Source organism: Ceratotherium simum, chromosome 22 (genome assembly GCF_057802395.1).
Source record: "Ceratotherium simum simum isolate JZ-2026a chromosome 22, ASM5780239v1, whole genome shotgun sequence".
Classification (NCBI taxonomy): Eukaryota; Metazoa; Chordata; class Mammalia; order Perissodactyla; family Rhinocerotidae; genus Ceratotherium; species Ceratotherium simum.
Window position 1 is genome coordinate 15,454,571 of NC_141921.1, and position 137,467 is coordinate 15,592,037.

The 137,467-nt window shown below is 50.5% G+C and overlaps 7 protein-coding genes across 26 annotated transcripts; 3 read left to right on the forward strand and 4 right to left on the reverse strand.

The window, feature by feature from the left end:
• The first annotated feature begins 5,520 nt into the window (after positions 1-5,520).
• On the forward strand, positions 5,521-8,299 carry HYI (hydroxypyruvate isomerase (putative)). 3 transcript variants are annotated; one of them, XM_004441973.3, is made up of 8 exons: positions 5,523-5,802; positions 5,879-5,990; positions 7,021-7,135; positions 7,360-7,438; positions 7,527-7,576; positions 7,680-7,749; positions 7,890-8,024; positions 8,137-8,299. In XM_004441973.3, the coding sequence occupies exons 1-8, from the start codon at positions 5,604-5,606 to the stop codon at positions 8,208-8,210; spliced, it is 834 nt and encodes a 277-aa protein (XP_004442030.2). In that variant the 5' UTR covers positions 5,523-5,603; the 3' UTR covers positions 8,211-8,299. The 3 variants fall into 3 exon arrangements, 2 of the variants coding, with proteins under 2 accessions (XP_087302250.1, XP_004442030.2); XM_087446124.1 differs by lacking the exon at positions 7,680-7,749 and having other exon boundaries at positions 5,521-5,802; positions 7,343-7,438; positions 7,821-8,024; XR_015555767.1 differs by lacking the exon at positions 7,680-7,749 and having other exon boundaries at positions 5,522-5,802; positions 7,821-8,024.
• SZT2 (SZT2 subunit of KICSTOR complex) lies at positions 8,291-64,780 on the reverse strand. 7 transcript variants are annotated; one of them, XM_087446108.1, is made up of 73 exons: positions 64,637-64,780; positions 60,526-60,827; positions 50,482-50,607; positions 49,994-50,161; positions 49,526-49,696; positions 44,872-45,003; positions 43,995-44,136; positions 43,462-43,568; positions 39,793-40,003; positions 39,413-39,583; positions 38,743-38,977; positions 38,423-38,552; positions 37,502-37,644; positions 37,105-37,257; positions 36,848-36,962; positions 36,417-36,634; positions 36,101-36,316; positions 35,628-35,706; positions 35,288-35,382; positions 34,848-35,016; positions 34,532-34,646; positions 34,303-34,416; positions 33,915-34,085; positions 33,655-33,749; positions 33,292-33,412; positions 33,027-33,191; positions 32,731-32,935; positions 32,321-32,436; positions 31,957-32,203; positions 30,895-31,036; positions 30,638-30,730; positions 30,411-30,489; positions 30,014-30,307; positions 29,711-29,852; positions 29,436-29,543; positions 29,285-29,348; positions 28,877-29,062; positions 28,334-28,501; positions 28,158-28,245; positions 27,954-28,025; positions 27,570-27,771; positions 26,664-26,763; positions 25,815-25,944; positions 23,621-23,773; positions 23,432-23,534; positions 23,237-23,342; positions 23,039-23,150; positions 22,278-22,396; positions 22,001-22,165; positions 21,651-21,735; positions 21,320-21,484; positions 21,063-21,230; positions 20,550-20,683; positions 19,942-20,108; positions 19,718-19,815; positions 19,495-19,627; positions 19,245-19,375; positions 19,013-19,113; positions 18,763-18,939; positions 18,305-18,572; positions 18,123-18,202; positions 17,910-18,035; positions 17,584-17,783; positions 15,610-15,700; positions 15,296-15,376; positions 15,141-15,215; positions 12,578-12,791; positions 12,014-12,167; positions 11,739-11,861; positions 11,224-11,629; positions 10,976-11,092; positions 9,296-9,364; positions 8,291-9,160 (listed from the first exon to the last, which is right to left on the reverse strand). In XM_087446108.1, exons 2-73 carry the CDS (start codon positions 60,550-60,552, stop codon positions 9,017-9,019), a joined length of 10,290 nt encoding a protein of 3,429 aa, XP_087302234.1. In that variant the 5' UTR covers positions 60,553-60,827; positions 64,637-64,780; the 3' UTR covers positions 8,291-9,016. The 7 variants fall into 7 exon arrangements, with proteins under 7 accessions (XP_087302234.1, XP_004442029.3, XP_087302235.1 ...); XM_004441972.3 differs by having other exon boundaries at positions 49,994-50,167; XM_087446109.1 differs by having other exon boundaries at positions 49,994-50,167; positions 60,253-60,827.
• Positions 60,708-76,580, forward strand: MED8 (mediator complex subunit 8). 5 transcript variants are annotated; one of them, XM_087446120.1, is made up of 8 exons: positions 60,708-60,763; positions 62,155-62,273; positions 62,959-63,103; positions 63,632-63,772; positions 63,965-64,046; positions 64,649-64,897; positions 65,852-65,912; positions 68,221-68,756. In XM_087446120.1, exons 1-8 carry the CDS (start codon positions 60,758-60,760, stop codon positions 68,303-68,305), a joined length of 888 nt encoding a protein of 295 aa, XP_087302246.1. In that variant the 5' UTR covers positions 60,708-60,757; the 3' UTR covers positions 68,306-68,756. The 5 variants fall into 5 exon arrangements, with proteins under 5 accessions (XP_087302246.1, XP_087302247.1, XP_087302249.1 ...); XM_087446121.1 differs by having other exon boundaries at positions 68,224-68,756; XM_087446123.1 differs by lacking the exon at positions 68,221-68,756 and adding an exon at positions 76,462-76,580 and having other exon boundaries at positions 60,709-60,763.
• Positions 76,469-84,362, forward strand: ELOVL1 (ELOVL fatty acid elongase 1). 6 transcript variants are annotated; one of them, XM_014796465.2, is made up of 8 exons: positions 76,469-76,586; positions 82,155-82,214; positions 82,389-82,579; positions 82,757-82,837; positions 82,973-83,029; positions 83,111-83,216; positions 83,306-83,442; positions 83,627-84,362. In XM_014796465.2, the coding sequence occupies exons 1-8, from the start codon at positions 76,577-76,579 to the stop codon at positions 83,846-83,848; spliced, it is 864 nt and encodes a 287-aa protein (XP_014651951.1). In that variant the 5' UTR covers positions 76,469-76,576; the 3' UTR covers positions 83,849-84,362. The 6 variants fall into 6 exon arrangements, with proteins under 6 accessions (XP_014651951.1, XP_087302245.1, XP_004442023.1 ...); XM_087446119.1 differs by lacking the exon at positions 76,469-76,586 and adding an exon at positions 79,200-79,355 and having other exon boundaries at positions 82,149-82,214; XM_004441966.3 differs by lacking the exon at positions 76,469-76,586 and adding an exon at positions 79,275-79,362.
• Positions 84,363-84,538: 176 nt separating this feature from the next.
• CDC20 (cell division cycle 20) lies at positions 84,539-88,629 on the reverse strand. Of its 3 annotated transcripts, none has more exons than XM_014796464.1 (11): positions 88,485-88,550; positions 88,131-88,359; positions 87,865-88,013; positions 87,685-87,781; positions 87,380-87,508; positions 87,087-87,283; positions 86,878-86,972; positions 86,500-86,728; positions 86,211-86,336; positions 85,176-85,293; positions 84,539-84,784 (listed from the first exon to the last, which is right to left on the reverse strand). In XM_014796464.1, the coding sequence occupies exons 2-11, from the start codon at positions 88,309-88,311 to the stop codon at positions 84,606-84,608; spliced, it is 1,500 nt and encodes a 499-aa protein (XP_014651950.1). In that variant the 5' UTR covers positions 88,312-88,359; positions 88,485-88,550; the 3' UTR covers positions 84,539-84,605. The 3 variants fall into 3 exon arrangements, with proteins under 3 accessions (XP_014651950.1, XP_087302240.1, XP_004442022.2); XM_087446114.1 differs by lacking the exon at positions 88,485-88,550 and adding an exon at positions 88,460-88,474; XM_004441965.3 differs by having other exon boundaries at positions 88,131-88,629.
• A 4,608-nt stretch (positions 88,630-93,237) lies between these two features.
• MPL (MPL proto-oncogene, thrombopoietin receptor) lies at positions 93,238-105,648 on the reverse strand. Its single transcript, XM_087446125.1, has 12 exons — positions 105,570-105,648; positions 105,289-105,421; positions 104,788-104,966; positions 103,932-104,230; positions 103,352-103,514; positions 102,966-103,092; positions 99,085-99,266; positions 98,778-98,956; positions 96,357-96,516; positions 96,046-96,142; positions 93,905-93,992; positions 93,238-93,718 (listed from the first exon to the last, which is right to left on the reverse strand). The coding sequence occupies exons 1-12, from the start codon at positions 105,646-105,648 to the stop codon at positions 93,431-93,433; spliced, it is 1,974 nt and encodes a 657-aa protein (XP_087302251.1). The 3' UTR covers positions 93,238-93,430.
• An 11,080-nt stretch (positions 105,649-116,728) lies between these two features.
• Positions 116,729-134,155, reverse strand: TIE1 (tyrosine kinase with immunoglobulin like and EGF like domains 1). Its single transcript, XM_087447082.1, has 24 exons — positions 134,082-134,155; positions 133,542-133,627; positions 132,530-132,847; positions 132,347-132,457; positions 130,711-130,866; positions 130,426-130,557; positions 130,126-130,266; positions 129,780-129,908; positions 128,820-128,965; positions 128,428-128,572; positions 126,087-126,245; positions 125,769-125,906; positions 125,274-125,570; positions 124,462-124,752; positions 123,936-124,126; positions 121,454-121,664; positions 121,180-121,290; positions 120,775-120,965; positions 119,670-119,783; positions 119,488-119,558; positions 118,509-118,549; positions 118,327-118,423; positions 118,144-118,243; positions 116,729-117,204 (listed from the first exon to the last, which is right to left on the reverse strand). The coding sequence occupies exons 1-24, from the start codon at positions 134,153-134,155 to the stop codon at positions 117,133-117,135; spliced, it is 3,522 nt and encodes a 1,173-aa protein (XP_087303208.1). The 3' UTR covers positions 116,729-117,132.
• Positions 134,156-137,467: the final 3,312 nt, after the last annotated feature.

Genomic DNA, 137,467 nt, shown 5'->3' on the forward strand with positions numbered 1-137,467 from the left:
CAAATATTATATTCTTCTAAGAATATAGATGATTGCTCATGCAAGCATGATTCAATGCTGTGTATAATGATGTTAGTTAATGTACTCTGTGTGTGTGTGATTCTGTTTAAACATGCCAAAATTGCAGTTATAGAGTCTTCATGCAGATGGACAACGGATATGCCTCTAGGACATGCTTGGAGACCACAGAAACCTATGAAAGAGAAATTTTACCAAGATTTAGTTTCCTTTTCGACACAGTTACAAGCTGTCATGATTTCATGTGATAGGGACTATTACTGGCAAAATTGAGTAAAGTAGGAAAGTTAAATTCTGAAGCCTTAGAAATGCAGGCTCAGTGGCCCAAATAATAATAATAATAATAACAGAGTGATACTTGAATGTTGATGTTCTTAAATCTAGGCAGCTGTAACTGAATACATGGTTGGATGTGAAAATATATAACATGATATATGGAGTCTGATGTGAGCATACTGTATAAAAGTGATAAAAAGACTGGTAGCTCAGATAAGAAAGTCAAATAGAGAGGAAGATGCTTTTGCATTAGAGCATGGTAGGAAGGAGCTTAATGAAGATTGGGTGAAATAAAAAACATCAGCATAAACTCATTACTTTGAAAGATAAAGATTCCCTTTTAGACACTGAAATCCCGGGCTGGCCCCATGGCTTAGTGATTAAGGGCGCGCGCTCCGCTGCGCTCAGGTTCAGATCCTGGGTGCGCACTGACGCACTGCTTCTCCGGCCATGCTGAGGCTGCGTCCCACATACAGCAACTAGAAGGATGTGCAACTATGACATACAACTATCTACTGGGGCTTTGGGGAAAAAAAAAAGGAGGAGGATTGGCAATAGATGTTAGCTCAGAGCCGGTCTTCCTCAGCAAAAAGAGGAGGATTAGCATGGATGTTAGCTCAGGGCTGATCTTCCACACACACACACAAAAAATAGACACTGAAATCCCTAAGTTGCTGTGGGAGCATCCAGCATACCACTAGAAGCTATACGAAATTATATAAATTCATGAAATGATGTAAATACATAGCCCCAGTGCCCAGTGTTCAGGGTTTTAAATTAAATAAATTAAATTTTACCAAGAGACCCAAATATTTCCTGAAATGTGCACAATGCTGGATCTTGGGCTGTGAAAAGCAAGTTAGTTCTGGAACATCTTGCTTTGGGAAAGAGTTAAGATGAAGCAAGAAGGCCAGCCTGGTCGATTCCCTTAGAGAAGTTCTAAGTGCTGAACACAATGTCCTTCTTGGTTTTTCTTTGCCACTTTGCACACTAGCTTTATTCTCTCTGGCTGACTGTCCCCATGAGGTATGTTTCTCTTAGGAAGGAGAAAAGAGGGAACAGATGTTGGGTAGGCAACCTACAGTGTGTATAACAGGTACTATGGTTGGTCCAGCTTGAGTCAGGTGCCCACTCATTGACCAATCACTGTGCCTTGGAAGAGGCATCACATAAGAAGATGGCAGCACCCACTGACACCTTAAGGTGAAGAAGTGGTGAAAATGATACAGTTCCGCCAAACAAGGGAACTGTGCCCAGAAGAATAAAGAGATCATCTATTAGTTATCTATTGCTGCTAATTACCCCCAAATTCAGTGGCTTAAAACAACAAATATTTACTATTTAAGAGTTTAGGGTGTGGCTTAGCTGGGTGTCTCTGACTCAAACCTTGTCTGTCACAAGGTTGCAGTCAAGGTGTTGGCCAGGGTACAGTCATCTTGAGGCTCGATGGGAGCAGACCTGCTTCCAAGCTCACTCACGTGGCAGTTGGCAGGCCTCAGGTCCTTCCTGGCTGTTGGCCAGAGACATCAGTCCCTTGACATGTAGGTCTTTCCATAGGACAGCTCACAATATGGCAACTGGTTCTCCTCAGAGCAAGTGAAAGAGCCAGAGAGGGCACCCAAGACAGAAGCCACGGCCTTTTTGTAACCTCATCTCTGGGGTGACATTGTACCACTTTTGTTGTATTCTTTGTTAGAAGTGAGTCGCTACGTTCAGCCCACATTCAAGGCGAGGGGACATGAAGACCAGGAGGTGGAGATCATTGGGGACCATTTTACAGGCTGCCTACAATAGGTTCTGAGCAGGTAATACAATAAAAGCCCACTATACTCAGCAGTGACACGTTGAATCTAAAAAGTGGTAATTACAATCTAAAAAAAACAAGCTGAGTCTGTAGAAAAACCTTGAGATTATGATGGCACTACAACGAGGATGTTAATATAAAATGTGCTAACAGGTGGCAGTAATGCATACATAAGGGTTTGAAAATTTGTTTTTATGAAATATGAAACGGATACAAAGTGATATTATAAAATACATTTAAGATATAAAGAATAGTGATAAAATGAAGATATATGACCACACCACCCAGTGTAAGAAAAAGGGATGACCGTTACTTTTGAAGTTTCCAATGCCCCCCCTCCCCTCCCCACCCCACGGAGGTCACCATCACCCTGAACTTCGTGATCATTATTCACTTGCTCTTCTTCATCATTTTACTGCAGATGTTTGTACCCTTACACAAGATATTGTTTGGTTTTTCCCTGCTTCTGACTTTATATAAAGAGAATCATACTGTATGTATTTCTCCGTGATTTGCTTCTTTCACTCAAGATTATGTTTCTGAGATTTATCCATTTGATGTGTTCACACTTATGGTTTCAATTTGACTCAAACTTCACTAAACTCTTCATATATCACTCTAGTACAAGAGCAAACTCAATTTCACCATTTGAGTCACAAGTTTTCTCTTCACTTTTATATATGACACTGATGGCTATACCACAATTCATCTGTCAATGTATCGATGGACATTTGGGTTAGTTCCATATTTCTGCGACATAAATTGTGCTGCTATGAACATCACTGAATGTGTTTCCTGATATACTTGGGCAAAAGTTTCTCCAGGGGATACACCCGGGAAAGGAACTGCTGGATCAAAGGCATATGAATACTCAGCTTTAAGAGATGATGCCAAATTGTTTTCCAAAGTGGTTGTAGTGATTTACACTCCTATCAGCAGTGGATAAACGTTCTGGTTGTTCCAAATTCTGTCCAATATTTGATATTGTCTGACTTTTAAATTTTTGCCAATCTGGAAGGTACAAAATGGAATTTCATTGAGGTTTTGATTTGCATTTCACACATGAGATGTATTTTTTAAACCACATTGGCAAGTGTAACCCAGTGATCAAATGTGACTCTGAATTCTATACTCAAGTTTTAGCCATCATCCATGTCATTATTTACAAATTGTTGTTACCGTAACTAATCATCATACCCGTGCAAATTCTTTGATTATAAGTTAAATGCAAAGAATCAAGATTTGTAATAATAACTTAGTGTAATGCCTATGTTGCAAACTGGTATAAGGTGTAGACATTCAAATGGTGAATAAAGAAAATTCTCATGGGCATTGTTCTCCTTTTGTATTTATTTTGATATATTAAGTGAAGGCAAGGGGAAAAGTGAGTCACACACATCTAGTTCATACACCATCTCTGCTGCCCTACAGGCTATACAAGCAAAAAAAGGAGTGGCTCGTTAGACAAATTTTGCTCCTGTACAGACCCCAGCACATGGTGGTGCTTTTAAAGTCTTAAGTAGAATTTGTATACTCAGAGATTCACAGTGAAGTGTTAGTAAAAGAATTACTTTCCTTAGATGTTACTCAGTATGTTACTCAACGTGTTACTCAACGTTGGATTGTAAACGTGCTGAAGTTGGAACTGATTGAATTGTTAAACTTAGTGAGGTCACATCTGATTGGACTACACCCAAGAAACATGTTCCAGGGCAAGTCAAAGTTCCAAGTATAACACCAGCTGCAAATGGGCAAGAAATCATGTGATCAGTAATAGCTGGTGTCAGCCTGTTCTTAGAGGCAGAGCTGAAGAAATGGAACCTGCCAGGCACTTGGGTTAACGATGAGATCAGCCTGGACCGCGGCTGTCTGAGTGGGCCTGCTTTGGTATGGAGACAAGCAGTGACAGTACAGACAGTGGAAGCTGGGTGCTCCTAATGTTGCCCTTCGAGCTTCCTTCTGTCAAAGCCATCACAGAAAATACATCAAGATGACTGCTACTCATGTATTGTTGGAGTATAAACTTACAACATTTTCGAAAAGCAATTTAGCACAGTAATCAAGAACTTAAACATGTTCCTATTTTTTCATCATGTAATTCCAACCTTAGGAATCTGCCCAATCAGTTGGGTTATTGTGGGTGAAATAAATTCATTAGAATTATCTCAAGAAACATTAAGAGGCTACAGACACAGACACCCAGGAAAGTTTAAACATCCCAGCCTCGGGAAGTGCACACCTGGGAGCAGCTGTTGGTTTGGCCAGCCCTGGGAACTCAACAGGAGTGGGTTCTCAACCTGCTACCTCTTCTCACAGAACCCGGCTACCTCCTCTCTGCTCTAGCTTTTCTTTACCACCCGACTCCCGTTTATTTAGTTTCTACAGCCCCAATCATCTTCCGGCAAGACTACCTCTTGCTTGACTTTCCCTGCATGTCCTTGTTTGAACTCTTGAGAAAGGGAATCTGATTGGCCAGATCGTCTTTCCAGGAGAGAAATGGGTCTTCGGCCAGTCAATGGATTGGCTGCCCTTGGATCAGATGTCCTTCCGTGGTCCAATCAGCTGGGGCTAAGAGGGGACAGCCCATAGCCGCTCAGTGTGAAGACCGGGGTGGGGACAGTTTTCCTTGTAAAGGATTTTGGGCCGGCGAACTCTGTAATGGACATGTTTACAAAAGGAACCCAAGAAAACGATGCAGAGATGGGACCAAGAGGTGCATTAAAGTGCTTTTATAGCGCGCGCGCACACACACACACGTTGAAAAACCCCGATGTTCACCAACGAAGTAGTATGATAAATTCTGGGCTGCCTAGCTATAGAACAATGAGCAGCTAATGCAATGACTTTGAAGAACATTGAAGAACATGGGGAAATGCTCACAAAATAATAATAATGAAAAAGCAGGCCATAAAACCACATATATAGTATGATCAGAATTTTCTACGAAAAAACGGCACGTTTATTTTCCAATCTCTAAGGGAAAGTCAGCGGGTGAGTGGCGCGATAACCGGTGTGTTACACGTTCTTTATTTCGTCATACAGCTTTCAAATGTTCCATAATGAACAGATATTTTTATAATGAGGGAAAATACCAAGCATTTGTTCAAGTCCACGTTCCTTCATTTTAACTGGGCCCTCGAGGCGGGCCGGCTCTCTCTCGCTCCCTCCCTCGGCTCTCAGCCCAGGGGGCGCGGGGGCTCCCCCACCTTCTACGGCGCCCACGCCCCGCCGCGCTGCCCTCGCTCCGCCTTCTCGCCTGTGCCCGCGCGTCTCTTCCTCCTGTCTTGAAATTTTTCACTTTTCGGGACTGTCCACAGTTTTTACAGCACACCGCTCTTCGCATCAAAAAGGCCGGCACAGAAAGCTCGGTGCCCGGCAAGCGGCGCCAGCGCGCCCCCGCTCGGGCCGGGCCAGGCTCCTGCGCGGGCTCTTTCCGGACGCGCCCTCCCGGGGCCCCGCCGCTTCCGCCCCGGACTCTGCCCCGCGCCCCTGCTCCCGGCCGGCCATGGCTCGGCTGCGCTTCTCAGCCAATGTGTCGTGGCTGTTCCCCGAGCTCCCCAACCTCCCCGCGCGGCTCCGGGCCGCGGGCAGCTCGGGCTTCGAGGCCGCCGAGGTCGGCTGGCCGTACGCGGAGCCGCCAGAGGCGCTGGTGCGCGCGGCGCGGGAAGCGGGGCTGCGGATGGTGCTGATCAACACGCCCCCGGGTGCGCCGCGGGGCTCGGGGCGGGGGCGGGGGTGCAGGGTGCCCGACCTGGGGGCTGAGGCCCGTTCTCTCCGCAGGAGACCGAGAGAAGGGGGAAATGGGGCTGGGGGCCGTTCCCGGGGGGCAGGCGGCCTTCCGAGAGGGGCTGGAGCAGGCCGTGCTGTACGCCAAGGCTCTGGGCTGTCCCAGGTATCCTAGCCTCTCCTCCCCGCTCTGTGACCCAAGACCCTGCCGCACGTTCGTTCGGGGTCTGAGAGACTCAGGAGTCTGAGCGAACCGGCCGTTCTCCACGCCTTCAGTCCTGGTCCTTTGTAAAACTGCCTTTTGTAGTTATCTGTCAGTGTGTCGTTCTCAGTTTGCAGCTCTGTCATGCTCACCTCACGCTGGGATCCCACGCTGGGAGCTCGGTGTGACCAGGGAGATAGCAAAGTAAACGTAGGGAGCGAGCCATCTGAGGACAGGTCAATTCAAGGAGGCTGTGGGAGCAGAGGAGGAGCCTAACTGGGATCAGAGAAAGCTTCTCGCAGGTGGTGATGTTGGACTGGGTCTTGAAGGAGTGGGCATTTGCTTCCCTCCTCCTAGGCAAGGGTGCAGTGGCCAGAGGCAAAAGGAGGCTCCGTGTGTTCAGAGTTCACGAGGCTGGAGATGCTGGATGTGGCTGAGAAAGATCAAGTGGTGATGGGAGCAGGTGGAAGGCTCAAAGTGCGGCGATCAAATAAATGTCAAATCGTGCAGAGGGCAAATAGGCTGAGGAGGAACCAGCAACGAGGGGTCATTACTGGTGGGGGCGGGGACAGCCGGGAAGAAACTAGGAAACAGAGGCAAGGAGTCAGACAAGCAGCATGGAATTCTTGAGAAGGAAGGGTCATTTTTAAAAGGTGAGACTTAGACATGTTTATAGGCTGAGAAGGGACATGGAAAAGGAGACATTGAGTCAGCGGGAGCTAAGTGAGGGACTGAGGTCTTGGAGGCAGGAGGATGGGTTGACCCCCAAAGGGATCTGGGAAAGGGCCTGGCCTTGGGCTGACACAGGAGTGCCTGAGGGCGCTGGGACGCCTGAGCACCATGGCGAGGTGGTAGGGACTAGACACCTGGGGGAGGGCAGGGCTGGCATAGCCAGAAGGCGGCTGGAGGAGGTGCATGTAGGGAGCTGAGGGAGTGAAGGCCCGGGCTTCTAGGATGGACTCCACAGCCCCCTCCAGTCCCATTTTCCTCACAGGATTCACCTCATGGCCGGCCGAGTACCCCAGGGGGCGGATCGAGCAGCAGTCAGGGGTGAAATGGAGACCGTTTTTCTGGAGAACCTGAGGCACGCCGCTGGGATTTTGGCTCAGGTGAGGCAGTGAAAACACATATAGACACACACTTACACGAGTGTGTGTGTGTGTGTGTGTGTGTGTGTGTGTGTGTGGAGGGGGCGCACAGTATGGGGAGCGATGAGGCACAAGGCTGGGCACTGGCCTAGGTCAGAGAGACTGGTGAGCTGCTTGACAAGTGAGTGAGTGATGGGAGACAAACCTGGGGGAGAGCTGTGTTCACAGATCCAACATGGTGCTAGGAGAACCTCGTGGGACTGCTGGAGCCCATCAACACCCGTGTCACTGACCCCCAGTACTTCCTGGATACGCCCCAGCAGGGTAGGACCCCCAGCCTGTCCTTCCCCCGTCCCTTTGATTCTTGTGCTCTCCTCGAGTCTCATGGCCCCCTCCCTGGTTTCCTTCCCAGCGGCAGCCATCTTGCAGAAGGTGGGAAGACCCAACCTCCAGCTACAAATGGTAAGCGGAAGAAAGGGAGTGCTTCTCAGAAGGCCCATGTTATCAAATCTGGGAAGAATGGTGGGGCCTGAGGGGTCTCTGACTGTGGCAGTCTCTGCCCCAGGACATATTCCACTGGCAGATCATGGATGGGAACCTGACAGGAAACATCCGGGAGTTTCTGCCCATCGTTGGTGAGAGGGGTCCCTTTCTTTGCTCCTTCCCAGTCTGCTGTGCTACTTCCTCTGTCCTCTTACTCTTTCAGCCCCCCGCATCTGTCCCTCAGGCCTCAGCAGGAGCCTGGGGCCCCACATCCACCCATATCTGTTCCCAGGGCATGTGCAGGTGGCACAGGTCCCAGGCCGGGGGGAGCCTGGCAGCCCTGGAGAGCTGAACTTCCCCTATCTGTTCCAACTGCTGGAAGATGAAGGCTACAAAGGCTACGTAGGCTGCGAGTACCAGCCTCAAGGTGAGGGGTGGGCTGAGGTGCCAGGCTTGCCCCTGGGGAAGGGAGCTCTGGAGGGACAGGGGCTCTTTTTCTCCTCATGAGTTGAGATGCCACTGCCTCCCCCTCCCCTCAGGAGACACAGTAGAAGGCCTGAGTTGGCTCCATTCATACTGGGATAGGCGGGGCCATCCACAGGCCAGCCAGTGAGGTCCTGCACCCCACCCGCATGCCTCTGTGGGACAGTGAGTTGAGCATCCTGAGTCTCCTCGGAATTAAAGACACCCTGCTGAACATTTCCTATGCGTGTTATTGTTGGGGACACACAGTGTCTAAACCTTCAGTTTCTCCGGGTTGCTTCCCTCCTGTTGAGAAGGGACATACAGCGCATGCTCACGTCCTCCAGTCTGTGCCAGTGTTGCTGTGGAGATGGGAGAGCTTTTGAGCCCACCTCCTCATGTACAGATGAGAAACCAAAGGTCCGAGAACAAAGGGATTTGCCTGTGGTCACAGGTGCTTGAAAAGCAGAGCTGGGGTTGGAACCAACGTGTCTCATCTCAATGGCAATGTCCAGCAGTGACGTCCCAGTGGGAAATGAAGGCCAGAGGGCTCAAGATGGGGAGTGGAAGGCAGAGGCGGGTAGCTGACAGCAATCAAAGACTTGGAGGCAGGATTCAGGCAGAAGAGCTCTAAGGGGTGAGTGCTTGCCACCTGGTGTGAAGAATTCCTGGGACTCTACCAGGTAAGCAGAAAGAGGAGTCCCTTTCTGGAAGGGCCCAGGGAGTTGACCTGACCTTCTGGAGCCCTGGGCTGGTCAGCAGCTGTGAGTGTTCAGGGAGGGCAGCCCCTGCTACCAGGCTGCAGCTGCAGACCCCCAAGATAGATTCCCAAAGCCTTTGGTGTCCCTCAGTGTCCACGCTTGCCCTGGGGCCGAGAAGGGCTGGTCAGTTCTGCTTCAAGTAGGCAATCTTATAGATCCATGATTCGAGGAACAGTGACATTCAGCAGCCCCTCCCTCAGAGGAGGCGGGTCCACAGGGTGAAACAGGCTGTGTTGATGACAGACTCAAGGTGGTGGTAGGTGGAGACCAGCTGGGCAGGGGGGCTCTCGCTGTCCTGGGGCTGTACCGGGAAGGGCTCTCGGAAAACCACTGTCAGAGACTGGGGAACATGGTGGGGGTGCAGTGGTGAGAAGAGGGCAGGGTGGGCACCCCAACCTTGGCAGGCTCTGGAGTGAGCATTTCGGGGACAGCCTCCCACTAGGCTGACACAAAGCCCCTCACCCCCTGTTCTCACCGTCTTTCCCAAGTGGGAATCCAGAAACACTAGCACAAAACAGTCAGTGAACTTCTGATTCAGCACAACCTGCAGAAAAGACAAAATGAGGTGGGGAGTGAGGTTTGTCTCACCTGAGGAGGCACAATCCCTCCTTGAGGGCATCCTGGAAGTGGGAGCAGGCTGAGGAAAGCTGGCTTCCATCACCACACCTGACCCCACCTGCACTCCACAGTCACCCAGGACCTCATCTCCAAATCGAACCTCAGTCCTCACCCTTGCTGGCTCCTGGTCGGCCTGCGCAGCCTCATCAGAATGAGGAGGGGGCGCTTGACTGGAAGGTTCCTGATATTTATCTAGAGGGCCTATGCAAAGCTGGCACAGTGAAGCCCATCAATGAAGGAGAGTTCTCTACCTTTGACACGGCCCCTCCTGTTCTGTCCTTGTATATCTCTGACCTCCCTTGGGACTGTCCCCTTATGTCTGTCTGTCCCTGATGCTCAGCTCTGTGATCTCTCCCTGGGCAATTTCTTCTACTCCCAAGGCTTCAGTGACCACCTGTTCATGCAGATGCTGCCTAGATCTCTCTCTCCTGAGCTCCAATCCCGATGGCCATAGACCTTCTAGACCATGGTCCTGGAAGGTCCTCATGGACCTCAGACTCAACTCATCCCCCAAACCACTCCTGCTTCAGCATTCTCACTGCCCACAGGAGCACCCCCATCTACTCACACCTGCCTACAGCTTTATCCTAAACTAACCTCGGTTTCTCTGGATGACCCTTTGCAAAACCTTGAAACTGACCTTCCCCACAAGCACGCTGTTGCAGAACCCCTCACCACAGACCAACTCCTATTTTTCCCTTTGAAGTCTTCTTTTTTTGTTGTTGTTGTGAGGAAGATCAGCCCTGAGCTAACATCTGCCAATCCTCCTCTTTTTGCTGAGGAAGACTGGCCCTGGGCTAACATCCATGCCTATCTTCCTCTACTTTATATGGGATGCCGCCACAGCATGGCTTGACAAGCGGTGCGTCGGTGCGCACCCGGGATCCGAACCGGCGAACCCTGGGGCCGCCGCAGCTGAGCGTGTGCGCTTAACCACTTGTGCCACCGGGCTGGCCCCCTGAAGTCTTCTCTTGAACGACTCCTCTCCTGAACCACTGCTCTTGCTAGGCCCATCTCTTTAGTCTCTTAATCCCCACATCCATGCCCAGCACCATAGCTTCTGTTCTTCCCAGCAGTGCTTTCAACCTCTAACGTGCTGGGGATCTGGCTAAAGGCAGGTTCTGAGTCCATAGGTCTGGAGAGGGGCCTGAGAGTTTGCATTTGGCAAGCTACCAGGAGGGAGGCTGATGCTGCTGGTGTGAGGACCACACTTCGGGTAACAAGGCTTTAAAGCCCGAGAGGTCCTTTCTGGGTCTGCAGTCTCCAAGGCCAGCCACTGATGCTGAGGTTCCGGAGCTTGGCCCTCAGATCTCTAGCCAAGGATTGTGTTTCTGTCAGCCTCTGAGGGCACAGCTCTAGGTTGTTCTTAGTGCTCAGAGGGCTTCATATTTATCGGTAGTCCCATTCCATCTAGGCCTCCCTCCAGAGCAGAGCCTGTTTCATCAGGCTGGGGCTCCTTGATGGGGGACACCTGTCATCTTTCTCATGAGAATTTCTGCTGTGTCTCTCCTTTCAGAGGAGGGTCAGGGGGACTTACCAGGTACTGCGTTCCCAAGTCTGGGCTCTGGAAATGGCGACAGCTCTGGGGAAAGCGGCTTAGGAGAACCTTGATCAGGCTCTGGTACCAGGAGACCGTCATAGACAGGAAGCAGTCCTGGGGGAGGGTCCACAGGCCTGGATTTGCTGTCCCAGAGCCACCTCTGAGACCCCTGCACCCCCTACTCTGGCTGCTTGGGGAATTCCTAGCATCCATCCCAGCCCCTTCTGGAACCCACAGCCCCTTACCAGCTGGGGGTCAATGTCCCCAATGGATTTGGCATGGACTGCTTCCAGGAGCTCCTCCAGCTCAGCCAGGGCCAGGCGCCCCCCTAGCCGCAGCCGGTCAGGCCCTGGTGGCTCTAGCAAGAAGAGGCGCTTCCAGAGGGTGTCCCGACGGCAGTGCCCTCCAGCCAGCCGCACCAGCTGAGCCAGCCGTGCCCGTGCCACGCCCACCTCTGCAGCCAATGGGGGGAATTGGGGAGCTGGTCCAGGGGCCAGAACAACCCCTGAGGCCTCCCCAGGGCTACCAGCTGAGCTCCCAGGAGCCTCTGGCTCAGGGGGAAGTCTGGGTGGCTTCCGGAACCGGTGCAGGTCAGCAGTGAGTCTGGGGAAGAGCTCTCGTTGGCTAGTGAGCACCACGAAGAACTGCAGCCTGGGGTCAGGAGGGGAGCAGGAGTGTGGTGGTCACAGCCTGAGACATACAGGGTAAGGGCGCGGGGGTCGCAGCTGGGCAATGGGCACGTTCAAGGGGATGTGCTCACCGCAGAACATGCCGCTCGGCTTCTCCTTGCTCCTCAAAAGGTGCAGCACAGTGACAGACAAGCAGAGAAACATCAAAATCATCCTGGTGACGAAGTCCCTCCGAGTCCAGGTAGGAGCCAGAGCTGTGCAGTGGGGGTGGAGAGATGTCAACCCTGAGGTTCTAATGAAACCTACCCATCCCTTCTGCCCAAGAAAACATGGGTCTCCCTACTGCAAGGATGGCCCCGACCTCTGCTCCACCAGAGTGCACGCTGGCGTCCCTTCTCCGCCTTACCTGTGCCACGCTGACACCAGGGCATATTCAATATGTTCCGGGCCCCCTGGCCGGGCCATCCGCAATGGCTTCATGTGGTAGGAGCTGGCATGGTCAGCCACGTAGTTGTACAGCTGGTGGGCAGCAATGAGTGGTGTTGGGAGCTCCAGTGTCCCTGAGGGCAAGTCACAGGAGACACTGAACCTGGGACAGACACACTGATCTGGTGGGGTGGAGGGATAGGAGTCCTTAAGGCTCTGATTGACAGGCAGACTGGCTCAGGCCTCAAGCTTTCTGGGGAGCTCCTAAGTTCCTGTGGAACATCGAGATGGGACGAGTGGCTCAGGACAGACAGAGGGCAGGGTCCACATGACACAGGATCTAACCTTTGATATGAAACAGACTGTGACGAACTTAAGACAGAGACATGGTGCCAGGGTCCAGGTGATATGAGGCGACTGACAATATGGGATAGGAGATGCAGAGACAAGATATGGCCCCAAGCAGCGGGCCCACTGGCCCTGGCTCGGGGACACCTTGTGGTCTGTTCTTTTTCTGGTTCACTAGTTGCCCTTGGGCACCAACCTTGGTAAATGTGATTGCGGCCGAAGTGGGGCCCATCGGGGTGGTGGGCGAGGAAGTGTCGCAGGAAGGTGGTGAGGTGGTAGCCGTGCCGCAGTGCCAGGTGGGCGCCCAGCACATGCTGGTGCACGAGGCGCAGGTGGAAGTCATAGCTGAATGAGTGCACGTGCATCAGGTCTCGCACCTTGTCGCACTCCTCCGTGAAGAGCATGGACAGCTGGGGAGGCGGCAGCAGGGGGCTGGGTTAGGAAACGGCAGCACAGGCTGCTCAGCACATTCCTATTTCCCTCGCTCTTGCACTGGAAAAGGCAGCTCAAGATTCACCCTGTTGCTGTGGGCCCCTCTGCCAGAATAGCTTCTGTGGGAAGCCCTCCTCGTTATATTCTCTTCTTCATACTGTGTTGTAATTCTCTGTTTACATGAAACTGACTATCTTCAGAGATGGGCCTTTTTACCCTGTATCCCAGAGTCCACTGAAGTCTGGCACAGATTCAGTGACGCAACAGATACTTGCTGAGTGCCTACCACGTGCCTACCTGGTGCTGCTCTAGCTGCCGGGATACACTGGGGACAGAAACAAATCCCTCTCATTCTGGTGGTGGGGAGATAAGACAGTGAACATTAGAGTAGCTGAGTACACAGTATGTTAGGAGATGGTGTTATGGGAAATCAAGGAGTAAAGCAGCTACAGTTTTAAACGGGTGGTGCGGGTAGGCCAGGTGTGTAATCACTTACTGTAGAAAGTTTTTCTTGGCCCCTCCCCATCTCTCCAGCTTATCTTCCCATCAAGCTACTCACTCTTCCAGGTACATCACATATTCTCTCTGTGCTTTTGTACCTGATCTTCTCTTTGCCTGGAACACTGCTCTTCCCGATCCCCAGTCCTGGCTAACTCCTACTCAAGCATAAAGCTTCATCTGGGACATCCTGCCAAGGCTAGGCTAGGGTGGGCCTCCTCTAATTGATCTGTGAGTGAATGCATGAATGAACCACTGAGGGAGGAAGAAGGGAAGGCAGAGACACGGAGCTGGTGCTTCTCTTGGTGGAAATCACCATTTCTGAAAGTGTGTTAACAATTGAATCTGTGGTGCTGAATGGCAGAATCTACCTGACCACTCCACTGGGAGCACTGGGCAGAGGAGTTAACAGGAAAGGAAATAAATGACTGGAGAAGAAGCAATAGCCTGGGAGGCAGAGTAGCTGCAGGACCTTGGGTAAGTCACAACCCCTCAGCTTCAGTTTCCTCATCTACCAGGAGACCAAGTAAAGGTCTTCATAAAGCTAGAGGCAGTATGATAGACTGCAGTAGCCAAGAAGGAGCCTCAGAGTCAGAGCCCAGTACTGCCACTGACTAGCTGTGTGCCCGGGGGCAAATTACTTAACCTCCATGAACCTCAGTTTCCTTATCTGTACAGTAGGAGTAAAACTCTCCTTTTTCCTTAGTATGTATGCTAAGGACTTACTAAACAATAGCAATATCAAAGCCATTTAGAAATCTAAGCAGGGTTTGAGATTAGATAAGTAGCAGCAGAGAGAGCTAAGCTGGATGGCGATCAGTGGGCAGAGAAGCCAGGACTTCAGGAAGTTCAGGAGAGTGACGGGGGTGGGTCCTTCCCTCCAATACTACAGCGAGCTGGGAAAGCCTACTGCCCGTCCAGAGCTCCCTTCTGAGCACTCTGGCCCAGGAAGGTTACTACACATAAAGTCACCCAGGTTTTCTGGATCACATTATCCTGTGATGACTAGACTAGGTATCCACACCCAAGTTAAAGGCAACCATCTATGGACGGGGTATGAGCTGTCCAGATATGAAAGAAGTCTGTGTTGTCTGTACTGGAGGGTGACAGACAGGGCCCAGGCAAATCTTGATCTCTCAGAAACTAAATGTGAGGCACAAAGAAGGCCCAGGCCCCTGTAGAGCATGCCTGGCAACCTGAAGGAGTGGAACTAACTCAAGTACAGGGGGCTGCAGGTCCCTGACCTCACTTGATCCTCTGAGCCATCTTGAGCACTCTGAGTGCTGAGCCCTCATGGGGTACAGAGGCCCTGCATTGAGGCAGACAGTCAGGGACACAAATAACAACTAAGTGACTGGGGTACCCTGTGTGGGTGGGAACTCTAGTCTACCTTCTAAGTGTTAGTGACTATACTGACAATGCCAGGTTGTCCCCATCTCTAGGTTAGACCAGGACTCCCCAGGGCACCGACCTACCCATGTGTCAGATTACCTACTACACTCAAGTGTCCTCACTGTCTAAACATCTGTGGTTATGGATCAACCACAGCACCAGGCTGTCAGTGCTAGAGTGACCACAGGCTGGACCAGTCACTGTGCTGGAATGCCTTCTGCCCTCCTGCTACAGCTGAAAACAGCTCTGGACCACCTGCAGAGTGATACTGGTGGATGGTCCAGTCACAGCACCAGAATGATCACTGACCCAGCCAGCCCAGAGCATCAGATCATCACTGGGCCAGACAGCCCACGCACTACTCGTACTGGCCACAGCACACTGAGGATGAACTGACCATGCCTGAGACCCCATATTCCTCTGTCCCTGCCACATACCTGAGAGTTGACAGCTTGCCCCATGGGGATTCGGGAACATTCCAGGGCAAACTGTTTGACACAGAAGTAACAGCCCTGGAGAGAGGATGAAGATGAGGTCAGGAGGGCAAGAGACAGCTGGGTCTGGCTCCCCACTCAGTGTTCCTCCTGCTCACCTGGAAAGCCAGCTCCATGAGGATGATGCCCCCGGGCAGTGCCCGCTGCAGGTGGTAGGTGGTGACCAGAGAACCAGTGCTCTGAAGAAAGGAAAAAGACTGGGGCTCAGAGGCAAGGATTGGGAGTTCACCGAGCCCCAGACGAGCAGGGAAGAAGTCCCTTGGGTCAGTGACTTTAATGGTGTCAGGCTGGGATCAACGACTTTAGTCATTACCCAGGGTCATTGACCTCAGGCCTCAGGAAAATAATTCAGGCTCAGTGACACTGGTATCGTTGATTTCACTGTCAGGGAAGGTACATGATGACGTGTTACCTTGGGGCTCCCATCAGTCTTGGTTTTAGGGCAGGAGAAGGAGCCCCGACCCTCTGCTCCAAGGATAGCCATGGCCCGCAGCCGGCTGGTGCTGCAGACAAGAAAGAGGGACAAGAGCATGAGGCAGGCCAGTGGAGTGGAGGATTACGGCTATCAGACCCAGAATCCACTTCATGTGCAATTGTGTGCACAAGAGGAGACAGGCCCGGAGACAGGGAGGACCTGCTTGAGGCGCCCAGGTGAGTGAGTGGCAAGGCTAGGACTGGAGTCCAGGTCTAGATTGCAGGGCAGGGCTCTCTGCACAGCAGCATGTGCTTTAAGGGGAAGTGGGCAGTGCTCAGTGGGGAGGTGCAGACCAGGCCTCTCTATGAGAGGATGAGGGTAGGGCTGGAGGCCGCTGTGACCATGGGGAGACACCCCCTAGGGGATGGAGAGGTCTGCTTATTGGGGGCAGCAGGGAGGGAGAGAGTGATGTGTGTGAGATTTCATTAGAAAGCTGAAGGAGATGCTTGATGCCCTGCTCAGGTACTTTCCTCTTTGGACTGGGGGATGGCAGTCTCAGCATTCCACAGGCCCCTGCTCTTCATTTCTCAACTCAGACGCAAGGGGAGAAGAGAGCAGGGAGGTCACTGTGGCCAAGGACGTAACAGAAAGGGCGAGTGAGACCCACTCCTTACACTCAGGAGCTATACTTCCAGGATGCTTGCTCTGGTGTCAAAGCCTCTGCGACAAGAAATGTCCCATTTAATCCTCAAGGAAATCGAGATGAGACCTGACTAGTGATTGGTGATAGTTAAGGCTGGTGAGAAAGGAAGGCCCAACTTTTTAAGGTTTGCTCTGGAAACAAACCTTTTAACCTAGTGTCTTTTATTTTAAAAAGGAATTCAGATTCTGGGAAGAATATAACTGAATGGAAAGTATACGAACTAAGTCTCTCCAAGGAGCTCCTACAGCTGAGACCTGGCTGGCAAGGGCAGCAAGCTGAGCTCCTCCTTGGAGTCTGTCCCTGAGAAATGAGAGGGGCGGGGTCCCGGAGTCGCAGGCCTATCCTCTCTTCCTAAGTTCTGAAAAAGGTGGAGAGATGGTGACAAAAACACTAAGGAGTTGGAATTGGCTTTCCTGGCCAAGGTGGTGTCTTGAGTAAGGAAGTACAATTTATAATTACTAGCTTGAAAAGGCATCAAAGTGAAATAGCGGGGAGAAAATAAACTCACAAATCTGGAGACACGAAAGTAACTGTATACCAGGAACAGATATTTTACCATAGAGCCACTAGGAGGGGCTGGGAACACAGAATCTGGAGGCTCAGATGTTGAGAGGAGCAGAGAGCAGGGGCCACAGAGAAGGGAATTTGGGATTTGACACAGGATGGGAAAGGTGGTTGTGGAGTTCTCACTGGGCTCTGGAGAGATGGAAGGTCGTGACAGAGGGGCTGTCTACTTCCCAAGACTCAGACCTCTCATTACTGGCCAGTGAGTAACATGACCAAGAATAGGCCAGAGGACAGTGATGCAAGCAGGGCCAGTGCAGGGGTCCTTGGTAAGGGAAAAAACTAACCTTGCCGAGAAAAGGACTTCCCAGGCCAGGAACCGTGTAAAATCTCAGGAGAGGTCAATGGGTGACCAGGACAGCAATCATTAAGACCAGGTCCAGAAGCTTAGGAGCATGTACCAGATTCATGTGTGTGGATATATATCAGCATGTAAGCACAGAAGAGATAGGTGGGCACCAGCTCTGTGAAAATGTACACAGTTCTGTGTATGGACACGGCCATGAGTTCCACAGGCTGTGTCAGGTTTACAGGATGTGTGTGAGGGCTGCATGCAAGTGTCCAAGATCCTCATGTATGTGTGCTGGCCCAGCAGGATGAACAGGCACAAGGCCTGAGTTGTCCAAGTGGGCCCAAGGAAGGGCGTGTGGGGCCTCACCTGCAGTGGAGAAGGAGAAGATGAGGCAAGGAATAGGCGGGCTCACCTGCGGGCAGGCGAGGGGGGCCGCAGCGGCACCAGCACAAAGCCCATGCTCTGCAGATACTGCACATACTGCTGCAGGAAAGCCAAGCTCAGCTCCTTCAGCCAAGGCTCCTCACGGGCGCCAGGCAGAGGCACATCCGAGGATTCGCAGCTTGTGGGCACCTCACGGCTCCCAGATCCTGACTCAGGGCGATGGCGCCGCTGTGGGAATGGAGATTCAGGAAGGCTCTACCCACTGTCAAACACTCTACTGGGGGTGGAGGAATGGAGATCACTGTGGGGTAAAGGGAAGTCCCATGGGAGAAATCCAGGAGCCTTGAGCCTCACCTGCCCCTCAGGGGGCCCAGAGGTCTCTGGGGGCCCATGCAGCCAGGCAGCTGGGTCGAAGAGCAGGGCTGTGGCACAGTAATGCACCAGGCGGGATGACTGCTTCAGGGTCTCCAGCTCCCCAGCCTGGGGAAATGGGGCAGTGAGCACTAGAGTGGTGGCCAGGGAAGGGTCACAGGATGCTCCTGGAGGACACGGGTTTCGGTCACTCACACTGATGGGCATGTTGGCTGGGGCGGAACGCTGCTGCCAGGTTACAAACAAGTTCTCCATCTTCATCTGGCGCTCCAGCTCTGGGGGTTGGAGATAGTAGTAGTGACCCCAGGAGCTGCCGCTCCTCTCCCTCCCAGACTCCACAGATTGCCCCTGCCGGCTGCCCAGCCCAGTGCCCTCACCTCTGCGCTCTGTCATCTTGATCTCTAGGAACTGTTGTCCATGATAGGTGACAGGATCAGGGGGCCTGGGCACAGGGCCGAGTGAGGAGCTGGGGCGGGCAGCTGTGATATCCCTCAGAGCCTCATCGAAGGGGAATGTGTCCAAAGGATGGGGGCCCCCACCCCGAGAGGACCCACTCAGCCGGCCCTGCTCGCGGCTCAGGGGGGGACTTGCACTCCGGATGAGGCTCTCTGCTTCCATGGTGGGCAGCAGGAACGGGTTTGGCTCCTGAGAGAGATGGAGCCTCACAATGTGTTCATGGCCTTTGCCCTCAGACCCTCTCTCCCACCCCGTGGCCTCCTCTCTGACTCTCCCTCCCCGCTATTGCTGCCCTCAGTCTGTCCTCTTCCCCTGCTTCTGAGCTGGTACTTCCTTTAACCGACCACTCAGGAGCCAGAACTGGAGGAGGGAGCAGCACCTTTTCATCCCGCACTGGGAAGTCCAACTGGCCATAATGATGGAAGAGTCCAAGCTTCTGGCTGAGGAGGCAGAAGATGAGATGGGCGCGCGCATTCTGCCACTGCACGAGGCGAACCAGTGCTCGGCCCAATGCTGCCCCCAGGTCTGGAGCCCAGTTGTAGGTCAGCAGCTGTAGCTGGAAGTCAGGGGTCAGAGTCAGTGGGATCACAGAACCCCTTCTCCCACCCAGCCCCTGGCCCCATATCTACCTTCTTGTCCAAGACCTCCAGCAGCAAGAACCGCTGCCGGGGAGCATTTCGGCCCAAACTCCCGTCGCCTCCTGGCTCGAAGCGCTGCACAGCTTTGGCAGCTATAGGGTGGTAGAGGGGCAAAATGGGGGTGTGGGGGCAGATCCCCCTTGACCTCACCCTGCCCCCTGCAGGGTCAGAGACCACATGATCAGTCAGTCTGAACACACCCTCCCCAAGGCCGTGCCCTCACCCTGCTGGGTTGGTCTCCTCCACTGCAAGAAATTCCTTCCCAGAAGCAGCAGATGCCGCTCAGCTGCTGGGCGGGGAGTTGGGCCCAGCTGTCCAAGCGAACAAGGGCTGAAGATCTCTGGCTCTGAACCCCTAGTGGGAGGGAGGGACGGACAGAAAGCAGACCATCCCTGGTCCCATTCCTTGGCCATCACCTCCCTGGGCCTAAGCCCCCACTCGCCAACAAAGCCTCCATGAGACCCCAAACTCACAAATGCTGCTCAAAGATGCGGACACTTGTGTCTCCTGCCATTGAGGTGACCAGAGTAGTGAATTCAGACAGGACGGATGGGAGGAGGAACCGGGACACCATGTGGGTGGAGATCCTGGACACTGAGGCACAACCTGGATCCAGAGCAGAGCAGTCACGGTGGGGCTGTGGGACAGGGACCAGGCCACAGGGTTGAGGAAGGGAGAGGGGGGCTGGGCTCTCACCAATCTGAGCCATAAACTCCATCCAGCGCTGAGTGACACGAGCAAACACAGGCTGCAGGGTCCCCACCTCGCCCTCCTCTAGCTGTGTGGTCCGGCGTCTGAGACAGCAGGAGTAAGAACCTCACACCCATAAGTGACATGGGTGTGTTTACACAAACCCAATACCCACCTGTGACTTCATACCACACGCTCCCACGACACACCACCACAACACACATACACACCTCTGTCTCTGGGCTCCAGAATCTGGGCCTGGTGCCCGCTCAGTTCCACCAGGAGTCCGAACACTTTCAGTTTTGTGACGCCTCCGGCCCCGAGAGTCTTCTGGCCGATCCAGGACAATGTCATCGGTTGTTTTGGGGGAACCCAAGTCCCCACATTCTGTTTTACTCTGGGGGGAATGCAGTGAATGAGGAGGGGCTATTGGGAAGCGGGAAGGGGTGGAGGATGGAGGCGTTGTGGAATGGCAATGAGAGCCTGCAGGATTTGGAGGCCGGGTTCAGGCCCTGGCTTCACTGGAGCTGACCAGGCAGGCTTGGGCAGGCTGCTCAACTTTCCTGAGCCTCAGCCGCCTCACTGGTAAAGCCCTGGTTCTCTTGCAGGCTGCTGTGAGGGTCCAACAGGAAAAGTGGAAGTGAAGGCCCTTAATAAGCTGAGGCTCTCTCTGCATCAGTGAGAACTCGCCACGTTCTGTAAACCCCTATCCAAGGGACAGGGGAGTTTTATGTAACAGAAGATCTGGGGCAAGGCCTGTAGGGCAGGGTAGGGGGAGCCGGGAGGCAGGCAAGAAGGTAGATGCCAACTTCACCACCTCCTCCCGTTCTCCCTTTACCAGCATATCCCAGAAGCTCCGCCGGCCGGCTTTGCTGGGGGGAGTCCCAGGCTCCCCAGGGCCAGAGCCAGGAGGAAAGGGGCCAGCTCGGCCTGCAGGGCTCTTGGTTTCCAACGGCCCGTTCCTGAGACCTCCTGTAGGCACCACACATTACAGACTCCCATCACTAACCATCAATCCCCATTCTAGACAACCTAACCCCAAGACTGGTATGAGAGGGACTTGCCACTTAACTCTACCTGTTAGTGAATGACAGTATATGCAACTGACAGTGCATGGCTGCATGTGTGTGTGTGAAGTGAGTTCCTAACGGCAGATCCCTCTCTAAGCGGGTGACCAACTGCATGCGCACATCTGCTGGCTGTCACCTTGCTGATGCAGGGAAGCTAATGGACAATCATGAATGTGTATTTCAGATGGGGACTCGGAGATGTCTTTCTAGACTGCCACCTCTGCACCCTCACCTGAAAGAAACACTGTCTTGCCTGGATCTGTGACCTGGACTCTGCATACCTGGAGAGGTGTCCTCTGTACATAGTGAGGCTGCCAGCAGCTGCAGCTCCATGATGGCATCAGCTAGGGCCTGGCGAGCTGCTCCTCGGAGCTTCTCCTCCAGCTGCACAATACTGATGTTCCCCTTTTCCCACACATCCAATCGAAGCCGTGGGGCCCCATTCTGAGCTGAAGGAAAGAATGGGGGGTCTCTTGGGGGTGCCCCTAGTTCCCACAGCATTAACTGAACACCCCCTCCTCTGACCAAGCTGCCCCACCTGAAGAACTGTCCAGTGTGACTGAGCAGCGAGTGACCTGAGTCAGCTGCTCAAATTCCTCCTCTTGCAGTAGGTCTGGGGGCCCCGGAGAAGAGGGGGGCCACGATGCCAGTGAGATGGGGGCCCCTCCCTCGTCCACAAAGGCTAGAGTGATGCAGGCGACCCCTGGATAGAAATCCACAGGAAGGCTCAGGTCTGCGACTTCCAGACCCCTGCCCCGCCCAGATCCCCCTCAGATGCAAGGCTGGGAAAGGCCCTCTCAGCCACGAGACAGGAAAAAAGGCTTTCCCCCACACTTGGTAGTGCCACAGGCCTGGGCCTTGCACTGTACCTTTGCCCCCTGTGCCCTGTCCACCAGGCTTGTTATACAAGTAGATATCCAAGTCGGGGAGGCCACCGTGTGGTGGGAGTGGATGCTGGGGAGAGAACAGCCACAGGACACTAAGACTGGGAAAATGAACAAAAGCCATCAGGGGATGGGTGTCCACCATGGGGAATGGGAGACAGGCACACATAGGGCACAGGAGACCCAAGCAGATAATAAAGGTTGGGGGGCCTGGGTGTACACAGGGCCATGGGCAGAGGTACACATGGGCTACCCATAGAAAACAGTCATACTGTAAGGTGTCTGTGGGGGCGGGGACTGGGTGCACATTGGTGTGGAGGTGGGTGGAATCTCACCTGGAAGTGGTTCCGGCTGTTGCTGTCTGTGTACTTGGGAGAGTGAAGGAAGATGAGCAGGTTCTGCCGCAGGTACCAGGCCAGGGCAGGAAGCCAGGGCCTGCAGGAGCAGGGTAGGGCCAGATGCAGCACCTCTGAGGGGAGACTTCCGGGGGGCTGGATGAACTGCAGAGAGCAGGAAGGGGGGTCAGAGCTCAGCGGAAAGGTTCCAGCTGAGACTGTCCCTGCCCCTGCAGCTGAGCCATGGAGGGATGGTGGAGTCTGGGAGGGAGCTGACCTCCACATCAGCTGGTGTCAGCTTGCAGTTCCGAACAAGCATGACTGTGATGACATCCAGCGTGGCCTCATCCAGGCGCCGACGCAGAACCCGCACTAGCTCATCTGTGATCTCAGGACCTTGACACAGTCACGGTGGGAAGCTAGAGACACTGGGAGAGGATCCAGCTACCCCCACACTGGCCCTTAAACCCCAGACTCAAACATTCTCCCACACACCGGAGGCAGCCAGCACTAGGTTCTAGTTCTGCCAACCTACTCACTGTGTGACTGTGGACAAGTGAGTCTTACCTCCCAAAGCCTTGGTGCCCTCATCCATTAAATGAGAATAATAATAGCATCTACCTCATATGTAACAGTCTTAGCCCAAGATCTGGTACACATTAACTGAGCCATAAATATTAGCTGGAGAGTCTAGTTGCCTACTGGACACTCCAAGCTCAACAACTCCCAAACTGAACCCAGTATCTTCACCCCAAACCCACCCCTTGTATCCGTGGAACCACCTTCTGTTCACACAGTCACCCAGGCTAGATACCCGGTGGGTGTCAACCTTAATGGCTCCTCTTCCCCAAGCTGCATTTCAATCAGCTACAGGTCCTAACTCCTAAACATCACAGGAGCCTATCCTTTCCCACCCAGCTCCTGCTTGTGGGAAGCCCAGAGCACAGCATGAGCTGGAGTGGGCGGCTCTAAGAGAAGTCCCAGAGGATTCTGGAACTTCGTCTGCTTCCCCTCCTACCCTCTCCTCGCAGTCCTTACCAGCCTGCCCTACGCCATGCACCAGCAGCTGGATATGTCTGTCCACTTGGCCCACAGGACGAGCAGCATCTGAACCACGGCTGGAAGCCATGTCCAGGGGAGAACGAGGACCCTGCAGGGAAACTCTGGTCAGGGCCCGGCTCCAGGGAGCCAAGTATGAGGGGAGCACAGGGGCATCTGAGTGGGGGTGATACATGCCAAGGCTTCCTCAGAGTAGATGGGCTCCTGGCTTCGGGACAGAGCTAGGGAGGGGGGCAGAGCATCCCCTTCCCATGGCCGCTCACTGCAGGACGTCTCCAGGAGCCTGGGAAAGAGTGGCAATGTCTTTGGAAATACCTTCTCCTGTGCCATCCCTGACCCACGCTTTACCCCATCTTCCCAGGGCCCACATACCGAAGATAGTACACAGCCTTCGTTGCTCGCTCCTGATAAACAAACATATTCTTCCGGTTCACCACGGAGAAGGCATTGAGCACTGAGCGCAGGGCCTGGATGGCTGTGGGAGCAGCATGGGCTCAGGAAACCCGCTTGTCCAGATTCCCCCCCAAACACTCCACCCACCCTCTCATGCCAATCACCTACCCCGAGAGACCCCCATGCTGGGCCCCATTTTGAGGCGTGAGTGGACTCGAATCACAGTTCCCCACACAACGTCACAGGAGAAATGGCCGGGGACAAACTGCATTGTGGCTGCTAGGTACCCTCGGGGTGCACAGCTCTCATCAGCAGCATAATCTGGGGTAAGGGAGACAGCGGGTCAGAAACAGGACATAGCCCTCTGCCCTCACAGACTTCTCACCTGTGAACTGGCCTACCTGTCCTCACTCCCTTGACTCTTCAGCCCTGTCTTACCCGGCAGGGGAAGGATGGTCATTTGGGGTAAGAAGGCAGGACCATGCCCTTAGGAAGACAAGTCACAGCACGAAGCTTTTCAGAACTATCTCAGGGAGACGTGGAAAAGAAGCTAAGAAGAGGTGTCAGGAAAGGCAAAGCATGAGAAAATCCTGAAGACAATGCCAAGACACTCTGACCCTGTCATAATATAATACATAATATAGAATCTATACCCCATCTGTGTACTCACTGGGAGTTGCAACAATAACCCCATTAAAACAAAAAGGGTATAACTGCTTACACACACCTGCTTCAGAGTGGGGGAAAATTATGTCCTGTGCTTTGGAGGACAGCCACCCCGAAGAACCCAAAGGGCAGTGTGGCAGCATGCAAGAGCCCACGGCCACAGTCCAGTGCCTTGTTTGACCCTTTCCAGGTTGATAAAGAACCTTCCTGTAGGTCAAAGGTGGCAATTTGGTGGCAATTTGAGAAGCTGCTGCCAGATGTGAGCGGCGTATAGGACACCCAGGAGGCTGCAGAGTCTAGAAGGGAATGCTGGTTGCTAAGGGTTTCGACGAAACCATATGAAGAGACTAAAATGAGGAAGGGCTGTGTCTGGGTTCTGAGTGGTCTTATATCTCAGGCTGCTGGAAGTCATTTTGAAGTAAAAGTGCTTGGCTGTCCTAGCTCATGTCCAATTTGCAGAAGATGCCTTCAAAATCCTGGGAAGTCCACTAATTATGGGGACTCTGCTTTGATATGGAGTACATTCCAGGATGTGCTGAGAGACACACTCTCCTAGAGCTGTTAGGAATGTTCGTCTACAGACTTGCTGAGACTATTAAAAGTAAGGAGTGGTCTGATTTTACTTTTAAACCAGAAGGGAAAACTACAAAGGAATGGCATGATTTGGCTTTCCTCTATGAGTTGGGGTGAGAGGTCAGCAGGAGTAAGAGAAGGGAGAAGTGTGGAGACTTTAATTACCATCTCAAGTAGATTCACATGTTTCCTAAGCATGACCGGAAATCTCAGAAATCCCAAAGGGGTCCCATGCCTGGCTGTCTGGAAGGACAGCCAATCAGAAGGCAAATCCTTCTACTGGACCTCAGGCTCTGCCCCTCTGGTCTTCTCTCACTTGTGAACTGGCCTACTTGTCCACGCTCCCCCTGACTCCTCGGCCCCGTCTACTACGCAGGGGAAAGATGGTCATTTTGGAAAACAAGGCAGGGCCAGGCAGAGGCATGCCCTTAGGAAGACAGGCCACAGCTGATGCCCCTCCCATGACCCCTTCCTGCCTATATACTTCAACCTCTCCCTCTACTGGTTCTTTCCCTGTGCAATATATTATTTATTTATTTTTTTCCTCCAAAGCCCCAGTAGATAGTTGTATGTCATAGTTGCACAGCCTTCTAGTTGCTGTATGTGGGACACGGCCTCAGCATGGCCGGAGAAGCGGTGTGTCGGTGTGCGCCTGGGATCTGAACCCGCGCCCCCAGCAGCGGAGCGCGTGCACTTAACCGCTAAGCCAGGGGGCCGGCCCTCCCTGTGCAATATAAATATGCTCAGGTCTCTACCTTATTTTAAAACTCCTGCCTTGCCCCCCATTTAGTTCCTGCCATATCTATTTTGTCTCTCCCTTCCCTGCCAAGCTACTTGAAATAGTCGTCACTCTCTGCTCCACCTATCTAACATCTTTCACTTTTTAGTTTCCTCTGGTTTCTATTCCCATCTCTCCACTGAAAGTACTTGCACTAAAGTCACTAATGAATTCACAACAGCCAAATACAGCGATCTTTTTGTGTCCTCTCCACCTTCCCCTCCCTGTGTTACTTGACACAGATGACCAAGTAATGGTGACTCTGCCCTCAGCTTCTCACCAAAGTGTTGGATAAAGGAAAGGTCAGCAGCACCCTGTGAGGGAGGATCCTGGGTGGGACCTCACCATCACTGGGCAGCGGTACCCGCTGACGGGAGTGGAAGGGGGTCTCGCTGCGCCATAGATCTTCTTCACTCTCAGCCACCAGAAGAGAGTTACACACATGACTATCATGAAGGTCCTGAAGCAGCAGCCGCTGGGGGAAGGAGGAACAAGGTATCAGGGAGCTGAAATACTCCCTCATAAATTGGTGGTGGTGGTGAGGGGTGATCAGAGGTGAGAGAGAATACCCATTATTACTGGGGGTCAGAGGTCAAAAAGAGCATCAGTAATCACGAGGCAGTCAGAGATGCTGTCTGACAATCACTGGGCTCAGGGATCTGAGTGCTGAACCCCAGTGAGGAACACTTGGCCCCTCTCTTTGCCAGAATCTGTTCACCATCCTTCCGGTCTCAGCTTCTTCCAAGAAGCTTTCCTTGACACTTCAGATGGTCTGATCCCTGTGCTCTTATAGCAGTCTCTACTTTTCCTCTGTAGAAGTCTTCACAATTGTAATGGAAATAATGTGTGTAATTTAGTTGTCCAATGTCTACCTCCCCCCTTAACACAAGCTCCAGAGAGTCAGGGTTACCCTCTGTTTCACTCATTGTTACATCCCTAATGCCAGCACAGTGTGACGAGAAGAACACTTCACAGTCACTGGGACGGTATGAGAGTGACCCAAAATACTGGGGTGGGTTAGTAAGAGCTCCTCAGTTTGTAGGGAGTCGGGGGAGTAATAGCATCCCTCTAACTGGGGGTCAAAGAAAATGTCCAAGAGGGATCAACAACCTCTAAAGGTCAAGTTCCTGGAAACTCCTTCCTCATCTAGGCTGTGTCCAAGCCTGGGGAGCCCTGCCCCCGGCTGCCCCTTACCTGGTTGACCTCCCTGCAGATCTCCCCAACTCGCCTCACCAGGAGCTGCTGCAGGTGGCGACACGTGGTGCCTGGCCCCTCGTCCTCCCGGATCAGGCTCCTGGGAGGGAGGGATGGATCAGACACAGAACTGCAGTGAGGAGGGAGTTGAGTGGGGAGGTCATGGGAGCTGGGGCCAAGAGGAACCATGAAAAATGAAGTAGGACTGGACAAAGGAAAGTAAACATGATGGAAAACTGGAAAGACGGAATTCTCAATAACAATCCTGGAAGCCTAAGCTCCGTGCTTGACGCACCAGCTCCCATGTGGGCACCACACTGAGGCTTCTGTCATGTAGCTTACCTCTTCTTTATTCTCAGATCTTCTTTATCAGAATGGTGGTCTTCCCTTCCCTTAACCCCACCCTACCCCCGTGATTAGAGCAGTATTTAACTAGATGCCTAAGTATGAATCCTGGTTTTGCCACTTACTAACTGTGACCTTGGGCAAGTATTTAACTTATCTGTGCTTGAGTTTCTTCATCCATACCAAAATTGAGCTGATCAAGCTAAAGCACTTAGAACAGTGCCTGCTACACAGTAAGCACTTATTAAATATCATCTACTATTCCTTATTTTTGTATATCAACTTCTGAAGCCGCTCTGAACTATAGATGCTCTTAATGCTCAGCTAGGAGCCAAATCCCCATCACCTTTGCAACTCCTCAGGAAAGCAGACAGTGACATGATTTGCTACAAGCTGTGGGAAGTGGTCCGGAGCCCCCAGTCTTAGAATACAAGTCAAACTCCTACCCCAAACCCTCAGTCCCAAACCTTACTTTTTAACAACATTCAAGAGGGGTGTTGTGAGACCAGGGAAAAGCAGCTAACATTAGAGTCAGGGTGCAGGGCCCTGGCTTCTACTTACTGTGCATGTGCATACACTTCTACACGATCCTGCAGTACCCGGACGATGAGCCAGAAGTCAGGCAGGCAGGGCCGAGGGAGGCCTGAGAGGGAAGGCTGTGGAGGTGCTGGCCCAGGCGGGGTCCACAATGTGAAGGCTGCCTTCTCACCCAGAGTCTCATTGGGACCCTCACTGTCTGAGCCACTGCTGCCACCATCATAACCTGTGTCAAATGTGCTGAAGTTCAACCCCATTCTCAGGCTCATCTGAGCCTCCGAGTGCATCGGGCTCAATGGGCCCTGGCAGGTTAGTCCCTTCTGATGCCCTCTGCCCAGACCCTTCCCCGTGTAGCCCTAAGTCTACTTCCCATCAGCTTAGAGTCCTCTACCTCCTGCCCCAGCTTACCTAGGTGGTCAGAGTCCACACTGCCCTGACTGGACATAAGGCTTAGTCCCCGGCTGGGCCCAGGCTGGCTCCCTGAGAAGAGAAGGGAAATGCCCGGAGCCTCTCTCAAATGCTGCCTAGGACCGTCTTCTGATAATGGAAGCAGGGCCAGGCATCCACAAGTCCCTGGTTCTGGCCTCCAGACTTCGCTAAGTCCTCTCTTACCTCCTGGTGGCAGGCTGGGAAGACTGCTGATGGGGGGACCCTCAGAATCCTCTGGGGAGCCAGGGGCTTGGGGGCTGGCTGTCAGGGCCTGAGAGGCAGCAAGTCAGGACTGAGTACAGGCCCCACACACCCACCACTAACCCCAACATTCCTAGGTCAGCCCAGGAAAGACTCACCTCGCCTTCGACAACTTCAGCCTTGTCCTCATGGCTGTGCCAGGCCCAGGCCGCTGAAGGGGACTCCCCATGGGACCCACCTGGCTGTTGGCCAGCTGCCACAAAGAAGAAGCCACTGTCAGGGTCCTCAAGAAGAACGTGGCCAGGGAGGTGGAGGCGGCGGAACTCCTGGGAAGCAAGAGCCAAGGTCACAGTTGAGGCAGGAGCAGCCCTCCCTATTTGTGGGACCCCACACTTCCTTATCAGGCCCCCACAACTACCTGGTGAAGCAGACACCAGCATCCCCTTTGCTGAGGTACGAAAAGGTTCAGTGACTTGCTTAAAGTTCAACAGGCCAAGGAGCCAAGGACAAGGTTGGGAGCTGGGTCTTTTCCCAGAGTTGGGCTGTCAGGCATGGGGTGAGGGACAGACAATGTGGTGAGGAGGTGGCCAGGAGGATAATTCTATGGACTCAAACCAAGAGAGGGCCTTCCCGTTCTGTATCTGGAGTCCAGGGAAGGACGGGCCCCATGGTGACCAGGGAGTGTTCTGAGGGCAGCATACCTCCTTGAATTGTGTGAGGGAACGCTCTGGCCCAAACACAAAACTCAGTGGCAGAGTTTGGCGAAGGCAGGTGGCACGTCCAGGAGAGCTATGGATGTGCACAGCTGCACGGTGTAGGGCAGGGCTCTGGGGGATGCCCCCTCTTCGGAGTGCCCCCACCATCTCATCCTCTAGCAACCAGCGGATCTACAGTCAGAGAGCAATCCAGGAAGTGGCGAAGGGCACCTCCCTTGTTGATTGGGGCATCACCTTACTCTTAGACTAAAAGATACTCTGCCTCACAGACTGAGGGGGGCTTCACTTTGATCCCAGAATACAGGGGGTGCCTTACCTCACTTATATATGGAGAGGATATCAGTTACAGTGTTGAGGGGCTGTCGTTTAGGATGGGGAAGGGAAGGCCCTCACCTCACTCATGGTGGTCTCGATAGCCAGTCTGTGGGGCGTGGCCAAATTGGACAGTCCTGGGTGCCTAATTGGAAGAAAGGTTTAGATACTGGTTTCCAGAAAACACAACTAAGGAAGAACAAGGAACTCTGAGAGGGAGATGAGGAAGTACCTGTCTTCTCCTGGGGGTGGCAGTGGGGGCCCCAGGCCATCATCAGACCTTAGAGACGATGGTTGCCCTGGGGATCGTGGGAATGAAACACTGCTCTCAGATGTTGACCTGAACAGTGTGGGAGCAAAAGTCAAAGGTCAGCAGCTCCTAGCCTCCCAGAGCCTCCTCAGCACTCTTTTCTTAGAATCCTTAAGGTGCCCTCCCCCAAGTGCCCCTAGAGTCCTTAATAGTCCCCAACAAAACCCCAGATCCCCCCACCAAACTTGCTGCCACACCGATGGTGCTGAGGGTCCGAGGTTGGCGGGAGCTCCACTTCCAGGGGCAAGGTCAGCACGAAGACATCCAGAGTGACACTGAGGTCCCTCAGGGGCACTCGGCCTCCAATGGAGGGGCCCTCCAGAATGGAAAGCACCTGGCCTGGTAGAGGGGGAAAGTTAGGTGTTGCTGGGAGCCCTGGGGCAAGCAAAGATTCCAAGTTCTCAGCACTAAATAGTTATATCCAGGCTCTCTGCTCTCCCAGACACGCAGGCAGGCTGTACTGGGGCCTGTGGCCCTCCCCTGGGCACCCCCAAACTCACCCAGGCAGGTGGGCAGGCTGCATACAGGTACTGAGCTGTGCTGTCCACGCAGCCGCACAGAGCACGTGAGGTGCAGGAAGAGTGGTGGCAGGTCACGCATGAGGCTCTCAGGCCCAGTGGGTGAGTCGCCCCCCAGGATACTGAAGGAATCTTCATCAGGGTTTACGGTGTCTGCATCCGACAGTGAGGCGGAGTCTAGCCCAGTAGGCCCTAGGTCTGGATCACGGCTCTCGCGGTATTCAACCTCCAGCTCTGGGTCACTCTCAGTGACCACACAGCAGGCTGATGTGTCTCCTAGAGATGCATGTCGTGCGGTCAATGGGAGAGGTTGGCAGTGGAAGCCCCTGAATCCTGACTTGAAGCCAGCCTTCCCACCACTACCCACTTGCCCACACACCTTCTTCTCCCATAAGCTCAGCCTCTGAAAACTCCAAGTCACTGACTTTTCTGTCTACTGTGTCCCGGGGGCCCTCATCCTGGGCAAAAAAAAAGACACAGCTTGATCCAAAGCAGGACAAGAGCCACATCCAGGTCTCAAGGAACCAAGAGTCAAGAGGATCCAGGTGGGCACATGGGGCCTCTGGGGCTACAGGTCAGTACGAAGGAAGGGAGAAAGATACTCACTTCTCGCCTGCTGGATGGAGGGCAATAGAAGAAGTAGTGAGGATTAGAGGGCACTGTGCGGAAGTGGAGACCACTGATCTCCAGGAACTTCTCCTACATTGGGGTTAGAAGAAGACTATCATGTCAGCCACCCCTCAACAGAGTTTTACCCCCTACCCCCTAGAACAGACATGTACACATCCCCAACCCAGAAGAGAACACTGCCCCCCCAGGCAGGCAGGACTCTACCCCTCTCCTATCCTCACCAAGATTCCCACCTGGATGAGGCTATGAAGGGCATCATGTGCCTCTCCTCTGAGCTGGCAGACGTCTGTCAGAGAGATCTCCAGGCCAGGGTCTGGATTGCCAGGGACACGGGTGCTCTGAAACTCAGGCTCGCTTAGGTCCTCGGTCTCTATGCTGAGTGGTCACGTTGGGGGTGGGAGTGGGGGTTTAGGTGTTAACAACCACCAAGTCCTAGAGGAGCATGCTTTGCAACTGGGAGCAGCACACGCCTGTCTTTGTCTCTAGGAAGGGTGCTCAGCACAACAGCAGGGGCAGCGGAAGAGGCCAGGAGAACCAACCCACCCGCCCATTTTGGCTCTAACCTCCACATTTCTTAAGGGCCAGACATTTCTGTCAAACAGGAATGAGTAAGGATGACTCCCAGTTTTCTGAGCTGGACCACTGGGTGGAGGGTGGGATCATTCACCGTGTATGAAGAACCCAGGTGGAGAAGCAAGGTTTGGTGGGAAGAAAATGCCCTCATTTGGGGACCATGAAAGGCAGGGGATCTAGAGCTCCAGGCAGGACACTGGGCTGGAGCTCTGATACGTGAGTCACCAGCACGCTCTTCCCTCTGCTGCTTCTGCTTCCCTAGTGCTAACACACTGCAGATGCCACACGCAGAGCTGGGTGCCCGCCTGCGTTTCTCACTCCCTAAACACACGGACCTGTTGGGTCCCTCAGGTGAGCTGTGAACTCAGCAGTGGGCAAAATACAGTTTTTGCCTCTATGAAACTCACAGATTAGTTGGGGGGAATTACTACTATTGTATGAATGTCTTCAGAACAAGCTTCTACTTTCACTGATGGCAACTGGCAACTCCCTACTCCTAATTCAGGTCAACACCAGAACAGGGGAGCCAGGAAGGGAGACTGCTGCCCACGGCAAATGAGAGAAAGAAGCCTGGGCAGGACATGGAAGCCGGCGACCAGCACTACGGCCTCTCTGGTGCTCGGGTGCTACCTTGCACAGCCATCCCCGTGGCTCGGAAGGTGCCTGTGAATAGGGACTTGGTCTGTGTGCCCCCGTATACATCATTCCAGGACAATCCTAACCTGGACTCAGAAGCCAGGATAGCTCGTTCCCGAGGCTCGGGGCACTCTTCGATGCTGCTGCTGAAGGGCCCAGGGCTGAGAGGACCAGGGCTTGGGGGTGCGTGAGGCAAACCCCGAGTGTGGCCACACAGTGCAAGCAGAAAAGGGGTGATGTCTACTTCTTGTAGCAGCTCCTCACAGGCATCTACCGCTATCAGCAAGTCCTGGGAGGTGACACTCTGTGCTTGCTGCAAGCTCCGGAACAGCCCTGATAGAAGTGGAAGGGACCACGAGGGTCAAGCTCTGCAATGGCTCCCCAGTCCCCATCCCTGTAATCCCTAAATCTCCTCCTCCCTGACACCCCCTTACACGGCCTCCTGCTCACCACGGACGTAGCACCGCTGGGCATGCTCCTGTAGCAAGGCACAATGGTTGGCTGCCTCCTTGTGCCTGGGCTCCATCCAGGCTGAGGATGGGGGCGGCTGGTCAAGGAACTGAGTCCTAGGAATGGGAGGAAAGAGAGAGCTTGGCCAACTCCCCTAAGTGACACCTCAGACTTACCATCTACCTACACTCCAATGGATTATCCATAGGTCCCTACCAATTGTATTCATGGCCCAGCTAGTTCAATTGATTTGCCCAAAGAAGCCCAGCACAGAGCTGGGAGGACATGACTAGGAAGGTAAGTTCCTGCCACTGACCATCAACCTGTCTGTCCATATCCAAGTGTGTACCTGAGCCTTGGCTGGGGGCCACGGTCCAGGGAGAACCTAGGTCAACATTGAGGACACTCACTGGAAGATGAGGTCTCGGGGTGCCTGAGGGGGCTGCGTGCCAACCATTTGCTCCCTCAGCGCTTCCAGGGCACAGCTATAGACGTAGACAGGACACCGGGTCCGGGGCACATCTGCACCCTCTGTCTGTGGAGCCTGACGCCCAGTGTAAGCCTGGAAGTCCTGACGGAAGGGTGGGCTCAGCTCTCCTGGACTGTGGGCACTGTCTGTGGGAAGAAGTGTGACATGGTCTTCCAGCCCTCTATTTGTTCCCCATTCCCACTCCTGCTTAACTGACTTGAGAGTCAGCAGCCTTACCGCCAGCTGGGGTGACACTGAGGATGGGGACCTGGGACTTTGTGGCCCTGACCCCAATTCCCCCCAGATCTTTCAGGCTGGAGGCCCTGCTCCAATCCCCGAACTTAGGTTTTGTCTCCTCTTGAGAGGGTCCCTCCAGGCCATAGGCAGCCAGATGCTGGACATCTGACAAGGAAAGAGATAAATCAGAGCTGCCGGGTGGGCTGGTGAGGGAGCTCAGGAGTTGGAATCTGAGGGGGTCACTGAGGAAGTCAGGGGTTCGTACCTGAGAAGGTAGCTGGGAGGAAAGTCAGAAACACGTGCTGGGGCGTCACAAGCCTTGCATAGCAGCGCCACTGCGGGGGCTGGGTAGAGATGAGAGGCTTGAGAGTCTCAGGACCTACACTCTGTAAGAGAGAAACAATATTAGTGCAATCTATAAAGGACCATCCAACCCCTGCTCCTTCCTCCACCCTGGAGTCCAACCTTAGGGACAGCTTGCAAGATCCAGGACAAAGGGGAAGGACAGCATCCTGTCAGTGGCAGGAGGCATTTAGTACCCAGGGGGATGGAAAGCTGGGGTATGAATATGTGGTGACAGAAGGAGATCACTACAAGAAAGGGCTCAAGGAGATGAATGAGTGCTGACTTGGATAGGAAGAGCTGAGTCTCCAGCGGCCTGGGCGCTGCTGACTGCTTGATCCTTCAGGATCCCGTCGCCTCCCACTGGTGGCGCCTCTGGACCTACAATGAGGGTAGAGGGTGGTGAAGGGGGCAGGGTCAGCAGAGAGGTAGGGCTCTGAGGTGAAGAGAGGGGGAGGCCAAAACCCAAAGACAGAAACCATCCTGTGGGGTGGGGAAAAGCAGCTGGGCCAGAGTCTAGTATCAGGAAAGAGGTGGGGAGCTTACCTGGACTGCGGCAGGTCCGCCACAGCACCTCACTCAAGAAAGCAGCCTGGTCAGCGGTGGTCAGCGGGATTTCCCGGTCACTCAGCTCCTGCCCCAGGCAGCTGTGCAGCAGGCACAGCACCATGTCGTTGGCGGGACAGGGACCCTCGGCGAGAGGGACGCCCTCTGGCTCTGCCCGACATACACTCCACTCAGCACCAAGAGCCTCCTGCTGCCCAGTGCCCCTGGCTCAGCCCTGACCAGCACAGCCCTGCCTTCAGCCTCCAAGCCTCCTCCCGCCCCCATCACTCATTTGCTCATTTTCAGACTCATCTGCTCTCTGTTCTCTAATACTCCCAGGCTTGCTGGCCCTCTAGGTATAGGGTGAGTGGGTACAAAGTTCACCCACCTCTGGAAAGCAGAAGGAAGAACATCTGGAGCTGCTGGCACTGAGGCAACAGTCCCATTAGGTCAAAACGGAAAGGGATCTCACGGACACAGGTGTCTCCTCCCTGGTCCAATCCTAGGAGTGAGGGAAGGAAGACAAGACACACGGTGAGACCCAGATTTCCTGCCTTTGGTTGCCTTCGCCCCACCCACTCCCCTGCTCCACCTCTGGGGACCCCTTCCCCCCTGACCATCAGACACCCTCGGCTCTGGGGGCAGAGGATTCCATTCCTTGCTCTGGCACAGCTGTATGAGGTATTCAAAGCTCAGCATGGAGCCTATGCAGGCAGCGTCCCGAGGGTGGAGCTAGGGGAGGAATAGCAGAGGTCAGGGGTCAGCCCCTCCTAGCCCAGAGTACCTGGCCTCCAGCTCTCAAGGAAGCCCATAAAGTCACAGACATTCAGAACACAGAGATTTGGAGGGACCAGGAAGCCCACAGGCTATAGTAATCCCAAGGGAACAGCACCCAATCTGGTAAGGGGAGGGGATACTTCCGAGGTCACTCACAGCTTGAGGGATCTCGGAGTACGTCAAGCCCTGGAGGTGCTTCCAGCTGTCAGGGCCAGGTCCCACTCGCCCGTACTGCGGCTCCACCCACACCTCAGTGACCAGATTGAGCTCCGAGTCTCCCTCCAGGGCCTCCACCTCCACATCATTGTCATCATCTGTTGAGAAGCTACAGGAAGAAGGGCCCTGAGCCTGGGAGAGAGGAGAGTCCAATCCACAACCTCATGGCAGGGAGGCAGTTCACAGAGGGCGGCAAGGTGGCAGCACGCAGGACGCCACAGTTGCACATGGCCTTGCCAGACCTGCAACTGCTCGATGAAGCATCTAAAAACAGAACCTCCTGCCCCAACACTCAGGGTATGGGAGACAGAGCTTCAGGGGACAGTAGGGAGAAGGCGGAATGTGGAGAGAGGCAGCTCTCAGAGACGGCTTGGTCTCACCTGTCTTTGGTGGAGGTAGAGTGTGGGGGGAAGAGGATGTACTGGACAACACAGGTGTGCCTCTCTTCGACTGCAGCCTGTCCTGGGGGCTTGTTCTGTGGGTAGATTGGGAGAGTCTGGGCAAACCCCAGCCAAGGCAGAGATCTGGCTCTGTCCAGCTCTGGCCCTCAGAACTTTAGTCCCCTTGCCACATTGTCCTGGGACTGGCCTTAGGCCTTGGGTCCTCTGGCCACAGGGTCCCCATGAGGCAAAGTTCCCTGCAGTCCCAACCTAGCTCAGAGGTGAGAGTCCCTCTGATGATGGACTTTGGTGGGGAGGTGTCATGAGGGATGACACATACCTGAATTGGAAGCTCCAGGACCATGTTGATGATTCCTTCCCCGCTGCAGGCGAAGTGGAACCCTTCAGAGAGTCGGACTCTGAAGCCCCATAAAGGTGGAGTGGGGACAGGATAAGATAGGGGAAGAGACACTGAGAGTACACGCCCCTGTCCCCCACAGCACTTCTGTATCCACTTTCCAGCAGCCATCCAGAAAGACTTGTCTGCTGGTGCCCTCTTCAGACTACTGGTCCCTCAAGTGTTAAGAGGTCCAACTATGACCAGAGGCCAAAATAGAGTAGGAGGAGAGGAGGAAGGAGAGGGCAGTAGCATGCACTGCTCTACGCTAGACACTTTGCATAACAGCAGCAGCAAAGAGACTGGGGCTTAAAGAGGGGAGCTGTCTGGCTTAGGCTTCCTGCCAGCATCCAGACCCAGGGCCTACACTTGCTCTCTCCCTGCCCCAAGTTGCCTGGCAGGCTTGGGTAACGTACTCAGTGAGAATGGAGAGGAGCTGGGCAATGGCGCTGAGCGGCAGGGCAGGGGCCAGTCCTGATGGGACACTCCAGAGCCAGCGTTGATGGTAGAGGTAGCGAGACAGCGATGCTAGGCTAGAAGAGGCTGAGCGGCCTGACACCAAGGGCAGTGGCCCTGGTGGCTCCAGTGTCAGCAAGAAGGGTGCCCGGTAGTCCAGGGGTAGCTTCTCATACCTGGGAGACCGAGGCAACTCTCAGTTGATCTCTACTCATATGTAGCTAAGCCACAGCCCTCCCACATGCTCCTGACCCCATCCTCACCCTCTGTACCAACCTGATGAGTAGCTTGTCCAGTGGCTTATGCAGGACCACAAGGCATGGCCGGTCAGACAGGGCCTGCTGTGGCCCCAGCATGGGGGGGGACTTGGAGGGAGAGTTGCCCCCACCAATGCCCCCCAGCCCTTTTCGTTTCACCTTGGGTGTTGGCTCCTTGTTTTGCACCCGGTGGGGGAAACGCAGCCTCAGGATCTCTTCCTGCAGGCCCGACACAATCTGAGGGAAAAATGTGGTCAGATCCTCCTCCCTCCATCTCCTACAGGTCTGGGAGAGGGCCCACAGACAAGGCGAGAGAGGCCGCTACCCCAAGCCTTACTTGGTCTGGGGGCTCCTCTCTCTACTGGCCCTGGCCCTGTGGGGTTTGGGGAAGAGGAGCTAGTCTACATTCCAGGGCTCCTCAGTCTGGGAGTAGGTCAGGGCCCAGCTCACCTTATGCCGGGCCTGTGCTGGAGTGCCGATGGGAAAACCTAGGCGAAGAACCATGCATGGGGCCTTGGAAATGATGCGGACCATGTAGAAGGAGGAGGGGGGCTGGTCTGGGGCACTGAGGAGAAATGCGAGTCAGTGAGCAGCCCTAGGCTGGGAGTAAATGGGTTCAGGAGGAAGTAGGGATGAGGTGCGGGGTTAGAGGAAGACACAGGGGATGAGGCAACGGGGGAAGAGTGAGGGGACACCACTCTGCCCACCTGGAGAGCAGCTTCACGTAGGAATAGCCCTCGACTAGCACGAAGCTGCTCCAGTCACGAAGCAGAGAGGTCAGCGAGGAGTGCGAGATCCTGCACTGGACAGTGCTGTAGCGCCCATTGCTGCCCGGGGTGTGCAAGTGCTTGGGGATTGGTCTGGGGAGAGGGGTGTAGATTGAGGTCAGACCTCCCAGCCCCAATCTTGGGGTAAAAGCACAGTTGCTACCTCTCTCTTCTAGGCCCTGTCTGAGGATATGGGGGCCGATGAGCAGGAAGACTAGAAAAGGGTCATAGTTTTTCTTGGCCAAGGTTGGTAAGGGCTCATCTGCTGCTTCCCCATCACTCCCTGCCCCCTCACACCTGCTCTCCACCCCAACTATGGCCCTAGGAGGATACCCACGTGTCATGTTCCAGGATTAGCACCAGGCGATGCATGTGCAACCAACGCTGCCATGAATTAGCATCCATGGACAGCACTGGCTTCCAGTAGGCAGCAAACTGGGCATGGGATGAGTCGGACCCACTGTGTTGAAGGGAGAGCACCTGGGGACAGGAAGGACAGCCTATAGGAGCACTCGTGGAGAAGCAGGGTACAACCTCCAAACAGCAAACAGAACCATGGGGTTCAGCGGGTAAGAGATGGCAGTTGTTTAAGGTTAAAGGAATCTACAGCCCAGCCTGGGACAGAGGCAAAAACTGCCTCCAACACAAAGGCTAGATTAGGATGAATGAGTCCAGGGACAGACTGTGTAGCCTTTTAAAGCCAAATCCAGGCAAAGGATGGGACTTGCCATGCTTCTATCACGGGAGGAAAGGCACTAAGTGACGGCAGGACCTCAGAACGAGGCCTCTGCACACTCACATAAGCCTCTTGCCGGTCAGTACTAGCCTGATAGCCGTGGGCTGAGTGTGAAGAAAGCACAGGACCAAGGAAGCTATGGTCTTCAGGAAGTGCACAGTTCACAGTGGTCGGCAGTGGTGGGAAACAGCTGAAGGTGGTGGGGAGGCCAGAGTGCGCCACATGGAGATGTGGTGAGGGGCTCGCAGTTGGCTGGGATACCACCACCTAGCTATTCTGCAAGTCTTTACCTCTGACACCTGTGATCTGCTAAGGACAGCCTCTCTCTTTAGATTCTTCTCCTCCCCCAGGGGCTTTGAAGGAGGGAGGAGAATTGCTCCCAAGGCGAAAGCTTAGGGTTCTGATTTGGATGCTTCCGACTTGAGAGGGAAGGAAAAAGAAGGTGGTTCTGGGCTCCAGAGCTGTGCCAATCCAAGTCTGGGTGGCCACAAAACGGGGATAATGAGCACCAGAGCCACTCACCGGGGTGGTGGAGCCAGGAGGGATGTAGAAGAGGGGCACTCCACTCTTGGTGCTGTCAGGAAGCGTGAAATGTTCTGGGACTGAAGAGAAGGACTGAAGGTGGGCTAGCATCTGGTCCGTCTGGTTAATGCTGCAGAAAGAGGGCCAACCCTGAGCCACACCTGACTTTGGTCGGTACAGAGGAGGGGAGCTCCAGGGGGGCATGGGACCCTGGACACAAGCCTTGTGCTCAGGGTGACTCTCTCCAGCTCCCAGCTTCACACATCTGTCCCCCCACACAACAAATGGGGCATCACTCACTGAGCGGTGACCTCACTCACCTCTGCAGCGTGTTCCAGAACCGCCGAATAACATGGGTACGATACAGCGAGCGAATGGGTTGCCTCAGTGCACAGGACACATCATGCAGAATGTCATAGCCACCTTCCATTGTCACTTCCACCCGTGTTCCTCGAGGGCCCTCGGGCTCCAGAGGCCAAGGCGCCACAGCCACATACTCGATGCGCATGTTGTGTTTCCACAGCAGCACCAGCTTCACCTCCAGCTGGGACCCTCCTTCAGGGGAAACAGGAGGGCTAGTTAGGGGCAGAAGGCATAGGAATCCAGGCCTGGGACTGAGTCCTATCTGAAACCCCCATCTCCCTCATGGAACTCTAGCCTGGCCAAAGGTTCCAAGCATGGTTCCATAGACTCCAGGCCCAGAGCCTGCCAACTGTCACAAACAGAAGTGTGCAGGAGTAATCTGAAAACAAAGCCAAGTTCAGCTGACTCACCTTGGGCAAAAGGAGATGGAATTGGGAAGCTAAATGCTAAGAGAACTAAGCCCTGAAGGCAACTCAGAACCCACCTGTTTCAAATGACACACAGAATCTTTCACTGGGACGCCCTTTCATGTGTGATACCTGTGAGTCTTCTGCTTTGTTCAGCAGGTCCTCCCCCACACAAAATCGGAGAGACTTGTGTGATACAGCAAGGCCTAGTGACCTTTACCTTTGGCCAGTGTGACTTCTCGGACACTGTAGCCCTCTCGAAGCCGTACAGACACAGTGCTGACCAAGTCAGCTGGCACCTCCTTCTCAGTGTGCTTCTTCCGGCGCAGGACCAAGGCAGGGTTGCTGCTGGCGGAGACCAGGTGCTCATTAAATAAGCGGTGCTGGGAGCCTAGAAGACCAGTGAGGATGGGGAAGGAGAAAGTCCTCATCTGTTGGCTCACAGGGATATAGGGGGAGGGGCTCCACTGAAATCATGGGGAGAGAACAGTGCCAGAGTAGTAAGCCCCAGTTATACTTTCAGTCCTCTGGGGATTCCTGCATCACCTCAGTGTCCATTCTCTACTCCCCGTTCCCACACCCACCCAGCCTGCCCCTCACCACAGTAATATTCAGGGTTCAGGGCTTCCCCACTGCGCAGGAAGGAGTAGAGGAGGAATGCCCGGTGGTAGACAGTCAGACCCAGGTTGCCTGGCTCGGGCTCAGGACAAGTGGACAGGTAGGAGCCGAATGTTGCCATTGCGATGAACTTCATCAATTCCACATTGGGCACGTGGCCAAAACTGCAGTCATAAGAGTAAACTCCTCCCACCTGGAGAAAGTGAGCAATTAGAGACCTGGCTCCAAAAGAGATGCCGGAGTAGGAAGTACAACAAGAGAGGAGGAGATGGGGCTGGATGGCCGCTCCCATCCTCTGGACCAGAGTGGGAAGTGGGCCAGTGCTCTCCCCGGACAGACCACTGCTCTGCAACTTTCCTTCCCTGAGCCCTTCTGTCTGAAGTCCATGCCACTGGCTACATCCTTCTTCCTCAGCATCAAATACCAGCCTACTCCCAGTCACTAAAGATTTTGGCAACTGGTTCACTGGCTTCCTGTCATCATCCCGAGAAACTTCAGTGTCTCGCTAACAAAGTGCTTCTCAAACTTTAGGGTGTATACATAACACCTGGGGACATTGTTAAAAATGCAGTAGGGTCTGGGGGTGGGGCCTGAGATTCTGCATTTCTAACAAGCTCCCTGGTGATGCCAATGCTGCTGGTCTGTGGACCAGATTTTGAGTGCCAAGGCTATCTATCAGAGATCAGTAAACTACATATACCTGTGGGCCAAATCTAGCCTATCACCTATTTTTGTAAACGAAGTTTTATTGGAACACGGCCATGCCCATTCATTTTCATGTTGTCTATGGCTGCTTTCATACTACAAGAGCAGAGCTGAGCAGTTGTGACAACCGTATGGCCCACAAAGCTTAAAATATTTACTTACGGTCCTTTACAGAAAATGTTTGCAGACCTACTCTAGAAAGTTGATTCAATTCCCTGGCCTCTCAGTTTCTTAACCTTTATCTCCAGAACTTGCTCTATTCCACTCATCTGCCCGCTAGCTACACACCTGTCCTTGGCTTCACTTGGAACTACCTCATCTCAGCAATTTCAACTGCCACATCCCACTGATTACACACAACCTTATCCCTTTAGGTTTCTTCCATTCTCCGTCTCCTGCTGCTCTTCGATCTCATTAAGACTGCCAGACCTTGAACCTCTGCTCTCTCTGACTCTATCCACATCCTCCTGGCCCTCCTTTCTCAACCGACCCTGGACCCTACGTTCAAGCAACTTCATAAGCTTTGTTCTCAACTCCTTGGCCCTCTTTACTTTTTTCTGCTTCCATCCCCAAACCCCAACTAGGATCACAACCTCTATACCTGGATCCCCAATGGGATCCCAATGGATCCCAATGGAGAACACTGCACAGTTGTGTAGATTGGTACCACATCAAAACATATGACACCCAACCCAGCCAGTCTTTCAGGGTTGTCCCAATACTGTGTCTTCTTCCCAACTCTGGCCTCCCTCCTTCATAATACTCCTCTTCACCTTTTATTTCAGAGACATACCAGAGGCCCTTGGCAGCATTTATTGACATCTTCATTTCTATCCTTCTAGTCTCAAAGAAAGAAGTGACACTCCTGCTCCAGAGTCCCTCAATCTGTTTCTTGAGCCTATGCCCTCCTGTCAATTTACGGACTTTACGCCATCAGACTTCCTTTTCTTTCCCTTATTTTCGAAGTCTCCATGGCTCCTTAGAAACATGCTTAAGTCTCGAGCTTAAAAAACAAAACAAAACACCCCTCTCCTTCCACCCTGTACTTCCCTCTGGCTACCATTCTCTCATGCGATCCCCACTTGACCTGAACAGCCAAATTCCTTGTGTCAACACTTGTCTCTACATCCTTGTCCTCTACCCACTCTTCAATCCACTGCAATCATTTCCCTCACCACCTCTTCACTGAAATGGCCTCAGAAAGATCCCCACGACCTCCTAATCACCAAATCCAAAGGGCACTTCTCATTCCTCATTTTACATGATCTTTCTGCTGCATTTCACATTATTAACAACTTCTTTCTTCCCAAAACTCTGACCTCTGACAGCAGAATGTCCTGGTTCTTGTCTGATTATTTCCCTTCATTCTTTGCTGGGCCCTCTTCCTATGAAAGACCTTTAAACACTGCTGTTCCCCAGGTTGTTTGGGGACCCTCTTCTTTTTTCAATTACTATCTGTCATCTGACAAATTCTAACTATCTCTCAACTAGTGCTGTCTCCTGAGTATCAGATCTGCATCTCCAACTGCTAACTGCTACGAATGACAGCCATTTATTACTTAATTATGCACTATGCTAAGCACTTTAAATGCGTCCTCTCATTCAATGAGGTAGGTACTATTATAATCTTCACCTACAAATGAATCTGACCAAGAAGTGAAGTGATGTGCCCAATGTCACACAGATAATAAGTAGAGCCAGGATTGAGGCCAGGCATGCCTAACTCCAAAGGTGATGTTTTAACTGCTCTCCTCCTGACCCACAGGAACCTCAAAAACAACAGGCACAAACCTGGATTCATTATCTTGTCCTCACTCCACCCCAGCTGCTTCTTTTCCTGTTTGTTTGTTTTTTTTTTTTGTGAGGAAGATCAGCCCTGAGCCAACATCCATGCTAATCCTCTTTTTGCTGAGGAAGACCAGCTCTGAGCTAACATCTATTGCCAATCCTCCTCCTCCTTTTTTTTTCCCCCAAAGCCCCAGTAGATAGTTGTATGTCGTAGTTGCACATCCTTCTAGTTGCTGTACGTGGGACGCGGCCTCAGCATGGCCGGAGAAGCGGTGCGTCCGTGCACACCCGGGATCCGAACCCAGGCCGCCAGTAGCGGAGCGCGCGCACTTAACCGCTAAGCCACGGGGCCGGCCCCATACTGTTTGTTCTGCCAGCTACCCAGTCATCACTGAAGTCAGAAACTTAGAGACATCCTTAACTCCTCTTCCTCCCTCACCCCTCATCTTGCTAATCATAAGTCATGTTGACTCTACCTCTTCATTTTCTCCATCCTATCCCCTTCTCTCTTACTCTTAATTCCCCTATTTTAAACCCTGATCCTCTCTCACCTGACCAGTGCAGTTAACAGCCTCCCTGCCTCCACTCCTGCCCTTCACCCAGCAGCAAGAATGACCTTTATAAAACATAAACCTAACAGGTGATTTTCCTTCTATATATTTGCATCACTCATAGAATTATGCTGAAACTCCTTAATACAGCAGAGCCAGCTTTTCATACTCTGGCCTATGCCTACCCTCCAGCCTTGTTTCTCATAGCTCTGTGCCTCCTACCCTATAGAGTCCATCAATCCAAATTGGCTGTAGTTCCCAGAAAATACCTATTCCCTCCTTTGCTTAAGCTAGTTTGAGCTGGGTTTTCTGACCCTGGCAACCAGAACAGTAATAACTAATCTAACGGAGGAGGTGGCATTGGAACTGACTGCCGGATTTCAAATTCTGTCTTCTTTTTACTATAACATGCTGTCTCCCACATCCCACAGAGAGAGGACAAAGATGAGAGTCCTCTCCCACCACTAACCACTTATCCTGTTCTAGATATAACACCTCCCCCCACCAGGTAACTATGTTATTGGCTTTACCTGGGAAATCGTCGCCTGCAAGAAAGTAACCAGCCATATCCCACACTTTCCTCTCCTCCTTCCTAGAAAGTGCTCACCTGCACAAAGGAACAAGCCACAGTGCCACTGCGAAGCTGGTTTAGCAACGTCTCACATACAGCAACATCAGGGACACTGGTCACCCCATCTGTGATTACAATGATACCTGGGGCAGGAAACATCAGACTCAGACCCGGAGACACTGACCAGATCAAAGTCACAGGCAGGCACCCAACTGATGGGGCCCTGAAGACCTCGGTGTCTGCCAAGCAATGTGTTTCATCATCTCAAACACCTCTCCTTCTCCCCTTCCCTCCTGCTTCTTCCTTTTGAGTGATGGATCCCAGTCTCCTCCTAAGTGATATCCTTGGAGCTCTACTCCTTCCCACTAGGCTCCCTGACGATTGTTAGAGCTAGGGGTACTTGAGATATACACGAATACACACTTACCTTTTACAAACTGGGAAACAGATCCTCTTCTCTGGAGCCCACTAATCTCCCAGAATCTCTATTTTTGCTGATAACCCCCTCCCCACACACCTTTCCTGAATCATCCTAGTTCCTCAATCCCACCAACATTTCTTCTACTGACCTGCACTAGAGTTTGAGGGCAGCAACTGCAGTGCCAAGATGCCCTGACGAATCATACTGACAAGCCCAAGATCAGCTGTCACCATGGAGACTCCCACCTTCCGGCCTGGGGGCTCCCCCGAGTCTGGGGACTGGTCTTCTACCTGGTCCAAGTTACAGAAAAGGTAGAATGGGACAGATGACATTGCTGTCCCATCCATAGCAAAGCCAGAATTTACTGCCCAGCACTGCCCAGGCCAGAAAGGCCTAATCCTGAGAGGACCCCAATCCCCCTACTATGCAGCCAAGTCCTGACTGTGCTGCCTCCTCCAATGTGTGCTTGAATACTGACCATTATCCAGTACCAGATGAAGCACAGATTGTACTGGAACATAAGCTTCCCACCTCTTGCCAATAAGGCTCCTTTTCCATATTTTTCCATCACCATTATGAAATATTTTATACTTAAATCAAATTGAGTCTTCAGACATATAGAACTGCCATTTGCCTGGCTACTTCTAGGATACCCAAAGGAATGAGAGAGTGCATTCTAGTGAGCCAAGCAGCTTTATCCCTGATTATATAAAATACTAGAGATCCACGCCACCCACGATCACCTTCTCAGATCCATTGCGGGAGAAGATCCAGGACTGAAAAAACACAAGGAATGGCCTTCACATTTTCTCCCGGCAAGAATTTGTGTGTTGGGGATGTATCTGAGCCCTCCTCCCACAGGGAACCTGCAGTGTGTACTCACTAGCACTTCTATCCTTGGATCACTCTGCCCCTGGCTCTTAGCCCATTTTTCCCCTGTATTCAGCTTGTCCTCCCTCTCTCCTCAGTGTCCCTTAACAGCTCCTCTTTCTAAGTGGCCCTTACCTACGTTCTCTCCCACGTACCTGACTCTGGGGGTCATACTGCTGCTGCAACATGGTGGCCACCTTATCCTCAAAGAGACAGAGCTGCTCACACACCTGCTGCAGGAACACGTCCCGCTGGGAAGGGTCCAAAAGGCAGCCCTGTACCAGCACCTGAGAAGCACAAGGGAAAGACTAAGACATGAAGGTCAGGGGGATACTGGGCAGTACCCCACTGGTCTCCCTATTTATTCTCCACGGCTCCCTCTAGGTGACCCTGACTTCCCACTCATGCAGGCTCTAAGGGTGGCTTATTCCACAGCCAGTTCCTCCCTTATCAGATCATCTACTCCATCAGTCCTCAGCCCAGGTATACCGTGTCCCTACTCAGGGTGCCCAGGTCATTAGTCACCTTAATCTGGGTTTGCAACCTTCCTCTGCTTATACAGTCCTCCACACTAGGCCTTCCCTAAACTCCCGCATGAGGGCGCCAGAAGATCTTCTAGCTCCGTACATCTTGGGCTACCAGATGGCTACTGATATTGTTTATAAGCTGCCCTACCTCAGTTTGGCAAAGCCTTTTTCATTCTGACTCATACTTTTTTATTCTTAATGATTTCTAAGCACTGCACAAAGGAGCTGTTCTGGACCTTTTCTCGTTTTTAAGCTCAAAATCTTTTTCTTATTCCCCCAATGAATAACCTCAGCAGATAACTCCCAGCCCACTCTTCATAGAGAAAGGAAACCAGCCAACAGGAACTCCCTGCTTACCCACCCTGAGGGTGTACTGGTCTCCAACTCACTGAAGATGCCCTCAATGTCTGCTAGATGTTTATATCTATCTGTGTTCTTGTTCTTCCTTCAAGGCTCTGAAGAAAAGATTCCTCTTCCTCCTCTTTTTCCCTAAAGCTGATCTCTCCATCTAATCTTGGACCTTTTGTCTCTCTAATGCCTTCATTCCCTCTCCATGAGGTTCCTTTCCTTCCACTTCCAACATAAATAAGTGCCCCTATCCCAAAAATTTTATACAGGCCTGGTGGCCCTTGTGGTAGCCTCAGGATCTCTCCTCTATCTCCCCATCGGACTCCTACAACCTGTCTCACATGCCCACTTCTCCCCGCCCCCTGCCCTCCTGTGCAACAACTACTTCTTCACTCCCTGTTAGAACTGGGTAAGTGGGAGGGGATAGCCAGAGGAGGGGACACTGGGACTCCACACCACTCTACAGGCCTGACTGTGAGAAGTAAAACAGAATCAGAAGAATAGCAGGAACTGGGGCTATAAAAAGGTGAGAAAGATGTTCACAGCTGTATTGTTTAGAAGAGTGGAATAAACCAATGTTACTGCAGTAAACAAAAAATTAAAGAAAAAAAAAAAAAGAAGAGTGAAAACTGCGTCAACCCAAGGGTCCAATAATAAGGGTTTGGCTACATATATGATGATAAAATATGATAAATATTAGTCAAGCGGCCATTAAAAATAATGTTTTCAAAGAATATTTAGTGACACGAAAAAAATGCCCACATTATACACTAAAAAAGCAGGATGTAAAACTGTGTATCTTAAATGAGCCTGATGTTTCTCCTCTCTTTGGATGGAGGGGTGCATACTCAAACACATACTCGAAGACAAGAAGGAAATTCCAGAAAATGTTAACAGTAGTTATTTCTGGGCGGTGTATTATGGGTGAGTTTTGTTTTTCTTTATATTTTATATATTTTTCAAATCTCCTTCAACAGACATCTATTATGAATGTGATTTAACATTTTTTTTCCCCAAGAGCAGCAGGATACACCTTGAGGGAGCTATAGAGATGGTGAGGAAGCTGGCCCAGGGCTGATAAGTGGCCCTGGGGGCTTAACTGACTAAGTCCTCTCCTTCTCCGCAGCTGCTGTCCTTGTCGAGGCCTCATCTCCCCTCCCATGCTGCAATAACCTGCCTGTTCTCCTCAGTCCAGACTTTGTCCCCTAATCCATCTTCCACACTGGCCACAAACAAGTGTGATCTTCCTAACGTACAAATCTGATCCTGTTACTTCCACTTAAAACCTTCAGTGGTTCCCTACTACCTATGCTAATAGTTTTAATAGCTAACATTTGCATGTTTTCCACACGGCAGGCACTATTAAGTGCTTGACACGTATTAATTCAATTAACGCAATTATATAATATTGGAACTGCTAATATCCCCACTTTAGAGAAAAGACGCAGATGCACAGAGAGGTTAAGTAACTTGCATAATGGCAGAGCCAGTAAGTGGTATAGCCAGGAAGCAAAAAATCGGCTATGTGATTCCAGATCCAGTGTTCTTCACCACCACACTAAATTCCCTTAAAGAGTAGTTCCCCCTTATCCATGGTTTCAGTTACCCACAATTGTGGTCTGAAAATATTAAATGGAAAATTCCAGAAATAAACAATTCATAAGTTTTAAATTGCGTACTGTTCTGTAGCATGACAAAACCTCACGCCATCCTGCTCTATCCTGCCCGGGACATGAATCACCCCTTTGTCGATCCACGCTGTATGTGCTACCTGCTCGTTAGTCACTTGGCAGTCTCGGTTATCAGACTGATTATCGCAATATAACAATGCGTGTGTTCAAGGAACTCTTATTTCACTTAATAATGGCCCCAAAGCACAAGAGTAGTGCTGCCGGTAATGCGGATACGCCAAAGAGAAGCCGTAAAGCATTTCCTTTAAGTGAAAAGGTGAAAGTTCTTGACTTCAAGAGGAAAGAATAAAAGTTGTATGCTGATGTAGCTAAGATCTACACTAACTTCTTTATAACATGTTGTTATAATTGTTCTATTTTATTATTAATCATTGTTGCTAATCTCTCACTGTGCCTAATTTATAAATTAAACTTCATCATAGGTATGTATGTAAAGGAAAAAACATAGTATATATAAGGTCTGGTACTATCTGTGCTTTTAGGCATCTACTGGGGGTATTGGAATGTATCCCCGTGGATAAGGGGGATTATTGTAGAATAAAGGACAAGTCCTTAGCCATGACATTCACAGTGTTTCATAATCCTGCTCCCACTTATCTCTCCAGTCTCCTCTTTTCCACCACCCCACCCCATTCAAACTTTACTGTGTCAAACTGAATAATGTACAGTTCCCTACAGAGCAGTTACATAGTTCTGTGTCTTTGCTTTTGCTGGCCCCTCTGCCAGGAAAGCTCATTTCCCCTTCTTCAAATGGTTAAACTAATTCTTCCTTCAAGACTCAGTTCAAATGCCTCTTCGTCCAACAGTCTTCCCTGTCACTGCCCCAGGCTTGGCTGGATGCTCCCTCTTGGTGCTCCTACAGCACCTGAGTCATAAGTTATCAGTGCCCTTATCTCATTCAACTGAAATTACTCCTTCAATATCTGTCTTCCCCACTAGTCTCTCAACTCCTCCCATCAGGATAGGGACAGTGTCTGATTCATCTGTGTCTCCAGGACCTTACCCAGGCCTGGCATAGATCAGGCTTCAGAAAGTGTTTCCCAAACTGAACCAAGTCAACGCTTGTGATCACCTAATACTCATGCTTTCTTGGCACTAGCTACCAGCACCTGTAAAGCCTGGCCTCTTTCTGGGGATGTGGCCCACAATCAATAGTCCTAACAGCTGCTCTAGGAGAGCACTCTAAACTAGGGCAGAGGCCTGGGATCCAGGCATGCGCCAATTGCTTGTTGTATATTTCAGACCCTCAGATGCTGTCCTTTGCATCCCTGTCTCTCAAAGCCAGTTTGACAGCTAAGGTGACAACCTGGCCATTAGGGACCATGTCATGGTAAGCCCCTATCAATGAGTTGAGGATGGTTAAGAGCAAACGAGGAGAAACTGGGCCAATTTTATCTAAGCCAAAAACAGAGACTCCAGTAACAGACTTGGCCATTCCTCAAAAGGAGTGTCTGGTGATAGCTTGCTTGGGTGTTGGATAAGCCCTGTAATTATCTGTATAGTCAGCATTACACCCAACAGTTCACAAGGCCCTCAGAGAAAATGACCCTCTTCTGTCCTTGGAAGAAATTATGTTTCTGGGTATTTGTTACATTTCACAATCATAAAACTACTCCAAAAGACCATCTCCCAGGGGTAGTGCAAGGAGTCAGGACACCAGCAAACTTTCTGATGGAACTAAGGGAGGGGGGACAGAGAAAATAGACATCCAGTGGCCAGAACCAGACACTTACAGGGGGAGTGAGAGGCATTTGTCCAATCAATGCAATGCACCTAAAGCTTAAGGGAAGGCCCTTTAAGACCAGAGCAATTGATTCTTCTCAAGAGGAGAGAGACTCATAGAGATGACTAGGAAACAGGTTTAAGAAGCCAGCAGAGGTGGGGACTTTGGGCATGGACAGCAGAGACAGGATAAGGACTTGGTCAGTTGACAATCAGAAATTAGGTCTGAGGGCCTGCCCGGTGGCGCAAGCGGTTAAGTGCACGCACTCTGCTGCGGCAGCCCAGGGTTCGCCGGTTGGGATCCCGGGCACGCACCGACGCACTGCTTGGCAAGCCATGCTGTGGCGGTGTCCCATATAAAGTGGAGGAAGATGGGCATGGATGTTAGCCCAGGGCCAGTCTTCCTCAGCAAAAAGAAGAGGAGCATTGGCAGATGTTAGCACAGGGCTGATCTTCCTCACACACACACAAAAAAATGAAATTAGGTCTGAGGGTACAAACTTGGAGAAAGGATGCAATACCTGGTGAGACTGCAGGCCAATGATTGAGGAGTAGGCCTGGATAGTTACGTAGATCTCAGGTTGGAAGTCGATGCAAGATCCAGGCACTCGGAAGGGCCGAAGCAGTCCGCCTAGGCACCGGGAGAGGGCATGGAAAACTTCATCAAACAAGATCTCCCCTGTGGAATCATCCTGAGGGCAATGCAGAGAAAGATCTCTCAAGAGTAACCAAAGGCAGCCCTGAGCAGAGGGCAGAAATAAGCAGCTTCCATGGGTCAGTGGAACTCTTATCTTAAGTTTGATTGCGCCCCCAAATACAGTGCCACAGATGGGAAGGGGTCTGTCTTACAACACCCACGATTCCTCCACACGCCCGTCTCTTTTTCATAATGATAGGCTGAGCTCATTTTTTACTTCTCCCAGGCCTCTCCCTCTCCTCCTCACCTCCTTTCCATCCTTTCTTCCCACTGTCTCCCTCCAACTCCTTACCACAATGCCAGTAGATGGGCTAAGGTCCAGTTCAATGACAAATCGATATTGCCAAGCCAGGAAGGTGACCCGGGTGGAAGGTACGAGGAGGAATGGCCTTGGAACCACTGGTTCATCTGGCTGCCACCCAGGGGGCAGGACACTGAGGACTTCCAACTCCTGTTCAGACTGAAGCTGACAATTATGATGGACAGAAAAGGAAAAAGTCAGGGAAGAGTTACTCTTTCTTTCCAGGATCTGACTTCGGTATCCAAAATGACACACCATTGATTCCACCTCCAACAGTTCAACCATACACTCTTCCTATCTGAAAAAATTATTAAACAAAATTTCCCCTGTGGAATCATCTTGTGGGCAAAGTCACTTGGCCCTCCTAGAATTAGGCCCCTCAGAGTTAGTCTCCCCTCTTGTCTGTTTCCAGCACCCTCCTAAATAAAACAGGTCCTTCTGGGCCAGGCCCTCACATCCCGTGCGGCTCTGGGCCTTACCAGCATCTCCTGGGGTGTGGCCTGCACAGTTTGATGAAGGTGGTTGAGGAACCAAGCCAGGCGAACATTTCGGGAGATTCGATAATCCTTTTTCATCAACAGGAACACCTGTCCAGCTTCTTCCACCTCGGGACAAAAGACATTAATAAATCTATAAAAATTCACTGAATTTTTATATAGATTAGTATATCTATATATATTAGTATATATAGATCACGGTGCAAGTAACTTGTCCAAGGAGCTCACAATCCCTGAGTGAGAGGCAAGGCAGCAGAGGTGAAAAGTTTACCCCCACCTCAGTGCAAGGTGTTCCCAGGGATTAATTCTCAACTCTCTCCTCCCATTCCTCCTATATAGACCTCAATGTAGATGAAGCGAACTTTGCACATTTCAAATGTTTATGTGAGTTTCTCCTATAAACTATAAGCTCCTTGAGGGCAGAGATTATGTCTTGCTCTATTTTTGTGTTCCTGTGCTTGGTGACTTGCTTAAAACAGAGCAGACTCTCAATAATGCCAGACAGTTCCTCCCAAGAAGCCTTGACAACATCAGGCACTGAAGGAATCACTCAATGGGTGAATGGCAAGCCTGCCAAATACCTCAAAATCAAACTTGCGCACTTCTCAGTTGTCAACATTCTAGCTCCTTCCCTCCAGTGCCTCATGGGCAGTCAGTTCAACAATGTCCTAACCAAGCCTCAGTTCCCTTGTCCATGTCCTTGTCCTCCCACCACACAAGCCCTGCCAAATCTTGACTCAGGATGAATTCAACACCCTCCCTTATCCACACATACACCATGCTAGCTGTACTTTGATGGAAAGAAACTTGTCACCTCGCTAGTGGTGCCACCTCTAGCAGGCCTTTACCAATCCTTTTACTTTTCCCTGGTCAACAACCTCTCCTATTCTCCTCAGAAGGTTTTCCACTCCCTCAACCCCTGCGGTCCTGGCAATGCTTGCCTACTGTATCACAGAGAAAAGAAGGGTCAACTGGTCTGAACCCCCCCAGTGTTTCTTCCAGATTAATCCTTATCTGTAACATTCCTTTACTCCCTTACTCTTGCCTCAGATGGAAAGATTACTCTCCCCCTGTTCTAGGCAAATTGCAAATTTCTCCTCCTGTGTTCCTAGTGAGGGGAAACGCTAGGCTGTGAGGACTGGAAAGAGTGGCAGAGGAGAAATGAACAGAAGCCAATGACTGCCTGTTGAGAAATGTGGTGCTGAAAGGAAGTGATCTTTTTTCTTTTTAAATGGGGGGCATGGAGAAGAGATGGAACAAGCCCTGGAAAAGCAATAGTGGGGGGGTGCCTGATGTCAGAGAAGAGTGTGGAGAGCAGAGACACTCCACAAAGACTAAAAGACTTTGATGAAGACTAAAGATGAAGACTAAAAAGATAAAGACTTTGATGAAGACTAAAGACTAAAGATGAAGACTGAAAAGACTAAAAAAGACTAAAGATGAAGAAAGTCTTTTCCCTTTTCCAAGACAGAAAGCAAGCATCAAAAGCTATAGAAACAGACACTGGGAAAAGTAGACGAAAGTAGCAGAGACAAAAGTAGAAGGCAAGAAGAGGGAACAAATTCCCATTAATTGAGCACCTAAAATATGTTCAATAGTACACCGTGGAGGTTAAGTGCAAGAATTCACACAGCCTAGGTTTAAATCCCAATTTGCTCTCTTATTAGCTGTGGGATTGTGGAAAAGGTACGTACTTAAACTCTTTAAGCCTCAGTGTTCTCACCGTAAAGTGGAGATAATCCTAGTACCAATTTAATAGTGCTGTTATGTGCACTGAGTGAAATCGTGCATATGAAGCGCTCAGCACAGTGTCCGACACTTGTAAGAATATAAGAAAAGTTAACCGTTACAGATTATTATTGGGCACAATCCTAGGCTCTTTACGTAAGTAAGCTCATTCAGTCTTCACACAAAATATTTAACAGAACAAAACTGAGGTCCCAAAAAGTTACGTGACTTAACGTAATTAGTAGGTATAGGGTCAGAAGTCAAACCCAGGCCTGATGAGCTGCAAAGCCCATCTGCTAAAAGTGACAAATGGATAAAACTGGGGACTTAGGAGCAGAAAGGATTTAAAGTTGTCAGAAGAAGGAACACGATAAGGGTTTACAAGCAGAAAGGATGCTCTGACATAATCAGAAAGACAAAAAGACAATTGAAACATCGATCTGATGTGATTCAGTATTACTTTGTGTTATGTCTCTACACCTCTAAAATCACACGCAGGGAAACACTACTGTCTGTTACACTGCTTCCCTACTCTGCGCTGAGGTAGGTCCTGGTGAGGATGTTGGATTTTATCCTAAGAGTTAGGTCAAGCTACTGAACTCTTTCCAGCAGGGCAGTAATACACATGCATTTAAAAAAATTCCCTCTGGGGGACCGGCCCGGTGGTGTGGCGGTTAAGTACGCGCGCTCCGCTTCGGCAGCCCCGGGTTCGCAGGTTTGGATCCCGGGCGCGCACCGACGCACTGCTTATCAAGTCATGCTGTGGTGGCGTCCCATATAAAGCAGAGGAAAATGGGCACAGATATTAGCCCAGGGCTGGTCTTCCTCAGCAAAAAAGAGGAGGATTGGCAACGGATGTTAGCTCTGGGCTGATCTTCCTCACACACACACACACACACACACACACACACACACACACAAAGTCAGCTTGAACTAACCTTTGAGACAAGTGAGCTTAGTTGCATTTTAAGGGATCTTTAGAATAAGACAGACACTACTGGTGATTAATTGGAAATGGGGAGGAAAGCAACAAAAAGGAAGGTGTCGGGCCGGCCCCAGGGCTTAGTGGTTAAGTGCACGCACTCCGCTGCTGGCGGCTCGGGTTCGGATTCCGGGTGCGCACCGACGCACCGCTTCTCCGGCCATGCTGAGGCCGCGTCCCACATACAGCAACTAGAAGGATGTGCACCTGTGACATACAACTATCTACTGGGGCTTTGGGGGAAAAAAATAAATAAATAAAATTAAAAAAAAAAAAAAAGATTGTCCAAAAAACCTTTAAAAAAAAAAAAAAGGAAGGTGTCAAGGATGTCTAATGTAGCATCAGTAAGTTGCAGAATGATTGCTAAGTTAGCTAGAAATTTTTGATATAGTTATTTACCATCATTTCTAACCACCATCTTCCTCAAAAAGTCCCATCAAATTGTACACTCTTATTGCCAATCTCCTAAACACAGAAAAGGGGTCTATTTATTGGCAAAGAAGGAAATTGCAGCAATTACTCGCCCTCTTTCTCTGATCCTGGGTCTCAGGGAGGAACACTCTCACAAACTGGGCAACCTCTCCCTCTGGATTGACCAAACTGGTCTGGGTGTGATATTAGTGACCGCTCTTGTCTATGAGTTGACTGTGCTGGATCCCTGCCAAGGTTCTTATCTAAAAAAGGATGGGTTGGGGCTCAGAGTATTATCAGAATAGGAAGGATATCCCAATTCAGCAGTCCTTTCTGTTTATCACCCTATCCCCAAAGCAGTGGGTGCCCAAAGAGTGCAGTGCCTGGCACACAAAATGCTCAATACAATTTTGCTGAATAGGTGAATTCACTATATGTTATAAGCAATGCAAACGTGACATTTAAAACTAATCATAATCAGTACAATTCTTCCCAAGGTGAGATAATCTTAACACTAGTCTTGATGCTATTTTCCTTTTGTTCTTTGGTAGTTAGTAAAGACTTTTTTAAAAAATGCCAGCCTGTTTCAGGTGTGCAAGCAAACACCAAGGAAAAGAGTTTTGGCCCAGATGGAGCCATGGTTAAAGGGGGAGAGCACAGGTCCATGGGTCAGCACCAGAAGGACAGTTGGGGACACTTGGTCACTCCATCTACTACGACTAAAATCTTGGCAATTCTGGGTTTAATAAATGAACCGTTCTGTGATTCCCTGCACTAAGTTAGGTATCTCTGTTAGGCATTCACAAAGCAGCCTACGCTTCTTCAGGGCACCTACCATAGTTTATAATGAAGAATTTGTGTTCTGTTGAATGTCTGCTTCCCCTACAATCTAGAAGCTCCAGGGAAGTAGACGCTGTGAGCATCTATTGTTCTTTGCTGTATCCCTAGCAACTAGCACAGTGCCAAGACACACAAGGTGTTCAAATAATATTTGTTGAATGAATGTACGAGTGAGGGAAATTGCTCTCATAAGCTATAATGATTCTCTTCTCTGTTTCAAGGTATATTCTTTTTTTTTTTTGGTGAGGAAGATCAGCCCTGAGCTAACATCCATGCCAATCCTCCTTTTTGCTGAGGAAGACTGGCCCTGGGCTAACATCTGTGCCCATCTTCCTCGACTTTATATGGGACGCCGCCACAGCATTGCCTGACGAGCGGCGCATCGGTGCGCGCCCAGGATCCAAACCCAGGTCTGCAGCAGCAGAGCGAGCGCACTTAGCTGCTACGCCACAGGGCTGGCCCCTCAAGGTATATTCTAAATTTCTTACCAGTGATTCCTAATTTTTCTATTTTTTTTTGTTCAAGAGTCCCCATCCTTCCTCATCCACTTTATGGAAAAACTAGCTTATTCTATAGTTTGGATTTTTCCTTTGCCTCCATGCAAGTTTTTACCAGATTTTCACCAGTATGTTCTTTCCTGGTATTATCTGCTTGTTCACTGTTCCTGGAATCTGTGGAGGGGGTTCTGGTATGAGTTCTAACAGATTTGTTTTAGAAGGAAGAATGGTGTTACGGAAAGAAAGTGTGATTTGACAGCTGAGACTCTGAGCTGAGCTTCAGCTTCCTCCTCTATCAAATACCCCACCTACCCCAATGACATGTGAAAGCACCTTGTAAAGTCAGCAGCGCTGTATAAATGCACATATTAGTAATAACAAGGTGTTGCTTCTTTGAGTCTGGAAGAAGTCCCGCACAGCCATTCACTTCAACTTTTTGTGCTCATCCTCATTTAGTTGCCATAGTTGGAAATTTCCTCATAGTGAGCCAGGATTTGTCTTCTTGATATTATTATCTTGACTCATTCTTGAAATCCGTTCTCTTGAAAATATCTAACCCACTTTTAGTTTTACCTCCTAAGGTCACACAGGGAAAGTCTGACCCACTGCCAAAGGAGAATCTATCAAACTTCTGATGACAGCCAAGTCTTTGCTTCTCCCTAATAAATACCCAGGTACCTTAAATGTCTCAAACGGCGTGGTTTCAAGTTTCCTCACTATTTTATAGCTTAGATCATATGCCTATGAATGAACTATAGCTGGTCTACTTTTCAACTTAAAATGCATGGGACAGAATGGAACCCAATACCCGGGTGAGGTCACAGACTCAGGGTCTCCTAGGTTCTATCTACTTTTTTGAAAGCTTTACCATACTGTTGACTCAGGAAACCTCCCTGACTTTCTTGCTTGTGCTGCTGTTAAGACACAGCCCCCATTCTATCCTCATGCAGTTTTTGGACACACACAATTACACTGGATAAATTCAGTCTATTATTCTATTGGGAAGCTTAGAGTGCTGTTCTGTCTTCTAGCAAACCTCTTTCCAGCTTAATTTCCCTGCTAATTTGATCAGGATGCCATCAAGCCCTCATCCAAGTCCAAACAGGACAAAGGCAAGGTGAGCATGCATTCACTCATCAGTCAACAAATTTATGGACAGCCTGCTACATGGCAGCACTGGGCTAGGTCCTAAGGATACAAAGGAAGGCAAGAATTGGCATTTTCTGCTCTCACAAAATTTACTCTAATGGAGAAAAAAACATTAATCAAATAATCACTAATTATTATATTATTACAAACTGAGTAGGTGTACTAAAAGATCAGAGTATGGTTCTATGATAGCATGTAACTTGACTCAGGCTAGGGTCTTAGGAGAAAGTGACACTGAAGCTTGAGCAGGGAAAGGCGGATAAACCAGATGGAGGGTATAGCCGAGCATTGTGCTATTAGAAAACTTTCTTCAGGTTATTAGTTAGTAGGCTGCTTAATTCCACTACTGTACAGCTTCCATTTCTCCACCTTGTCTCAAAGGTTATTTTGTATGATAGACTGACTGTCCAAGGCCAAACTAAAGTCTAGTTCATCAATCAGTTCTTATAGAATCCACTTTCTTGAAGCCAGGAGCATTTGCCTAACTCGAGCTTTCTCGCAACATCCCCTTATACACGATCCTTCCAAGTCAACAACTACATTTTCAAAACACCATCTCTAAGTTTTCTTCACATTCAAGATGTAATTTATCAGAATCAGACGACTTAAGAATTAATTTAAACAGCTAGAATGGTATTTTTCAAAGTGTGACCCCAGGACCAACTACATCGGAATTACCTAAGGTGCTTATTAAAATGCAGATTCCTCGGCACCATCCCAGACCAATTAGAGTTGATGGGGCTTAGGAATCTACATTTAACAAGCTCCCCAAGTGATTCTTCTACTTTAATGTTTGAGAATTCCCGAATTAGTTGTGTTCTCACAGCATCCACACACATGAAGCTTCAATTCTCCCACATTTAATCCCCGAGTCTGAGGTGCATTGGAGTAGTCTGGCAAAGAGAAAGCAGGGTTTTGGAGTCACAGACTTGGATTCAAATCTGCTTCTACTACTTGCTATCTAGGTGAGCTTGGACAAGTTACTTAATTCTTCCAGGCCTCAGTTTCTTCATTGATATCATGTGGATAAGAATATCTACTTCATAAGGATGTGGTTGCAATTAAACAAGGGAGTCAGAACTATGAGAGAAAAACCCTATCATTCTTGGGAACATTTATTGAGGCCTACATACCATTTATAACAACATGAATAAAACATCATCAGGCACTGTGCTGCATACCATGTATACCAGGATGAAGGAAATCGCCCATCTCATTAATTTGTTGTTTTTTGCACCTGTCCCTTTATGGTTAAGGTACAAATTATTTTTGAGCCTTTTTCAACCCTTGTGCTGAGTCCCATGAAATAACGTAGATTTTTCTTCCCCCTTGAATTGTCTGAAGATTCCTTACCTCTGTACTTATGCCAAAGTCCTGAACCTCTAGCATGGGCTCAACCAGAATCTTCTTCTCCAGCCTCATCTCTCACCCAACTCCCCCTGAGTTAGAGCGCCTAGGATCAAATGCTGGTTCTGCTGCTTATCAGTATAAGGCCTTGGTGAAGTTACTTAAACTCTCTGTGCCTTCGCTTCCTCCTCTGTGAAACAGGGATAAACAGCGCCTACTTCGTGAGGATTTTACGAGTATTAGACGATATCTAGTAAGTACTGTGTTAGCTATTCTCATGTCACACAGCACCCACACAATCAGCTGCTTCCTCTCGGTTCTCTGAAGGCTCTAAGCTCCTTCTCACCTCAGGATTTTCACTATTGCCTTTGCCTGTAATGTGCTCTGCCTCTTCTCATTCTTCAGGCTTAAATGTCATTCCTCTGAGGCGGCTTCCTGATCCCCCTCACCCAACCACTTCTTAACGAAATAGGTTAAGAACCCCTGTTAAACACTCACTCACTCTGTATTTTTCCTTTGCAGCACTTATTATCATAATTCAATGTTTACTCCATTAAAATAGGGAACATGTCTGTCTTACACTGCTCTGTATCCACCCTGATACTTAGCACAATTCCAAGTCCATAGTAGCACTCATAAAATATGTTAAGTATTTGATGAATGAATGATTTCTTAAATCTGACTATGCTCTATCTCTCTCTCGGGATTGTAAAAAACCTCTAAAAATCAGTCACTTTTTGCCCAGGGGCAGAACTCTTCACTCCCTTTACCTTCTGAGATAAAATTTTCAGAAATGCAAATCAAGAACTTAACAAATGTTTAATTTTTGGCTGAATACTCCCAGGAGTATGTGTCTTGACTCCAAGCTACTTTAGATCCGCACTGTTCAATACGGTAGCTGCTACCATATGGGGCTACTGACCACTTGAAATGTTGCTAGTCCAAACGAGATGTGTTGTAAGTGTAAAACACACACTGGATTTTAAAGACTTGGTACCAAAAAAGAATGTTAAATACCACATAATTTTTTATATTTATTACATGTTGAAATGATAACATTTTGGAAATACATAAAATACATTAAAATTAATTTCATGTTTCTTTTTACCTTTTTTAAATGTGGCTACCAGAAAATTTATTTTTACAGCTTGCATTAGATTCCTATTGGAAATTTAGACTATCTGCCTAAAAGGTATGTTGTATTTCCCCACAACATCCCTCCGTTTCCTCTCATTTTAATTCATAACGAAACATACTCCAAATTCTTTCACGGAGTTCTCAATGTTGATATTTCTGATGCATGAGCTATTTCACTACCCTGTGAACAAGTCTGATTCCTTTAAAGATTTTTTTTATTTATTTATTTATTTTTCCCCCAAAGCCCCAGTACATAGTTGTCTGTCATAGCTGCACATCCTTCTAGTTGCTGTATGTGGGATGCGGCCTCAGCATGGCTGGAGGAGTGGTGCCTCGGTGCGCACCCGGGATCCGAACCCGGGCCGCCGGCAGTGGAGCGCACACACTTAACCGCTAAGCCACAGGGCCGGCCCTGATTCCTTTAAATACGGCAGTTTCCTACAGCCATATTCAATCCCGGGTCTCATCACACCAAATCCTAATGGACTGGAGATTTACCATCCTGTGGCTAGTTTTTTATTTATACTATAAACATTATGGTTAAGAATACAAGATCTGGAGCAGACCACCTGTTTTGGAGTCCTAGCTCTACTACTTATTAGCTGTGTAACTTGTTACTCTTAACATGTTTTTTTTTGTGAGGAAGATCAGCCCTGAGCTAACATCCGATGCCAATCCTCCTTTTTTTCGCTGAGGAAGGTTGGCCCTGAGCTAACATCCGCGCCTATCTTCCTCTACTTTACGTGGGACGCCGCTACAGCATGGCTTGACAAGCAGTGCACCCGTGGTGCTGGGGATCTGAACCTGTGAGAACCCCGGGACACCGAAGCGGGGCACGTGCACTCAACTGCTTGCGCCACTGGGCCGGCCCCAAGTTACTCTTAACATCTCTGTGCCTCCGTTTCCTCAACTGAAAAATGAGGATGATAATAGTGTCTACTTCATAGGGTTGAGAGCATTAGTTGATATTGGTAAAGTGCTTAGAAGGTGCCTGGCATGTGATAGCGTTAAGTAACGACTACTATTTGTGTCGTTATACACATCCTCATCCTTCCCATCTACTTAAATCTTCTTTTATAACACTGGGCACCTTTCCTAGTGAGTCGTTCTTTCCAAATCTAAGATTTTATGCTCGGATCTTCTAACTCCAAAACTCGGCTACTCTCCAACTGAGTAGCACTTGGGTAAGGTACTTAACCTCTCTCACTTTTCAGTTTTATCTGTAAACGAGAGTGGATATTGCCACCTTCCTTGCACAAGTTTGAATAACACAATGTAGTATACAAAGCTCCTTGCATGGTCCTTAGCGCTTTACAGATACCTCCTATGCATTTTCTGGTTTAATACATGTGATCCTCACAACACACCATAACGTAGGTATTTTACGAAGAAGGGAACAGGATCGGGGAAGTCAAGACTTGCCCGAAGTCGCACAGATTGCTAAACGGCAGCACCAATACTGGATCAAGGTTTCACTCCCAGTCAAACGTCTTTTCACGACACCAAAGCTGCTTTCCAAAAGCATGAGCGCTAGAACTAAATTAATTCATGCTATTTATGGAATTCCAGTGTGAAGAAATGCAGAAAACGGCAAAGTCAGTCTAATGCCGTGCTGCCCACTGAAACTGCAACAGAAAGTCAAAACACAGGTTTTGTTAATACCATTATTAGGTCAAAGAATCCGAGAGCCCTCAAGTCAGCGACGTGGATAAAATTTCAGTAAACAAAACAAAGCGACGAAGTTTCTCTAGCCCCTGAGGACAGTGCGGACTGCGGGGAGCAGGTTCAACGGTCCGGCCTTCGGGGCTGGGCCGGTCCAGGGCCCGGCTACGCGGCCCGGCCTCACCCAGACCCAGAGGAGGCCAGGGCCGCGCTGGCCGCCTGATCCTCCCCCTCGGATCTCGGGGCCCAGCGCTGCGCCCGCCCGCCTCTCACCTCCGGCTCCGGGCGCTCCGAGGCCATCACACAGCCCTCCCGCGCCGGCCGGGGCCAGAAAAGACGTTCCACTCGTGACCCCTGACCCGGCTACCGCGCTCCCGACCGGAACCAGAAATGAGTGCGAGGGCCGACTTCTGAGTTTTCTGATTGGTGGACGACGCCCTCTCCGAGTGGCTGGCTGACTTGGAAACCGGAAGAGGAAGTCGCCGCCGCCGCCACTGCCGCCGCAATGCAGGTGAGCCTGGTCGGGGCTCTTGACCGCTATCTGGCTTCGGATAACCGGACCGAGAGTGGGCTGGCTGAGGAGAGAGTGAGGAGTTGGGGCTGAGAGGAGGGAGCAGAGCCCGCAGCTGACGGATGAGGGAACGCGGGATGCGGGGCGACGCTGACTGGAGAGGGAGAGACGCGGATGAGAGATGGGGTGGAGCCCGGCTGGCAGGAGACAGAGATGCGGCGAGGTTGGGAGGGAGGAGGCAGCACTGACTTGCTGGAGTGTGGGAAAGGATCAGGTTGTAATTTGGGAAGGTTGAGATGCAATCCAAGGCAGACGGCTCGGGGAACTGATGGGCTGGCTCAGGCCCCGGCCTAGGCTGTTGGATGGACGCTGTTGGATGCAGACATAACAGGGCATCTGTAATTGGAGGGAAGCCCGAAGAGTGAAAGAATTGTGGGACCGCGGTGGCCGAAAGCTAAGGTAATTATAATCTGAGGCCATGGGCGGAACCAAGGATCAAGGCTCCTGTTCTACACGTTGGCGAGTTTGCAAGACGGTTTTGCATCATTCTTCCCAACCTGTGCCTGATAGTTGTTAAGGATGAGGAAATGAAGTAAAACTGGAGACCATAAACGGGAAGGAAATGCGTCGCAGACCCCCCCCCAGCATTTAAAATTGTTTGTCTAGTGTTTAGGACCATGTGCATTTTTTTGTCTTTCATTTGTCACTTAGTTTCTTGCAGCTGGTAGTGGTGCAAGAAACCAGTCTTAATTTCTTGCACTGGTAGTCTGTCAGTAAACGATTATAGGTTGACAAAGCTTGTGAGAGGGGCACAGGAATATTGGCACAGAGATAAAATGAGTGCAGATTAATTCATCAAGGAGGAGGTTGTAACACCAGATGCTGAGGGCAAATGAAGAGGGGAGAGGTGGTGGTGCAAGGCTGGTATTCAGAGAAACCTTCATGTATAGGCAGATTTCCCAGAGATTGTGTCATTGGCAAGAACAGCCAGGTTCACAAGGCAAGTTCTAGAACAGAGGAAGCTGGAGTACATATGCTGCAGAGATATGCAAAAGATAATAAATCCAAGGCATTAGGTCTCGTGAAAATTTCTCAGTGAGAGAGACTAGTACCTAATACAGAGAAAAACCAGGCATGGATTAGGAGATGATGCAAGAAAGGAATCAGTTGGCAGGAGGAATTGATGTCATGTGAATGGGTTTAAAGGTCTAAGGGTTGATGCTGTCTATAACCCAAATACCAAAGATAGACAAAAACCTGTCTCTTCTATGCCAACAAGATCCTGTGTTACTTGACTGATGTTGCACACTGTCATCCTGGCATTTCAGCCTTCCTCTGTGTGTGTCATACTCACACCCGTCTGGGTAACCAACCTATTCCTATTGGTGCAGAGGGAGGAGAAGCAGCTTGAAGCATCGTTAGATGCACTGCTGAGCCAAGTGGCTGATCTGAAGAACTCACTGGGAGGTTTCATTTACAAGTTGGAGAACGAGTATGACCGGCTGACCTGGTAAGGGTTGCCAGAGCAAGCTGGGGAGGGCTCCATGAGTGGGGAGCCAGGACTCTTGGTGGATAGGACATCTCCAGTGATGTAACCATTTATCAGTTAGCAACTATTTTTTTGTTTGGAAAGAACTGGGTTTCCCAACATATAACAAGTGGAGTTTGGCTTAGGGCCTCCACTGCAAGGAAGTAGAGAGGTGCCCAGTTTGCCAACCCAGGTTCTTTCTAGCTTTTGATTCTCACCCTTTGACTTTTCTAGGAGGAGGTCCTCCCTCAGTGTATCCTCCCACTATAGTAGGAATACAGTATTCATATTGGATTTCTTGGCATAGATGGTGCTGAGTCTTTTAGGTCCACCTACTCGGAGAGTGTGGATCCTATTTCCAGGCTAGAAAGGAGGCTTTTACCCAGTTTCTGAATTTTTAGTGATAACAGTGTAGCCATGGTTCCTATTTTGCCACTGTTCCTCACCCCATTCAAATAATGACCTGCCTTTTTTCTCCATCTATGTCAGAAACTGAAGCGTGTCCCTCTTTCCTAACCACGTAATCCCTGTGAGCCAATCTGGTTCCTGCCCAGCCCAGCCACAGGGCTATGAATCTTTTTGGGGTGAGTCTGGGTATTCCTAGTCTGAAGGACCCCTTTTAGGCTGCTTTACTGGGAACATTCTGACACCCTCTTACCACCACCAGGCCCTCTGTCCTGGACAGCTTTGCCTTGCTCTCTGGACAGTTGAACACTCTGAACAAGGTCTTGAAGCATGAAAAGACACCACTCTTCCGTAACCAGGTCATCATCCCTCTGGTGTTGTCCCCAGACCGAGATGAAGATCTCATGGTAAGAGGAGGAGAAGGGTACAACTTGGGGAATTAAGTTCTTAGATGAGGACTCAGAGCACAGTTGTTGGTTGGTTATTCTAGAAGTTCTGAATGTGGAGTAGTGTGTGACAATAAGAAGCAAGAGCTGCATTTTGGAGGCCTTGCTTTTTGTCCTTCTGGAGTTGGGGGAGCCACTCCCAAATAGTGGTGAATTAACCTGAGGCCTGTGTCACCAAGGCAAAGACCTTTCTCCTCCAACCCCTATCTCTAGCAAAAAGTATGTTCCTTTGTGACTTTGTCTATTTCACTCTTAGATTAAAATGTGGTAGAGAGAGTTTGCCCCCAGGTCTGGTAGAGACAGAGGTGTGAGGAGACAGAAATAAAGGATGGAGTGAGGAGAATAGTGTCCTAGGAAGCTAGATATTATAAGTCTCAGGTTGTGTTTTCCCTGAAAATGCAGTGTTTGCCTGTGGAAGAAACTATATAGCAGGCCAGATTGAATCTTCTTGGAGTGCATAGTAGGATCAATAAAATCTGTGTGTTACAGCGGCAGACTGAAGGACGAGTGCCTGTCTTCAGCCATGAGGTGGTTCCTGACCACCTGAGAACCAAGCCTGACCCTGAGGTTGAAGAGCAAGAGAAGCAACTGACAACAGATGCTGCCCGCATCGGTGCTGATGCAGCTCAGGTTGGACTGAGTCACTGCCCTGCTGCCCCCCACCCGCAAGTCCCATCATGAGAAGCTAGGCATTACCATTCCTGTCTGGTAGGGATGCACAGTTGGTTATACCTAAGTTGCCCCTGGAAGAGCACAAGGAATAAACTTCCCCATGATCATTTTTTGTTTGCCCTAATCTCTGCACAAATTTATGTGTTACAGAAGCAGATCCAGAGCTTGAATAAAATGTGCTCAAACCTTCTGGAGAAAATCAGCAAAGAGGAACGAGAATCAGAGAGTGGAGGTATGCAGGGATTGGTGGCAAAATGGAGAAAGAAAGAAGGATAAGCTCCTTGGAACAGGAGTGGTGGTTTTGTTAGTAGTGAAGCAAGGACATAAGAGTATGCCTCCATTCTGTTAGCCTTTTGTATTTAAGGACAGCCCTGGAGCAGGTGGAGAAAATGAGCAAAATGAGAAGGGAGGGGGCAGGCCCTGTGGCGTAGTGGTTAATTTCGCGCATTCTACTCCAGTGGCCGGGGGTTCGCCGGTTCGGATCTTGGGCGTGGACATACTCACTGCTCATCAAGCCTTGCTGAGGCATCGTCCCACATAGAAGAACTAGAAGGACTTACAACTAGGATATACAACTACGTACTGGGGCTTTGGGGAGGGAAAAAAAAGAGGAAGATTGGCAACAGATGTTAGCTCAGGGCCAATCTTCCTTAAAAAAAAAAAGAAGGTAGAATTCTGAGATAGGTGTGAGGGTCCTCTGGCTCTTCCTCTGTGCTGCCAAGGAGTCTGGATGCTGCTGAAATCAGAACTCCAAGCCCTGGTACTCATTCTGGTCTTCCTGCTGCTTGGTTCCAGGGCCAGAGGGTCAGGGTCCCCACTTACCTTTTTCTTCAGGTCTCCGGCCGAACAAGCAGACCTTTAACCCTGCAGACACCAATGCCTTGGTGGCAGCTGTTGCCTTCGGGAAGGGGCTGTCTAATTGGAGACCGTCAGGCAGCAGTGGTCCTAGCCAACCAGGTCAGCCAGGAGCTGGGACAATCCTTGCAGGAGCCTCAGGCTTACAGCAGGTGCAGATGACAGGAGCTCCAAGCCAGCAGCAGCCAATGCTCAGTGGGGTGCAAATGGCCCAAGCAGGTCAACCAGGTAAGGTGGCAGGGATTGACGTGGTGGCACACCTTGAGCAAGGAAGGGGGAATAAGCTGGAGTATCTGGGCCTCCATTCTCCCCAGAGCTAGAGATTTTCTCCTTTGGACTGTGACCCAGAAAACAATTTTTAGGAGTAAAAATCTCATTTGAGACTCTGTAACAGGCACCAGAGAACAAGGAATAACTTTGAGTAGCAGAGACTGCTCTTGCCTTCCACCCCCATCTCAGACTTCTGTCTCAACTACCCTTCTGTCCCATTTACTCTGGATATTAGGTATGTTGTCAGTGTCTTTTCTTAGAGAAACCAATGGTCAGACTTGAATTAAGACCATTTGGTGGAGGAAGATGGGCACGGATGTTAGTCCAGGGCCAGTCTTCCTCAGCAAAAAAAGTGGAGGATTGGCAGATGTTAGCTCAGGGCTGATCTTCCTCACAAAAAAAAAAAAAAAAGACCATTTGGTAGGTACATTGGGAATTGACAAGCAGGCAAGTTTCCCAGCGCGACTTGTATTCTTTTCTCTGATCCTGTCTCTCCTGCTCAGTTTTAGTAATTATGAGAACAGTCTGGAGGAGTTCAGATGCAAGCAGCTAGAAGAGATGTTTTCTTCCAAGCTGTCTAGGTAAAGGGACAATTAAAATAAGAGAGAACATAGTACTCTTTTACCTTTGACATTAAATGGGCGTCACACAGGTTTAGCTGTCTTTTCCAGGAGACTGCTGGGGTGTGTTCTGACACCTCCCACTATTCCCCTGTGTCACCCCTTTCCTCCTAGACACCTTGAGGGAGAGGTGTATGAAGAACCACACCTCAGATCCTTGCCATCCAGGGTCAGATGCCACAGAGGTTCTGAAATGATAGAGAAGGTGGCAGAAGGGAACCTGAGACCAAATTTCTGCGTTATCATGAAAGTCTTACCATGCATCAGGTGTCTTTCTTCATGTTCCTTTTAGGGAAAATGCCAAGTGGAATAAAAACCAACATCAAGTCGGCTTCAATGCACCCCTACCAGCGGTGAGTGTGGCCAGCAACCTCCACTCCCAGAAGCTTTTTGCAGAGTTGGGCAGTGAAATTGCCTTTTGCCCAACCCTGACCTAGAGGGGTACAATAAAAAGAACATGGGCTTTCAGCAGCAGACCTGTCCCAGCTCCACCGCTGCCTAGCTGTGTGACCTTGGGCAAGTGACCTAATTTTTCTGAGCCTGTTTTCTTGTTTATAAATGGTGATAATACCTACCTCATAGGGTTGTTGTGAGGATTAAAATGAGAAAAAGAATGTAAAACACTTAGCACAGTATATGAAATAATGGGTATTCAATAAATGATAGTTTTTACAGCCACTTCTCCCTACTGCCCTCTTCAGTCCTCTATCTAGAACTTACCCTGATCTGATACCGCCTCATGTCAGTGGTGAGCTGGTGGACACAAGATCATGGACCGCTCAGCTCTGCTTGAATGCCTGTACTTATTTTGTGCTGCCAGAAATGGTGGCAGCCTCTATGTTCTTAGGGCACCCTGTCTCTGCAGGCCCTCCTGCCCAGGTTCCAGTATGGTTATCTCTCCATGCTGAAGGTGACAAGGCTTTTGGGATGGGACAGACTGTCCACTTGCAGCCTAGTGAAGCTTGGGCCTGCTGTACTCTCCATCTTCTGAGAAGCCAGTTCAGCTCTTAACATGGAAAACAGTCACAAAGTCCCCTCTCCTTTACCCACCCCCATACACATGAAGGAAGATGTCGAAGGCCCACTAGTTGGGGGCTTCCTCAGGAAGTGGCTCTACCAGACAAGACTGTGTGAGAAAGGGTTCTTCTTAGCACATGAAAAAGCCCCTTCTTCCCTGGACTCATTTTTCTTATTTTGGAGGGAGGGTGAAATTGCACCTCACACTGTCTTTCATCAAGGTTTGGTTGTCCTTATAATAGTGCCTGTGTCCTGGACTCCAGCCAGGATGGCTTTCCTCTAGTCCACTGAGCCTGTGTGGCTCAGATGAGATCCAGATTGATGGTGGGAGGGGGTAGTCCCCAGTACCTTTGCCTGCTTTTATAAAGCTGAAGAGCAGAGCGAGTTTGAGTCTTCAGCCTAAGCTGCCTTTCTTAGTGCTCCTTTGTGGGCAAGGGCAGGGGTTGAGTCAGCAGAAGTGGACCAAAGGGTTTCTTTGAATAAAGTTATTTGAATTGATGGCCACTGTATCAGGGTTATCTGGCAGCAATTTATGTGAGAGCTGTATAGGGATCAGAGAGTTTCAAGGGTGCTGCAAGGCAATTCTAATTTGTTCTCCATAAAAAGTTTTATTATCTTTGATTATCTTTGATCTAAAAGTCCTGAGAGGTTTGAGAAGGGTCTGCTCATCCCTTCCAGCTGCCTTTTTTCTGTTCTCTTCTGTCACACACACTAGTACTTCAGCATTTGTTCAGTGCCAGGCAGAATTCTGCCAGGCTGTGGCAGCAAAGGACTGGAAAAGTGGTCCCAGATGTCACATCCAGTCCTGTGCCATCAAGACAATAAGTAGTATGCACAAAGCTCACTGACCGTAGCACACAACAGCACAGGGAGTCTTGTCATCAGCTCTGAGGCAATACCAGACCTTTCCCTCACTTCAACAGTCCGGCCTTACTGCTCTCAGCCCACTCAAGTGTTGTTTATCTTCTTATCTCTTCCCTTCCCACTGGAAATGTCAAAGCCAGCTTTCATATTGGATAGAGTTCAAACTGTGTGGAGCATCTTTTGGTGACTGCTGTCCTTTCTTTCACCAAAAGATTCCCTCCTATTGAAAGACACTTCCAGTTGTCGTCCCAGGCTAATACTGACTTCGTTCCCACCATACTATGTGAAATGGATTCCTTGTCCTCCCAGAGTGGAAATGTCCTCTCGCCCCAACAGAAACATAAGCAGGACCTCCCCTACATCTTGTGCCCTTAGGCAAACACTCCTTACTCTGGAGGCACTTGTATCTCTATGTTCTTCACTCTGGGAGCACATGCTCTCATTTCCAACCTTCCAGTCCTCAGGAGTACACAATCCTATGTAGCGTTGCCAACTTTGGGGCCCATACAACCCAGTAAATGCCTCAATGGAGAGTATCTCCCACCCCTAACACCCTCATTCCCTCAAGAGGGAATATATGTGGAGTTTCCTTTGAGGAAGAGGACATGACCTGCTTACTAGTTCAGATTTAGGATTTGCAGAAGATTGCTCTCTTGCTCCACTGTGGTAGTATTCCTCAGTTTCTGACTGCTCTGTTTTACCTGGGGACTGTGCTTTTTCCTACTCTTGGGGCCCCTGGAGAATGAGATTAGGTCACTGTCTCCCGGGTTTATGTCTCAGTAGAGAAAGCAGCAGCAGCAGCGGTGAAACCTCAAGATCTTACTGCAGCACAGAATTCATCCTGCTGAAGGCTGAAGCTTACTGAATCAACGTCAGCATGATGCCCACTGCCTAGGACCTTTCCCTCTCCGGCTCTGCCCTGAGGCTGGGATTCGGTCCTCGTTGAACCTCGCTTTTGCTCATTTTCCCAGTCACCCCATTCTCCTCCCATTCTGGTGTCTGTTGCTGCCCTACCTAGCTATCTGACATCACTTAACCTCGTACTTCCTTGGGAAACAGTCAAGATAGATAGATTATAGCTAAGTGCTCCTTCCAACTCCATAATGGGTCCTGGCATTTGGACTGAGGTGGAGGGGGTGTATTGCCCATCTCTTGTCCTGCTGTCAAAGGGAAGAAGCTGAACGCTGCAGGAATGCCCTAGTACAAGGCTGGTCCCTTTTCCCACCCCCTTCTCACCTCCCCCAGGCAGCTGGGAACAACCTCTCCCTTTGTCTGAACTTCTTGTAGAGAATAATCCTCCTTATGGACAATGTATTCTCTGTGCTCTGTGGACACAGGAGCCGTGTGAGCTGATCCCAGCACCAGGCAGGACGGAGGCTGAATCCTTCCAAACGCCCACCCTGGGTCAACTCCTGATCACTGTCCAGAGAAACTACTAATGGATGTACATTTTCTTTCATCAGTTCCAGATTTGGGGGGATAGCCTGTTGAAGTTTATCAGTGGGCCAGGAGTAGGGCCAGGGGCTGTGTTCCGTTTTTGGTTCAGTCCTGAGGGTTCACTGTACCAACCTATGGAGGCTCGATGTGGCTCAGGCCTGACCGCCTCTAAACACAGGGGCTGACACTTGGAAAATATTTGCCACCCTGCAGACAGGGCTTTCTAACTGGAACAGAAGGCAAACTCTCCAACCTATCTGATAGGGCTGTCGTAGCACCCTATCACTTCAGCATGTGTTTTCTCCCACAGGACAGACTTCCTCTCTTATTTTCTTTAACTTCCCTCTCTTTCTGTTCTTGAGCTCCTGTGTGTCACTGAGGCAGATCTGGGATCTCTATTATGGTCTCTTGCTGAGTTCGCATGCTCTCAAGATGTCACCTACCATTTGGACATGGCAGCTTCCCCAATGCATTATGGACAAGACACCTACTTCCCTGGGCTTCGGTTTTCTCACCAGGTGATCCAGTGATCCTTCCTAGCTTTCAAGTCTCTGGCAATGATTCTCAAGCCTATTTGTCACCAGGCATTTTTTCATTTTCCTCATTGCATGACTATGTTATCTAAAATAGGCCACATTTTTCCTAGATCAGTCCCCAAATCCCTCAGACCCCTACAAACTGTTCCAAAAATTCCGTCTGTCACCTGCAACGTAACATGCCAGCATCCCTTAGACCACTTGCTTAAAATTGTTTTCCAGGTTTCCCTAGTTCTCTTGTGAAAACTCATCAAAAAGGTGGTAAGTTACCAGAGAGATATATGTTTTGTCTGTCAGCAGTCTCCTTCCCACTCTTAGGCATCCTTCTCCTCCCCTGGGCAAGATATATGTAGCAGGGAGACTTCTCCAGCACGAGCAGTAAGTTGTCCTTTCTCCATGTGATGATAACCCTCCCTTCTAAATCTAATCCAAGAGCCCTGGGCTGTCCCCTTCCTACTTTCCCTCTGCCAGTCCACTGCTTTCCCTTGTTCTCACCCTAATTTTCCTAGTTTGTGGTCATTTTGATTCTTCATTTTTTCTTGTCCACACCCCCACGTGTAGACCATCCTTGTTCTTTTTACTAATTTCTCTGGGCTGCACCCTTTACATGGCCCTGGTTGGTGTCCTTTTAGTGTCACTTCCATGTTAATCCTTCTTGACCCCACATCCCCACTCACTGACTCACAGCCACACTCTTGAAATAAAGAGCTTACAGTCACTGTCCCTTTTTCCATACCTCCCATTGACTCTTCAGCCCCGCAGTTGGGCATCTGCTTCCACCATTTCTCTGGAACTGCTCTATCAGAGATCACTGTTGCCCTAATGGCTAAATCCGGAGTTTTTGCAATCCTCATATTCCTTGATCTCCACAGTGTTGAACGGTTCTGACCACTTCCTTTGCTGCCGCTTGGCTCCTGCCTCTCGGACCATTCCTTCTCTGCAGCTGTTGGCCTTCTGTCCCTCTGCTTGCTTCTTGGATGTTGTTATTCCCCAGGACTCTGTCCTTAGCCCTCTTTTCTTCTTCTTCTACCTGCTGTCTCTGTGACCACCACTTTTGGGTACATAACTCAAACTTAAGTTTTGTTTTCAGCCCAGACCTCTTTGCCAAGCTGCAGATGCCTATGGGGCATCCCTGCCTGTATGGTCCACAGGTACCTCAGGTTCTGAACGTCCAAATCTAATCATCCTTCCCTCAAAACCTGTTTCTTTTCTAGTTTCCTGAGTCTGACCTAAGCCAGGTCTGTGGAAGCCATCCTGAACTCTTCTGCCTCTGTGTCCCAGCCTCCTGTACACAGTGAGAAACCAAATCCTGTCAGTTCTGTCTCCCCAATGCCCTGTGTGTAGGCCCTGGGCTTCTCACCCTAAAAGTATTGTTCAGACTCCAGTCTTCAGTCTTGCCCCCTCTGACTCATCTTCCCTGTAGCTGCCAGGTGGATTGTTCTAAACTGCAGGTGTGATCACATTACTCTCTTGATTAAAATGCTTTTGATAGAGCCAGCCCTGATGGCCTAATGGTTACAGTTTGGCATACTCTGCTTCGGGGGCCTGGGTGTTGTTCCCGGGCATGGAACCACACCACCCGTCTGTCAGTAGCCATGCCATGGCAGTGGCTCACACTGAAGAACTAGAAGGACTTAAAACTAGAGTATACAACTATGTACTGGGGCTATGAGGAGCGAAAAAAGAGAGAAAGAGGAAGATTGGCAACAGATGTCAGCTCAGGGCGAATCTTTCCCAGCAAAAAAAAAAAATCCTTTTGATAGTTCCCTCCCCATGTTTCTCAAACCGGGGCAGGGGCAATGTGCCAGGCATGCTGAAAGTCATGGGATAAAATCATCCTGGGACGCCCATTTTACTTGTGTGTAAGTAATTGAAATATAGAATGCAAAATTATTGTGCTTGCATTATTAAGAGAAAATAGCTTCAAAGAATTCCTACTAGTCTGAAGGGCTTCAGACTAAGCCACCAGATTCCCTGGGGATGTTTATTTCTTTTCTTTTTGCCGTTATTTACTTCATTGGAAAAGTTTGAAAAATAGCTCAAATTTTCTGGAAAGGCAAGTAAGATTCTGTGTAATCTAGTCCCCTGACTTCTCCTGACTTATTTTCTATGTTGTCCTGCCACCCATTCTCTTCCCAAGCCATACAAACTGCTTGAAGTTTCCTAAATGTGACAGACTTTGGCCTCCATTCCTTTACTCCCACTATTCCCTCTGCACGGAACACTTTGCCCCGTCCTTCTGTCAGATGAATACTCAAATCATCTTTCAAAATTCAGCTCAATAGTCACTTCTCTGTGAAGCTTTCTGAAAACCCGGTCTGTCCACAATTCAGTGCCACTCCCACCAGGTCAGGTCAATTACCCCCCTTTTATGCTCCACATCTGTACCCCCCTTTTATGCTCCACATCTGTACCTTGTACAAACTTACTCTATCTCCTCCTGCCCTTTATTGTCTCTCAAGTTCAAGCACCCTGAACTGTCAGGGTTTGAATTCTTCTACCTGAGACCTGTGTGATCTTTGGCAGGAAAGGTGTGTGTCTGGCATACTATAGCATCTGGCCCATCACAAACACTATAAATGGTAGCTGTTACTATTGTCATTATCATTATGATTTAGTTGACTTTGGAGAGATAGTATACTGTGGCATTTTGGTTAAAAGAGCAGGTTCTGATGCCAGACTGCCTGGGTTCAAATCCGAGCCATGCCACTTACTAGTTGTGTGGCCTTGAGCAAGTTAATTTGCCTCTCTGTGCCTCAGTTTCCTTATTCCTAGATATGATAATAATAATGGCTATTTCATAGGGTTGCTCTGAAATTTACATAGGTTACTACTTACAAAGTGCTTAAAATAGTGCCTAACAATAGGAGAAGCTCAGTAAACATTAACTATGCTCAAGGTAGTGTCTAGAACTCTGCCATCAGTAATTGTTGCTTAATCAGTGATTAACCAACCTCTCCTGAGCACCTCGTGCAAAGTGGGCACTGGAACATTTTTACATTGGCTTGCCTGATGTGATAAGTCATTTTCGAATCTAGTTTTGTGAATTTTCTTTCTCCCACTTAGTTGTCACCTATACTCTTCCATTAAAGGCCAGTTTGATCTCTTAAATTGTATTATTTGGATTTGAGACCAAATGAGGAGCTCCCTCACCTGAAATGTTTTTTTCATCCCTTCTAAACTGTATCTCTTCCCTGTCCAAACCAGCTAAAGACTCAGTTCCACAGGCTGCCTCCATTCTGTCCCTAAAGGGGGCCTTCACCACTCACAGGTCTCTCTGTGCAGTTGTGATGCATTCTCTCCTCCTTTGTCCATGCTCACTAGGTCTGGGCTCAGGTCTTCGTGGGTAGCTGTGTGTGATTCACTGAGTGTCACAAACCAGAGCTCCATGCTTGCCTCCCTTCCCTTCACACTCACCGTCAGTCCTTGGGCCTTGTTTGGTCATGGCAGCTCCACCGTTCTTGCCACTAACGTCAGTACTCTCAGCTGTAGCCAATACCTGGGGTCAGGCGCTGTCTCCACCTCCATGGCTTACATATGTTCGGCCCTCCTTTTTCCTGCTCCAACCCCCTTGTTCACCTAGTGAACAAATCATCCTTCCAGTGTCACCTACTCCTGTAAAGCCTTTACCACCTCCTCCCCTGTAGACTTGACCACTCTTACATTATACCTCACCTGGACACTTATTCATTGAGTGATCTTAGGCAAGTTACTTCACTTCCAAGAACCTCCGTTTCCACCTTTGTAAAATGAGATTATAACACCGACCTGAAAAGGGTCCCTTCAACTGAGCATATTTAAAATTAAACTTAAACCTTTAAGTAGCTCTTAATATTCTACAGGATAAAGTCCAAGCTTCTTAGAATGGCATACAAGGCCCTTCAGGCATATAGTCAGCCCTCAAATGCTAACTACTGTTCTTCCTCTTCTCTCTCCTGAGCAATCTCTTTTATATCACATGGTATATTAGACTGTTTTGACTGCAACACATTACAATTAAACCAGCTTAACCAAAATTAAAAAAGGGGGACCCAAATGCGGATGCGGCATTGAAGGGTGACTGGCTCTAGGCGGGCTCGGGGGCTCCAGTGTTGTCTGGGCTCTCTGTCTCTGCATTTGTCCACTCTGCAGCAGTATAGCCTGTGTTGTGGAAGAACTCTGGATGTTCTTGCTTGGATTCTGTGCCATTAGGAGCTTGGATTGGGGGAAGTTGGAAGAACACCGTGATTAATGGGCCAATGGAGTGGGGCAGGAATTCCTTAATGGAAATGAAAGCAGGGGGATGGGAAAGTGTCTGAAGACACTAAAACTGGAGCTACCACAGTCCACTTCATGTGGTGTCGTCTCTCTACAGAGAATCCTCCCATTTTTTCCTCGAACCCCATCCTTTCTCCTAAACTTACAGTACTGTGTTTCAGATTGCCTGGGGAATGTGCCATCTTACCTCAAACTCAGGATGTCCCAAACTGCATTTGTTTCCTCCATCCTGCTCCACCGAATTAGCCAGCCTGACAACCTTGCTGTCAATTCTCGGTCCTCTCTGCTCTCTCCCCTTTTCTTCCTTCTCACTCCTGTTGCTTTAGGTCAGGCCTTCACTGTGTCACACCTGTGCCCCTGAACTGGCCTCCCTGCCTCTGCTTTTCTCTTAATAATGTGCCTCACTGTCCCAGGTTTTTCGTGATAAAGAACAATGGGTATCATACCAACCCCTTTTTTAAACATCTTCAGGGCCACCCCAATACAAACAAACCTCCTCATTCTTTCATTCAAAACACTTCATGACTTGGGGCCAACCTACTCTTTAACCTTCTAGCATATGAACGTCATTCACCGTATCCTTTCGCCAAACAGAATCACTTGCAATTCCCTACACCTGTCCTCTGCTTTCCTACGTCCATCCTTTTGTCCACACTTTTTCCTCAGCCTGGAACACCTGTGTTGCTTCCACCTTACTTGCTGTGTGACTTGGAGAAAATCCTTCACCCTTTCTGATTCCATTCTTTTCCTCTGTTAAGTGGTGATAATAGTACTTACCTTACAGGACTGAACCATAAGAGCGTATGGAAAGCAACTGGCACCAGGCTTGCTAGAAAGAATATTGAAGAGTAAGCTAAGTTTCCTCTTTTCCCCTTTTGGCCCTTCTCACGCATCTTCCAGATCTTGCTAATAACTCTCCTCCATCTTGACAACCTCCCCTCGTTTGTCCTCTAACCAAAAGCCTCCCCTTTTCCCTCTCCAGAGCTCTTCCTGTAGGTTCTATCACACCCTCTCCCCCTACCTGAGTTTCTTTGGTTCAGTTCACCGAACACTGAATGATATCCATAGTATTGGCATTGGCTGCCCATGGACGGATCAGACTCTGTCCCTGACCTCTCAGGGGTCTAGGAAAACCCCCCCAATTCTGGGTGATATGGTGAGTGTTTGCATGCCGTCTCTCGCTTCTGCCAGCTGGATGTTTTTCCCACCCCAGTTTCTTCAGCCAAGGTCCCAGCCTTAGGCAGAGGACACTAGCTACCTGGCTAAGGCCCAGGGACATGCCAAATGATTAACTGACAAACCCTTCACCCTCATCCTCACTCCGCTCTCCTCACGGACTCATCCCTCCCCTCAACTCCTCTGTGTGGGTGCTGTGTAGAAAGTACCCTTTGTCCTTTACGGGATGGGGAAGGGAGAAGCTTGACACAGCCCCCAGGAGGCTGCTTCCATCTCTACCTGCCACTCTGTTGTTCCTCAGCCGGGACCCTCAGTTCTATCATCCTTAGCTGATTCCGCCACGTCTCCCATACTCAGTTCCCTCTGCTGTTCTGCCTGCTCACTCACCCACCCACTCACACACATACAGGCATACCTTTTCCCATTTTTTCCTCATTGTCATTTCTGCTTCTTTGATCCCATTTCCCTTTAATTTGCCTGCTGAAACATGTAAAGCCTCAAATAATCGTGGCAATAGAGTTGTTGGATGACAACCTATAGAGTTGTTGGATGACAACTCTGACACCACCTACAGATGGTGGTTTTCAGAGTGAACCTTTGGAGAAAGTAAATCAGGGGTTTATCTTCTGGGGAAAGGGGATGGAGAAGGGCCCCTTGGAGAGCACTGAGTGAGGAGTGAGTCAGGCAGGGTGGGATCCAGGGGAAGTTGTCACCTCACTTCCCGTTAGTCAGGCAGGCTCCATGAAGGAGGGGGAATTTTGGCTGTTGGAGTGGGTAGTCTTTCCCGGCCACACCTGGCCTTCATCCTTATCAAGACTGTGAGTTCCTGAACCCCTTCAGTTTCTCCACTTTATCAGCCTGCCCCAGGTGTAGGTAGCCTTCACTGAACCCTCTTCCCTCCAAGGCCTTCCACCTAGCTTCACTTAAGGTCCCAAACGGTCCCATTTCCTCCCAGTCCACTGACAAACTTACCGTTCTTTTCTGTACATTTCAATCTGTGAGGTGTTCTCCCTAAGGCTAATCCTCCATGTCAAAGGCTAATCCCTCCATGTGTATGCTGAATCCCGTTGTCTCCTTCCACACAGCACAGAAACATGCTCAGGCCTCTTCCCATTAAAACCAACCATTAGAATCAATCTGGAGGTGAGAGCTAGGCACTGATATTTTAAAAGCTCCACAGGTGATTCTTGTGTTACAGCCAGGGATGAAAAAGATAAATGGAATAAAATCCAAACTTCTTACCATGGCGTAGAGGGCTCTTCATAAACTGAATCTTGCCTATTGTTGGATGTTTCTCCCTTACCCATATGCTGTCTGAGCTGGAGCCACACCAAACTACCTAGAGTTCCCACATTTCTTGCTTGTATGCCTTTATACACATGCTTCCCTCTGCCTAGAATGCATTTCCCTGCCTTCTAGAAAGTGTCCTTTAAGGGTCAGCTTGGGTGTTATTTCTGTGTTCTTATTCTGTGTTAGTTCTTATTTCAAGAACTAACCCCCACCCTGGGGAAAGGTACCCCGTCAGTGCTTTCATAACCCTCTGAGTTTATCTCTATGGTAATACTCATCACATGCTACTATAATTGTTAATTTATATGTCTGTCTTCTCCTCTAGACTATGAGTATTTTGCAGGAACCCCAGGGCCATGGAGATGCCACTTGGTGGGACTTGGGGCTAGGTGGTCCATGTCAGACATTTGAAGACGCTTTCCCCCAGGACTGGGACAAGAATGGAACGAAGTGAGTCTTTGGGCATGATCATTCCTGTAGTCAGTAAACGTTTGTTGAGGACTTGCTATGGTCATTTGCCAGTGTGTTCCAGGTGAATATGTAGTTGAAGTTCCTGATCTCTACTGTGTCTGAACTCTGGGACTGTTTCATCATCTATAATAGTCTGCTTTGTTCAGCTCTTGTTCGTCTCTGGAAGTACACTTAATCCAAAACCCCTGGTAGTGCTCTCAGAACAGTGCTTTGCACACAGTAAGCATTTAGGAAATATTTGTTAAATGAATGCTCATGAATCTACATACAAGTATATACCTTCTTGATATATGGATTGCTTCCCACCTGGTCTGTGAAATGTTGAGATAGAAACAGTGCTAAGTACTTTATGTGGGTTATCTCCTTTAGTCTTCACAACAATTTATGAGATAGGTACTGTTGTTGTTCCCATTTTATAGAGATTACATAAGGTCACACAGGTACTAACTAGAAGATGTAAACTCAGGCCTTTGGAGTCAGGTGTGACCCAAAGTTGCTCAAGTATATCTGGAACACATTAGGCTTTCAATAAATATTTATTGCCTCAATGGATACTGCCACCCCAAGTGAAGCAGAAAGGCTTTTGAATCCTTACTGTCCTCCCCACTTGACTCTGCGTCCCTTGACCTCTCTTCCCTTTCTCACATTGTCTCCTTCACTCTAATATTCACTCAACACACATTATGGGGGGTCAAATGAGCCAGACAATGGGCCAGATGCTAGAGACAGACAACTAAAACATGGCTGCCGCTGAGAGGAACTTATAATGAGGGGGGTTACAGATAATTGCATGGCAGTAAGACTGTGGGAGCGAGGGGAGGGAGAGATTTACTGCCTGGGAGAGCTGGTACCTTGTGTTGAGCCAGGGGACAAGGCTTGGAAGGGTGTGGGTATGAAAGATGCTGAGTTCTTGGGGAACAGTTAAAGCATAGGATGTGGCCCAGGAGGATAGAACAGGTAGAACGGGAGGCTGAGGGCCAGATCAGGTAGGCCTTAGTGTACAGTGCTAAGAAGTTGGAGCTTTTTTTTTTTTAATTTTTAATTTATTTATTTATTCCCCCAAAGCCCCAGTAGATAGTTGTATGTCATAGTTGCACAGCCTTCTAGTTGCTGTATGTGAGACGCGGCCATGAGGCCGGAGAAGCAGTGCGTCGGTGCGCGCCCGGGATCCGAACCCGGGCCGCCAGCAGCAGAGCGCACGCACTTAACCGCTAAGCCATGGGTCCGGCCCTGGAGCCTTTTGAATAGTTGAGTTCTTTTGCCATTTCCTTTCAAGGGCAGGTACTAATGGGCTGGATCTAGCTGCACTTTGGCTCTGACCTCTTACCGCTAAGACTCAGCTTCCGCATAGCTACATCCCACCATTTATGAACATATTACTTCTCCCAGATGACCGCCTCTTGTGAACCCTAATTCTGTCCCCATTTACCCCATCCAATCCTATAAGCAGTTATTGGATCATTATATGCAAAGCACTGTTCCAGGAGCGGCTGGAGATACAGATTTCATTTCTCTAAAACTTTGTCCTCACCCCGAGTAGTTCCATTTAGTTGGTGAGTGTGTGGAGTGGGAAGGGGAGAGTGCAGGAAGCCAGGTAGACAGCTAAGTACATATCGAGAGTCCGACTGCCTCAGGGAAATTTCCAGTGTCGGCCTTTCCAATCCCATCAGTTTCCAAACCTTCTTAGGTCAGACTGTTATCTCTCATTTGAATCTCCCTCCAATACCCTCATCACACTGGCTGCCAGAGTGAAGTGATTCAGCTGGACAGTAAACCCCACGCAGGGGCAGCGTCTGCCTTCTTCACTGATGTGTCACCAGCACTTAACACAGGCTTACACATGGTAGGTTGTCAATAAGTATTTGATAATACAAGCCTGATTGTAGCCTTCTCAAAAACCTTCACTGTTTCTCCTCTGCTTCCAGAATAAAATCAAACTGCCCTATTTGGCCTTCAAGACCTGCTCCTTTGAGCCACAGCCAGCTTCACTTCCTCTTTTTCCCTTTCCCTGCCTTGAAGTCCAGTTTACCCTGGTGCTTCATGCAGTGTTCCTGCCCCAGGCGACTTGTATTCTCCCACCTCCATTCCACGAAATCGTCTCAGCAGCTCCTAATGCTAGGGCTCATCCAGTTTATAGGCTTGTAGAGAGGGCTTCCATGCCCTGCTCCCTGCACCTGAGACCTCCGTGCTACCCGAAGTCCGCCCTTAGCACACACATACTGCCTCTTGCCCACCCCTCCGGTCTCACCCTCCTGAGAGGGAGCTCTTTGAAGGAAGGGCTGAGCCCTGGATTTTCCCAGGGTCCTAAACTGGGTGGGCCTGCCACAAACAGAAGATGTGTTGGTGGTGTTGGTTGGTGGATTAAGCACCAGAGGGCCCAGAATGAGGCCATTCAGGGGCTGAATGTCAGACAGGGCCAGGGCCACGGCCAGGCTGCGGCGACCTGACAGAGGCGGGCTGAGAGATGCCGAGGGAAGGGGTGGGGAGTCAAGACTGGGCGTGCTTCCTGCCCTGTGATCTGGCGGCCCGCCCTGCTCCCGCCCCTCCAGCCGAGCTGAGTCCGGGCTGGACGGCCCCTCCTGCCTCAGCGGCTGCCCAATCAGCAGGCGCCCCCCACCCGGACCGCCCCCTCCTCCTCTGGTGACAGAAAGTCGGCCCAGCAGATGAGGAAGTGGCAGGCAGGCTGGCCCCGGGGACTTGTCTCTGGCCCTGCTCCCTCCGAGCCCTCCACTACTGCCTGCCTGGCCCCCCACTGGTGAGTCTGGACCTTCCATGGCGGGCTCTCCACGTGCCTGGGCCCCCTGCCTGCCTGGCCTGGCCCTGCCCTGCCCTGCCCAGGCTGTGGGCGAGGCTGTTCCTGGGGAGAGGGTGGGAGGTCCCAGCTCTCTGGGGCTGGCCCTCTCCAGCAGCCTCCCTCCCGGCGCTAGCCCCCATTTGCTTAAACCTAGGCCTTCCTCCACCACCTCCTGGTCTTAACCCCTCTCTACCTCTTACCCCCTCCTCCCCTTGGTGCCCTTCTCTTCCCTCCTCCCGTCCCCTCCCCCTTCCTTTGCCTGTCTCCTTTTCCCTTCCATCCATCTTAAAGGAAGAAAGGACCGGACTGAGTTCCCTACCGGGGACACACCCAGATTCTCCTCAAGCTTGGGGAGAGGTCCTTTCCAAAAGCCTTGAGCCACTCCTGACCTCCAGGGTGCATGCGTGTGTGGAGTGTGGGGGAGAGGAGGGTGAACTTGGGGGTGGTGGTTGAGAGAGAGCTGGAGAGATAACAAGCTGGCAAACTCACGTGGGTCAGGGAGGAACCGTGTGTTAGAGCACATGCCTACACCGGGTAGGCCCTACTGCAGAATAGGCAGCCGACAAAAATCTGGTTGTGAATGAATGAATGATGATTGTCATCCGTGGAGAGATCTGTATGCATGACAGGGAGCAGGTGTGTGTGATTTTCTGTTCATTCACCTCTAAGTGGGCTGTGTGAGTTTATGTATGTGACCACATTTATCTGTGACTCACATATGTGTGAGTAAGTCTGTGTGTGGAGCTGAGCGTGTGAGCATAAGGATTTTACACATGGTGATGCAGGACCTGTAAAGGAGGCTGTGTGAGGGTTTTGGGTGTGTTTGCTGGTGTGAATGTAGTTAGGAGCAGGTCTGAGCGTTAGAAACTATGCATGTCAAAGTCCATGGAGGCTTGTTTGGGTGGTGTGTCAGAGGAGGGCAGTTGTTGCCAGCAGGAGGTCTGTGGGCTCTGTGTGTACATCTATGTGCTAGCCATTGGTGAGTTTGTCGTTGGGGTGTGGGGACCTATGTCAGAGGCAGGTGTGTGTGTGTCTGGGAGGACTTGGGGCCTGACCATGGTGGGGCAGTTGTGGGTTGCCAGTGGAGGTCGGGGGAGCATCTGTGAGACGTGTGCCCAGGGAGTGTGTGAGGGGCGCGAGCGCAGCCTCGGGGGTTGAGTCAGAAGGTGTGTTCTTCACTTAGTACCTGCACAGGTTGTTCTCTGATAGAGGGAACCAGCAGACTAGAGTGCAGGCAGCTTGCAGAGCATCTGCTGCCCCGGCTGCTTGGAGAATGCCTTGTCCCCCTGGGACTGTCTCAGAGTCCCAGGCTCTCCTTGGTCTGGGCCAAGGCTTTGTGTCCCTGGGAGCCCTCCCCCGACATTCCTTCAGGCTCTAAAGGGGAGAGGGCCTAGCTCATTAGGACCCCTCCCTGAGGGAGGGGAAGATTCCTGAGACCTCTCGCACTCCCCACCGCCTCACATGCCACTGCCTTCCCTGCCCCTCCCTGGGAGCTTCAGAAGGGTGATTATACCCATTCTGAAGTAGGACAGACTGAGAATTGATGGCTAGTTTAGGAGAGCATGCTGTGTGTGGGTTTTCAGCAGTTCTCTTTGGGCCAAGGCTAGGCCTGGGGCTGGAGCCCCCGGGAGGTTTCTGGCTCAAACCCTAACCTTATTTAGCTCACCTGGCTGGTCCAGGGTGGGTGGGTGGTGAGTCCTGGGCTTTCCTTGGCTTTCTCAATCCTGGTGGGTCCTGCTTCTCCAGGCACTGACCTGTGGCCTAGACCCACCCTCCACCCCATGCGCAGTGCAGCAGGGGCGGGCAGAGGGCGGGGCTGCTGCCAGATCTAGTCAGACAGGTGGAGCCGCCAGGGCAGGAGTCTCAAAGAGCCAGGCTCCTCAAGAGGAAGGGCGAGGCGAGAGCTCTGGAGAGGAGAGGAGACAGGAGAGGCTAAGAGAGGCTGGAGGTGAGAGGCCAGGAGGGCAGGGGAGAGCCCTAGGGAGTGTCCCAGCAGGGGAGAGGAGGAAGAGACAGGAGGAACCAGGAGGTGAGAGTCCCTGCAGGGGAGAAGAGGGACGCTGGGAAGATGAGAGTCCTGGAAGAGATAGAAGGGACTGGGAGGTGAGATGAGCATCTGAAAGGGGGCGGCAGAGGTTGAAGGGGAGGATCCCTGGAGAGAAGAAAGACCCAGAGCTGGAGAGGTGAGAGACTTTGGCGAAGAAGAGAGAAGCAGTTCATTCTGGGGATAGAAGGGACTGGGAGGTGAGATGAGCATCTTGAAAGGGGACGGCAGAGGTTGAAGGGGAGGATCCCTGGAGAGAAGAAAGACCCAGAGCTGGAGAGGTGAGAGACTTTGGCGAGGAAGAGAGAAGCAGTTCATTCTGGGGATGAGTTCCCTATTGGTGAGAGGTAAGACTCTCCGGAAAGAGACCAGAACTTGAGTGTTCTCTTGTGGAGGAAGAGGGGAGGGGAGGTCAGGAAGTAGAATCCTCTGGAGAGGAGCAGAGAGTGAGGAGAGGAAAGTAAGGTGTGGAGAGGAAGGGCGTAAGAGCCCTTCCCAGGCAAGCAGGATGCGTGGAAAGCTGATGCCCCTGCCAAACTGCCTCCTCCTACCCCTAGTCCCCAGCAATTCCTTCCTCTCACTGTTCTGTCCTTTCTGCAATGAGGCATCAGGAGTTGTCTGTCTGGTCTGTGTCCTGTCTGTGGCTCAGGGGTGGGATGGGGGAGGTGCAGTTGGCCCCGTCTGACACCCACCCTCCATACTTCACCAGAGTCCTTAGCCAGGATGGAGGCTGTTGTGACCTTGTACCAGGAGATGATGAAGTGTGCAGGTAAGATGCTGTCCACCAGCCCTTCCTCCCTCCTGCCCTGAGATCCCTGGATCTGGGGCTGTCTCCTAATAGAGGGTCCGTATGAACCCCTTGACCCTTTGTGACCTGACCTCATATCTGTACACCTGGTGGGGACCGTTTTTACCCTATGACCTTTCTGACCCTTATTCACAGATCCCCGGATCCAGGATTACCCTCTAATGGGGTCTCCCCTGCTAATGACCTCCATCCTCCTGACCTACGTGTACTTCGTTCTCTCACTTGGACCTCGAATCATGGCCAATCGGAAGCCCTTCCAGCTCCGCAGCTTCATGATTGTCTACAACTTCTCACTGGTGGCCCTCTCCCTCTACATCGTCTATGAGGTGTGCCCCTGGCATGCCTAGGCTTTCATTCTTGCCAGCAGGATAAGAGGAGGGCCTTAGGGCCAGAGCATGGCATCTTCTTTACAGAGTGGCTCAGATCCATGTCTTCAGCTAGAAAACGGGAGGGACTGGGGGGAGGGAGGGTACTCTGGTGGTCTAATCCACACGCCTTCCTAGTTCCTGATGTCTGGCTGGCTGAGTACCTACACCTGGCGCTGTGACCCTGTAGACTATTCCAACAACCCAGAGGCACTGAGGGTAAGTAGGCGCGGGGGCTGGGTCATAAGCAACCTGGGGATAGGAGCAGTTTGGGTGTGACCTGTGCTCATGAGCCAGTTTAGGGAGGCTCTTGGAGTAGTGTGTGGGTCCTAAGGCTGCCCCGGCTTCTTGCAGATGGTTCGGGTGGCCTGGCTCTTCCTCTTCTCCAAGTTCATTGAGCTGATGGACACGGTGAGTAGTTATATGTGAGAACTTGTGGGGAGAAAGGAGAGACCCTGGCTCTGAACCCCCTTCCCCCAACTCTTCTCTCAGGTGATCTTTATTCTCCGGAAAAAAGATGGACAGGTGACCTTCCTACATGTCTTCCACCACTCGGTGCTTCCCTGGAGCTGGTGGTGGGGGGTCAAAATTGCCCCAGGTGAGTGGTGAAGGCCACTGGGGAAAGAGGGGCAGGCACTGGGGACCAGAGGCTCAACTCTCCTGACCCTGTTCATTGTCCACTCACAGGAGGAATGGGCTCTTTCCACGCCATGATAAACTCCTCTGTGCATGTCATCATGTACCTGTACTATGGATTGTCTGCCATCGGCCCTGTGGCTCAGCCCTACCTTTGGTGGAAGAAACATATGACAGCCATCCAGCTGGTGAGGAGCCTGGGCCTGGCCTATAACAATTCCCCCAGCGTTCTTAGTCTGGATCCTAGCTTTAGTCAGCCTACCTCACCTTTGACCCCATCCCTCCCCACTCAACGTCAGTCTCTTTCTCTACATCCTCTCCCCGTCCAGTCCTCTCACTGTTCCCTCTGACCCTTGCCTTTCTCTATCCTAGATCCAGTTTGTCCTGGTCTCACTGCACATCTCCCAGTACTACTTCATGCCCAGCTGTAACTACCAGTACCCAGTCATCATCCACCTCATCTGGATGTATGGCACCATCTTCTTCGTGCTATTCTCCAATTTCTGGTATCACTCTTACACCAAAGGCAAGCGGCTGCCACGTGCACTTCAGCAAAATGGAGTTCCAGGTACCGCCAAGGTCAAGGCCAACTGAGCAACATGGCCTAGCTAGGCGCCCACCTAAGTGCCTCAGGACTGCACCTTGGGCAGCATCCGTCAGTGTCCTCCCCACCTACACCTGTGACCAGGGCTTATGTGGTCAGGACTGAGCAGGGGACAGGCCCTCCCCTCCCCACAGCTGGTACACAGGGACCACTGCTTCCGTTCCTCACCCACTCCTCCCGGCCAGCCCCAGGGACGTGGCCTCATTGCCCTCTGCCATTCCAGAGCTGGGGGCCAAAAGGGCTGGACACTTACTTCCCCCTCCCTGCCTTAAACTTGGGAGAGGAGCACTCAGGGCTGGCCCCGACCAGGGTCTTGTGGCCTTTTTCCTCACACTAAAGAGGTCAGCAATAATCTGTCACTGTGGACTCAGGCTCCCTCCTTCTCCACCCACACTGAAGCAGAAGCTTCTTGGCCAAAGGTCAGGGTGGGTGAGGGGCCTGGGGAATACAGCCTGTGGAGGCTGCTCACTCACTTATGTCTTCATTAAAAGTGACAGGAAAACACCACGGCTCTGTGTGTTCGTGTGTGAATGGAGGAGGTGGGGTACAAGGCCTGCTAGCCCTGTCTACAAATGGGAGGGGTGATTGAGGCTCCCACAGGATGGACATTTCTAGCTCTCTGATCACAGCAGGGAGGAGCCCCTGGGAAGGCTGCTGGGATTGAGGTCATGCAAGGAGCAGAGAGGGAGACATGACTTTATTAGAAAAATAAAAAACAAAAACAAAAAACAGGTGCTAAGCTGGTCCTCAGCGGATGCCTTGGTGGATGAGGCTGCTTTTGGCTGCACTGGCCTTCTCCCGCTCCCGCCGCCGCGCGGGGTCCAACTCAAAGCAGCGCCATAGCCGCAGGGTCTCATCTGCTGCTGCCGATGCCACTGTGACCCCATCTGGGCTCATGGTCAGACTCAGGACCCGAGCTGTGTGACCTGGGGCATGAGGACGGAAAAAGTGAGAGAGGTACATATGAATAGTAGACACATCTACAGCCTTCCATTTACGAGGGCCACCTACCTTTTTTTTTGTTTTTATAACAGCTTTATTGAGATAATAATTCATATACCATAAAATTCATCCTTTTAAAGTAGACAATTCATTGGTTTTTAGTATGCTGCCAAAGTTGTACAATCATCACAACAATAATTCCAGAACATTTTCATCACTCCATAAAGAAAGTCACTCCTCATTACCCTCTCCTCCCAGCCCTTGGCACTCATTAATCTGCTTTCCCTCTCTGCATTTGCCTCTTCTGGACATTTCATATAAACAGTCATACAATATATGGCTTTTTGTGTCTGGCTTCTGTCACTTAGCACCTACCTTTGAGCTCAGCCACCTTGGCCATGGTTGGGTACTTCCAAATAACCAGCTGGTTCTGGGCAAAGCCATGGCCTGAGATGAGCTCCTTGTAGTGGGGAGACCAGAGGATGGAGCACACCTGTAGAGAGGGGATGGTGTAGGCATCACATAGAGCCAACACTACTCAAATCAGAACTGAGGCCATTACAGTGTTAGGCACCCTGCCAGGTGCTATGTACTCCGACTTGAATGATCCTAGTCCTTATAAAAGCCTTTGAGAGTTACAATCGTATCCACTTTACAGATGAATCAAGCAGAGGGAAGTTCAGTAAGTTGCCCAAGATCACATGCAAGTTAAGTTAGTAGATGACAGAGCCCAAATTTGAATTCTGGCTCCAGAGCCCAAGTCTAGGATGAAGGCTGCCATATCGGGGAGTGGAAGGAGAGGAAGCTGGAGTGGTTGCAGGAAGACCCACCAGCAAGGGCCTTAAATATCACTCTAATGGATTTGGGTTAAATGCTGTAGGTGATGGGGAGCCATTGCAGGGTTGAAGGAGGGCAGTAACAGACCACAGTGTAGACGACAGACTGGAGGAGATAAGAAAAGAATGCTGAGAGACCAGTGCAGTGGGCCTCCACTGGAAAGAAGGATGAGGCTGAGGGGAGGGGACACATGTGAATGATATTCTGAGGTAAAACTGGTATATCTTGGTGACTAGGTGAGGAGGATGAAAGATTCTAGGAGTTTTTTCAGATTTCTCTCTCCAACAATGTTAAGAGGAGGGGGAAGAGGGACACATTTCAGGGAGACGAGGGAAAGTGACAAGTTTAATTTGGGACATATTAGGGCGGTGCCACTTACAAGACATGAGGTTGGAGATAAACCAGACTTGGAAGTAGGGGTCTAGAGCTCATGAGTGAGACCTGAGTTAGAAGTTTAGAAGTCATCAGGGTATAGCATTGGCTACGCCATTGGAGGAGGCATGGTTGCCCAGGAAGACTATATAGAGTAAGAACACATCTGGGAGTGAGAGGCTGGAATAGGTAAAAGACTACCTGAGAATGGGCATCCACAGCACTCAAACAGGCCCCAGAGCAGACGTTCCAGATGCGAATGTGTCGATCACTGGTGCCCCCTCCAGTTGCCAGGACATTGGACTGCCAGGGACACCAAGCTACAGCCTAGGTGGGATAAAGGTGGGGTCAGGAGGTACTACTAGACCTAGACAAGGAGTTATAGGGGTCACAGATCAACCCAGTCCGATCCCACCATGCCAGCTCCCCTTCATAGACCCCAGGTTCTGGGCGAGGGTCTGCAGAGGCCCTAGCTCAGCCCCACTCTCACCTTGACAGCCCCTTGATGCTGGGTGAATGTTTGCAGGGGAACCCAGCCACCCTCTCCAGGAGCACTAGGCCACACATTGACCAAGTTATCGTTGCCACCACTGGCCAAATGTCGTCCATCTGGGGCCCAGCACAGCCCACACACTTCCTGGCTGTGGCCACTCAGTGTGGCCACATGGTGTTCTGCTACCCGAACATCATGGTGGTGGATGTGGCCAGAGCGTGAGCCACTGGGGGAGGGAAGAAGGGAATCAGGTTCTGTGGCAGCACCAAACACCGTCAGCAGACCAGAGCTGCTTCACTTCAGAGGTATACAGTAAGGGGAGAGTGGGTTAAAATCATAGACTGATCTTGTCACAGAGTAGCACAAACCACTGACCTGGACAGGATATAGCTATTCCAACATAGGGAGCCCACTCGCGCAGAGTGACTGGTCATGTTTCGAAGCCGTTTCTGCTGTTGCACATCCCAAAGCTATAGAGAGAGACCACTTGGATCAGAGATTGGGACTTGGCATTAACATCCTCCTGCTGGGCAAGCCCCCTGAGTCTGGGGGACGATAGAGCTGCAGCACTGGGACAGTCTCACCTGCACCTCAGCATTGCTGGTGCCCACGGCCAGGTAGTTGCCTTCTTTGATCCAGGCCACAGAAGACACATAGTCCCCAGGCTGCTCCATTTGCAGCAGCTGCAGGATGTCACCAGAGCTGGCATTCCACAGGTACACACTGTTGTCCAGTGCCACAGCCAGTACATTCCCAGAGCTCCAATCCACAAGGTTCAGGTCTGCCAGAGGGGTAAGGGAAGAGCATCAGCTTCCTTGTTTGCCTGGTCCCCGGGCCCTCCTTCTCCATCCATTGGCAAGGAGAAGGCTGCACTTACAGTAGTCATTGCGGATTTCAGGGGCATCCAAGATGCGGTCTGGCAGGGAAGGAATGTAACGGCAGGTCTTCCGGCTGGAGCCAGGCGTGGCCTTCTGGCTATAGAGTACTTTTAGTCTGTTCTGGTAACCTGTGGCAACCCAGTGGCTCTAGACGCAGAGAATTGACACCTCCCCATCCCTAGCCTGGAAAGCCAGATAAGCACCCCCCCATCCCCCAGCCATAGGTGGGAAGAGTAGACAGGCATCTCCCCTCAACCCTAGGGGTGGACTGACACCTCCAAAAACCAAGAACTTCGGGCCTCACCCTCTGGAGCGTTCTGTGGTTTCCCACTGAGCCGAAGGATCTTGGCTTCCTCCACATCAAAACCGTTCAGATTCAAAGCCCAGGCTTTCTGATGTTCCTGGCACATAAGGGTGGTGGTGAGGCAGGACGGCATTATCCCAAGTACACAGATGGGCAGGGGTAGGCCTCTAGGGTACATACCTTCTTGGTGGGCGTCTGATTGTTTTCCGGCTGGTTCTCCTTGCTCAGGAGGAAGCTGGCCACCTCCATCTGGGAAGCACTGCGATGGGGGATATAGCGGTCGCCGCCAGGTTTGCTGGGAGTGGTCTGAACCTTGGAGCTGGATTTGCCTGGGGCAAGAGAGGGCAGCCAGACAGACAGTCTGACTAGGCTCCCGGGGGAGGAGGCATGAAGCCTGTTCTCATCCGTCCCGCTCTCCCTCCCCGTGTGCCCCGCACCCCGCTGACCAGGAGTTCGGCCCGGGGTCCTGCCGGCGCTGTGGGACCGGTTGGCGGCCCGCATGGGCGAGGGGGCCGGCCCCGCGGCCTCCTTGGCTTTGCGCTGCCAGCGCGCAGGGGGTGCATTGGGGATGGGTGCGTCCAGCTGCAGCAGCGAGTGCAGGTCGCTCTCGAACACGAACTGAGCCATGGGGGCGTCTGGAGGGGAGGGGACCCCGGAGCGAGTGCCTGCCGAGCCCTGGAGGGGGAGAGGCGACCGTGCTCTGGGACCGCCGGCCACGCAGTCAGGACCACCCCGGCCGCAGCCCCTCCCGGCCCGGCACCCCCAGCCGCCCCACCTCGCGTCGGCCCAGCTGCCCTCACCGTCGGCTCGGAGCAGGTTCCAATCCCGAACCGGCCCTGGCAGTGCCGGCCTATGCTTCTTAAACTCCCCGCTCCGAGCGCTCATTGGCTGCTTCAAAACGCAACCGTCGCAACCGTCGCCCTCGCCCATTGGTCTCTACGGCACAGGGGGCGGGTCTTCCGGGGCAAGTCACAGATCTCACGAGAGTCCAGTCGCGGAGCGTGATTTGAAGGGTGAGAGACAGACGTAAGACCGGTCGCAGAGAATCAGGACTTGAAAGAGAGAGGGGCGGAGCCGGGCGGGTCACGGGGCGAGGCCTGCGCTGCCTCTGCGTTCCGGAGTAGCTTCCATTCATTCTTCAGCTTCCCTTCACCCACCCTTCACACTTAAAGCCTGCTTGTGGCTCGTTCTCAGCTACAGAAGGACAGACCTCGGAGGGGTGACCTAAAGCACTTGAACTGCTCAGAGAAGGGGGAGGCAGCGGGCAGGCGGCAGGCGGGCAGGGGTGGTGGGAGGAAGGAGTTGAGAAGCTTAGGAGCAGAAAGGAGGCCCGAGTGCATCCGCTGTTTGCTCGGTACCTGTAGGAGCACTGCTAGGAAGGAAGTAGCACCTCTGTTTGCTTTTTTAAAATTGTTTTGTTTGTTGCTTTTTTACAAATAGGGAAAACGAGGCTGAAGCGGGGAGGGATCCCTTATGGTCAAAAAAAAAAAGGATCAGGATTCAGACCTGTCCATCTGGAAGCTGGGATTGGACTGCTCTCTGAGAGACACTGTGGCTTGACCCCATGGAGCTTTAGAGATGTCAGGAATTTTAGAGACCCGCTAGTCTAATCTGTGTGGTGCACCCTCCCCACCTCGGCAACATACCCATGTTTTACAGATAAAGAAACAGGCCCAGAAAAGGGATTTGCCCGAGGTCACCCTAGCTGGTAGGAATTCAGGTCTGACTCCTGTTCAAAACAATGCTCTAATAATGAATGAATTGTGTGAATATGCTTAGCGGTGAGGCAACGATAATAAAAGTAATAATGGATATCATTTCCTGGCCATCTGCTGACTACTGTGTTTAAACAGTTTACATACATTATTGAGTTTAATCCTTAATCCCATAAGGCAGATACTCTATCCCCGTTTTACAGAAAAAGAAACTGGGTCAGAAAGAAGTTAGAAACTTGCCCAAAGCCACACAGCCAATAATAATATGTAGTGGAGCAAAACCATCTGACCAACCCCTGCCATCCTAACCACGTGCTATCCTGCCCCAGGGAGAGCCTGGAAAAATCACGTTTTCAATCATTAGCCTAACATTGACCCTGATGATGACAGAGAAAAATCTGGGGCTCTTAGCCCAAAATTAATATTGTTATTACCTTTGACTTTGAAGCATTCATGTTCTCTGTTTTCAATTACCTTGAAAAGCAAGGAGTTGGATGTGCTGGGTTTGGAAATAGGGAATCCTGAACCCCAGAGAATAGAGAAAAGGTAGTCTGAATCTGGCTGGCAGGGCCTTAAATGACAAAGTAAGGAGTTTGGGCTTTATCTGCTAGGCATTTTGGAATCAGGGAGAATGTCTGTGTAGGGAAGGGCCAAATAAAACATATCTGGGGGTGGGGCATGGCCAGCAATTTGCAGCTTCTGGAGGAAGGGTGACTGCAGAGAAAAAGAAGGATCAGGTAAATAAAGGTACAACCTCAGGGAATTCGTACATTTAAAAATAAGGGAATGAGAGAAGCCAGTGGAGATTATACTGACATGGACCTTGAAGTGGGAGGAATTCTAATATGATGCAAAGTGGTCAAGCAGAATGATGACAGAAAAGGTCAGATTTGGCCATCAAGAAACAAATCATCAGTGACCTTGGAGAGAGTGGGATCAGGAGAATGGGTGCTCACATTCCATTTGGAAGGAGTTGCACAAAGAAGGGTGGGGAGAGTGTGGAGGCAGCAAGCAGGGGCTACTTGTTTGAGAAATTTTGGAGCAAGAAAGGGGCAGTGCATGGGAGCTTGAGGGAACCAGCACCAAGACGCTTATGCATGTTTGAAGGTGAAGGCAAAAGAGCCAGGGGAGATGGAGGGCAAGCTGATACAGCAAGGTGCCTGAGTACCTTCCCCAGGAAGAAATGGAATAGAAAACACACAGAGCTTTTCCAGTCTAGGAAAGAAAGATCACTTCCTTTTAGGCTGGAGGGAAGGAAAACAAAGCTTTAGAGATGGATAATTAGAGGCTGAGGAGCTGGTTAGATGAGGGGAACTCCCACCTGAAGGACTTGAATCTAGTGAAGCAAAGGGCATGGAAGGAATAAAATATAGGTGATATTCAGGGAACAGCTCATTTGGGATAATTATAAGAATAGCTCAATAAACACTGAGTATTTACTATGTGCTTGGCATTGTGTTAACATTTTAAATCCTCACCTAGGGAAGTAGTGGAAGAGAAAGAGATCAGGTTCTGAAGAGTCAAGCTAACGATTTAGATGTAAGGAGCGAGCAAGGAGTGAGATGAAAAGGAAGATCAATCTGGAGGCAACATACAGATTGGATTTAAGTAGAGGGACTGGAGGCAGAGATACTAGTTAGAAGGCTGTAGTAATAGCTGGGTGGAGATGGAGAAAAGAAGACAGAATCTAGGAAGGAGTCGTAGAATTTAGGACATGATGGCTGAGTAGGTGTAAAGGGGAGAGGTTCAGTGGTTTGGGTCTCAATCCTAGTCTTGAGTTCCCAGGAGTAGAGTCAGAGCCTTGAACATGGCTGAGGGAAAGAATTACGGAAAATGAATATACTGGATGTCATCCATTTGTTCCATCCAGATCCATTCTTCATCTTTCTCCACCCTGCCCTGTGCCCTTAAGGCTGATTCATATGGCCTGCATCAATGGATTCCCTTGGGCTCTAGTTTCTGTTTAGGTTTCACCAATGGGAGGATATTATGGGTTAAATTGTGTCCTCCCCCAAATTCTTATATTGAATTCCTAAGCCCCAGTACTTCAGAGTGTGACCTTATTTGGAAATAGGGTCATTGCAGATGTAACTAGTTAAGATGAGGTCATTTGGGTGGCCAATGACCACCCAATAATCCAATATGACTGGTGTCCTTATAAAATGGGGAAATTTGGACACAGACACACACAGGGAGAATGCCATGTGAAGATGAAGGCAGAGATGGGGGTGATGCTTCTACAAGCCAAGGAACGCCAAAGATGGAAACCACCAGAAGCCAGGGGAGAGGCATGGTACAGATTCTTCTTCATAGCTCTCAGAAGGAACCAAGATTGCTGACACCTTGAACTTCTAGCCTCCAGAACTGTGAGACATAAATTTCTGATGTTTAAGCCACAAGTTTGTGGTACGTTGTTACGGCCGCACTAGCAAACTAACACAGAGGCGATCAGAGAGTTAAGGGAGAGTGAGCATAAGCTATGTATTCCCCTGGCTCCCTCCCTGCCATGTCCCCATAGGTTGGCTGTATCTTTCTACTGGAGGCCACAGCTCCTGCCAGGGAGGGTTGTAAGCAACCCTCTCTTACAGCCACTGTCTCCAGATCTAGTAACCGCTCTTTCCCCTTACCCCTTGATGCCTAGAGGTGGTGCCAGCTCTCAGCTATTGTTATCCCTGGGGTACAGCCCTATTCCTTGATGGTTTTCTTAAATCCTGCCTCGTCTTTATGAATATGCCCTTTATTAAACTCTCATCAAGATACCCAGTTTGAGTGTGCCATCTATTTCTGCCAAGACCCTGACTGATACAGTGGGTATGTTTGGAGCCAGCAAAAAATACCATTTGTTTGAGAATTTGAATGGATCAGGGGAATCCATAACCAAAATGGCCTAAGCACATTTACCACTGCATATGAATGGATTAAAGGATGAGGGACGTTGGCACAGGGTTAAGGTTGCATTGTCCAGAAAGACTTTCTTCATTTAGAAAATATTTATTGAAGGCCTACTACCATGCACCAAACACTACTCTAGGTGCTGGGGGAAAAGACCATTAAATCATGGCCCTTGCCCTCAAGGAGCTCACAACCTAGTAGTGGGAGACAGATGTGTACACAGTTACTTGCAGAAAGCATCATAGGTGTTGTAGTAGAGGTCTGGGCTGGAGGTAAGAACTTTGGAGCGGTCACATATAGGAAAGGCAATGAGAATGGACAGATTGGAGACTGGGTTCAGAATGGATTCATGAGGGACTGCAATAATTAAGGAATGGAAGAGATGCCAGGATAAGAGATTAGGAAAGAGTAATTATGATAGTTTAGATATATCACACTTACTGTGTCCTAGGCACTGTGCTTCACTTAGATTATCTCACTTAATTCTCTTCACAACTCTATGGGGTTCTGTTATCACCCTTGTTTTGTAGATGAGAAAATTAAGACTCAAAGGCTTTAAGTTCTTTGCCCAAGGTTGCACAGCTAGCAAGTGGGAAAGACAGGAATTGAACCCAGCTCTGACTCCAGAATTTATGTTCTTAACTACTGGTATACTCAGAATGGCAAAGGCAGAGCCAGGAGAGATGGTGATGTTATAAAAGCCAAGGGAGGAGAGAATTTAAAGGAGAAATAAGTAGTCACCATGACAAATGCCACAGAGAGATCAAAGAAATTGAGGATTAACAAGATCCTATTGGATCTTGCAATTAGAAAGTCTGAGGTGAACTTCATCTGAGTAGTTTCATTAGCAAAGTGGTAGCAGGGGCACGAATTGAAGTAGTCTGAAATGCAAATGGGAAGTGGGGAAGTGCAGACCTCTTAAGGAGTTTGGCATTAAAAAGGAGAGAGGAGGAAGGTGGAAATTAGATGAGCTTAGTCAAATGAGCCTTGCCTGGAGGATCCTGGATTTATGTCAGCAGCAGTATGGAAAGATCAGTGTTGTGAAGCCCAAGCATGAGGGCAGAGAGAGAGGGATGGTCGTGAGCTCTGAGATGTTTGTGTTGTGGGGGTGGGGTGGGTAGAGAGGTTGGAAGACAGGGCTAGAGGGTTTGGATCTGTCCGGGGTACTGGGAACGAGGGGCCTGCCAACAGCTCAGTGGTAAGTAGGAATGGTTGGCGATGTGAGTGGTGCAGTAGGACCCTGACTCCATCATGGGTGGGCACACAGACAGGGGCATGGTCCCCAGGCAAGAAGGCTGCAATCCTCGGTAGTCCATCTGGGCCTGGGAGGAACATAGTGGCAAGGGTGTCTTCTCTGAGGAGTTAGGTAGAATTTCAAGGAGGCTGGGTTCCACTTCCTCATAGGCATCTGAGACTGCAGCCTTGGGCTGGGAGAGATGTGGGGATAGGAGTCTGAATTAGAGCAGATCCTGTGGGAGGAGGACCTGGATGGTGTAGGAAGGAGGGTTTGGCTGGGGCTAGGGCCCAGGGATGGTATGCTGGTGGGCAAGGGCCTTGCAAGGATCCAGCTCCAGGCAGGGTGGTAGTGGGTAGGTGGGAGGGGGTGCACTCACCGGACTCAGGGCTGCAGTATCCCTAAGGTACTGGCCTAGGACCCGGTGAAGGTCTGGAAGTGAGGGCCACAAGGCATGCCTCAGACTCCTTGGGGAGAAGGAAGAGAAAGACACTGTCATGGGAGTGCATTGAGAGGGAGGAGGAGAGCACTGAGGCGGGTCAGTGGGGGGGCAGTGAGGTGGGGGAGTAAGGCTTGGAGAGGTAGGAGTGTAGTCAAGGCAACCAAGTAAAGTGGAAGAGCATAGGTGCAAAGGAAAGCTCAGGCAGGGAAGGGACGTCCAAAAAGGGGTTTGCGTGTCCTCAAGCATTCCTGCTTCAGGGCCTCTGCACTCTCTGTTCTCTCTGCCCGGAACATTCCATTTGTTCCCTCCTTTCATTGAGGTCTCTGCTCAAATGTCATCTTGACAGAGAGGCCTTCCCTGACTACCTTGTCTAAAATATGCCACCTCCCTTCCCCAGCACACTCTCTCTCCTGCTCTGCTTTATTTTTCTTTATAGCACTTGACTTATTGTATACTTATTATGTTAATATATATATTTGTTTTTGTCTGTCTCACCCCACTAAAATGTAAGCTCCATGAGAGCAAAGAGTTTGTCTAGTTGCTCACTCCTGTATCTCCAGGGTATTGAACAGTGTCTGGTCCATAGTAGGTGCTCAAGAAATTAGTGGAGTGAATGAATGAAGAGAACCAGGGGGGCTTACTATTAAGTTACTGGGGAAGGTGGTCTATCTGGGAAGAGTATGGGCTAAGGTATGTTGGGGGAACCTCCAATTCTTTAGGCTCATATTTCCACACGGAGGGACTTTAGCTCAACAACATTTCAGGCCTCTTCCGTGATGTCACTCATATCTCTCCAGGGGAGAAGGAGTGATTTATCTGGTAAATTGGGGAAAAGGAACTGAGTATGTCTGGTTCAGCACCACCTCCCTCTTCTCTCCCAGTTTTTTTATTGGATCTGGCTACCTGCATAGAGGCAACATTCCAGTCTGCTCATATATATGAGTGGATTAAAAGTTCAAAGAAAGACAAGGAGAGATGGGAGCCCAGAAGAGGGGCATCTAACCCAGCCTAAGGCCATCAAAAGAGGCTGCCTGGAGGTCGCCTTCTGAGCTGAGTCTTCCAGAATCAAGAGATGTTACCAGTTGAAGGACTGAACTGGTATGGATTCTATCCTTTATGTTTATGACTTCCAATGATATTTCTCCTCAGCCTTAGCCTTCCCACATAAACAAGTCATTCATTAATAACATTTATTTAAGGGCATGCTATTTGGCAGGCACTGTGCTGAGGATCTAAAGATGACCAAGTAAGGTACAGGGAAGACATATAAAGAAATAAATGCAGTAAAAGGCTACTGGTACTATGATAGAAGTCTGTACTGGGGCACAGAGAGTAGCATAGGGGAAGTTTAGGAAGGGTTTCCTTGGAGTTGGTGAAGAAAGTTATTTAAACATAAATGGATATTAGTCATCCAGGGAGGATATCCCTGGCAGAGGGGACATTGTATGCAAAGGCACTGAGAAATAACTGCCTGACTTGTGGAGGAGATCACCAACAATCTGGTAAGGCTGATGCACAGGGTGGGAGAGGGTGGAAATGCTGGCAGGGGCCAGATTTTGTGGATTCCTGCTGGTCATTTGAGAGTCTGGACTCTATCCTGGGGAGCTAATAATGAGATTTAAGGAGGAGAGTGACAAGTTCATGTGTGCATCTTCAAAAGATTATTCTCGTGGCTGTGGGAGGCTGGATTGGAGGGAGAAGAGGCTCTGCTTCAGTGCATCAGGTAGTGACTGCAGGGCTAGAGAAATGGGGCCACTGTTTGAGCGAGGTTTAGGGGTGGAATGACCAGACCAGACCAGACTGGAGAAGAGGGAGGGAGGCGCCTAAGTGTCTCGCTTGGGTGATGGGTGCACAGTAGCCTTGTTACTGAGATGAGGAGCAAGGAGGTGGGGCTATTTGAGGTGTCCAGCATAGTGGGCATGTTAAAGTTAAGGAGGCGGTGCGACTCCCAGGGGAGACGTGCAGGAAGCGGCTGAAGCCAGAGGCGTGGACATGTGGTTGTCCGGAGAGCAGGTGTCACAGCGTGACCCTGGGATGTTTGTTTAGAGGCCTCCGGCTCCGCCTGGCCGGGGCGGTACCTGTAGTGCGCAGGAAACTGCCACCTCAGCAGCAGCAGGCCCAGGAGGGCGCTGAGGCCCAGCACCAGGAGCAGAGCCGTCACCAAGGAGATCCAGGCTAGGGGACAAAAACACTCAGACCCCGGCAGCCCCTGGCCGGAGCCCCGCCCCCGGGCCCGCCAGACCCCGCCCTGGCTCCGCCCCTCACGGGCCCGGGGCGCCGCTGTCGTTTGCGCAGCCGCAGACCGGTACGGCCGGAGCCCCGCCCTCGCTGCGCCGGCGCCTCTCCACTCGCGCAGCCGCAGACTGCCTTTGCCCCGTGGGGCCCTCACCCGTCTCGGAGGCGGTCTCCACCCTCACTGGGTCCGACCAGGCGCTCCAGGGGCCTTGGAAAGTGGGGCCGTGGAGTCTGGCGCGAAGCTGTAAACGGTAGCGAGAGCGCGGGCGTAGCTCCAAGGTCACTCCCTGGGCCCCGAGAAGCGGCTCCAGCACCTGCGCAGAGGAGAAGCGAGCGGGTGGTCAGGCTTCTGCGGCCGGCGTTTGTTGGACCAAAATCCTATCGCTTTGAATCCCCAGGGATACCCCCCGTAGAGCCTTACTGACAGAAAACACGCATACTGGCGGAAACGTGCAAGATAGAACATCCAAACGGAGAGCCTCTCCCCATGACCGCGGCCTCGCCCTGTCCGAGGCACACCCCGCCTGAGAGAACCGCGTCCCCAACACACGCTCTGACACAGAGACCTCATCTGCACAGAGGACTACTCATCTTGACACATATATACGATAGATAGTTACGATACGCCCCAACAGAGATCCTGGTGCGCACACACTGATCAGGACACACGGACATCCTGCCAGAAGTGCTCACCTGAACTCTAGGTCCCGCGATGGAAACCAGACACACTCAGATACTCAGGGCCGCATGGACCGTTCACAAGAACACGCATTCAGCAGAGGATGCCAGAATTGTGCTAGGTACGGGAGGTACAAGGACAGACTCCAAGCAGGGGGTACAAGCATCACATGTACAAGCAGGAAGACTTTATTAACTTAATCATTTAGCAAACGTTTATGGACTGCTTGGGATATGCCAAGCGTTATGCTAGGCACTGGCGAAAAAGAGAAATGCAACATGGTCTCTCACATGTCTAATGAGGAACACATGCAAACAAGCAAATAATTACAACAGGTAATTAGTGCTGTAATAATGTAAGTAAGGCATTATGGGAGCATGAAGAAGCATGTAATGCTGCTTGAGTTGCTTGGTTGGGAGTTACAGAGTAGTGCAGTGTGCTAAGAGCATGGATGGGCAGGCTGGATGGTCAAAGATGAGGTGAAGGCAGCGGTAGTAGGGATTTGAGGACGTTAGTACAATAAACTCAACTGACTTGTTGATAAATGGGGGAAGGGGGAAGGGACAAAGGAAAAGGAAAAGAGTCAAGGATGCTTCCAGGCTTGGGTAACTGGGTAAGTGGTAGTGCTGTTATCAGAGACAAGGAACAGAGAAGTAAGTTTGAGGAAGAAAGACTGTATGGTTCCATCTTGTTACGTTCAATAACAGTCAAAACTTATCAGTGGTAATGTCAGAATAGTGATTACCTTGGAGGGAGGGGTGTGACTGTAGGGGGCACGAGGAGCTTCTGGGGCACTAGAAGTAACCTGTATCTTGATCTGGGTAATGGTTACATGGCTGTATACATATACATCAATTGTATATTTAAGATTTGTGTACTTTACTGTATGTAACTTATAGGTTGATAAAAAAGTAAAAGAAGGGGCGGGCCAGGTGGTACAGTGGTTAAGTTCGCTCGTTCCTCTTCCGTGGCCTGGGGTTCGCCGGTTCGGATTCTGGGCGGGGACCTACTCACTGCTCATCAAGCCATGCAGAGGCGGCGTCCCACATAGAGCAACTAGAAGGACCTAACCAGGATATGCAACTATGTACTGGAGCTTTGGGGAGAAAAAAAAGAAGATTGGCAACAGTTGTTAGCTCAGGGCCTATATTCCTCAAAAAAAAAAAAGTGAAATAAGTTTGGGGAGGAAAATGAGTTCAGTTTTGGGTATATTGAGCTTGAAATGCCCTGGGGGGCTTTTAGGTAGAGCTGCCTGGTAAGAAGTTGTATATACATGTGGCAAATGAGAATAAAAGTAGAGAAAGAAACTAATATTTAACTAATGTATATTGAGCACCTTCTGTATGCCAGACAGTATGCTATATATATATATATATATATATATAATTTTTACTACAACTCTAGAAGGTAGATAGCTTTATCCCCATTTCACCAATGAGGAAACAGACTATGATGTAGAAGTTCCTTTCTGTATGGGGGTATTGTTAAAGTATAGTTGTTAAAACCATGGAGTTGAAGCACTCACCTAGGGAGAGCATATATGTTTATCTAGAGGAGAAAAGAGCCTAGGACGGGACTGTAGGAAGCACAACATGTTAAGGAAGGGTGGAAAAGGAGGAGCCAGGAAAGGAGAGTGAGAAGGTTCAGTCTGAGAGGTAGTATGAGAATCAGGAGAGACTGATATCCCAAACACAAAGGGAAGAGAAAATTTTAAATGGGAGTAGTCAGTGTTGTCAGATGCTGAAGAGAGATTAAGATACCAGTTGAATCAGATAAGCATAGATATGTAAGCCCATGCATAGATACATGGACACCTTCACTCCTGATCACAGACGTGGTGAAACTCAGGAATACCCCATGTAGTGATGTCTGTGGGCATTTGTTCCTTGACTGTACCTTCCAGTCCTGATGGCTTTCTCCTGTGTATCGGAGCTGATAGCAGGTCTCTTGGGCTGCCCAGGATGATGGGTGCTGCCACTCCAATTCCAGCTGCCCACTGGAGACCTCTCTCCAGTGCAAGTTTGGAGTGGGGATGAGCACTACAGGGATGTCAGCAGGGACTGGCCTAAGCCCTTCTGTGCATGAGACACCATGCCACCAGGGCCGTGGGTCACAAGTTGTCAAGAGTTGGTGATCCTGGGCGTGGGGTCAGGTACAGTAGGAGTGGGAACTATGTAGGAGGAAAAAGGAAGAAAGTTCTTACCAGCCTGGTGGATCCAGAAGGGGGAGCCCAGGTAGCTGTGAACAGCACCCTGCGCTGTGGTCATCTCCACAAGGATGTGAATAACACTGTCATTTTGTGACTTGAAGTGGCAGCGGGTGAACTGGGAGGGCTGTAATCCTGGATTTTTCTCCTCCTCTTCACACTTCTCCCAGATGGGGTCCCTAAGAATCAGCCCCATAGAGTCATTGAATCAGGCCTGCCTCAGAGACTAGTCCTGATACTCCCCATCCCACTGGGGCTATGGCCTGCATGGATTATAATCTAACTGCTCCTTGGGATGGGCCTCCAGGCTTTCTCTCTGTTGTCATGCCATAATATTTTGTTTTCTGAAGTTTGCTTTGGTGTCCAGCCTCTTCCTCTTTAAGGAAAGAGGTAGATAATACATGAAAACAGCATGGGCTGTAGAGGTCAGGACTGGCCTCTTTGGTGTATAACTTTGGGCAAATTACTTGATTCATCTGTGCCCCAGTTTCCTAATTTGTAAAATGGGTTAATAATATCTACTTCACAAGATTGTTTCAAAGATTAAAGAGCCTTCATCTTTCTGGAGGAAAACATCCTTATGTTTTTAATCTGTTCTCATACACCAGTGCCCTTCGTCACCTCTCCATGTTATTTTACTGTTCGATTATTACAACAGCCCCCTAACTGGCTTTTCTACCTCCACTTTCGCCGCTCCCTTCCATTTCTTCTCCACATGGCTGCCAGAATTTGCTTCCAAAATGTTGATCTGATGGTGTCCAGAATCTATCACAGATCTGTGCATTTATTTTGATCTTTATCACTGCCAAATTAGATCAAACTGCCATTATCTCTTGCCTGGATTAAGGCAAATTTCTAACTGATGATCCTGCTTCTACTCTTACTTCTTCATAATTTCACAGAGAAACATATCTTTTAACAATGTAAATCATATCATGTCACTCTTCTGCTTAAAATCCTTCAATGGCTCGCCATCCCACCTGAAGTGAAATCCAAACTCCATACCAGGGCCTACAGGACTCTATATGATTTAGTCCCTTCCTACCTTGCCATTCTCATCTCCTACAATTCTCACACCAGTTGGCCACCCTTCATCCACACAGGCCTTCTTTCTGTGCTACAAATGTGCCAAATGCACTGTCTGTTTGCTTCACCTTGCCCTGGATTGCTCTGACTCTAGATGTCCACATCACTCGCTCCTTCTTGCCACTCAGGTCTCAGCTCACCTGCCACCTCCTTGGTGAGGCTTTCTCTGACCACCAGTCTAAATTAGCAACCCCCCCCCCACTTAGTCTTTATCATATAACCTTGTTTCTTTATTTCTTTACTTGTTTGTCAACCCCTTCTTTCCTCTCATTAAAATGTAAGCCCCAACAATGCTGGAACCTTTTCTGTTTTATTTGTCACTCTATCCCCAGTGCCTGGCACATAGTCACCTTCAATAATTGTTTATTGAACAAATGAATCATGTCTCTTTCCTGATTATAACCCCTAAGTGGGTAGCTATTATTAAAATTATTTATCATTTTATGTATTTATATGTTTACTCATTTATTCAACAAATAATTGATACTATATGCCAGACACTGTGCTAGTCCCTGTGAATACGTAGAGGAATAATCTTCAAGGAGCTCTCATTTCAGTGGGAGAGGCAAAAAAACAAACAGATGGTATTTTTCTATGATGTGTGCAGGCTGGTTTGGGAGCATCAAGGAGGATCATCTAACACAGACTGGGAGGGTCGGAGAATACTTCCTGGACAAGGCAGTGCTTAGACTGAGTCTTGGACTATAAATAGGACAGGCAAAGGGGATAAACAGGCATCCCAGGCACATGCTTGTGCACAGATAAGAGATATGGTGCTTTGGGGGAGATTCTAAATGGTGCAGAGTGCTTTTAGCATAGAGGGCCTGGTGGTGAGTGGTAAATGTGAGACAGCAGACCAAGGTCATGGATAGCTTTGTGGTCTTTCCAAGGAGCTTGAACTTAATCTTGTAGTAATTATGGAGACGTTTAAGGATTTTAAACAGGGAATTGTCCTAATTAGCTTTATACTTTAGGAAGATCACTCTAACTGCAGTTTGTAGGAAAGGATTTGTGGCTAGAAGCAGAGAAATCCATTAAGACACTGTTATGGTTTTCTACGTGCAAAGTGATGAGTATCAGAAAATAGCGTTGTGGCAGCAGTGGGGTAGAGGGAAATAGATGGATTCAAGGGATACTGAAGAGCTAGAAATAACAAGACTGTTTCTGTTTGGACCTGGAGGGTGTAGAAATGGCAGAAGTCCAGGGTGATCTGCATGTTTCAGGCCTGGAATGCTGAGTTGATGGTAGGATGGAGAACGATAAGAGGAGGAGCAGGTTTTGGTAGAGGAAATGATGACTTCAGTTTTGCCACCCTTTAATCTATTCACAGCACCTCCATACTATGGAAATCTGTGCAGTTATTGAAAGGAATGAATTACTCTTTTTGTAATGATCTCCAAGACATATTTTTAAGTAAAAAAGTAAGTTAACAAACCATATCTATAATGTGATCCAATTTATATTGAAAACTAAATATTGTGTATAGACATATGTAAATGCATACAATAACTGGAAGAATACATTAAGACTGTTAATAGTGGTTTTTTCATTATTCACTCATTCAATAAGTTTTTACTAATGTTTACTATGTTCCAAGCACTGTGGTAGAGGTGAGAAGACATTGGTGAGTAAAAACAGACACTGACTTTGCCCTCATGGATCATGTGTAGTCGAGATCAGCCTTTCTCAACTGGAGTTGTGAGAGAGAATTCTATTATCAATCAAATAACCACATCAAGTATAAATGTAAAATTGTAACTATGAGAAGTACTTAAGAAGGAGAGGTACATGGTACAACAAGGATGTATAATGGTGCTATTGGACCTAATGAGGAAGGTCAGGGGAGGGTTCCCTGAGGAGGTGACATTTGAGTTGAGATCTGAAGGATAAGCAGAAGTTAAGTAAAGACAGGAGGGTTGGGTAAACAGCATGTGCAAAGACCCAGAGGCAGGAGGGAATATGGCAGATAGGAGGGAACCAAAGAAGGCCAGTGCTCAGCATAGAGAGCAGAAGGCAGCAGAGTATAAGATGAGCTGAAGGCATAGGTAGGGGCTGAGTCTTTTAGAACTTTATAAGGCCACAGTAGAGTTCTTTTCTCTATCCTAAGATCAATGGGAAGCTATTGAAGATTTTTAAGCAGGGAGCGTTATGTTCATTTTTGCATTTTTAAAAGATTGCTTCAGCTCCCGTGTGGAGAACGATTTGGAGGATTCACGAGGTGATCAGTTAATAAGTCTTCTCAGTAGCCCAAGAGAGAGATGATGATTGCTTGTACTAGGATAATGGCAGTGATGAACAAAAGTAGACAGATTCCAGAGATATTTAATAGGTAAAATCAACAAGACTTGGTTAGAGATTGGATTTGGAGGGACTGACAGATCAGTGAGGTGTTTGGTGGAAATTCTTGAAGGTCAGGCGAAGTTTTGATTGGATTTGATAGATGGTGGAAAGTTGCGGTATATATTTGAGTGGGGGAAAGCCATGCAAAGTTTGAGTTTAACAAAGGTCACTCTGTCAGCAGCATGAGGGATAGATTGGAGGTGAATGAGACTGTAGGCTGTTGGAATGGTCCACGTGTCATGATTAAAGCTGAACTAAACCAAGGCATTCCCAGTAGGAATGGAGAGAGGTTGAGAAGATAAAATACCCACTGGAGGATGAGAGCATGGAGGCCATTTGGTTTGGGGACAAGAGACGGGAATGAAGAGGACCAAGAACAATCTCTCCCTTCTTTCTGCAAGATTGTGCGTCTCTCGCATGACAACAAACTCAATCATGAGTTCAACTCTCACCTGTATCTGGGGCAGCACCGTGCCCTGCTGTGGTAGAAGAAGCCTTGGGAGCTAGCATGGTCTTGTTGTTGCCACTGACAGGTAACATTCTTCAAGTCCAAGGTGAAGCATTGTAGTCCGATTTCCACTGAAGTGAGAGAAGAAAGTCCCATCAGGGCCTACATGCTCCTACTGTATGGGGCATCCAAGTGATCTTTACATACATAACTTGGAATATTTACTTCTATTCTTTGTTCTCTTCCTGAACATAGTGGCAAACTCTGTCCAGTGGCAAGTTTGAGGTCATCAGGAAGGACCATGGTTCCCAGAGCTTCCATATCCAGCCTAGGCCTCCCTAGAGATCTTTTCTGTCTCCTCCCCATCTCTCCACTCCTTTGTTGACTCACCTGCATCTCCAGGCAGGTCCATGGTCACAGGGAGGGACCAGGATCCCCAGGAGCCATGGAGGGAAACCCCATCAGGTTGGCTGCGCAGCTGGAGCCAGTAGGAGTTACCAGGCTGGAGCCCTGAGATGAGGCAGCTTCCACCCATCACTATCAGAGATGGAGCCTTGGGAGAAGAATCCCAGCCTCAAAATCTAGGTCAGCCTCTCAGCCAAGACAGCCTCCATCTCCTATATTTGAAGCCCCACAGCATGCCTATGGAGAGAGACTCAGTTCCTCCCTGAGGAACTGTGTGGATGGATATGCACCAGACTGGGGGCCAGGTCAGTGGGTTTCAGGTGGTGTTCAGGGCTTTTTAGGGAAATCCCCATTAACTTGGAGGCCTGAAGCTCTCAATTTTTTTGGTGTGAGTGACCCAAAGTGGGAGTTCCCTAAATAGACATAACTCCTGAGGGCTAATCAGAGCCTATACTAACTCCCCAAGGACCAACCCAGTCTGGAATCCCCAAAGTATGGCCTGTCCTTACTTGGGGCAAAATTGGGAGTAGGAGATAGGAGGTGGAGCAGAAGAAGGCCAGGATACTTCTCTAGTTGGGGAGGTCTGCTCTGGTCCATCCTGTGCGGGCATCATGGGCTGAGCACATAGTGGCTGGTCCCAAGCTGGGACTGGGTTTGGCCTCCGCAGAGCTGGGCAGCAGGTTTCTGTGGACAGCAGCTGCATGACTGTGGGACCAGTGGAGTTCCTGGGATCCTTGGGGCCGTAGCGGAGTTCGTACCTCAGGAAATCACTGATTTCGGGAGCAGGGGCCTCCCAGCTGATCTGAAGTTCCCCTGGCTGGCTCCCGCCCATGGCCTTGATGATACTGGGGGGAGATGGCCGGCCTGAGGGAAAGACAGGGCACATCAGAACTCTCTGAGTGCCACAGTCTACGAGTCAGCCTGTGGACTGTAGAGAGGGGTACTGAAGGGTGGATTGGGGGCAGCCCCTGGGTTCTAAATGATCACGGGCCATGGCTTTCTTGGAGCGCAGGGCAGGGCAGGGAGGCTCCTTATCCTGTTCTCCTTTTCTCAGGAGAACAGTGACCTGATTGCAGTTTTGTTAGACTTAGTGCTCCTCAAGAGCAGGGACCTCTTTTCATCTCTGTACCCTTGTCACTTAGCACAGTGCCTAGCACATAGCATGTATTCTGTAACTGTTGAATAAGTGTGTAAATGAATAGGTTAATGATGGGAGGACCAGGGTGTCTCTGATGTGAAATGAAGTCTAGCTCTGGATTCCAAGGCTGGGAGGAATGATAAGGGGATCTTGAGATGCCTCTGGAGGCCTGGTAATAAAGGGCATCCAAGTTGTCCTGAAAGAGCACACACCAGCCTGATTCTAGGAGCTGGCCTGGGAGCAGCAGATAGAGGGGCCAGGGTGACAGGAGGATGGCCCTTACCTACACTATCCACAAAGAGCACCTGCTGGGTCAGAGTCTGGTTCAGAAACATGTTCTTCACCCAGAGGTGCAGTGGAGAGAAGAGGCGAACTTCATCCTGGGCTGGAAACTGGCACACGTATCGGGTTCCAAAGGGAAGCATACTCTGGGATCTCAGGGGGCAGGCACGGGGCTTCTCCCTGTGGGCATAGGAGAAATCCATCCTACCTACATGGCCACCATGCCCGGCTCTGAGGACCCAGGCCTGGGCCCAAGACCAACTTCTGTTTCCATTACTACCATTTTTCTTCTCAGTGCCTGGGATAGGTGGGAATAGGGGTTGTGTGGGGGCTTGAGATGGCTATATCCATCCAAAGCGCCTCTGTTCACTAGGGGCTACTTAGGGGATGTACTTGGAGTAGTCCTCTGATAGGGCCAAAGGCAGGGAGGCTACTGAAGTGGGGCTTAGCTGAGGTCAGGACGGGACAGGTACAGGGGAGTGGGGCACAGCCCAGCACATACCCTGGGTAGGCATACAGCAGCTGGTATGTTCCACTGGGCGCTGCCTCTTCCTCATCCCAGAAGCAAGTGAGGTCCTCAAATGTTCGAGAGAAACAGTTCAGGGGCTTTGAGTCCGAGGCCAGCGAAGAGGCATCTGAGGAATAGCTGGGGAGTGGGCTCTGGGTCCTCCCAGGTATGTTTATGGGCAAGAGTAGGGGACCAGTGGGAGCCTCCTACCTGGCACCCCTCCCAGAGCTCCCTCTTCCTGGGTATAGGTGATCTCCACCCTCCACACACCTCACCTTGGCTGGTGACTTGTGCCAGGTGTTCGGGGGCCAGGAGGAGGCAGGAGGTGACCACCAAGAGGGCCCAGGAGGGCATCTTCTCCGGCACTGTGTGCCTGCCTTAGCCCATCCTCCCTTCAGGAAGCTGGGCCCCAATCCCCTCCCGGGCCAGCCCCTCAGGTTCCTGTCAGATACAGCCCCACGTCCTGTCCTTGTCCCTGCCCCTGTGGGGCCCATCCAGACCACACTGGGGCCAGGGGCTAGGGGCCAGGGGAGGGGGAGTGGGAGTGGGCAGGAGTGTAGGAGGAATTTGAAAGAGAAGATACAGGCCTTTTGGTAGGAGGGAGATGGGGGTTACATTTTTGACCATGTACCAAAAGGAGACTAAGCCTCTGTGTGTGTCTCCGTTAACTGTTGTAGAAGAGTGTCCAATCAACGAGAATAGCAACATTTACTGAGCATTTACTCTGCTGCCATGTGTTAAGCACTTTATTGGCTCAGCTAATCCTCACAATAGTCTTATTATTTCCATTATAGAGATGAGGAAACTGAGGTGCAGAGAAGTTAAGGATTTGCCCAAGGTCACTTACCTACTAAAAGGTAAAGCTCAGGAGCTCAAGCTTCAGGTTCCAAGTGCTTAACAACCATGCCGTGCTACTGGCGGTGTCATCAGCCAAGAAGTGACTGTCTGCCTCACAACCATGACAAAATGGTGGCTATTTCTACTTTAATAGGTTATGTAACATGCACAAATAAACACATTCTCCTTGGAACTGGACGTGCCTTCTTCATTGCGGGTGGCTCCCACAGCTGCCTTTAGTCCTTTGCTACTCAAAGTGTGTTCTGTAGACCAGCAGTAAAAGCATTACCTGGGAGCTTGTTAGAAATGCAGAATCTTAGGCCCCACCCCAGACCTACTGAAACACAACCTGCACTTTATCGAAATCCCCAGATGATTCAAAGTTTGAGAAGCGCTGGTCTTCAGTACTTTTGCCTGGTGGGCTCAGAATCAGGGGATGTTTGGTCTCAGCTCTTCAGGTCATACTCCACATTAGGAGTAGAAGCATGAGTATGATCCCTTCTCTGAAGCCCAGGCCTCCTCCTCCCAGGAGTGCTGTAACTCTGGGTGGCTTTCATGCCAACTCTCAGGAGCTTCAACTCTTGCATGGTGTGGGAGGAGTACATGCCACGTGAACTCCCACATTTAGCCCCTCTGGCCTTGCTGGGGCTCCCATTACTGGCTCTGCACACTAAGTGTTCTCAGTATCACCTTTCTCTCTTCCTCTTGAATTAATGTTACTAACAGAATTATGGGAGGAGGAAGGAGGGGGTAGATCCTCCTGTGAGGTCTTATTTTCTCTGGCACCATTTCTCTGCAAGAAGTCCCTGAGCCAGGTTTGTCCCAATTCCTATCCAGCTCTCAGGTTACAAAGGAACAGCTTCCTCTGCCCAATGGGGATGACTTTGGATGCCTTCCCCAACCCCCAATCAAGGACCACCTAATCTCTGTCAGGTCAAGTGAGAGGGGAAACACAGTTTTAATGTCCACATAGTCCCATGGCTTTGATGCTGTGTATATGCTGGTGACTTCAAAATTCATATCTCCAGCTGTGAGTTTGTCCTGGGCTCTAGCTTTGGATCCCCAACTGCCTACTTGGCATCTCCACTTGCATGTCCACTGGGCATTTGATATTTAAGATGGCCAATATAAAACCCTTGATTCTGGTTCCCACCCCTAAACCTGTTTTTTTTCCCCTCTAGTCTTACTCACCTCTGTAAATGGCACCACTATCTATTCAGTTGATCAAACTCAAAACCTCAGGGCTCCTTGATTCCTATCTTTCTGTTACCCGACATTCAGTTCATTAGCAAGTCCTGTCAGATATTCTTTCAAAATGTACTGAATCTGAACACTTTTTACCATTTCCACTGCTACCGTCCTGGTCAAAGTCTGGGTTACTGCTGTAGCTTCCTAACTGCCTCCTCTCTTACCCCCAGTCCATCTTCCACATAAGGAAGTGAGGTGTTTAAAATGCAAATCAGACTTCACTCCCCTGCTTAAAACCCTCTAATGATTTCCTACTGCACTTAGCATAAAATCCAAACATCTCCTAATGGCACACAAGGTCCTGCCTGACCTGACTCTTGCCTACTCAAATCCCATCTCCTACCACTCTCAACCAGCCACAGTAACCTCCTCGTGTCTCTGGTCTTAATCCTTATCACACTCAACCTTCCTGCACCGTGTGATAGTCTCCTCCTTCCTTGGGTTCTACAATATGTCATATTCTCCTGCTTTCCTCCTACCTCCTAGAACATTCTCTCCTAGTTTCTTTCTTTCTTTGCTCTTTCTCTTAAATGTTGCCATTCCCTAGGTGTCCTTCCTTCACCCTTAATATTCCCTGAGTGATTTCATGGCTTCAGTTCCATCTATATACTAGTAACTCCTAAGACTTTACCACTATCTTGAACTTCAAAGTCTCGGTTACTTATTGGATGTCTTGATTTGTTGTTCCAAAGGCACTTCAAACTCACCAAGTCCCAAATAGAACTATCACTAACTCCCATACATCCTTTTGGACCTTCTCTTCCTGTGTTCTGCATCTCACCCTAGGTTACCTGGGCATCTAAACCTGAAACCTGAAAGTTGTCCTCAGTCTTCATTCTCCCTCCACTCCTGCATCCAAGTCTTACCAAGTCCTGTGACTTATACAGGGATGCAGAAAAATAGTGGTTAAAGGTGCAGAGCCCACAAGACAAAGGGCTTGTCTATGGCTGTCAGAGTTGTGATGGGGGCTTTCTGCTCCTGCCTGGAAGGAGGTATACCTGTCCCTGTCACTTTCTCACTTTTCTCTGCTTCCACACAGCTGGAAAAAGGACATCCCCAGTCTTTTGCTTCTTAAGCATATCAAACAGGAACTGGAACAGGTCTAGGGGAAAGGTCTTAGGTCTGTCTACTCTTTGGACAAAGAGTCTAGCAGTTTCCTTAAGGTCTAACCCAGGTCAGCAGGCCTAGGCTTTTCTGTTGGGATATAAGGCCAAAGCCCCGGCTTATGAAAGCCTGTGTCTAATGTCTGTGCAGCCGTTGCTGAGAGAACTCAAGGGGTTGCTGGATGACGACCGGCTCAGGCAGGAGTGCGCTGGTAAACTGCTCTCTGGAGGTGGAGGAGGGGAGCACTGTTTTGTAGCATTTGCTGCTTTTTGTGGTGTAAATACTCCACCATGGCCAATTTCAAGCTACTAACATGATGTCACTGAATAGTGATTGGGAAGAGAATTAAGCTCTCATCAGCCCATCCCTGTCCCCTTGCCTTCTATCTCCCAATTTTCCCAGATTTCCCAACACCTGCCATATTTCTCCAGTCAGAAAGTCTGGGATAGGTAGCTCTAGGCACTGGAGTCTCCATCTCTCCATCTCTTTTCCAACATTGCCAAACTTCTCTCCAAAACGATTGTTCCATTTACACCTCTAGCAGTGTGTTAGAGCACTGTATTTTCCTCACACCTTTGTCAATGTTTTAAGTTTGCCATTCTGATAGTTGACAAGTGGTATCTCCTTACTCAGTGCTTTTTTGAAGCTCAAATTTGCTTTTATTCTTTCCCTGATCAAAATCCTTTCATGGCTCCACATGATCCTTTGGACCAAGAGTCATCTCTCGATGCTGGAACACAAGCCCTTACACCTGTCATCTTCCGTTCCTGGAGTCTCTCCCTCAGGACGCTCCCTCCACCACTTCCAAAACCCAGTCCCCCTTCCTGCCACAGGGCCTTGTTTCCTTACTTCCTCAGGCACAGGACCCTCCAACCTCTCAGCCTGTTGGAACTTTCTTTGTGATTCAAGACCTATCCCCAAGTCACTTTTGGGGAGTCTTTTCTTATCCTCCAACTATGTGTAATGGGAAAAAAGGCTAATTAAAAATAGAGAAATGCAATTCACATTCCTTTCAGAGATCTTGTAGCTCTTTTGTGATCAGAAATAATTTGATGAGCCTTTGGGCATGGCCTTGATAGGAAGGAGTTAGAGAGCTAAATTTGCTGAATATGAAATCAATGAGAATTTTGGAGTGTACTGTGATAACTCCAGAGATGAAGGAGGAGGGCTGGTAAGTGAAAGACGGCAAACTGAGGAGAAGAAAGCTTCACCAGTGAGAAATTCCAGTAGAAGGACTGCTGGAAGCAAGTTTCAGAACAGTGATGCCTAATACTCAGTTTTAAGTTTACTCCCTATTCTGTGAATGCCTCGCTTCCCTGGAGCATCCCCAAACATTCAGTAAAAGTGTCCTACACACAAAACTGTATATTCATGGTATTTTAGGAACAAAGGGAGAAAGGTATCCATCTTGAGTTGAGAGAGGCTGGCACCCACAGCAAGTGAGCAACCCAGTGATCAAGAACTGAGCAAGAGCAGGAATTCAGATTGAGAGGCGATCATGAGGATGTAAACCCTTGAAGAGTCTAGTAAAACTAGAGGAGGTCGTGGACTTCCCAGAGAATGAGGAATAGGGGCTGAGCTATTCTAATTGGACGTAAATGGAAAAGGTAACCCTAAAAGGTTGCAAGCCTTGAGAACATTTGGGTTGCATACACACAATCTGTTCTTCCTCTGAGTCCTCCCCAAAATTTTGTGCCTCTGTTGGGGTGTTTTTATAAGTAAGCAGCCGTGCTATGCCTCCACCTTAGCTAGACAGATGGGGACCCCACCAAGTGGGGACTGTCATCTTAACTCACTCCTTCTGGGGTAAAAGTTGGGTGGGAGTGATTCCCTGGTTCCCTATGCCACCATTATCCCACCAGCCACCATTAATGAACACTTGCTATTTGCCAGCGCTGTGCTGATACATCCTCTTATGTCATCACACAATGACTATTAGGTGCCCTTGTCCTTACTTTAGAGAAGAGAAAATGGAGACTGAGATGGATTAAATGATTTGTGTAAAGTCATTAGTAAGGGGTAGAGCTGAGATTTGATTTCAAGTCTGACTCCAAAGCCTGTTCTTTTAACCACTGCGTAGTCACTTCTGACTAGGCCCACTGTTTCCTCCATTTTATTTGTTTATTTAACACTATGTACCTGTACAGGGCCTGGTATGAGTCTCTCCTACAGTGTGAGGCTGGGTTCAAAACACACATTAGGAGAGGCTTAATTCAAGAAAATGGGAAAAGGACCAGTAGGTGCCCAGCAGTGACCCCAAGTGAGAGAGTTGCAGGGGACCCAATTTGGTGAGCCCTCTGTCCTCCTGAGCTGCCCTTACTGAGGCTCTCTCTGAGCCCTGAATCCAAGTCCTGCTGAGGAAACATGAGGACTAGCCCACTACAATCAGACTCCAGTTGGCCTGTCCCACCCTGGGAGAGGGCCAGGGGTGAGATAAGAGGATGCACAGCCCATGGGAGGAGCCTGAGATGCCCAGAGGGCCATGCAGGAAATCACCCCTTCCTTGGGGGGGCGAGAGGGAATGACTCAGGGCTGACTGGTGGCAGTTCTGTTTTTGCAGCCTGGCCAGGCCGGGCTGTAGTGAGAGACCCCTTGGATAAAGTGCTCAGGTTCACCTTCCCCAGCCTCCAGCTTAATGAGGCTTTGAGAGGTGTGTCTTGGTCTTTTCTCTTCCCTTTTCCATCATTTCTCTGGAAACAAGTTTGTGTTGCTGGGCTGGTCTCTTGCTCCAACCCCTGCCCAACCCAGGCCATCCCCTGTGAGAATGTAGACATAGAGTGAAACATTGAGAACTGAAGCTGGTGGGTGTGGGGCAGGTGAGGCTAGAGGCTAGGTGCTCTGTTCCTAGACTGTCTTATCTGTAGTGGGGCTCTGGGTCCTATGGGGCCACAGTGGAAATGTGGGGGTCTTCTGTTGGGGGATGGTGCTCTTGGGCCCGCCCTTAGCCCAGGATCTAGCATGCAGTATGCAATCAGTATATTTGTATTGAATTTTAAAGTTGTGTTACACCCTGATCTGGCCCTTTCCCCCTATGCTAGAGAAGCCGCATAGCATTGTGGCTAAGAGGGGGACTTTGAGACCAGAATATCTAGGTTTGAATCCCAGCTCTGCCATTTACTAGCTATCAGACTTTGGGTAAGTTACTTAACCTCTCTGAACCCGTTTTCTTTTCTGTAAAATGATGATTATAATAGTACCTACCTGATAGGGTTACTGAAGATTGAAGGAATTAATATGTACAAAGTACTCCAAACAGTGCCTGGCAATCAAGTACCATGTTAGTATTAGCTGTTTTTGTTCTTTTAGTGACTGCATCTCCATCAACCGAGTCATCTAAACAGAAGCTTGGCAGTAATTCTGGACTCTTCCCTTTCCTTCCACTCCCATATTCAACCGTGTCCATTCTTGCACCTAAATATTTCTTCTAGTTCATCACCACCACACCATCATTTCTCACCTGTACAACTGGAATAGTCTCTCACTGATCTCCCTGCCTTCATTCTCTCTCTCTTCTAATAGCTTTATTGAGATATAATTCATATACCATACAATTTACCCATTTAAAGTGTACAATTCAATGGTTTTTAGTATATTCACAGATATGTGCAACCACAATCAATTTTAGATCATTTTTATCACCTCAGAAAGAAATGCAGTACCTTTTTCGCTCTCAGCCTCTCATCCTCCCATCTTCCTCCCAGCCCTGAGCAACCGCTAATCTACTTTCTATCTCTATAGATTTGCCTATTCTGGACATTATGTATAAGTGAAATATGAACAAATAAAATATGTGGTCTTTTGTGACTAGCATCTTTTATTTACTCAGCATGGTATTTTCAAGATTCATCCATGTTATAGTGTGTATCAGTACTTCATTCTCTCTTTTTTTTTTTATAATTTTATTTATTTATTTATTTTTTCCCCAAAGCCCCAGTAGATAGTTGTGTGTCATAGTTGCACATCCTTCTAGTTGCTGTATGTGGGACACGGCCTCAGCATGGCCGGAGAAGCGGTGCGTCGGTGTGCGCTCAGGATCCGAACCCGGGCCGCAAGCAGCAGAGCGCACGCACCTAACCTCTAAGCTACGGGGCCGGCCCTTCGTTCTTGTTTAATGGCTGAATAATAGTCTGTTGTATGGATATACCACATTTTGTTTATCCATTCATCAGTTGATGGACAATTGGGTTGTTCCTACCTTTTGGCTATAAAGAAGAATGCTTCTATAAACCTTCACCTACAAGTTTTTGTGAGGACATGTTTTCATTTCTCTTGGATGTATACCTAGGAATAGAATTGCTGGGTCTTATGTTTAACTGTTTGAGGAACTGCCAGACTGTTGTCCAAACAGTTGTACAATGTTGTACAATTGTGCATTCCCACTAGTGCTGTATGAGCGTTCTGATTTCTCTTTGCCAACACTTGTTATTAACAGACTTTTTGATTATAGCCATCCTAGTGGGTATAAAGTTGTATCTTCGTTTTGATTTGCATTTCCCTGATGACTAATCATGTCAAACATCTTTTTATGTACTTATCGGCCGTTTGTATATCTTCTTTGGAGAAATATCTATTCAGATCCTTTGCTTATTTAAAAAATTGGGTTGTCTGTCTCTTTATTATTGAGTTATAAGACTTCTTTATTTATCCAGATACAAGTCCCTTATCAGATATGTGATTTGTGAATATTTTCTCTCATTCTGTGAGTTCTCTTTTTGATAGTGTCCTTTGATGCACAAAAGTTTTCAATTTGATAAAGTCTAATTTATCTATTTTTTATTTTGTTACTTGTACTTTTGGTGTTAAATCTAAAAATCCATCGCCAAATTGGAGGTAATGAAGATTTATCCCTATGTTTTCTTTTAAGGGTTTTGTAGTTTTAGCACTTACATTTAGGTCTTTGATCCATTTTGAGTTAATTTTGTATATAGTATTTGGGTAGGGGGTCCAACTTCGTTCTTTTGCGTATGGCTATTCAGTTGTCCTAGCATCATTTGCTGATGACTATTCTTTCCCCATTGAATGATCTCAGCACCTTTGTTGAAAATAAGTTAACTATAGATTTACACAGATAAAACACATGGGTTTATTTCTGGACTCTCAATTCTATTCTATTGATTTATCTGTTTATCCTTATGCCAGTATCATACTGTCTTGATTTTTGTTGGTTAGTAAGTTTTGAAATTAGGAAGTGTGGGTCCTAAAACTTTGTTCTTCTTTTTCAAGATTGTTTTGGCTATTCTGGGTCCCTTGCAATTCCATATGGATTTTAGAATCAGCTTGTCAATTTCTACAGAGAAACTAGCTAAGATGCTGATAGGGATTGCATTGAACCTGTAGATTGATTTGGGAAATATTATCTTAACAGTATTAAGTCTTCCAATTCATGAACATGAGATGCTTTTCCATTTAGTTAAATATGCTTTAATTTCTTTCAATAGTGTTTTGTAGTTTTCAGAGTATGAGTTTTGCACTCTTTGTTAAATTTATTCCTATTTTATTTTTTAATGCTATTATAAATGGAATTGTTTTCTTATTTTCATTTTCAGATTGTTCATTGCAAGTGTTTTAGAAGAAAACTGATTTTTTATGTTGATCTTGTGGCTTTCAACCTTGCTGAACTCATTTATTGATTCTAATAATTTTTTAGTGTATTGCTTAAGATTTCCTATATACACGATCATATTTTCTGCAAATTGAGATAGTTTTACTTCTTCCTTTCCAGTCTGGATGCTGTTTATTTCTTTTTCTTGCCCAACTGCTCTGGCTAGAATCTGCAGTACAATATTGAATAGAAGTGGGGAGAGCAGACATCCTTGTCTTGTTCCTGATCTTAGGGGGAAGGCATTCAGTCTTTCACTAGTAAGTATGATGTTAGATGTGGGTTTTTGCAAATGCCCTGAATCAGTTTGAAGTTTCCTTCTATTCCTAGTTTTTGTTTTATCATGAAAGCATGTTGGATTTTGTCAAATGCTTTTTCTGTGTCTACTGAGATGATCGTGTAATTTTTGTTTTTTATTCTATTGATATCATGTATTATGTTAATTGATTTTTGGATGTTAAACCAACTTTGCATTCCTGGGATAAATCCCACTTAGTTATGGTATATAATCCTTTTTATATGTTGCTGGATTCTTTTGGCTAGTATTTTCTTGAGAATTTTTGTGTCTATATTCATAAGATATATTGGTCTGTAGTTTTCTTTACTTGCGATGTCTTTCTCTGCTCTAGATATCAGGGTAATACTGGCCTCACAGAATGAACCGGGAACTATTCTGTCCTCTTCTGTTTTTTGGAAGAGTTTGTAAAAATTTGTATCCTTCTGTAAATGTTTGGTAGAATTTACCAGTGAAGCCATCAGGGCATGGGCTTTTCTTTGTAGATAGTTTTTTATTTTTTTAATTTTTATTACTAATTCAGTCTCTTTACTTGTCACAAGTCTATTCAGATTGCCTATTTTTTCTTGAGTCAATTTTGGTAGTTCCTGTCTTTCTAGGAATTTGTAATTTCATTTAAGCTATCTAATTAATGAGCATACTCCTCACCTTCACTCTTGCTCCTCTATAATTCATCCTCCATGCAGTAGCCAGAGTGATCTTTTTAAAAAATGCAAATCTGATCATGACATACCCCTGCATCCAGCTCTTCCATGGCTGCTCTCTGCTTTTAGGATAAAAGCCTATATCTTTAATGCTGCCTATAATGCCGGCACAGGCTGGCCCCTGCCACCTCTCTGGGTTCATTACCCTCGCAGAGCTGTGTTCTGCTTTTATTCCAGCCACACAGAACTCTTTGCAGCTCCTGAACATACCACACATCACAGGTACTGTTTCCTTTGCCAGAATCTTTTCCTCTGGTGAGCTCCTACTTCTTCTTCACGACCCAGATTAAAATGTCACTTTCTCTGGAAAAGCTTTCCTGACTCCATCTCCTTTCTGTGTCCCACAGGTCCCCTCCCCCTCTTATAGCATGCACTGCTGTATTTTATTGTTTGTTTACATATCTGTCACCTGCAGGGACATATTTGTTTATATATTGGTTTCCATCAGGGACAACTTTTTAATCCCCACATCCTGGACCTGGCAGTATCCCTGCAGTGGATTTGAAATAAAATATCATTCTAGCAAATCCCATCTCCCCCATCCTGCATAACCTCCCATTTACTCCAGTTAATTTCTTCTTCTTAAATTTATGCCCATACTCCAACCATTCAAGTCTTTCTAGAATACAGATTCTGATAATTACACCCCCCTCCAACTTCCTGCATTTGTATATAATATCAGCTGACACCTACTGAGTGCTTACTATGTGCCAAGCCCAGTGCTGTGAAAAATGTGCCAGTGTGATCTCATTTAGTCCCAACAATAGTGAAGTCGCTATTACTAACCGCATTTCTCAGAGGAGAAAATTGAAGCTCAGAGAGGGTAAGGGACTTGACCAAGGTCACACAGATAGTAGGTGATATGGCAGGGACTTGGACATGGGTCCATGTGATTCCAGAATTGGTGCTCTTAACCATAGTGCCATATCATGTTATGCCTTCTTTAATTTCATCTGATTCACCAAAAAAAATGTGTAAGGCAAGGCAAGTCTTGTTTCCTAAGGACTAGCAGGAGAGAAATCTGAGGCCAGCAGTGACAAATCCAAAGGATAGGCAAGCCTGAAGGCCACACAGCATGGATTAGTGACATGGGACTAGCTTTCAGGACTGGGAGCACCTCCCAGAACACTATGAGACCCTGAGGAAGGCAAAGGAATCCTACTGGAGCTGGCTGAAGTTTGGAGTGACCTCTGCCTTCCTCCTTTGGGGTCCACAAGCTGGGCAGTAAGGTGGCTACCAAGCCAGAGAAGGCTGCCTAGAGACCTAAGGAAAAGTGGGAGCTCAAGACAGGTTAGAATCTGTCTGGTGCCGAGGTATCAGTTTGACCTGAGGCTGGGCTATAGCTGATCCTGACATGGACTGTTTGGACAGAGCAAAGAATCCTAGGCTGGCAGCACCTAGAGATATAGGGAGACATGTTGGTGATGGAGGCTGGAGAGCAGGGGAGAGACCAGGGGAAAACTGGACTTCTCATTATGACAGAGATGTGAGGGGTGGTGTATGTGTAAATGGGTCTTCCAGAACATCTCCCATCATGGAGAGGCAACCACCACAGAGGGCTTGGGCCTATGACAGTATAATAAGGGACAGCATCTCTTCTCCTGGAAAGTGCAGTTTCTCCCTCTTTGGTTCAGCTTTTCCCCTTGATTGACCAGCAGTAAAAGGTAGACATTGGATGGAGCTTCTCAGAGCATTTATTTTTTCTGATTACAAGAGTGGGGAGTAGCTGGGTGCTGGCTTGGGTGGAGGAGCTGAGGTAGGTTTTGGGGGTGGGTTGCAGAAGGAGGAGCACATATGTGGAGCAGCTGGACTAGAAGGAACGATGTGAAGGGTAGCTGTCAGAGTAACTGCAGGAGGCATGGGAGCAACTGCAAAAGGTGAGGACCCAACTCCCCTAAGCCCACCCCATCCCTGGATCCCCTCTTTTCTTCCATAAGTTAAAAACACTTCCTTGAGGCAGCTCAGGTCAGAGGCTACAAGGATCAGAAGTCACAGATTGGAGAGCAGAGTTTGCTCTGGCCAGCAGAGCCAGGTTCTGGCTGGACGGCAGCTCAGGCCTCCTCAGCTGTAGCGTCGATGCCCGCATAAGTGAAATTCTCAAACAGCGACATGTTCACATAGGCCTGGGGAGCAGAGCAAGCTTTAGTGGGGAATAGGGATGAGGGTGCCTCTGGCCTGAAGCTCTTAGACTTCCATGTGGTTGCGGCATTTGAAGAGATACTGATTTGTTCTGGAGACTCGAGATCGCCCCATGGCCAAGGGCATCAGACCACAGCTGGGGGGCTCAGGTGAGAGCCCTTGACATGATTGTTAGATAGGAGTTTTTTCATGCCCTCATCCAATGAACTGTTTGCTCATGCATTCATTCGTTCATTTATTCAAAGGCTATTTTTGATGATTTACCTATTTATATGGTTATTTGATCATTCCTGCATTCTTAAGATAGTTTACTAGGCTATTTAGTCATTAATAATTCATATGAAGAACTCTTATCACATTATTCATTTTGATGTATTTCTTCATTTATATTTACTTGATAATTCATTTATTCACATGGTTATTAGATTCAGTTATTTATTATTTGTTATTATTTATTATTATTTAATAAATATTTCAGTATTTATTCATATGATTATTATAACATCCATCCATTAATTCTGTCCATTCATTCATTCAGTTACTGTATCATTCATCCATCCATCCATCCATCCATTTGGTTGGCTGACCATTCATGCCTAGCACTCTGGCTCTGTGCCAGGTGAGAAGAGGTGTCCCAAATGAGAATAGGCTATTGGCCCCAGCGTAGGAGGACAGGCAAGCAGTCTGGGACCTAGGGGAGAGATTTGCTGCTGGGGCTAAGCAGTGGCCATGGAAGAGTTCAGAAGGGCCTAGTGTCCAACCCAGTGTGAACTGGAAAGGGAGGCTGCATCCTGGAGCCCGGCCTACCTGTGGTGGCAGCCACTGGTGGGGACAGGGACATGGAGGCTGCTGCTCTCTGGTTCCTATGAGAGGGCACCCCTGTGAGCTTGGTGAGCCCCAGCCCCCTTTACCCCTAGTCTCACCTTCCTGGCTTCCAGCATTCGGCCCAGCTGCAGTGCGATCTGGGCAAAGGGCGGTCGCTCATATGGACGGTCCCGCCAGCACTGACGCATCAGCTCGTATCTGCAGAGGGGACAGTGCTGAGATGAGGAGTCAGGGCCACCTGGGGTGATGGGGTCACAGGGCTCAAGGCTGAGGTGACTCACACTTCATCATCACAGTTCCGAGGCTGCTCCATGCGGTAGCCCTGAGGCAGCTTCTCATAGAGTTCAGCACAGGTCATGCCACAGTAGGGTGTGCCCCCTGCAGGATGGGACAAAGCTCTCTCAGCCCAGGGCCCCAGGTGGGGTAAGGTGGGGGAACTGAGGACTGGGGGTTGAGGACTCACCAAGGCTCACGATCTCCCAGAGAAGGACGCCAAAGGACCAACTGAAATGAGGGTGCACTTAGTTACCCTGTAGGCCCCGGGGCCCAGCAGCTTAGTGTCTACCTACCAAGTATGCAGCCCCTCCCAGCCCTGTGTGTGTCTACTCTGCAAGTATCTGGCCTTGGCCAGATGGAGACACGGAGGCATGGAGGCTTGCTCAAGGTCACACAGCTAGTAAGCGGCAGAGCCGGATTCAAACCCTGGCAGTCTGGCTCCACAGCCCTTGCTCTTAACTGCCTCTCACACGGTCACAACCTCCATGCAGATGAGTGTCAGGTGAAACCAGGGAGTTCTAGTGGGAGTAGGGAATCTAGGGGGTCTCGGGGCAGAAGCAGGAAGCAGGCAGGTGGTGGTCAGAGGGGTGGTTGATATGGTGGCCAGTGAGCCAGGCAGGCCAGGCCAAAGGGCTTGAGGCAAACGAGCAGAGCCAGGACTGGCGGGCTGGGCAGGCCAGGTTCCCTGGAGAGAGGAGCAGGGGAGTGCCAAGATGGCCTTCTGGGGGTGGGGAGCACAGAGGGGGCATCTTGAGGGTCAAGCTCTGGTTGGGTCCCCAGGTGGGGATGACCTTGCCCTTCAGAGAGAAAGGGGAGAGCATTCCTTGAGTGGTCTCTCCATCTATCCAGGCATTACCACTAGCATTCCCAAACCTCTCCAATGCACCCCCCAGTCTCTTAGACAAACACTGCCCTAAACTACCCCTACCTCAAAAACACCTACCAAGACAAAAGTTCCTTCCAGCTAGCCCCCCACCCTCCCACTAAGATGCTAGGCATCACCAAGGTATACCCAAGACACACCTGTGTCACACCTGGAACACACCCTAGGGACACCCAAGTCGTGCCTTGGACTACCTGAGACATGTGAGAGATATGTCCAGGTTATGCCTGCATGCATCCTTGGGGGACCAAGCCCTCCAGCCCCTTCCCACCCCCACACTCACACGTCACTCTTGGTGGTATAGACGCTGTAGTTGAGAGACTCAATAGCCATCCAGCGCACGGGGAGACGCCCCTGGGAGAGAGTGGGTTTGAGGGGTTGGGTGAGGAGGAAGGGCCTATTTAGGGCATTCTGGGGGGCAGGGCCAGGCATGGGCCCTGAATGAGAGGACTGGCTGAGACTTACCATCGTCTTCTTCACATAAACCTCCTCGCCCCGAGAAAGGCCAAAGTCTGCAATCTTGGAGGCCAGGTTCTCTCCAACCAGCACATTTCGGGCAGCCAGGTCCCTGTGGATGAACTGCAGGCACGGTCAGAAGTCAGGGAAGACTGGAGATGAGCAAGCCCAGGACTCCTGAGCCAGTGAGGGGTCTGGCCCCACAGCCGGTCTTTGTGGGACCCTTCATGCCTTTGGTAGCCCTTCCTCTTCTCCTTACCCACCCAGGCCTCACCCTGGATCAGCAACCCTTGTGTGAGAAAAATCACAGTGCCGGCTGTCGTTCCTACCTTCCTGTGACCTGTGACCTGTGCCATGCCCATCACAGGCTGTATCCCTCTTCCTGGGACAATGGTGGGCTTTTCCCCAGTGACCACCCTGCACCTTCCCCTCTCGCATGCTCCCTCCCCTCTTCTTCCAACCTCTCCTCTCCCCTCACTAATGAGAGCAGAAAGGCCCTTCTCTTGCCTAAAGTGACCTTCTCCTTTGAGTTCCAGATCCTGCCACTTGGCCCTCCACCTTCCTCAGAGACCTCTCTCCATCAACCCCTCCCTCCACACTGGCCTCTTCCCCTCTGCTTTCAAAGATACTCAAGACCTTCCTAACTTTAAAATGCCTTCCCTCAGTCTCATGTTCCCCTCCTGCTCCTGTCCCCTCTGTCCCTCTCCCTTCATTCACGCAGAATGTTCTCGGACTTGGGCTCAGGCCTCCAGCCCCTGCTCCACCCTCAACCTCTCCTGGTGGGTCCCACCCACTCCCTCACCATTAGCATCTCCATCTGTGGGGTTGTCTTTGCCCCAGGCCTCTCCCCTGACCTCTAGGCTGGCATCTACAACTGCTAACTCAGCACCTCCACCAAGATGTCCCTCGGATGCTTCAAATGCAACACCTCCTCCAGACCTGCTTCTTGTCCTGTGCACTTACCCACTCACTCACCCAGGCCAGCAACTTGGGGTCATGTCCTCCTCTCCATTCCTCAATCCCACTTCCAGTTAGAGCCTGCTGATTTTATCTCCTGAAGTTGGCCCAGTGGTCTCCCCTCATCCCTCTACCACCCCTCCCAACACACACACACCTGCTTCTCACTCAGGTACTGCATGCCATTGGCAGCATCACTGGCAAAACGCAGCAGCTGCCGGGAGCTGAGGGTGGAGGCTGTTCCATGTTCTCGGGCAAAAGCTGGGTCTGTTTCCAGGACCCGGCTCTTCCGGAGAAAATCTAGCAGGTTCCCGTAAGGGGCATACTCAATAGCGATATACAAATAACCTGGGAGGTGAGGAGATATACAGTGGTGGTTTATATACAGGCAGCCTGGGGTGGCAGCAGGTACCCAATGGTAATAGATGGGGCACCTGAAGCATGAAAGACTCGGTAGTGAAGTTTAGGTAACCTTAAGCTCCCAGCAAGCTATGATGTGGAGAAGGTGGTGGCTGATGGTGGAGGTTTAGAAGAAGGGGTAGGTGATGAATTGGGGGCTCACCTCGGTTCTCACAGGCCCCCAAGAGGTTGATGATGTTGGGGTGATGCCCCAATTTGCACAGAACTTCCAGTTCTCCCGCAAAGTCACGATGGTCATTTTCAGAGGCATACTCTGTATAAAGAATCCAGTATCACTTTTGCCAGAAATAACTCTGGAGAAAGGGCATGGGCTGGTAAGGGCTGGGGTCAGTTACTGGAGGGAGCTAGGTGGGGCCTGGGATCTGTGGGACAAAGGAGAGGGTCACGGCTGGGGTCAGGGGTCACTCCCAGTAGACCTTTCAGCATCTTAATGGCTGCATTCATCTTGAGCCCATCCTTCTTGATCATGGCCCGGATGACCTGGCCGAAGTTCCCCTCCCCGATGAGGTCCTCAAAGGTGATGTCCTCCCACTCCAGCACCGGGTAACTCAGGGGCTCAGGCTGCGGTTTTGGTCGCCGGGTCAGCGTCAAGGTGCCTGAGCTGAACTGCAGGATGGTCTCCTCGCCCTTCACAGGATGGGAGAAGTGGGTAGACAGTCCACACAAGAGACATGGGCACAGCAGGAGGCATAGATAGGCAGACAAAGAGTGGTTAGATAAATGGACAGAGACCCAGACAGAGGGAACCTTGGTAGTCAGCCAGGGACAGACATACAGACAGAGGACACATACTGAGACAGAATCATGGGAGATGGTGCCATGAGGGGGCCATCAGGTGGACAGATGTCCATGGAGACAAATGCAGAAGCCCCAGCCTGGGATGCAGGGGTGTGGGGTTCTGGAAGAACCTGGAGTGAGTCAATGGAAGGATGACATTTCTAACATTTGAAACAGAAAGGAATTGGAATGAGCTTGGTAGAAGCAGTGAGCTTCCCATTATTATACTGATCCCACAACCAGGCTTTTTTTGTCACCAGGGATGCTCTGGAGAGGATTCCAGCCTTGGGCAGTGGGCTGGGGTACCTTTATTGAGCACCTACTACATGCTAAGCCCTGAGCTGCTGGGAGCCAGTGGAGGGTTTTTCTTCTCCACAGTAACAGAAGCAGTGACTACTGCTGTCCACCCACTTGGTGTCCATCCATAGCTCTAACACCACCCAGGACTTGAAGATAGAAAGACCATAACAAAGAGGAACATCCACTTCCCACACTGAGTAGGAGCTGGGCCACTTGAGCAGAGCTGATGGCAGGAAAAGGAAACAGCTAAACAGGACCAAGGGGGCTGCCAATACGAGAACTGGAAGAAGGTGCAGACAGACCTGGTGGTGGGGCTCCCTAAGTGAGCTGAAGGCCAGCTTGATAGGCGAGGGCTGGGGACACGGGGTCACATGGATTCGCATGAAACATGGACAGCTGAAGCACACACCAGAATGTACACGTGTGTTCTAGTGGTGGCACTGTAGGCAGGTGCCTCGATGCAGAGGTACACGTGCATGTGGAGGAACACAGGCACAGGGACACACGTTATCAGGGACACACACATATACACATGGGGGTGCCCACAAACAGATGCACACAGGCACTCATACACGGTACACACATTCATGTCACACACACCCACATGCAGACACATGAAGGTATACCTTGATGTTTGTTAGGATAATATCTATGTTAAAGGCTGCTTTCCCACCTCCTTCCCTCCACGCTGGTACCCATTGCCTTCCCCCAACACAGCAGTGGCGGCTTTCTGTGGCACTGACCTCAGGGGGAGGGCCAAAGCAGCCTGGAAAAAAGAAGCCAACTGAATCTCTGAAGGGAGTTTTTTCAAGGCACGACAGAGACAATAGCCTTGGACACTAGGCTTTCTATCACAAGGATCAGCCCTTGAGAGAGAAGAGAGCTTTTCTGAAATGCCAGAGCTTGGCTCTAAATATCAAGAGCCCAGGCCTGGAGGACCAAGGGCAGAGTCTGGGGAGACAGGACTGGCGGTGGGGAGAGAGATGGGATGAGGTGACAAGGTGAGGTGATGCTGGGTCCCTGAAGAGAAACCAGCCCCCCACGCCCTCCTACGCCGCTGAGTGTGGGCCTGTGGGCTGGAGGGGCGTGGACTACAAAAGGACAGAGAGCTCCGACAGGTTTACAGGGAAGCCAGGAGGAGTGGAGGCTGTGCTTCCTTTCTCAAGGAGTGAGAGGTGAAGCTGCAGGCCTAGCACAACTCCAGAGTGGTAGAAACAGCTCTGTGAGGGGATGAGGCAATGGGTCTGAGGGCCACAGAATATGCTGCCTCGCGCAGGGTGCAGGGAGGCACCCTAGAATCCTTAAGTCTCCCAAAGGAGGCCCTGGGATTCACAAGCATGGAGGATGGGATGAGGAGCTCACAGAATGAGTGGCCTGTTGGCAGGAGGCCACAGAAGGGGTGAAGACATCAGCCACAGATGTGTGCAGATGGAGGCTGGCTCCCAAGTCTGGGAGGGCCTACCAGGACAGAGGCCAGCATGAAGCCCAGCTGCCTCTCCACGACATCATCATGCTCCCTGGGCTTAGAGCACCCCTACGGAAAAGGGGGAGAGCCCGAATTGACCACGGTAACATAGCAGAGTTATTCTGAACTGGGAATATTAAATGTTTCACCACTAATATAAATGGGCTCATGAGCTGAGTTCAGTTCTAGAGAAATAAAGAAAATGATATTTTGTGCCCTTGAGTGTCATTGAGTATAGTCTTATACCCACCATATAAACACACATGCGCAGGCACACACACACTCGGGGTGTACAAGTACTTGTGTGTACACAGGGTCTGCACACATGTGCCCTGGGGCAGGTACAGGTGACTGACCGATCCTGACTGGTAGGTGAAGGTGCGTCGGCGATGCCGGCAGCTTCTGCGGATGCACACCAGGGTGAAGAGGGCAGCCAGGATGGTGAGGCAGGTGGCAGACACCGAGCCCACTGCAGCCAGGACCAGCTGTTTATCCAGGCCCTCTTCAGCTGCCCGGATCTCTTGGACTGGGCCCTCACTTTGCAGCCCTAGACACAATAAGAGGGGCAGATCACGGGGACACCTGGGTTAGGGAACCCAGAGGCCACTATGGGGTCGCAAAGAGGGAGAGGTCAGAGATCCCAGTACTGGGGGGCGGGGAGGACCAGGGATGTCAGGCCTGGGGCCAGTGGGTCACGGGAGTGACATGATTTTCCCAACACTAGGACAGCAGATCGTAAGAAGGGGAGAGTCAGGATCCCCAACACCAGGGCTCTTGTCACGTTTTGGGAGGGACCTAGAATGCCCTAGCTCCAAGGCAGGGGGTCATGTAGAAGGAGAGGGCACTGAGACTGACCCCAGGGCCCAGGCCCTGCTCTCTCACCGTTGCCCAAGGTGGACTCTTCTACCATGTCGCTCCAGTCACCGGGTCCCTGGACACTGGCCCGCACACGGAAGAGGTAGCGCGTGCTGGCATTGAGGCCACGGACGACGGTGCTTGTCTCCTCAGGCCTGTCCACATCCATCCACAGTGGGTCTCCGGAGCCCCCAGCCACCTGCACCTCCACAATGTACTTGGATATAGGCCCAGCCAGAGCCTCTGGGCGCTGCCACGTCAGCTGGATCTCGGAGTCTGAGAGGGCCTGAGCCTGGAGGTGTCGGGGGGCTGGGGGCCCTGGGGAGATGGGGTTGGGAAGGCAGGGCTCAGACAGGACCAGGCTATGTAGCTGTGGGGTCAGGCAGATCTGTTCTAGCTGCATCCCCTGCTCTGTGGACCCCAGAATGGGAGCCACCCTGCCAACCTCCACCTTCCCTGCTGGGCTGAATTCCTCTCTCTATGGCCTCCTCCACCCCTGAGCTTCTGCTTCCCCTTGTTCTCTTCATATCCCATGTCTTCCCGGTGTCCCAGATCCTCCCATGTCTCCCCCATGCCCTGTGTTCCCCCAAGTCTCCTGTCCTTCCAGTGCCCAGACCCTTCCCACAACCCTTGTTCTCCACATGAACCGTGACCTCCCCATGCTCTGCTCCATCCTGTATGCTCCTGGTATTCTATACCTTCCCCCGTCCCATGTTCTCCCTGTGTCACGTCTGCCTGATACCCTGGGTCCTCCTTATGCCCATGTTTTATCTCCGTGTGCACCCAGTCTCCTATAACCTCCTCTCATCCCAAACCCATTGCCCTCTTCCCGAGCATACCGCTGGGGGGCAGAAGCACGCGTGCGGGGGGGGAGGCAGGGCCCAGGAGGGTGCAGTGGTAGAGCTGCACATCCAGCTGGTAATGGGTGCCAGGCGTGAGTCCGGTCAGCAGGGCGGTGCGGGCCTGGGGGGACGAGACGTTCTCCCGCCGCTCCTGTCCCCGTGCCCCGTCCCACAGGCGCAGCAGGAAACCATCGCCCACAAGTGGCCCAGGCACCGAGGGTAAGGACCAGCTCACTCGCAAGCGGTTAGGGCCCTCCACATGCCAGCCCTCCAGCCATGGCTGCAACAAGGGCTCTGAGGCCAGAGGTCAGGGGTCAGAACTGTCCAATGGGTCCCTGGGGCAGGACAGGACAGTGATCCCCAGTGGACAGGTTAGGGCAACCTCCAGTGGGAAAGGTAGGGGCCCCTGAGGTGGACAAGACATGACAAGCCCTGAGTACATAGGACAGTGGCCCCTGGGGGGACAGAAAGGGATGATTCTTGGCCTCTCACCAGGACAGTCTGTGGTCATGAGGGTGGGAGGGCCCCAGGCCCCCTCCCCACCGTCCCCTGGCCGGCTCAGCTGCACACGGACACTGTATGCCGTCTTCGGCCTCAGGTTCATTAAGGTCACATTCTCACTGGGGTCCACTGGGGGTAGGGTGTACAGCACACGTCACTCAGTTCCAACCCCTTCCAGAAGTTGCCATTCTCCCCTCAGCCCTCTCTTCTCCTTATGCCATTCTCCCTCCCTTTCCATTCTCCCCTCCCTTATGACCAACACCCCTATCCTGCCCCAGGCCCCTGCCCCCTAGCTCCCTCTCTACTCACCCACAATGGCTGACCAGTCCATGGTGCTGTCCTGGGGCCGGTAGTGCAGGCGAACAGAGGCAATGGGTCCATCCCCAGAGAAGGAGACCAGTGGGGAGACCACGAGCTGGCGGCTCTGCTTGGCCAGGAGCCGAGGAGCAGTCTGGGCCACTGGGGGCACTGCCAGGAGACTCAGGGTAAGGCATGGCCAGACAGCCTACCCAGTCCTCAGGGAAATGAGAGGACTCTGGGCTCTGGCTGTCAAAGACACTTTGGATCTGGGGACCCTCTGGGCTGGGGAGAGTTCAACAGATGAGCAGAGTGCCAGGGCCCAAGGAGGACAGAGTTCTGCCTTCTGGGCAGCTTGGGGCACAAGGACTTGGGAATAACAACTCGAGGGTATCCCAAAGGATGTTAAGTGAGGGAGTGACATGTCCGGACAGGGTTTGGGGGAGGGCATTGTGCCCATGCAGTGTGCGGGTGGACAGAGGGGCTGAAACCCAAGACAGGGAGAGAACCTGGTGTCAGCCTGCTCTCTGCCCCTCCTCCCATCATTCATCACTTTCTTAATTTAAAAAACAAGGTAGCCAGTGATGAAGCACCTGTTTTGTCTCTGATGCTTCATATGCATGGTCTCTAATTCTCACAACTGCCTTTCCGATGGGGCTCATTGCCCCTGTGTTATGAATGAAGAAAGTGAAGCTTGGGGACACTGAAGAACTCACCTAGGGAAATGCAGCCAGAAGGAGATGCAGCCAGGGTTGAACTAAAATCAGTCAGTTCTACCCCAAACAGCTTTTGTATTCTTGCCTGGCTTCCTCACTCCACGCTCACTCCCCCTGTTCTGGTCTTAGCTTTTCTCTCCAGATTATTGCATTAATGCCTTAACTGGTTCCCTTGTCTCTTCCAAACATTTACCAGACTGATTTTCTAAGAAGAATGGCTGGCTGGCTGGCTGGCTGGCTGGCTGGCTGGCTGGATGGAAGCAAGGGAGGAAAGGCGGGTGGGGCAAGGAGGATGGAAGGTTGTGAGCTGAGGGGGTGGAGAGGAACGGTGCTGTCAGACAGAAATGAGCACATCACGAGGAGGTGCTGATTTGGAGAGAGATGAAGGCCCGGTTTGGATCCTGTAGAGCCCTTGGTACCTATGGCTCATGCAGGGGGTGAGATGTGAGGAGGCAGCTGAATATAAAGTGGGCCCCTGAATCAGACACCAGGTAACTTCCACACTGACTTCAGAACCAGACCTCACTTCATGGAGGTCCCACCAAATGGGTCTGGAGCTCAGGAGAGGGGTCCAGGCTGCAGATCATATCTGGGAGTTGCCAGAGGACGGCTGAAATCTTGGGAGTAAATCACATTTTAAATGATAACAATAAATGTCAACATATATTGAGCCCATACCCAGTGTTGAATGCTTCAATGCATCATCTAATTTAATCTTCACAGCCACCTTATCAAGTGAGCGCTGATATCCTCATTTTCAGAGAGAGAAACAAGCTACAAGGGGCTAAGTAACTTGCTTAAGGTGATGGGGCTAGGAATTTGTAGAGCAAGGATTCGAACTCAAGTTGTCTGGGTCCAAAGGCTGAGGAAAGTGAGGAGGGAAAGGCTGCAGGGGGAGCCCTGGGGCCACTCCAATATTTTCTGGTGGTGGAGGGGGCTGGTGAACAAGTGGGGAGCAGAGTCTGACAGTGAGAAAGAGGAAGGTGAGAGAGATGTCTGGGCTTATGTGGGGGAGGAGGGGTGTCGGGAGCAGAGGGAAGGAGGAGCCAAGGGTTGGCAGAGGGTGTGAGCAGCCAAGGCTTATGGTGCTGGAGAAGAGGAAGGGACACCTAGACCCAGGTGAGGTACTCTGCTCTGCGCAACCCCGGCCCTGGCAGCTCCCTCCTCACCCACCTCGAGACTCCTACGCAGCACCTCTGGGACGGCGAGCAGGGCACCCTCTGAGCTCCACAGCCCACGCGCTCCCCTGTGTTAGCACTGAGTGCCCTGGGGTGTGACGCAAGAGTGGGGAGGCAGCATCCAGAGGGAGAGTTGAAGGCACACAATGTGCGTCTATGGGGAGGGCTTGTGAGGAGGGGAAGAGGGGAAGCATGGCCAGGTAGGAGGCTGGGCAAGGCTGGAGGGTGTCCCGTTTCTGGGGCATGTGCTGTCCTTTCCAGATGGGACTGAGCTTTTCCCCAGCCTTGACACTGCCCAGCCCAGGCCTCTGATTGATCACAAGCCCTCTTCTTTGCCTGGTGCTGGGCTGTGACCTTGGATGCCCTTGCCCTTCCTGCTACACTGCCCAGTCTGAGCAGCATCAGCTAGGGCCCACTCTGCCCACTGTCCATCCTCCACGGCCCCAGGACATCACTGACCTTTGACGTTGACCCTGAAGCGCCGGCTGTCTTGGCCACCAGACGTGGACACGCGGCACTCCCAGAGCCCACTATCCCCAAGGGTCAAGCGGGGCACCTCGAACTCGGCTGTGGTCCTATCTGGCTCCACAATGGCCTTGGTGGACTGAGAGAGACAGGGGAAGGGGACAGATTACAGACAATGTGCACTGTGTGGCAGGCCAGCGTGTGTTTGTCTGGACTGATGGGAGGACAGAGGCCAGGTGGCAGCCCCTCAACAATCAGCCTGACCCCATGTGAGCCGTGGTCAGGCCAGTGGGTAGCCTGCAGAAAGCCCTGGGGGGTCAGGGGACTGAGGGATAACTGTGGAGCTGGCAGGATGGCACCCTGGGTTAGGGCTCACTGGGGCTGACCTGGAGGACAGTGCCATCTGGCTTGCGGAGCTCCACGCTGCCCCGGACCGGGAAAGGGTTCCCTGCGGCTGCACAGTTGATTCGGGGCATCGCCCCTAAGTTGAACTCCAATTCTGAGGCCACATCAAGGATCTGGGGGATCCGGTCTGGGGAGAGAGAGGACACTCATCCTGGAGCCCCCACAGGGACAGACACGGACCACCAAAGTGTTCCTCGTCCACCATATGCCCAGTCACTCAAGTCCGAAAGCTAGCAAAGTCCTGTGTGACCCTCCAGGGAGCCAGCCCTGAGTCACTCACCCCCACCTTTGATCAGCCGCAGAGCCTACCTCCTGCGCCCTGCCCCTCCTAACACGCTCTCATGCCACAACCAGGCCCCTCCCCAGCACCCCAACCGGGCACGGTTCAGGCCTCATTCATGTCTGGGCCCTGCCACAGAGCCTCCAGGGTCTTCTGCTTCCACTCTCCACCCAGATGCTGGGGTCCTTTCTCAAACACACATCTGACCACCTTGTGCCTCTTCAACAATTCCGTCCTGCCCCTGTCATATTAAGTGCAAACCCTTTGGCCTGCCATTCAAAGTCCCCAAGATCTGACCTCTCCTGACCACTCCCCCAGCCTTCCTCCACTCCACTGTCCCAGTACCTGAGCCTTTGTCCTCAACCCCTGGGCCTTTGCCCAAGCTCTTTCCCCAGCCATCCCTCTCTTGTCCTTCATATCCCATCTCAGACCTCACCTCTTCCCAGAAGCTCTCCCCGACCCTCTCAGACTGCTCAGTGGCCTCCTCTGGGTTCCTAAACACTTGGGCTAATGCCCACCCCTGGACAGGTGGTGGGCTGGATGGTGAGGACTCCTTCCAGACCACGAACTCCCTGAGGGCAGGACTTTTGAGTATTGACAGGGAGATGTGCCTGGTGAAGGCTGACTTGTCTCAAGGGATCTCAGACCCTTGTGCTCATACCTGATTTCTCACAGTGCACTCCATGCCACCCTGAGGGGCAGACACAGCCGCTGAAGCGGTCACAAGTGCCGCCATTCTGACACTGGCACTGGAGGCGGCAATCAGCCCCAAAATGGCCAGGGGCACAGGCTGGGAACAGAGGCGGTGTGGTTAGAGGGGCACAGGGGGGCAACAAGGGAACAGCTGGGGCCTGGGTAACGACAAGCTGGGTGGAGAGGGCACTGGTCAGGGGAGCAGGGGACTGTGGAGAACTTGGTGTGTAAGTCAGGGCCAGAGCGAAGGGTCCGGGTCAAGCCTGTGGCTGGCTATCTGGGTCAGGGACCATGGAGGGTGGGTTAGTCCATACCTTCCTGGCACTGGCTTCCTCTCCAGCCAGACCCGCAAGAGCAGCCATAGGGGTCTGGGAGGCAGAAGGTGAGGCCCCGGCAGCCTGATGTGCCTGGGCACTGCTCTTGGCAGCTCTGCCCAAAACGGCCCTCTCTGCAGGCTAGAAATATGGCGTGTGGGTGGAGGGGCCTCTGTCGGGCCCCAGGGTCCAGGACCTACTTGGTACTTTCACCCTCCAAGCTCCATCCCCATGGTTCAAGGGTATTCCCCCAGCCAGGCATCCTCTCCTGCCTGCGTCCTAGCTCCCCCTCCTCCTTACCCTGCTCACAGCGGGTCCCAGTGAATCCAGGGGGGCACACACACTCGCCGTCCTGGTCATGGCAGACACCTCCATGCAGGCAGCCTGGGCATTCCTTGGTACAGCCTGGTCCCCAGCGCCCAGCCTCACAGCCTGGAGGAATGTGCTTTCAGCAGCTGACCCCCATCCACCTGACCACTGCTGCTGAGGACTGGGGCAGCCCTGGGGGCCCAGGCGACCCGCAGGAAGTGGCCCAGGGCCCCCAGCCTCCCACACCACCCACCACCTCTGCCGTCTGCCCCTGACCCCGCACGATGAGCCGAAAGAAGGCACTGCCCAGTGGGCTGGCTTCCAGGTAGGTAGCACTGTAGATGCCACTCGATGGTGGCTGCACATCTGAGAACCGCAGCAGGAACTGCCCATCCTGGGCCTCATGCCAGTCCAGGGTAGAGAAGTAGGATCCTGGGGGCATAAACAGGTCAGGGGCCTCAGCACCATGTGATAGCTGGGGGTGTCTTTCCCTCTGAACACCTCTGCCTAGGTAACATCAATGTGCGCCAAGCACAGTGATCAGACCTGGGGGAAGGCACCAGTGAGGGTCTGTACTCAAGCCAGAAAGCCGGGAAGCATCCTCTTCTCCACGCTCCACCAGCCACTGGGTAAATCACCAAGTGCTGTTCAGTCTACCTCTTCCTCATCTCCTAGAGCATCCACTCCTCTCCACGCCCGCTGCCAGCACCCCGCTCCCAGCCTCCCACAGCCTCCTAAGCAGCCTCTCTGCCTCCAGTCTCCCCCTTTCCCATCCGTCCTCCACTCAGCAGGCAGTGTGATTTTTCTCCCACAAATTCCTCTGCAGCTCCCCTGCTTAAACCCTTCAACCGTCCTCCACTGTCAGCACAACATCTAGCCCCTGGCATGTCACAGTCATCCGTGTGGCCACTGCTCAGCCTTCTCTCCACACCCTGCCAGACTCCTAACATTCCCGAGTTCCTGAATTGCTTGTTTCTCTTCTAGAAACACCACGCTATTTCAGAGCTTCCTGCCTTTGTTCTTATCTATCCTCCTTCTGGAATGTCTTTCCCTCCTCCTTTGTGGGCACAATTCAGGTGTCATCTACTGGGGGATTCCTCCCAGGAGCCTCTCCCTCCAGGACATACAGACCCTAATATTAGGGTCCTTGTCCCACCTGTTTCTTGCCTCTTTGCTCAGGACTGAACAGACTCTAGGAGCCTGGGTTTACCGGACTCTCCACATCTCTCATCAGTTCGGGAGGCCTGGAGCCCAGGTGGCAAACCCCTTGGCCCAAGAGAAGGGTCCTCCTCCCTCAGGAGCCCAGGGATGCAAGAGGCAGCCAAAAGGTGGTGGGTCTGAGGGCTGCAGCAGGAATTTTGGGGCCACTCAGGAAAACGCTTCCTCCCATGGGGTAGCCAGAGGGCCTGACAGGGCCAGGGTGCGGGCAGGCCTGGGCTGAGATCCTGAGGTCTGCCTAGGCCCCCGAACATGTCTGTACAGATCTCTGGAAGAGCCTAGACTTCCCTTGCCTGTGCTGGGACTTTGTCACCAGTTTTCTTCTTCCCCATGGGGACTGCTGCTCCCCACCAGGTGGGCTATGTGACAGCACCTGCTAACTCCCAGGGGAGAGTCAAAGGTGAGGGTTAACAGAGTGCTGATTTGGGGGTGACAGGGAAGGAGGTAGCTGATCAGGAGCTTCCGCTCATCTGTGTGCAGTAAGAGGACAGCTCAGAGCTACAGAGGAGATGGATGCAGGTGCTTCCCATGGTCCAGGACAGAGGACAGGCCTGGAGGTTGGCCAGGCGGGTAACAGGTGTATCAGAGTCACCGGTGCGTAGGGAGCCAAAGCTGGGGATGCTGAGGCTGAGGGAGGTGTTGGAGTGTCAGACCTACAGGCTTAGCTGCCCGACCGGCTCAGATGCCTTCTCACCGTTGCTCTTCCAGATCACATCCATCTGCTTCTCCTTGCGCACACGTGCGGCCAGCAGGGCTGTGTCGCCTTTGTTCACCGTGTGTGTGACCTTGTCCGGGTGCAGGTGGGCTGCGGGGTGGAGTGTGAGGTCAGAGATCAAGGCAGCCCCTCCTCCCCCTCCTTAGCCCCGGCCAGACTCACCTCCGGGGTTGTTGTGCACGTAGACGACCCGCGTGCGCCGCGCGCCCGCGCCGCCCACGCAGGAGAAGACGCCCACGAGGTCGGAGGGCTGCGAGAAGCCGCGCAGCGTGACCTGGTGCGAGCCGTTGCGGGCCAGGTGTGGGGGCTGCCAGGGCCGGGGTGTGCGCACGATGCGGTCGTCCTTCTCCAGCAGCAGCGGGGCGCCCCACGCGTCTGAGCCCCTGCCCGCCCCGGCCTCCCCGGACACGCAGGTCAGGAAGAAACGCTGAGGCTCGGTGAGGCGCAGGTCGGCCAGCAGCGTCAAGTCCACAGACGCGCCTGGGGCGGGACACCAGTCCTCAGATCTGCCGGGGTCCCAGCCTTCACCTCTCCCTCTGCTTTCCCCCCTCCCCACGCTGGCCCCCGTCCCCCAGGCGCTGCACTTTATCAGAAGTTTCCATCCCGCTCCCTTCCTGTCCCTTTCCTCTTCCCGGTGCGCTGGCCCCTTTCCCTCAAGCCTCTTCGTCCTAAAAGAACGAAAGCAAAAACAAAGCCCCTTCTCTGGCCTCCCGGTCTCCTCCCTTCTCCTGCCAGATGGCTTCCCTCTACAGCCCAGCTTTCGGAAAGAATGATCGATGCTCCCCGGTTGTCGTTTCCTCGCTTTTTATTCCCTATTAGTCCCCTTGCCCTACCTGTCTCTCCGACTGCTCTGCAAAGGGGAGCCGCTGTCCCTGCTCCCCACCACGAGGGTGTGACTGGGAGAGCCATGAAGAATAGAAGGGTCTTGGAGGGACCCTCCCTGTCACTCCAGAAAGCTAGACATGTTTGCTGTGCTGGGATTTAAGGCGGGAGAGGCTGGGTCGGGCTGCCAGGTGGTTGTGGGCAGAAAGGAAGAGAGCTCTGGGCCCAGCCGAAGGCCAGAAAGAGGGAGGGCAGGCCTGGGGCGGACACACAGACACAGACTGGAGGTGGGCCTTGGGCTTTGCCTTCCAAAGAGCTCTCTGCCTTGTCGGGGAGACAGACATGGCTGTACCTGTCAAATGCAGGGAGCTGGCCAGCGAGAGCACAGAGAAGAGGCGCCAGACCAGCATGAGGGAGGCAGGGATGAAGAGAGGCCTCCTGGGAGACAAAGCTTGAGGGTCTTAAAGCTGAGCAGGACACAGGGCGGTGAAGAGAATGAGGGCGGGGAGAGGTCAGGGATAGGAAAGGGCGTTCTGGGCAGAGGGAGCAGCCTGAGTAAAGGCACGGAATGAAAAACACTGTGGTGTGAACAGGGGGCTGTCCAGGCTCCATGTGGCTGGAGCACACAGTGTGAGGCTGAGAGCGAGGGAGACCAAGTGGAGTTGGAGGCCAGAGGCGGGCCTGAGCAGGGAGAGCCCAGCGAGCCTTCTCAGCCCCATGACCCACACTTTCTCAAGCCCCTCCTCCGTCTCTGCCTGCTAACTGCCCAGTCATTAGTTTAAATGCCGCTCAGTTTATCAATTCCTATTCTCTGAAAGCTACCATGAGTGAAGCTAGCATTTGCTGCCCGCCTGTCCTGTGCCGAGCACCTGTTTCCACCAGGGCCTCGCACCCTGCAGTGAAGTCGATGTGCTTGCCTTTACAGGCAAGGGTGATAATTATTCTGCAGTCCTCCAGCAAGCTCATCCGCTTCCTTGGCTTTAACTGTCACCTCTGAGTCAATGACGCTGGGACGGCCTCTCAGCTCGGGCCTGCATTTCCATCAGCTTTCCTCAAAACTGCCCCTTTCTGGTGCTCCCTGACTCAGCAGATGGTACCAACCACCTGAGACACAAACTTTGTAGTCATCTTGTACTCCTACTGTTGTAATAATTAAAGTTTATTGGAGGCCCGTTATATGCCAGGCTCTTGACTTGTGTTCTCTCATTTTATCATCCCAACTATCCTGGGAGGTGGGTGTTATTACCCCAATTTTATAGGCAGTGAAGGACGGCTCAGAGGAGTAACTTGCCCAAGGTCATACGATTAGTAACTGGCAGAGCCAGGTTGTCTGATTCTAAAGTCCACGCCTCTCAGCATTGTGCTGGCTGCCCCAATCCATCACAAAATTCTGCACATTCTGTTTCCTCAAAGCTTCTTGACTTCATCCCCATCTCCAGGCCCGCTCTCCTTTAGCCCTCACCCTTACTCACCTGGACCATCCCAAGAGCTACACCCCTCCTTCCTCAACTCATCCTCCAAAGTGATCCATCTAAGACCTTGCGACTCTCTGGCCTACAACCTCTCATGGCTCCTCATGGCCCTCAGGGTACAGTGCCTGCTCGTGAGCGCTTTGCTGCTCTTACTCTGCCCCTCTTGCTGTGTTGCCTCCAGGAACCTTCTCTCCCATGCACTTCCGTGCCTCTGAGACGTGCCTCTGTTGTTCTGGCTGCCTGGAATGCAGACTACCGCTCCTAGTGAAGTCTTTCCTGACTCCCTGTTCATCTACTAGCTGGAGATGGAGCCAGCTGACTCCCCTGGAGTGCTCCTCTGGAGCTCCTGTGTCTGTCTGTTTAGCCCTTACCCCATGCCCTGTGTCCCTCACTAGACTGTGAATCACTCAAAGGCAGCTCTGCATTCTAATCCTCTTTGGCCAGCACACCGAAGCAATTAGCTACCACTTACTCAGAAGCCCTTACCAGGTGCCGGGTACTGTGCCAAGTGCTCTGGGTAAATTGCCTTATTTAAACCCCATAACGGCCATAGGAGGTCAGCATCATTTAATCTCATTTGCAGATCTGGAGGGTGCCTGCCTCTCAGCTAATGGCCTACCACTTAGCACAGCTCCTGGAATATTATTTGTTCTTAATAAATGTTTGTCAAATGAATAATTGAATGAATGCAGAGCACTGACCATATGCACACCCACTGAAAACTTCATAGGGCCATAGGCCCTGCTGTCGCTACTCATCCTAAGATCTAGCATAGTCAGTGGCCACTGCCCTCTTCCCCCCTCCTCCAATCCCAGGCTGCAGTGACTTCTAGAGCCTGCCTGGGATTTCCCTGGCCCTGATCCCACTTTCTAGCTGATCCGAGTGTGGAGAAAAGTGATGGTGGTGATGATAGTGTTTCCCCAGGGGAGAACCAGGGCCTTGGGGGCTGGGAGGGGTGGCTTGGGGGAGACTCACCAACATGAGAAGCCAGGAAGAGGATGGGGAGCAGCAAAGGGGGCCCCAGCCAGACCATACTCCGGAGGCTGACCAGGCCAGCTAGGACGAGCTGGGCCCACGGTCAGTTACTGTAGGTCTGGCTGCTCAGCCTGTGCCGGTCAGTGTGTTGGTGTTGGGGAGGAAAAGGAAATGAGTTGGCTTGGGTAGGAGGGGTGGCAGGGGAGAGGGATGGGAAGGATTATCCTGTTTCTGGGCCTCTAGGCACCCCCAGTCCAGCCCCTACAAGGCTGGGGATGGGTGTGGCCTGGAAGGCCCTGGAATAGGGTCACTTGAGGTGGGGGGAGGGTTGTGGTAAGGACAGACCTGGGGACTATTGGACTGATTTTCCCATCCCCTCTTTTCCCCTTGGTCGTCAGTCTTGCCGGTGCGCAGGAGGCAGGAAAGGGAGGAAGCCAGTGGCTTCCGCCTATTGAGGAGGGCTTGGGGGCGGGGGGGATATTGTTCTGGAGTCGCCCCTCCTCCCAGCACATACACACACTGGGGCCCACACAATTTCTCATGTATGTGCCCCAGGACACAGTTACATGGGTGTTCTAGAGAGCAGTTCACGCATGTAACACAAGGATCTTTGTGGGCCCGGAATGTACAGAAAGGAACAAAAGAACGCACACTCAGGGCAAAAACGAAACTTCAGTTCTATCTTGTGTAACTCTCTCATTCTACAGATGGGAAGACTGAGGCCTGTGTGTTTGAGGGCCCTCTGAGGTCGTGGCAAGGCTGGGACTTGAGCTTCCGACTTAGTCGCTCCTCAAGGGCACACGTTAAGCAGACCCAGGGGAACATGCAGGGGGTCTTCCATTTACAGTCCTTAGCTTAAGCCACTAATAGAGGCTTCAGCTCATTGTCTGTCTCACGTCATTCATTTTGCAGCAAACCCATGCCTATCCCTGGGTACTGGGGCAGCAGAAGCCCGTCCAGGGAGTGTACTCACTCTTGAGGGCTGAAGACAACCCAGGAGCAGTCCCAGCCCCTTGGCAAAGCCTCCAAAGCCCCATGGATCTTGCTGTGACCTCTCATCTCTCACTGCCCTGGCACCACTGCTCCACCTGGCGCCACCACTGGCAGTTCCCAGAACAGAACATGACCTGCAGGTATAGAATGCCCACGGTGGGGGTGGCTGGTGTGTCTTTCCTTACAGAGAGCACTTGGGCAGCATCTGTTCTTGAAAATGACACCTACTGACACAGGTGTTTGCTCTGAATGAAGCTGCAGACTCGGTGACACTGTGCTATGTGCAGAGACTCCAGGCCCATCTGCCCTCCCCACTTGCAACTGGGAAATAAAACTCCTTAGTAAGGATCTGTAGATAAATACAATACAAATCTTGCAGAGTTTGTATACAAGGATTTGTATTATTAAACAATGTCCTATACATGTAAAAGTATATTTTTATACGTGTCGAGATTATGTTGCAAGTAATTTAAATAGCATCTGTTTACAAACAGCATGTCACAAATGAAATATCGCTGCACAAACAAATTTTGAGTGGGTTGTGTGTACATCTGCTATTGCAATAGAAATACTCAATCCATAATGCATATCTTAAAGTCTCAGTCACTGGAAATTTCTAGGCCAAAAATAATGTTAATACAAATATGCAATTGTACACATGGTAAGGTTAACCCTCAAACCCAAAACAAACTAAACTGATAATGATAGAGCTAAACTAATTAAAAAAAACCCCAGCAAGTATAGCATTACGACCAACTCCACATAAGGCTGATACTTCACCGCTAACAAAGCCGCCTTCCTTCAAATAGTGGGAATTCCAGCTGTCGGTACGTGGGCA

Bases quoted from the DNA above. Each gene is read 5' to 3' on its own strand.
- HYI (XM_004441973.3), top strand. From the start codon at position 5,604: ATGGCTCGGCTGCGCTTCTCAGCCAATGTGTCGTGGCTGTTCCCCGAG. The intron at 5,991-7,020 runs GTATCCTAGCCT...TTTTCCTCACAG, and splicing joins AAGGCTCTGGGCTGTCCCAG to GATTCACCTCATGGCCGGCC. The intron at 7,136-7,359 runs GTGAGGCAGTGA...ACATGGTGCTAG, and splicing joins CCGCTGGGATTTTGGCTCAG to GAGAACCTCGTGGGACTGCT.
- CDC20 (XM_004441965.3), bottom strand. From the start codon at position 88,614: ATGGGCGAGGGCGACGGTTGCGACGGTTGCGTTTTGAAGCAGCCAATG. The intron at 87,509-87,684 runs GTGAGGCCCGAA...GGGTTGCCACAG, and splicing joins ACCACAGAACGCTCCAGAGG to GTTACCAGAACAGACTAAAA. The intron at 87,284-87,379 runs GTAAGTGCAGCC...CCCCTCTGGCAG, and splicing joins TGAAATCCGCAATGACTACT to ACCTGAACCTTGTGGATTGG.
- SZT2 (XM_004441972.3), bottom strand. From the start codon at position 60,552: ATGGCCTCGGAGCGCCCGGAGCCGGAG. The intron at 35,707-36,100 runs GTACGTTACCCA...ATGGGGCTTCAG, and splicing joins CTCCTCTCCATTCTCACTGA to AGTCCGACTCTCTGAAGGGT. The intron at 12,168-12,577 runs GTTGGTGCCCAA...ACTTGCCCTCAG, and splicing joins CCGCAATCACATTTACCAAG to GGACACTGGAGCTCCCAACA.
- MED8 (XM_087446120.1), top strand. The intron at 64,898-65,851 runs GTAAGGTGGCAG...TGTTCCTTTTAG, and splicing joins GGCCCAAGCAGGTCAACCAG to GGAAAATGCCAAGTGGAATA. The intron at 65,913-68,220 runs GTGAGTGTGGCC...TTTATGTCTCAG, and splicing joins TCAATGCACCCCTACCAGCG to TAGAGAAAGCAGCAGCAGCA.
- TIE1 (XM_087447082.1), bottom strand. From the start codon at position 134,155: ATGAGCTTGCTGGAGGACTGCAGAATAATTATCACCCTTGCCTGTAAA. The intron at 130,267-130,425 runs GTAAGGAGGAGG...CCATATTTCTAG, and splicing joins TGGGACCCGCTGTGAGCAGG to CCTGCAGAGAGGGCCGTTTT. The intron at 118,244-118,326 runs GTGAGTCACCTC...TCCCCTCTGCAG, and splicing joins CGGAACTGTGATGATGAAGT to ATACGAGCTGATGCGTCAGT.
- MPL (XM_087446125.1), bottom strand. From the start codon at position 105,648: ATGCCCTCCTGGGCCCTCTTGGTGGTCACCTCCTGCCTCCTCCTGGCC. The intron at 103,515-103,931 runs GTATCCTGGCCT...TCTTCTCCCAAG, and splicing joins AGACCTCCCCAACTAGAGAA to GCTCCATCTCTGATAGTGAT. The intron at 96,143-96,356 runs GTGAGGGCCCCA...TTTGTCCCCTAG, and splicing joins GGAGACCGCCTCCGAGACGG to CCTGGATCTCCTTGGTGACG.
- ELOVL1 (XM_087446116.1), top strand. From the start codon at position 80,275: ATGTCAAAGTCCATGGAGGCTTGTTTGGGTGGTGTGTCAGAGGAGGGC. The intron at 80,381-82,154 runs GTGAGTTTGTCG...ATACTTCACCAG, and splicing joins CATCTATGTGCTAGCCATTG to AGTCCTTAGCCAGGATGGAG. The intron at 83,443-83,626 runs GTGAGGAGCCTG...TCTCTATCCTAG, and splicing joins ATATGACAGCCATCCAGCTG to ATCCAGTTTGTCCTGGTCTC.